This window comes from Delphinus delphis, chromosome 21 (assembly GCF_949987515.2).
Source record: "Delphinus delphis chromosome 21, mDelDel1.2, whole genome shotgun sequence".
In the NCBI taxonomy this organism is placed as follows: Eukaryota; Metazoa; Chordata; class Mammalia; order Artiodactyla; family Delphinidae; genus Delphinus; species Delphinus delphis.
In genome coordinates this window covers 22,910,336-23,014,201 of record NC_082703.1, presented here as the reverse complement: position 1 = coordinate 23,014,201, position 103,866 = coordinate 22,910,336, and the positions used below count along the sequence as shown (strand labels likewise).

Here is a 103,866-nt window from a genome sequence, read left to right as displayed (position 1 = left end):
TGTCACTTTCTCTTGAGTCTTTTATTTTAATCTCTTAATTTTGATTTTTTAACCCTCCCTTTTACCTTATGTTCCTCCTAAGGCATTATCTGTTGTGATTATTAACTCTCTGGTCCATCTAGCTTAGATTTTATTTCTGAAATTATTTTTATATCTTATTCTTTCTTGAGTTCAACCCTTTCTGCCTTCTTAAAATTTGATTTATGTTGTTCTTTCATATTGTTTTCTTAATGTATTTTAGCTCATCTTGAAATAGTAAGTCATGGTTTCAGTCTGCTTTGTGATCAGGTCTTTCTGGCACGATTTCACGGATTGTTGGACTATTATTCTGCTCCTTATTATCATTTAAAAATAGTATCTTAATATGGAATTTGACTTCAATACTTTTTACATTTTTATTTGAAATTAATTTTTCTAAACTTTAGAAGGAGATGTGGTGCAGGATAGTCTTTCTGATTTTATACGGTATCTTCTTCTGTTGTTTTCATGTAGTATTCAAAAATATGACATTTATGGCTAGAAATTCCTGGCTCTCTTTTTTTCTGCCATGCTTATCTGGACCTTCTCTTTCTTTCGTCTCTATTGTCCCTATCTTGCTGGATTTTGATTTAACTTTCAGCAGAGTCTCCTCAGTTTAGGGTCTTGTCCCAGCATTGCAACCTGACTGGTCAGTTTCAAGGGCTTCTAGTGGATAGACTGCCCCCATCCCCTCCAGATGCCACTGTGGGAGTGGAGGGGTCCTTCCGAACACCACCTGGTTCTGGAATATGGTGGAAATTCAGCTCCTGCCTGTCCTGCTGACACCACACTGAGGCCAGACTTTCCTGAGCAGCAGAAGGGCAGGGGTGGAAACACAGCTCTTCCAGGAAGGGGATTTCATAAACACCGCTTTCCTCCCTTTGAAGGCTTTTCTCCACTTCCTCCTGTCATCCACTCCTCACTTCTCAGTAGCAAAGGCAGATCAGACTCAGAAGGCATGGGAGGGAGGGAGCCGGTGACTGGGACTCTTCCTCCTTCTCCACATGCTACGTCTTTAGCAACCAAGGCTCTGAACCCCCTTCTTCTGTCTCTTCCAAGCCGTAGGGAGATGTACAGGCTTGTGTTAGCATCTTGTTGAAAAGTCGAATTAAGCATGATGAAGACAGGGCTCATTTATCTTTTCTTCCTTTCTTCTCATCTGCTACACTTCCTCGTGTTCATGGCTAAAGAGGGGGCCCGCTGAAATGTTGAAAAAGAAACCCCTGCCCTCTGGATCCCGTGTCACACATTAGTCATCTGTCAAATCCTTCTACTTTCTACAAAATGTTTCCTAGCTCTGGCTTTTCCAACCCATTGTTACTGTGAGAAGCTCTGTCCAGATTTAGGTGAACTGACCAGAGTGTCCTAACCTCTTCCCCTCCTTCCTTCCTTCCTTCCTTCCTTCCATAATTCATTCATTTCATCAGGCAATTATCAACTATTTTGTGGCAGACTTTGTTGGTGCTGCAGATTTGGTTTGGAGACTCCAAAAAAGGAGATTCAATCCTGGCATTCTGCTTAACTTACAGCCTAGTTGGAGAACACTTGACAACAAATTATTACAAGGCAATGTGACTTGCTTTGCGATAAACGAAACAAGAAAAGAATGTGAAAGCACAAAAGCCTTACAGAGAGTCTAGGCTCTGAAGGACAAATGAAAGTTTGCTAGATGGAGAGTGGGAAGGTCCATCCCAGACATGGGGCCAACGTAAGAGAGTTGACACTGGCACATTCAGGGGCCAAGCTGAGAAATTTGAGATGAAGCATTGAGAGACGTAGGGGGAAGTCAAACTGTAGAAAAGGATGGGAAGCAGAATTTGGAATTTAATTACACAGGAAAGAGAGACAAGGGTGGTTTTTTAACCAGGTGAGTAATGTGATCAGCCTTGCTTTTGCTGCCACATAATCCCACAGGCCAGGCAAAGAGCCGACAGGCATGGAGACATCAAATGGCCAAGAGCAAGATCCCAGAGGAGGCAGTGGGTGAGGCTCCCGACACCAGCTCCTCTGCTCTAGAGCTGACGCCTTCTTTCAGTAACAGGTGTTACTCCTGTTTTCTCTGAAATTCTCTCCATGCATTGCCCATAGCAACTGGAACATGGTGTCCTACAGAAATGAGAATTCAACTGTGTTGGAAAATGGAAGAAATGACATAGGGAACTATATTCAATATCCTGTAATAAACCACAATGGAAAAGAATACGAAGAGGAATACATATGAATATGACTCACTTTGCTGTACACCAGAAACTAACACAAAATTGTAAATCAACTATACTTCAATAAAAAATAAATTTTTTTAAAAAAATGGAAGGAAGGAAATGACTCTATTGTGAGTTCTGTGAGGACAGTCATGGTCTTTTTTCCTCTATGCATCCCCAAAACATAGCCCAGTACCTGCTGTGAAGGAGGAACTCAAGAAATCTTTGATGAACTAGACTGACTCCTCCGAAAGCAATCGGAAGGGTGTGTTAGTTTCCTGTAACAAATTACCAGAAACTGGGTGGTTTAGAACAACAGAGATGTATTCTCTCACGGTTCTGGAAGCGAGAAGTCTGAAATCAAGGTGTCAGCAGTGCCGTGCTCCCTCTAAAGGCTCGAGGGGAGGATCCTTACTTGCCTCTTCCAGCTACTAGTATTTTGATGGGTGGCGTTGCATGCGGCTGGTGTAGAGTGTACAGCCGGGAGGCCTAATCTGGTCCAGAGGAGTGTAAGGAAACATTTAGCCCGAGTCCTAAGGCAAGGGGACACTTACTAGATGAGGATGGGGGTACTAATCAAGGAGGAGAAAGTGATGTGAGGGAAGTGCCCTAAGGCAAGAAGAGCTTACAGAGTGAAAGGGAGAGTGATACGAGATCAGGTAGAGAGAAGGGTGGACATGGTGCCAGTCCCGATTAAGCTACAGGTGTGACATTAAGACGGGGGGAGTCAATGTCGGGGTTTGGGCAGGGACGTGACCTGGTCTGACTTGCATTTGAGAGAGACCCTCAAATGGAGGAGAGGAGAACGAGCTGGAGCCAGCCCTAGGATCTCAAGGAGACCTGTCAGGAAGCCAACGCACAGTGATACGTAGAGCTCCTGGCTGGGATGCTGGTGAGAAGGGGCACGTGGGCTGTTACAGGTTTCCGGGGTGAAGCCATGAGGATGCTCTGGGAGAGACTGAGTACGTTTGAGTGGTAACATGGGCCATAGACTGGACTCAGGCCACCACAGGGATCATGGCTACTGCATTTTCATGAAATATTCCAAATAGGCAAATCTGTAGAGAGAGAGTGCAGCTTAGAGGTTGCCTGGGAGCAGGGTGGGGGGAAAGGGGGAGTGAGCGCTAACATGCGCGTGGGTCTGGAGTCTCTTTTTGGGGTGATAAAAATGTTCTAAAGTTGATTATGGTGATGGTTGCACAATTCTGTGACTATACTGATGCCGTTAAATTGATACTGTAAAGGGAAGGATTGCATGTGAACTGAATCTCGATAAAACTGTTTTATTTTTAAAAAGTAAATATGCTTAGTATATTTAAAATCTAATCTCCTTCCTTCCTTCCTTCCATCCATCTGTCAAGTTTATAAGCTTGAGATGGAATATGCTTAGTCCATGAAATGAAGCATAATTATATTGTCAGTTGGGTGATAAGAAAAAATAACAACCCAAAACGGAAAGGTTTGTTTAATTGGAGGAACTGCAGACAAAGAGAGAGAATATCTGCTGTGTAAGCAAGTGATATTCATTCTTTTTCTCATTCAACACATATTTATGGGACATTCATGAAACATTTGAGGCACCGCACTAGGTGCTATTTTATGATTTCAAAGCAACACATAAGTATAACTTCCATAGCAGAGACCTGAGACCAAGTTTCCCACGTTTTATAACCAGGCTGTCAAGGCTACCGTCTCCCGTCCTCCTAGTAAGTAGTTTTCAAGAGCTGACTTTGGTCTATCACAGATTGCTTACAAAGATTAAACACACTATCACATTTGGAAATCTCTTGATATTTACAGAAACGTAAAACACTTTCACAGAAAATTCATAAAAGAGCTGTGTGTCTTGAACAGTGAGTTTGTCTGGTAGCACCGTTGGGGATCTTACACTCACAGGGACTTGGGTGTGGAGAAGCCTCTCCGTCACTGGGGCTTACAGACCCGCTTTGGCTTAAGAAGGGTGGAAATCTGACCCAGCTGGGACCAGCAGCCAATGCCAGCCTGATGGCTCCTGAAAATAACTGGCAGATTACGAAGTTGCTGTCAGGAGGCTCAGGTCTACCAAGGTCAAAATCAGAACCCGTCTCTCCTGAGAGCAAACCCAGACCTTAGAGTCACGTGACTTAGAAGTGTCGTGTCCACGCCAGATCCTCTGAACCTGCGTCTCTGGAAGAGGGCCAGATGACGCTCGCAGTCCCAGCAAGTTTGCAAACTGCTGTCTGTGGCTGAATTCAGACCTGCTGTGGATTTCCAAGAGCCCTTTAAAAGTAAAGAGAGTTGGGACTTGAGCCCGAGTCTGGGCTCTTGACGCTAGAAAGAATTCCCTGGGCCTGCTCTTATTCATGTTTAAGTCTTCAGAAGTTAAGTGAATTGGGTTCTGGCCATTAGGCCTGTGGGCAGGGAAAGTAGCCATTCATCTTATCCTTCATTTAAAGATCATTCCTTTCATCTGTCTTCAGCATTTGCAGGTCAGTCCAATTACCTTCCTCCTGGAATTAGCGATGAAATGGGAAAATAATCCAGGAGACAAGGTGCGTGTATCGTCCTAGCGGGTATTGTTCCGATGGGACAAAATGCGTTTAGAGGAAGTAGAATTTTCCTTGGGAAAATAACATACCTTTAAAAAAACATCAAAAGAAAAAATTCTAGCCATATAATTAAGCCACTAAAATATATGCATTGCTTTAGGTAAAAAGGTTTTTTCTCCATTCAGTGTCTGAATTTTCTTTATTATTTACCAATAGTCATGATTCCAAAAGTACCTTATTCTCATTTATCTATTCAAGATTACTTATTGAGCAACTATACTTTGTCAGACGAATATCTGAAATTTTATTATGGAACTTGAAGATGTGAAGGACGAGGGAGGGGAAAAATTGGTAGAACAGGGCAGGAAGGACAAATCCGAGGCTGTGTGTCTGTTTGTACCCCTGTGGGATCACTGGGTTTCTTTTAGGTCTCCTTCCTTCACAAGGGAGCACAGTGGGCTGCACTGGACTCATTAGAACCCAGTCCTTTAAGGAGAAAGAAACCTGTGAACAATAGATGCCTATTGCAACAACCAGCGCCAATGTTCCGAAAGCACTAATTGGCTTCCGGCCAGGGCACAAAGGCTGATTTGCCTCCCAGTTGATTCGATGGTCTGCTGGCACTTTAAAACCCATTACATAAATCCTTAGAAATCTTCTGTGAAGGTAAATTTGATATTTTTAAGCAGTGATCCTTTGCTCTCGTGATTCAAGGCCCAGGAATGGTTCCCAACCTTGTTGAATCAGGGGGAGCATACATTTTCATTTTTCAAGGTAAACAACACATGAGGGCTTCATCGTCCTGACGAGACCTGATCTTTTGCCCTTTCCTGACAAAAAGCCTCATTTGCAGATGTGCCTCGTTTAGTGCAAACTCATTTTTAATGCGATGATATATGTATATGACTCTGATCATATAGAAATGCAGTTATCCCTTGTTTTGCAACAAGAGCTCCTACAGCAAACTTAGAAGACTAAACTAAAAACATTTCATCTCAGGCTCAGTGCCTCTTCTTCGGGGTTTCTTAAGGTCTCTGAGGTGGCGCTTTGACCAGACTGTTTCCTAATCCAGTGGCTAAGTGGTTAGTGACTGGGATTTGACTCCATCATGTGGCTGCCATTCCCCGTGCCCCACCATTTTCCTTGGAATTCTGGGTCACTCAGGGGTCCACTTTGCTGTGGTTGTTGAATAAGCAGTGCTCCAGGACACTGGTGCATCAAACTTACGCTTAATTGCATCACCATTTCAAGCAATGACGTGAGATTTCTTTAAGTATGTCCACACCATCATCAGCCAGACACCCCTTTCCCCGCCCATGATGATGTCAGGGGTCGCTAGTGTCTACACTCTGTACGGGTTTCCAAAGAGAGGCAGCCTCTGAGTGAGCCTTCCCACAGGCAATCCAGCGCCTGCCGTGTGCATGTTCACACCACGATACGCTACAAGGAGGCTCACAGAAGCCCGTATCTATTGGAAACTCTTCTGCTCCTTCAGGCAGGGAGAAACTTTCGTGCACTCGGACTTCGGGAAGGAACGCATGTCTTTCAGTTTGTTCCATGAATTCTGCAGTTCCCATTGATTTTTATTGCTGGGTGAGCCAAGCTCAGATATGCCCTTTCTGGGACTTTGTATAAGGTGAAGAAACCCCACGAGCTGAGTTAGAAATAGCAGCTACTGCTTCACATGGGCCTCCTTTGTCCCAGACGGAAGGAGCAGTATGGGATGGTGGCCGTAGACCCTGAGGGTGGCTCCCGGGTTTAGGCAGGGCACAGACAAGGGCCTGCTTTGTGCAGAGCAGGCCAGAGAGGGGCCGGGATTCCATGGAATACCCGCCCAAGGTCTGGTCGCTACAGGGGGAGGCCCTGCTTAGTTCATCTGAGTACCTGGAACGCAAGGAGAAAATAACCTATAGTTGAACAAATGAAAAGCTAGGAGTTTCCTTACCTCCAGAAAAAGCAAAGTGGTTTTGTTTTTGTTTTTTTAAGAAATAGGGACTTTTATGTATAGAACCATCCAAGACTAATGCATTTACAATTGTATGGCCTTGACTGAACTGACGAAGCTATTAGTGAAACAGGAGACGGCCAGGCCTCCCCCGTGGGGCACGGCACACACCGCGCTAGCAGTTCAGGACAGCAGTGCCAGCAGCGCCAAGGCCAACGTGCAGGCGCCCGGCCGCGCAGCCAGGGCCGAGCTGGCCGGGTCCTTCAGCATGCATGTCACCCGGGACCAGGACCCGTTGTTGGGCAGGGGGGCGACGCCTGCCACGTTGCACATGACGTTGTAGACATCCACGGATCTGATGGGAGCGGCTCTGAAGTTGGATTTGAAATCTGAAAGGGAAAGGCAAGCAAACAAGTTGTCACGGTCACTCCTGGGCAGGGCAGAGACAGGCATGGAGTCACGATGTGGAGGAGTTGCATTCAGCATCCAGGCAGCTTGGGACTGGAAAATCCGCCTCGTCCGCAGGGCCTGGCCAGGGGATTGTGGACCTGGAAGGAGATCTGGAAGGTTCTAGCTTATGATAGGAGGTTGCTTTCTATGGCTCGTGGAGATGTTTCTTTGAAAAGACAGATCAGACAGCAAACTCTCTCTGTGCATAACTCTGCTTCCCTTGTGACAACAGAGCTTTCCTTGGGGACCCAAGGGCCATCTGAAGCTGCTCGTTTCTGCAAGCCCTGCGGAGCCGCTGTGGTCACAGAAGTTTGACTGTCCTGCCGGGCTCCCCAAACCCACTCCAGCTGCATACTCTTCTTCCAGGCCACCTATCTGGCAGGGACTGGTTAGCCTGGGTGCTCCCCAGTTCAAGAATGTGTCCCATTTTCCTGCCACATGGAGGTCCCAGGACTGGATGGAACCTGAAATTATACAGTTTCCTCAGTGTGCCTAATTCACAAGCAATAGCAACGGTCTCCTAAATATGTCTGGAAGATCAGCTGCACATTCCTTGGGAGCCTTTCACTGGCAGATAAAGTAACTTAGCTGTGGGGAAAATAACGGAACTGGTAGTGGAGTTAGAGACCTGAGTGGAGGCTCAAGGGAGCTCATGAGGGAGAGGGCTGTGCCTCTACCCAAGGCTGTGCCAGACTCCACGGGGACACGGGCCCCCGAAGGCCTGGCTGGCTATTCACAGCATAGCAAGTAAGGGTGCTGAAGGAGGAACTTCAGTCCAAAGTGGACCCTCTCTTTCTCCACAGGAGGCAGAAAAGATGCAGAATGAAAAGTGTTTGTTTAAAGAGTGAGTATGAGACTTCAGTAATATTCATAAGCTCCCAACCAGAGCTTCCAACAAAGTACCCAAAACTTAAGAAGCTGAATTCAGGAAGGAGTTTTATCCATCAATAAAGACCCATGCGTGTGATTTTAGTCCCTCTAAAAAAAAATTTTTTTAAACAGGTAGTTTGGGGGCTGTAAAGCCAAGTTTTCTATCTTAGAAAATAATCTTTATAATTGCTCTGCTAAAATGATCACATATACTTGATTTAAAGAGCAAACAAACAGCAACATAGCCCAGAAGTGTCCACACCAAATTCTACTCTTGTATTAACCCTGCAATTATAAATACAGAAGGAAGCTATACACTGAAAACTCTGCCACAGCATATGTTAGACCCAGGGCAACTTCCCAAGTGACGGGTTTTGCTTATTTTGAAGAATTAAAGTTGAATTCAGTATAAAGAGGTTCACAGGCTCTACAACCAGCCTGTGGCCACTTACTAGCTGGGTAACCTCAGGGGACAGGCATGGAGATGGCGCCTAAATCCTAGTTCCAGCCACGCTGTATGTGCTCAATAAATGGGAGCTGTTTTTAGTAATAGAATAAATGCCCAGCAAGGGAAAGTATGGATTGAGAATATTCACCCTATAGATTATTTGAAGGGTTCACTTTACTTTTAGGGCAGGGAGGGTAAGAGTCAGCATCACCTCAGGGTAAACACTCACTTTAAAAAATCCAGAACTTCCTGGAAAGGAGAACGTAGAGGCTGCCCTGGATGCCAACTTTCCAATATCAAGGAAAACACTACAGTTAGAGAGGGTGGTGGTAACGCTGCCCCAGAGGAGAATCAGCTACAGCTGAGAAATCAGTGGCAAGGCTGTCCCAGGGACGTGGGAGCGACTCCCCTCCCTCTGACTTGCCGTGGACCTGGATGTGAGATCATCCTGCCACGTCACCTGGTGGCCATGTCCTGTCACGTGGGAGGGTGGCAGACAATAGCATATCCAAGACAGCCGTCCCCAGCCTTTCAGACATCTCCTTCTTTAACATTTGGCAAGAAGATTTGAGATCAAGCTCTACTGACAAAAAATAAATGTTAGAAAAGATCATCTTTTTATGTTGAAAGTACAAAATCAAATCCGGTACATGTAAGCAGGAAGGAGGATTGGGGTTTCTTTCCCACTCCATCTGGTTCACAGCTTCCCGGTCTACAGGGCTGGGATTTTGAGCCCAGTGCAGAGATGATCCAGACTGGAATGAGAGCTTCTAGAAAATTCCTGAACAGCAAAACAATACCTGATCCAATTGGGAGAGGCCAGACAAGCCCTGCTAGCTCAAGATGGTGTGTGAACCTGGAATGGGAATCCAAGTTATTTCCATGGGTTTACATTTTTTGGATATTTAAACTGTTTCTCCTAAAGAGAGAAGGTTCTGGAGGCTCCCGCTGTGCCTGAACACCTTGGGCTGCTTTCCAAGTGAGGCTTGCTAGCTCGCTGGCAGCTCACTGAGTCACACTCCTGCTGTCTTATCTCGAATGTGTTCTCCACGGCAAGATTAGGTTGTTCAAATTAGAAACTGGGATTAAGCAGAGAGAGGCTATCTTCCAGAATTATTTCCCTTTCTCTTAGCTGGACCAGATGACTTCTAAAGCTGTATCGGGGCAGCCGCAGCGATGCTCAGCGTCCTTCCATGAGCGAGAAGTACCTACAATTAATCAGGAGGGATGTACCTTTATCTCAAAGTGCAGCTAGATAGCTATTAAAGGCCTCGCTCTTAAATTTTCTTCTGAGTAAACAGTCAGTGCGTAAAGCTGTTCAATCTTTCATGAGAATTAGAGCCAGAAACGTGATGGTTTGTGGGAGGCTCTCAAGGCTGTGTCTGCCTGGAAACATTTTTGCAATTAGCCCAGTCCAGTTTCATCAGGGGTCGTCTTTCTGTCTGTAAAAGACTCAGGCTTTTAGTTTTAAAGGAACGTATGAGGGAGGCCTTTGCTAATGGACAAAATCTCCCCACTGAATTTAAGCTGTTGCAGCTTTGGGTACTTTGTTTAAAGTTTTCGGTTTGACGCTAGACGTGCTTCTGCTTTAAAATCTGCCCGAGACTCTTACTCGTAAACACTCCAACTGACAACTGTTTCGCATTCATGATCTGATCCCTCTCTTCTGGGGAAAGAGGAGGCGATGTCTTTGAATGAAAGCCCTGCTGGCTAATGTTCCCCCACATGAAGGCCATGGCCCTGGAACGTCTCTAACCTGATCTAGCAGCTGTCACCTCCACATCCTCAAGGCTCCATCCTGAATAAGTGAGGCTTTTGAGCTGCGCAGCTCTAGCCTGGGGCTTGGATAACAGGGAGGGCCTGTTAACTGTTATCAGGTGATGGCGTCATGCTGGGGCGTCCTCTGAACTCTCTCTTAGGCCAGTGTCATGACCCCAGTTGTGCTCTATAAATGTTTGCTGCCACTGGTGCTGATGCTTACTTAAGGACACGGGAACCTGGATGACACGTGGGCAATGATTTGGACCGACATGTTCCCTAAGCTCAGGCTCCCAGAGGCGCCCAAGGAGGGTGCAGAAGCTGACACCTTGCAGTTCTCAGCAGCTATCTTGTGGTAGGTAGAGTGACCTGAGGCGGATGGAATGAAGGGGGCTGACACATTTCTCTGTCCTGTTACATCAAGGAGAAGGGCAGGGCTTCCAGGCGTGATCTCTAACCTATAATTTGAAAGGAAAGCATGGACTTTCATGGGCTGAAACATTTTGATCAACATGCAGAAAAAGGAACTTGGGGTAAGCTTACTGTGTTTAATAAGGAGTGTGGACAGCAGGAGGAAAGTTAGCAGCTCATGAGCCAGTCCACTGATTGTTGATGGCTGTTGACTGATTTTTACTCTGTTTTTTTAAGGGGGTATTCAGGTGGTAGTATGATCTTTAGAGTGTTTGATAAACTTTTCTAAAATGTGAATTTACAGTGCTGTGTTTATTAAAGCAAATAACCAAAGAGGCTCTCTCCATCTCCCCTCTCTTCCTGCCCTGGGAACGTAGGTCAAGGAAGGCACAGTAAATTTGCTTTCATCCAAGACATCCCGAGTCATTCTGGCTTATTCTCAAAGTCAGCCACAGAATCACTTCCTCGCCTGCCCTTGAGCACATCCTAGCTTCTGGTGGGCCCTAAACCGAATGACCTGCACAGGGGTGGGTGCTCTAGCCAGGGAGGAACTGTGGAAGAGTCAGACCCTGTGAAGCGATCGCGTCAACTCCAGGACGCGCAGCTGTCAGCAACCTGGTGCCTGATAAGCTTTCCTGGACATCAGATGGCTGTGAGAGAACATTTTGATGAATTAAGTAAAAAAATGAATCATAAACATGTGGAACATTTTTTTCACTGCGCTCGAGATTTAAAACTTACAAGGAAAAGTATTTGGCCACGTTTCCCAAAACCAAGAAGCATTTGAAAGCCAGCCAGCTGAAGACACTTCATGGAGACCGGCTGGGTTTGCTCAGCTTTGCTCATAAAGAGGGTCCATAAAGAGATCACTCCAGCTCTACTAGTGCCATCAGCCCCTGCTGGCTGGCGCTTCCTGAGGAAGGAATGACTAAGAGAATTCGGTCGTGTCTTCCTACCGGGTCCGAAGGCCAGGAAGATGCCCCGCATGTCCCTGAGCTCGTTGTCGTATCCGTGCCATCCGCGCTGCCAGCCTTGCCTCTTGTCAGTGCTGTTCATCCAGAATGGAAGCGTCTCTCGATTCTGCAATCAAGCACGACATTTACATCGCCCCGTGTCCAGACATCCGGACGAGTGAGCATCCGGTCCAAACTGCCACCCAGTGGACTTCCTGCTCAGCGGTCTCAGTCAGGGTCATCCAACCTCAGCTGGATCACTTCCTACTCCAGGGAGCTCAGACCTTTGGAGACCGCCCATTAAATTGCCAAAGAGCTCTAGTTCTGAAGGTATCTTCTTATGTCGGGCTGGACTGAACCTCGTAAGCAGTTTTAGAGTCACTAAGTATAGCATGTCAGAGACAGAAGGGACGTGAAAGTCTACCTGTGGTATAATAAAAAATATAGTTGGCCTTTGTCCCAGGTTCCCTGGCCCAGAATGCCTAGACCCTTGGAATTTCCTGAGTGATGGGCGTGTTTTGTTATTTGAAATGAGCCCCTTGCTCTGATACCTGAGTTTATGCTAATGAGATGACTCGCTGGGGTAGGGAGCTACATAGCCTCGGGATCACCTGGTCACCTGAGGAACCAACCACAGGATGAGAGGGTTAGAACTTTCAGCCACATCCTCTGACCTCTAAGATTGAGCTCAGCTATGTGGCCATGATTTAATGACCCATGCCATCGCAGTGAAACCCCAGATAAAACCCCGGGGACAGTGTAGTCCAGGGAGCTTCTGGATTAATGAACACATTGTCGTGATGGGAGGGTGATGCACCCAAAGAGGGCCTGGGTTCTCTGCACCACTCACCCACATACTTTGCCCTGTGCGTCTCTTCCATTTGCCTGTCCCTGAGTAGCATCCTTTGTAATAAGATTGTAATCATAAGTATAGCACCTTTCTGAGTGCTGTGATTCATCCCAGTGAATTATCGAACCTGAAGGGGGGTTGTGAGAACCTCAAATTTGTAGCTAAGTCGGACACAAGAGTGGGCATCCTGAGGACCCAGGACTTGCGGTCAGAATTCACATGTGCAGGCAGTCTTGTGGGACGGAACCCCTTGAAGTGTGTGTCTGCTCTAACTTGGGGTGATGTCAGAATTGAATCGAATGGTAGGACACCCAATTGCTATGGAAGAATTATTGCTGGAAAACACAGCGTCTAATCGAATCACTTTGTTTCTTTAGTACAGCATGGAAGCCCCGAGGCAGCCGGCTTCCCACAATCCCAGGGGCGCCCACTGCAGGAACCACCCGTCCTCCTTTCTTCCAGCTCCACCCCGGGGGGTGACTCGAAATGTATTAGTCCCCTCCTCCCCATTTAGTCAACATTTGAAGATAGCACCCGTGTTCCTCTGCTCCAGGCCTTGGTATCTTCACTTTCTTCGACCATTCTTCACTGAGGATGGCTTCCAGAACTGTCACTGCCCTGTCACCCTTCTTTCCTGCAAAACTAAATTTTCTTAGACTGCAGCTGCTTACTCGAGAGACAACAAGCTTAAAGAAGGTTTTGCAAATCCTAAGGAGGCTGCAGCCAGTTGGACACAACCCGAGCCCTTCTTGGCGGACTAAGCCTTCATTTCCGATATTCTAATCATCTTGCTCAGCACAGGGTTTAATATGACAAGTTTTCCAAATGCAGGAGGTAGAACTGACCACCTCCTGGAAGCAGAAGAGCTCAAGGACCAGGGATTTACAGGTTGGCTCACAAGACTCATAACAACACGTGTATTTTGTGTGCTGTTCGGTTCACCAAGAGCCTCCCCCAACGTGCGCTTAATCATCACCACCTCCCACTGTGGATGGTATTATTTTTCCTACCTTGGCACAGAGAGGTTAAGTGACACTCTTAAAGTCACACAGCTGTTGAGAGGCAGGGCTGGGATTGGAACCCAGGTCGACAGTCTCCTGGTCTTCATGTGCCTTCCAGGACCCCATAGCCAGAGGTCGCTGCAGGGCTCCTGCCAGCACAGGACAGTGGGCTGTCCCTGCCCCTTGCCTCTTCACTCACTGAGTCGTGGCCAGTTACAGAGTATGGAGATGAGATTCTGGAATAGGATGTGGCTTGAATTCCAGTTTGCCACCTTCCAGCTCTGTGGTCCCGGGCAAGCTGCGTAACTTCTCCAAGCTTCAGCTTCCTTGCTGGATGTGGTACTACCTGCCTCACAGAGACTCTGGAGGACAACCCGGCTGTGCGCTAAGCCCGAAACACAGTAGGTGCTCGATAAATGGCTGGGGACGGTCGGCAGATGCCACTGGCTGCGGGGCGAGGCGCTCGGGTCCTGTGCGGCAGGGTCGAACCCTCCTTTGCTTGTTTAGCTGTCACATCGCATTGCACACCCATCCAGTCTCACCCCAGAAATCACTCCCTGGCATTACCGCTTTCCAAATCACACTGTTTCATTGACTCTCTGTTTCCTCAATTGCAATCCTCCCCTATCCCGCCTTCTCCAGCTGTAGCTTGTAGTTTTCAATGGGAATATATTTATTAACGTACTGCATTTCTGACTTATACTGTTTCTTGTTCTTTGTCTGTGGTGAGCTCACAACACATCCCAATTTAGCTTCGTTCGCTAATATCACACGCTGCTCCCCCCGCCCCAGTCTTCAGTGATTCCTGAAGAACTAGGTAGAACATATCACTGGTGATGTCACTAATCATGAACCCCATGGGACATATGTGTCCCATGACCAAGGGACAGGTGGAAGAGAGATGAGGACTGATTGCCTGATTTTAAAATTCCAGCTTAATTCCACAACTACAAACATACAGCAACAAAAAATCTCAGCCCTGAAGGTAACTGGGGATCGGTCTGATCACAGGTCAATCCACCAGTTCTTATTAACATGACAGGTTGCTCCAGTGAAACAACTATTCTTACTGATTTTAAAAAGTAATAGTAAACTGGCTGGTTATGTGAGAAGCGAAGTGATTGAACGGATTACATGACATAACCTAATGACATTATGTAATTAACCTCAAGAAGGTGCAGGGATGATTTCCTTCCTCGTCCTCTCCCGGTGGCTTTCACCATTTCACTGGGCTCTGTATCCCCACAATAGCATCCCAGCGCAGGCCTGTGCAGCCGTGTGACACATACCACACAGGGGCAGCCCTGCGGGTGAAGCGCCCCAGACCTCAGTCCCCAGGCAGGGGGTCCTCAAGCTACTGGCTGAGCCTCACCCCTCCAGACCCTACCAGGCCCAGGGGCTGCCACACAGCACTGCCTAGTGACGTCCCGGGAGGTGCCCAAACCCTGCAGGAGAGCAAGGGTAGAGGCGTCTGTGTGTGAGCGTGAGTGTGTGTGAGCGTGTGTGTGAGCATGAGTCTGCGTGAGCGTCTCTGTGTGTGTGAGCGTGAGTCTCTGTGTGTCTGTGTGTGTGAGCGTGAGTCTGTGTGTGTGTGTGTGTGTCTGTGTGTATGAGAGAGAGAGAGAGTGAGGAGGCCACCAGAAGGCTCTAGCGCAGAGCGCAGGCAGCCCTGCGGCTCCGCAGTAGCGGCCCCCAGAGAGCTCTGAGTGGCGGAAGGGCTGACACAGAGGAGGCCCTGCGAGGCCAGGGGACCTTGTGTAGTGACCGCACGTGGGGACAGTGTGAGAAGAAAGCACCGCGAGGCTGTCGGGAGGAGTGAGGCGGTGTCTACCCGAGGCTGTGCCAGTCCGACAGGGTGACCGACTGTCCCGGTTTGTCGGGGACTGAGGGGGTCCAGGGATGCAAAACTTCCTGTTTTAAAACCAGGACAGGCCTAGGCGAACCGGGGCAAGTTGGTCGCTCTGTAATGAACACTCTCTTGTCAATTCAATTAAAATCCTCACCAAGTCCATTTGTTCAGCACCTTCCAGTACCTTCCGGGACCTCTCCTCTGTACAGGGGTGGACAGCAGTGCCGGGACGCCCCCCTTCATGAGCCCCTAAACTAGTTCGCCATTTCCAACAGGAAGGACCCAGAAAGAGTTCACAGGAGGAACACTGTGAGGAATGGTTGTTATTACGTTTATAGACTCGGGTTCTTTTATTTGGTGCCTGCGTTGTATTTTAATGCCTCACTCCACTACCAGCTCACCATGAAATGGCTACCAGAAGCCTGCTGAACTGGGGAAGCCAGATTGCTTAGGAGATAAGACTTGTGGTTTCTAGACTAGATCTTTGTCTCATTCATCCTTGGCGTTAAAAAAAAAAAAAAAGTAGCATTCACTGTTTACCCCCAGATCAGCAAACCAGTTAATGAAGTTGGTTCAACCACTGCCTGGACCTGTCTCTTTGACTTGCCATTTTTGGATTCCTTTCTGCTGCTGAGCTGCAATGTCTCGGTGGCACAGTCAGAAATGGGGGTGGCGCTGGGAATGAGGATCGGGGTGGAAGCGGGGTTGGAAGGCTGGGAAGAAGCAGAGGGTGGCCTGAACAGTCTGTAGTCATTACTGTCTGTCTGCACGTGGCCAAGGCACTTGCTTCGATAAAATGTCTGGTCATTTACTTGCTTTGTACTGTTGCATTTGGGGAATATATTAGCACGTATATTTCTCACCGCCTCCTTCCGATTTCCCCTCGGCGTAGATCAGAAAATGGTTACTAAGCCACAGAGAAGAATACTCCTGAGGGCGCAGGAAATGTCTTCCAGCTCCAGGAAAACATCCAGACTCCCGGTCTTGCCTTGCACCCAAAGTGACTTCTCTTGGGGCAGCCAAGGAGGTGGTAATCCGTTCTTCGTGGGTTCCCTCCCAGGCCAGAGGCGCCGTTCGGGGTCTTGTCTGGGTCCCCCTGCTCCATCTGGGTGACCTGCTCTCCAGTCTTCCCCCTTGAAACTCACCGTCTACACTGCTGGATCCCAAGCCTGGCTGTGCACACAGTGCCCTGAGCTTAGCCCGGCTCCCACTTTGGGTATTTGGATTCAGCAGGTCCGTAAGGCAGGAACTCTTGTCTATTTAATCATTGTCCCCCAGGTGACTGGGATGCATCGTCTGGCCTGGAAACCGCTGGCAGTCATTCACCTGGCGTCTGTCCCGTGCCGTGTTCAGTGAGTATCCGTCGTTTCCTGAGAACGCTTCGCGTTATGCTGGGTTACCATGCTGAGGTCAGAGGCTGTGCCTCAGGCCCCTTCGTGGGGTCCCACAGAGCAGCGCAGGGCCTCCCTGCCAGAGACAGCACAGGGCCTCCCCGCGGCAGGCGCAGAGGCCAGCATGGAATCGCTCACACAGGCTGCTTTCCAAAGAGGAACCTGGGCGGCCGACCGGCTTTTCCCACCTGCCATCGAGGCTCATTGGCCAGCGCCAGGTTCACAGTTGGTTAAACATTTTGACCATCACCCCTCGTGTCAGCCACTAAAAGACTACTTCCTGTCGAGGAGTAGGGTCAGGGACCCGAGGGCCCCCTCCTCCTCTCTTGATGAGGCCTCTCACCCCACCTCTAGGGCACCGGGGAACAAAGTTGAAATCTGGTCCGATTAAAATCAATAAATAAAATGTGAACACCTGTCTAAGGTGTGTGAGGCGCCTAATACAAATGAAATCTACGTTATTCCCCTAGGACAGGGTTATAATAGCGACTTCCCACGCCCTCCACGTTGCAATAAACGCACATCATCTCAGCCTGGAAAAGGCACCCAGTGATGTATCAGAAGTGGCTTCGATTAGAACTCTTGTGGGAGGGAGCGCAGTCCGCCAGGCTCTGGGCTTTTGCTGCTAGGGTTAAGGTCGAGCTAGGCGTCTATTACAAAGCACCGTGTCTCTGGTTTTGTGGCATCGTCATTTTAAACCCTCCTCCCGAGAGGCTTCCTGTGGGGATGACTCCTTGGAGCCCCGCAGGAATGGTGGTCATGAACCTTCAGATGTGTGTCTGCCATGCGCCACTGCAAAGACTTGTCCCCCAACAGTTTCTCTTTCTCCGTCTTAGAAGGCTGCCTCTTTCTAGAACGGAATTTAATTGCTCAGGCCTCAGGCCCCGGTCTGACCCTGGCAAGCCTGCTGCCACACGCAGCCTAATTCTGGAAATGGAAAATGCCAGGCAGCAAAATCAGCAGGGACCAAGGGCAGCAGAATCCCTTGGAGTGGAGGGAGGTGTTGGAGGGGAGCACTGAGCGGATGGGCTTTCCTTTTTTTTTTTTTTCCTTTTTTTTTTGCGGTACGCGGGCCTCTCACTGTGGTGGCCTCTCCCGTTGCGGAGCACAGGCTCCGGACGCGCAGGCTCAGCGGCCATGGCTCACAGGCCAGCCGCTCCGCGGCGTGTGGAATCCTCCCGGACCGGGGCACGAACCCGTGTCCCCTGCATCGGCAGGCGGACTCTCAACCACTGCGCCACCAGGGAAGCCCGATGGGCTTTCTTTTATTCTTTTCTCCCCCTGGACCATGTTTACTGAAGCGTGACAACAGTGAGGAGGGCGTCCGTGTGCTCTCCGACAGTGCATACCAATGACCCTAGTCACCCCCAGAAAGCAAGCAGCTTCCAGCCCCCAACACCAGCTTCCTGAAGCTCCATTACTTGCGCCTGGACGAAACCGCTCCAGCTGCCACTAAAACTCAGAAGCCACATTCTCCAGCTTGTCTTGATTTCCCCAAATATTTTGGGTTCGGGCCTAACTGCCATTCAACCCCAGGCCTTAGAATTGAGCCCGGCATTTCATATCCTTTGCCAATTTTCAAAGTAAATCTTTCCTCTGGAGACAAATTCGGGCCTCCCTTGGAAGCTTGGGCCTGAATTTGCCGCATTTCCCTCCACTCAGACGAGAGCCCAGAAGATCAACGATGAAGCGCCCTGTCTCACGGTCTTTCACCAGCTTCCGGCTGCAACTGGCTGACTTTTTGAGCACAGTGGCATGAAGTGGACACTGTTCAGGAGAGGCCGCAGGAATTAGCCCCTGGAGCTGAGTAGGGCCTGGGGAGAGCTGATGTATCCGCCCGCCCTTGGGCTCCAGCTGTGGGCTAACGGAAGCTAGGACAATTGCCATTAGTGGTTTCAACACCTTTTTACCTGTTGAAATCTCTTCTAGGGCTACCAATAATTAGCCAAAGTTAAAGGCCTGACTCAGCTTTCCTCTCTGTCTACTTGGTCATTGATTTACTAACCTACAAAATAAACAACCTGTCAACGAGTAATCAAGAACCAACTGTCTCAATATTTATGAATTCATCTCTTAATTCATATATCACAAACATGTACCGAGTTTCTGCCGTGTACTAGGCTCCACAGAGGAAAACGAAGGTCAAGATGCCACAGACCTGCCCTCAGGGAGCTTCCACCCCAGGAAGGAAGAGTTCAAAAGCAGACAGACAAGTGCAGCACCTGGGGAGTGATTCAGGGTTTTGTGAGATTCCAAGATGGAGGAAATTAGGGAAGAGCTGGGTATTTCATGGAAGAGATGGTATTTGAGTTGGGCTTAAAAAACAGGCGGGAGTCAGGAAGGAGAAGGCACTCTGGGTTCTACTGATGGTTTATTGGGCTATTGATGGTACCAGAACCCACTGAGTACAGGTGTGGAGAGCAGGTCAGGAGAGCATGAAGTACGTTGGGATCCAACCACTTGACACCCGACGCTTGAGTCTTGCATTAGAAAAATCATTTTCACAAATAAGAAAATTCTGGTTCAAGTATGTGCAAATCTCCCATGTTGGTGAGAGGAAAGGAGAGGGCTGGTTAGGAAGAGTTTTTTTGCCTTGTGACAAAAGCAAGAAAAAAATGAATGCCAACGTTAGAACTTTTGTGAAGGAGCTGAGACTTATCTCCAGACCCCACTAGGAATCAGAAGGGTGAGTCCATAATTCCAATCCACGAAATCAGAAATACCTTGAACATTTTAGTGGAAGATTTGAAGGCTCTTTGGAGAACTGGATGGACTTCGTGCTTAACGGTTACATCTGGGTTGTAATTCTTTGTCTGGGACCTTAGTCAAGACATTTAAAACTCTGAGCCTCACTTAACTCAGTAAAATTGGGATAACGTCCACAATGCAGAAACAGTAAGCAGGAGACACTTAATTCAAGGTGGGATATGTATTTTGCTCCCTAATAAAAGTATGAGATGTACAAGAAGAAGCCACATCCCTGCCTTCCTGCTTTGGGATGAACCGAAGGATGGGATGCTTGGAGCTACAGCAGTTATCTTGTGCTCTGAAGGGAAAGCCAAAAGAACTGCAGAAGAACTGACTCGGGGCCTTGATACCGAGTTGCCGGATGAACCACCCTGGAACTTCTTACCTCTAAACTTCTAGTTATGTGGGATAATGAATCTTTATTATTTAACCCATTTATTCAAGTGGTGTATGACTTATAACCAAGAGCATCTTGACTGATACCCCAAGTTTCCCCATCACTGTGTTTTAATCACTCATTGGGAAAACGTGCATCGTCTTGCTAGATGTGCTAATGCCAAGATACTGTATTGACAGTTCAGATACTTCCAGACTGAACCTTCTCTGACAGCACTGACGGCTGGAGCAACTTCCCTGGTGACTGTCCACCCCTCCTGGAGGAATTGAGATGGCTCCTCGTGAGTTGTCCACTGTCTTCATGACACCCTCTGGCTTTGCCACTCTCCCTATGTAAGCCAGTTTTTCCATAAATTATCTCAAATCACCTCTGTACTCTTATAATCTCCCTCCCTGCCATGGACCAGCCTCTCAATGTGGCTGATTTCAGCTAAATGTGAGAAAGTAAACAATAGAGGTACATAGTCCTACAGAGAAATGAGTGACAGTTAACTGTGGATTAACCCTCAGCATTGATTTGCTTTTAAAAACTTAAAACAATTTTACCAGAATATTCTAAATGGAACAAGTTGCAAAATGTAAGCCCTTTTGTACGGCTTGGGAAGTTGGCTTTATGGAATAAAATTGAAGAGGCACCCAGTCAGGTGGCCCACCTGACTGCACGTGTGTTCAGTGCAAAGTCCTAAGAAAACCACTGGAGATGAAAATGCTGTGAGCCTAGAATAACCTCACTCCTGGTGAACTTCAAACGGCGTGTGATAAAGTGACCAGAAGCGTTAGTGCGCTTAGAGGAGAGAGCGCTAGGGGGCAGAGGGACCTTCTTGGAAACTTCCAAAATCACATGGCATAGGAAGCCGAAGTCTGCTGATGAGGACCCAGCTTGGCCGTGGACAGCGCAGCTGACGTTTCTGACCAGTTCTGCTTTGTTTCCTCAGCGACCAGCTGCTTCTCTGGTCTGAGAGCCCACAGGAACAGTTCAGTCCTCCCGAACGACTGAAGTTTACGTCAGGGAATCCCCGTTTTCCACACCTGGGTCGCTAGATGTCCACTCCTTTTGCCTGATCGGTATTTCTGCCGATCGCCACCTGCCCTCACTCTGGCATATTAAATACCACTCTTAGGCCTTATACAGCCGTCCCTCGGTATCCACAGGGGATTGTTTCCAGGATCCCCTCGGATACCAAAATCTGTAGATGCGCAAGTCCCTTATACAAAACAGCACAGTATTTGCATATAACTACACACATCCTCCTGTATATTTTAAATCATCTCTGAATTACTTATGATACCTAATACAATGAAATGCTTTGTAAATAGTTGTAAATACAATGAAAATGTGATATAAATGGTTGCCAACATCCAGCATATTCAAGCTTTGCTTTTTGGAAATTCCTGGATTTTTTTCCCCTGAATATTTCTGATCAGAGTTGGTTGAATCTACAGATGCGCAACCTCGAATTTGACTGTACTTTGTTGGCCTCAACCAACAACTCTCATGTACCAACACCTGCTACTCTCTTTTAGCCTGTAGTCTGGTCAGTTTGTAACCCAGCTTCATACTCACACTGACGGTGATCCAGGCCCTGTCTGGGAACTGACTCTAAACAGGACGTGACTGCGGATTCCCCTGTGGGGTGCCTTACCAGCTGGCCGGGTATCAGAAGCTGATGCAAGGGCCTAGTGAGCTTGGAGTCCAGGTGGGCAAGGAGGAAGCTGCTGAAATCACCCGGGCACCAGGCAATTAGGGTTTGGGCCCAAAATGCAAGATAAGCTCTGTAAAATCAAGTTGGCAAACCAGAGACCTGGACCTGTGGACTTTTGTCTGCCAATCATGTCCCTTTAAGGTGAAAGCAAAGCCGAGCCTCTCCTGGCTTTTCGCTGCCCTAAAGCAATTGCTTTGGTTCACAGTAACTGTTCCACTTTAAACTGAATAGGTTACACTGTAAGCCTGGGTAATTGAGTTAAGGCCCATTTGTTAAAATACAGCAAGTCTGGAGCCATGAAGTCTAAACCATGGCTCTGGGTCGGAGTCTCCAGTTTGCGTCTACAGAGTCACCTGACCAAGCCTTTGGATTCTCTAAAGAAGGAAATAATACAACAAATGAGACGTAAGCAAAAACGAAATTTTTCAGGTGGAAAAGGTAAATAATTGTTTACCTTTGGCCTTTTGATAGAATTTGTATAATGAATATCTTGTCATATGTTTTATATTTACCTCAGTTATGAACCATCCTTCATCGGCCACTAAGGTCAAAGGAGAGACAAATTTCCCCTTCTTGTAGTAGAACCTGCTCGGGATGGCCTCCTTCTTGTAGACAGTCATGTGCTCCACTGTTCTCAATTTGTTATATATCTGCAAAGATAACCAAGAATGACCAGTTTTGCATTCTCTCTCTTAAATGTATGTGAATATTTATTGGACCTGGAGGAGAGGAAGGACTTTATAAAAACTTATTTATGTCAAAAATACTACAGTAAAATAAAAAGGTGAATGAGAAGTTGGTCTGCCTGATGTTAAACACCACCAAGATCAAAGAAAAGCATTTATTCTTTGACTAGACCTACAGCATGTCCTATCTGCACCTGATTTTTTTAAATAAATTTATTTATTTTATTTTTATTTATTTTTGGCTGCGTTGGGTCTTTGTTGCTGGGCGTGGGCTTTTCTCTAGTTGCGGCAAGCGGGAGCTATTCTTCGTTGCAGTGGCTTCTCTTGTCGCGGAGCACGGGCTCCAGGCGCGCGGGCTTCAGTAGTTGTGGCACGCAGGCTTCAGTAGTTGTGGCTGGCACGCTCCAGAGCGCAGGCTCAGTAGTTGTGGCCCACAGGCTTAGTTGCTCCGCGGCACGTGGGATCTTCCCAGACCAGGGCTCGAACCCGTGTCCCCTGCGTTGGCAGGTGGATTCTTAACCGCTGCGCCACCAGGGAAGCCCTATGCCTGATTTTAAAATACTAGTGACTGTTTGCCATTAATTACACTGCTAATTTTCCTATGAAGATGTAAACCCTGTACCTCTTTCCAATATTTAGCAGCAGCTTAAATCTTTATGGCTAGAATTAAAATCAACCGGCTGGTGTTGATTTGTTGGCCCTTAGCCAAAGCTGGCATATATTCCTGGGTAGAACTGAATATAAAATTGAGTTTATCGATTCAACTCTGGAAAATAATTAGTCTTTACGCTGTTTAGTAGAGAGTTTCTACTGGCCCCAGGAGTTATGATTTCCTACTTAAGAAAATCCATAATTCTTAAGAAAAGTAGGGGGCATCACCAGAAAGATTTTGCATAAGTGAAAACTCTGATGACACATAACGGGCCTCACAAACTGTTGTGTCCGTCATGTGACAAAGTGTCACCCAAACATAGCCCCAGTTCTGAATAATCTACCAACTGCTTTAGGCAGCTTGCACTGCCTGATGTACACACCACATTGGAAGAAAGAAGCTCTTCCCAGCTCGTGAGCTGTTGATGCTCTAGCATCCTGGAGACGGCATGTCCCTAGGTGCCAGATAGGAGATAACAGATGACGTTCCTTGCCAGGAAAACAGAACTTCTTTGCAAGAAGCCATTTACTGTGGGACCTGCCAACGTGTAAAATATTCTTCCCAGTTTCATATTTAAGGAGTTCACGAGAAGCCTGTGCAAACATATTCAGCACCTCCACTTGCTGACCGTGGAGCCTGAGAAAAGGGGGCACCCGTCGGGGGAAAGGGACGAGGCTGGGGAGAAGCCGCACTGCGGGCACCGAGTTCCTCAACCCCAGACACACAGATCTCGGACTCTCATGTGGGAGGGAGCAGTCAGGGCTGGGAGGAAGGTCTCTGTCTGGGCCAAAAGGGCCGGACCCCAGCCTACACCTGCCGTGGGGAAGCAGGGCAGGCAGCCGGCCCAGCCGAGGCTGATTCCCATCTCCCTGCCGATGCGCCGCCCCTGGCAGCGGTGGAGGCCTCCCCCAGGGGAGAGAGGCCCAGAGCCTGTGCTGGGAGACGCCCAGGCCACACGGGCCAAAGCAGTCAGCCGGCGGGGTCACTCGCTCCTTCACCTTCAAAGCGTGGTTTACCCGCCACTCGGAGGGAAAGATTGTTTGGAGGGAGGGGTAAGCAGGGGCCTTGTCATCGAGCGTGCCAAGTCCCCGGGAGCCCTGCCCCACGCCATCTGCACGCCGTGGGAACTCCGCCACGGCCTCGTGGGGACGCCCCCTCGGATGGTGGTAATCGCCGTAGGCGACACACACATCGTCCCTGCAGCGGGCCCAGCTGCTTCCCGTGCTTCACGGCCGCCCAGGAGGGCAGCTACAGTGTCGTCAGTCAGCACACGCAGTGGAGAGGTGGCAGGAGGGCCGCTTAGGGAGCTGCTCGGCTGCTGAGTGCGGGGGTCTGAACCCCGGCCGGCCGCGTGGCTCCGGGCTAAGGGGCCGACCCACGGCACACGCGGCCTCAACCTGTGCTCGTCCGTCGCCTTCTTCTCTCCAGTCCCTGCTGAGAACAGGTCAGACTGGCGGCTTTCCTCCAGAGAAGGGCCTTCTGTGCAGGCTTCCGCTGTCCCCAGCTGCACAGAAGAAGTGCTGCATTTTGGCCAAGAACGAACCGGCCCCGCGCCACGTGCTGGGCACTGCACACCCTCGTCTCGTTTCGTGCCCACTGACGTTCAGTGCCCGCTTCAGAGAATAGAAGACACGGGAGGATGAAGCACTGGACCGAGGTCACTCGGCGAGGAAGGGGTCAGGTGGGTCATCTGCCACCGGAGTCCCGGCTCCCGAGGCTGCCCTGTGCCTCCGCCTTAAAGCTACACACAGACTCAGCGCAGAGTCATGGCCTCTGAGGGTGTGCTCTGCCCCCGTCCCCCCACCACCCTTCCCCCCACCACCCTTCCCCCCCGTCTTGCCTCAGAATGCTTCCCGGGCGCCGGCCACAGGCTCACAACCGGCCCTCGGTCCTTCACCTGCTGCAGGTCATGGAGGCTGATGTACTTATCCAGCTCAATCACTTTGTCCATCCAGAAAATGTCAGTCATCCCGTGATCTGAGAAGATGATGACGTTGAGGTCGTCCTGCAGCTCGCGCTCCTGTGGGGAGACAGGCAGTCAGGACGGCGCCCAGAGGGGGACCCTCTTACACCAGCTGTCTGGCAAAGAGGTGTTTTCAACTACAAGTTATAGGAGAAAGCCTTCTTCCCCAGTTCTGAATTTAATCATCTGCTTGTCTGCCCTATAAGACACGGTTCAAAATCATAGCAGAAGTGCTGCAGGGAGGGAACGAGAGAGCCAGTCCCCGCCCGATTAGCGCTAACATAATACACACGAGGCTCCAGCCTTTTAAGATAGCCTTTCTGTTTTTATCCTTCTTGGGTCTTTCAACCAACTTGTGTGGGAATACAACTATCACTCGCCCGTTTTACACGTGTGAAAAATTAACCCCACAAAAGTTTAAAAAAATAATATTTTAAGTCAGACAAAGACAAATATCATATGATCTCACTTATACATGGGATTTAAAAAAATGATACAAATGAACTTATTTAAAAGACAGAAATAGACTCACAGACAGAAAACAAACTTATGGTTACCGAAGGGAAAGTGGCTGGAGAGGGATAAATTAGGAGTTTGGGATTAACATATACACACTACTTATATAAAAAACAAGGACCTACTGTATGGCACAGGGAACTGTATTCAATACCTTGTAATAGCCTATAACGGAAAAGAACCATATATAATCTATCTATTTATCTATCTATCTCTATCTCTCTCTATATATATCTGAATCACTTTGCTGTACACCTGAAACTAACACACTAACACAACATTGTAAATCAACTATACTTCAATTAAAAATAAAATTTTTTTAAGTTTAAAAATAATACTTTGCTAAAAGTCATTCAGTAAGGGTGTGGCAGAATCAGGGAGAGAACCCAGGCCTGGGTTCTGCACCCACACCAGTCTGGTTACCAGACTGAATGGTTTGGTAAAGCGTCAGGCCATCTCGCCAGCTGAGCCAGGCGGTAATGCAGATCTGGGTCATTTCAGTGCCACTGGCCTGGCTGTAAGACAAGGGAGGTCGTGGTACCTGGGGAGGCGTTGCGTGAAGAAACGAGACCCCTCAGACCCTTGAGCTGGCCCAGTCAGCTCTCAGCAGTAAGAAGGAAGATGTCGAGGGGTGTGACAGTCAAGGAGACAGAAGGAGAGGGACAGAGGGAAGGTTAGCCCAGTGGGCCTGGTTTTCGGTCACCTGGATCCACGTGGTCATGTACTTCAGGACGGTGTCCACGGCCCTCAGGGCTTCTTTCCTCTGTGGCGACGAGGGCCCATAGTGGTGGCCTTCCACATCGATGCGCTCGTAGTAGATGGCCACCAGGTCCGCCTGGCCGCTCCTGGGGAGGGGGCGGGCAGGGTGAGAGCTGAGAGAGGCCCTGCCAGCTTTCCCCCCTCCCACCCGGCGGTCCTGGCGGAGGCATGGGCATCCTCCAGCCCCTGCCCTGTGGTCCAGGCACAGCGATACCTTAAAAAGAACAAGGGGGTTCTCCAAGGGAGAGAGAACCTTGGAGAAGGTGCCAGTCCCAGGCACCCTGGTGACAAAAGTCAGAGAGCATGCTTATGGGTCACCTCCCCTCTCAGCTCAGCATGACCCAGGAGTGGGAAGAGGTGGCGACAGGCAGGGGACAGTTCTGATAACTCCCCTCACCACAAGCTGTCACCAGAAGCTCAGAGAAAAGAGAAGCAATCATTCAAAAAACGTCTCCTCGGATACAGGGGGAGGGAGGGAGACGCAGGAGGGAGGGGATGTGGGGATATATGTATACGTATAGCTGATTCACTTTGTTATACAGCAGCAACTAACACACCGTTGTAAAACAATTATTCTTCCATAAAAATGTTAAAAAAAAAAAAGTCTCCTCCATTATTGCTGGTCTTCGAGGGAGCCTCTAAATAGAACACTAGACTGTAGGTTTCACTGACCCGCAAGAATAAGAACAAGCTTTACCAGGCAACCTTGCAGGAGGCAGACAGGTCTGTGTTTGTGTTCAAGGCCTGACGTCTCTGGGGACCCAGGAAGGGTCAGCTCCAGGGTGGGCACAGGGTGAATTCTAGCACTGACCACACTTTCTGCATCCCGAAAAAACGCCCCCCTCGGCCAGAGTACTGGTGGTAAAAATCCAACTATTTAACCCTCCGTGCGAAGCTGAGACTGAGTGGGAACTAGTGACAAACCTGGAGTAGGAGGCTGAGGGAGTCGGGTGGGGGGAGAAAACACTGTGCGATGTACCCCCTCCTCCACACAGCGCACAGCTTCCCGCTGTGACTGCCCTGCCCACAACGTCCCCAAAGCACCCGAACAGAGCAGTGATGCTGATGACGGGGATGGTGCGGGCAGCAGTAACAGCGACTGACAGAAGAGGAAGCAGTGGAAAAGGAATGAAGGCTAACTCCTTTGTGTGGACTTTAAGGGTTAATAACTAATCCTCTTGGCGGACTGCCTTATTTCTCTTGAAAAACTCTATTTAAACAAACACACAAGTGAGGCGGCCTGGTCTCTCCTGGTGTGGTCTCCCCCGACACTTGGAAGGAGAGAACGTGTATCCTTAGCGCCTGTGGTGCCTTGGGCCTTGCAATCCACAGAAGAGGAAAAAGAACCTCACAGTAGTTCCAGAGCGTGGTTTGCACAACCCCGCCCATCCTTCCGGTCTCAGGAAGACGGTGCTTCTTCCAGGAAGCATCCCTGATGCCCAGGCTCAGTTGGGTGGCCCTCCTGGGCACTCCCACGGCTTTCCTGGTTCATCTCTGGGTTGTGTTTTTTCACACTGTGCTGTAATTGCCCATTTATGTGTCCTTCCCTCCCCTCTAAATTGCGGGGTTTCTCACCCTGGGATGCATTCATTCTCCCTGTGTCTCAGCTCAGCCTAGGGTCTGGCATACAGGAGGAGCTCTGTAACTGTCAGTTGAAGGTATAATAATAGTAAGTGCTCAATAAATCATAGTTATTCTAGGTCAGGCACTATGTTGAGGGCTTTTCATGCATTATCATAATTCATCCTCACAGCAACCCTATCAGGCAGGAATACGTTAAACAGAGAGTTCAGTACTGTTGCCCACGTCACACAGCTCGTGAGAAGTGGAGCCAGCACTGAGACTCAGGTGGAGCTCCAACACCCTGACCCAGATACTCTGAGAGAATGCAACAGCCCGCACCAATGGGGAAACATTCTGCTACCCAAATGACCATGTGGAAGTGGTTCTTACTCTGCTATAAGAATCCCACCAACCCCAAGAAAGTGGGGCGTGAGACAAGGCAAAGGTAGCAGTGAAACTGAGTCCCTTTCATTTCTCGGCATGAGCTCTATGTCTGTGGCTTGGATGTGCCTCCAGATTCTGGATCTGAGATGAAAAGTGTCCCTAGAGAAAAGCATTTGCAGATGAGGAAATAGGCCAAAAAGGATTCTAGGCCTCACCGACCTCTGAGACATGGCTAGGACTGGAAATGTGAACTTCCCACGTCCAGGGTCAGAACACTTGACTCCACCAGCCCGGGCTTTTGAATGTCCACACCGACTCCATTCACTACACGGGGGTCGGTTCCAGAGAATGTTCAGCCTGGCGTCTTCCTTCACCATGGTCATACTTGCCAAGAGGGCGCACCTTTTAATGATGCTGTGATGTTCTCGTACCCTGAGGTGTACTTCATTCACAGTTTGGAGGATATGCTGGTTTCCAGTTAAGGGAAATTGCTAGTCAAGTGTTCTTTTCTCTTTTTAGAACAAAACAGACTGGCCCTTCTTTAACAAATACCATGTCCCCCCTCCTCCACAATGGGGATTGGGGTAAGTTATTATTTGCTTGTTTCTCACAAATAATATTATCATCATTCATACTCGCTAGTGTATGAATGACTAATACAAATGCCCCCTGCATCTACAGACAGCAGAGAACAAAAAGTCACTCAGCGTTCCACACGCGTGTAGGCAGTAGGAAAAAGTCCTAACTTGGGAATGGCATTTTCATACATATCCCTAAACGCTTTTGAGGCCCATGTTCATTACACTGATGGACTGATGGCATTTCCTCCACCACGTTGGAACGTAATGGAACTTTCCACAAAATCATGCCCTCGGATATGTCTCCGCACTTAGCTGCCTTTTGTACTTGTGCCTGTAGCATCCCAGATGCGCTGGTTCACACAGAACATCCTATGTTCAGGTGTGTACACTTCCAGGGTGGGGCTTGTATGTGGGAAAAATTTCACAAGGTTTACTGGTTGCACTGAAGCTCAATGAAATGCTTTCAGGTCACTACAGTTTAGACACTTCACCTTAATACAGCAGCCACTGGGCTGGTTTCTTTAAGGCTATTTGCCATATTCATAAATCTCCGTGCGATCAGAAAGCTAGTAAGTCTCACAGATTCACCTGATGGCTTTGTGTCAGGAAGCTGTCAACCCCAGATGCCAGGAACACTGGAATTGTGATGGTTGAGATTCGGGGATTTATACATATGCCTTTTGTGAAAGACTTCTATGTTGGAGCTCGTTGATTCATGAGGGACCTGAGTCTTCAAGGGCTAAGAGCTCTTGCCTGTTGGAGTTTAGCTGACAAATTCTTGGTGGCCAGCTGTTTTCCACATGGATCTGGTCTCCATCACTGGTCAGCTCATTTGTAATGGAGCGGTTGGGTGAGGAGTGATGGGTGGAAACGCCTGCAGATCTGTTATTGGCTATTTATAGCTTTCAGCCCAGGAACCATGCCAGAAGGACATGTGGCCATCGGCCCAATTACCTGAGAGCTGCAAGGGGCCCCCAACCCTGGATTTCAGGGACACCCAGATCTCCCATCACCTTAGGATCCTGTCCAGATTTCTTTTCAATGTAAAGAGTTCACAATGTCACATCAATTTTCCTTACTGAAGTGGGTTGGAGAGAATTAGGGAGAGAGAATGGTTAAAGGAATGGTTGAAGTTGCTGAGTGTTAAAAAAAAAAATTGAGGGACTTCCCTGGTGGCGCAGGGGTTAAGAATCTACCCGCCAATGCAGGGGTCACGGGTTTGAGCCCTGGTCCGGGAAGATCCCACATGCCGCAGAGCAACTAAGCCTGTGCGCCACAACTACTGAGGCTGCGGTCTAGAGCCCGCGAGCCACAACTACTGAGCCCGTGTGCCACAATTACTGAAGTCTGCGCGCCTAGAGCCCGTGCTCCACAAGAGAAGCCACCGCAATGAGAAGCCTGTGCACCGCAACAAAGAGTAGTCCCCTCTCGCCTCAACTAGAGAAAGCCCGCACGCAGCAACGAAGACCCAACCCAGCCAAAAATAAATAAATACATACATTTTTTTTTAAAAATTGAAAACTTAGAAATAAGTCAGTTTCCCTGACACACTCGTGTGCTATTCAGACCATTACTGATTTCTGCATTTTTCAAACTGGGTGTGATAGTTCCATGTGGAAGAGAAAAAAAAAAGGTTCTATGTACTAATATGCTAATAGGCTTTGTACATTTCCAAGAAGATGATAGAGTAGGCAATTTTTCCAAACTTATTCCACCAAAGATCTTCCTTCTTTTGTCAAAAACTTATATCTTTGGAGAGTCAGGCATTCACTATATCATGATTAGAGAAATGCTGACATTCACATTGCTTCTCTATTTTCCATCAACACAAAGAAGAAAGTCCTAAACCCCTGGGGACTTCCTTGCTCTCAATTCAACGTTTCCAAAGGGTGCCCCTACCTAAAATTACTCAACACACAATCATCCTCTACTAGAGGGTAGCAATCACCGTGTGAGAGGCTCACTACCTCTCTGAGACATACTTCACCTATACCAAGCCTTCTTAATCCACTTTAGCATTCATTATTGGTCCTGGAAACAGGAAGAACAGTGGCATGGCTAAGAATTTGGGACACTTACTTGAAGAAGTCAAGAGCATCGCTGACTGCATTGGCAAAATTGATATCCGTTGGGACATTTTTATATTCTAGGCAGTAAGTAGGTCTGACACCAAGAATCTCAACCTCACAGCCTAAGAAGGAAAAAGACAGTAAATGGTTACTTTCTTCAATAATCAAGGTAGGGTGATGAGCCTATTTTAGGAAGCAAATACCATTAGTCAAAACAAAAATTTTTGTTCCTTTTCATGAAATAAAAGAATGTATTGTTGATAAGTGGTGTATTTAATTCTAATTTTGTTTAACTGGAGCAGAGGCTCTTAAACGTCTTTCCTATACAGCACTGGTGTCTCATGACAGGGACTGGCAAAAATTGGTTAATGGTTGTCTTTCCCAATTTGAAACAACAATAACAAAAATTAATTAGTACACAGAATGTCTCAATTGAAACTTTTTTCTATAGATTTTTTATAACTACAAATTCTTCTAGTGCACCTTTGCCTATTCTAGAACCAAGTATGAGGTTAATATCTGATTAGCCTGGGAATAAGAAAATAAAGACTTCACTAGTCTAGCTGGACTCAGAAGTACTGCACTGATAGGCAAGTCTAAAAATCACTGAGTTAAAGCAAGGGCCCTGAGCCGTCCCCTTACCTCTCCCAAAATGAAGTAAAAGAATGAAAGAATTCAGATGTTGGGAGCTGCTGTGGCTTCAGCTTTTCTGCCCCAGGCCCCTGAACAAGTTGAAATGGTTGCCCCGAGGAAGAGGCATCCAACCTCCTTATCAGAAAATAGGGCAGGAGAGGAACGTGCCAGTCTCAGTTTGTTAGTTGGGTGTATTTACTGCGCACCTGACTAGTCACTACGTTCAGACATAGTGGTGTATTTAATTCTAATTGTGTTTGCTCCATCCTGTGGCATCCCAGAATCTAGCCTAGTAGGAGGACGATTCCGTGCAAACAGTGTAATAGTTGAAGTCTAAAGTGAAGTGCACATTTACTGGGTGGTGAGGGGACTCAGACGAGGCACATTTAATGCAGATATTATTTCCTTCTGGAAGCTTTCCTCAAATCCCCGTGTTGGACTCAGTCTTACAGACTGTCTGGCCCATGCGTTGGGGTTAGAAGTGGGAAGAAAGGGACGTGCAAGCAAAGAGAGCAGCGGAAGCAAAGTTCAAAGTGAGAAACAGTAAGGTGTGTGTGTAGAACAGCAAGCACGGTAACGTTCCCAGGCAAGGGGGTCTGGAGGCCAGATGGTGAGGTTTTTGTAGCCCAGAGAAAATGATTCCCACTTACACTTGGTATGATCCTTACGAATCCTATAAAATAGCTGATGGTGCCTTCATTTTACACAGGAGGAACTGAGTCAAAAAGGTGAAGAGGGGGCTTCCCTGGTGGCGCAGTGGTTGGGAGTCCGCCTGCCGATGCAGGGGACACGGGTTCGTGCCCCGGTCCGGGAAGATCCCACATGCCGCAGGGCGGCTGGGCCCGTGAGCCATGGCCGCTGAGCCTGCGTGTCCGGAGCCTGTGCTCCGCAACGGGAGAGGCCACAACAGTGAGAGGCCCGCGTACCACAAAAAAAAGAAAAAAAAAGGTGAAGAGACTTCCCCATTGTCTCAGGGCAATAATGAGGAAGAGCTAACATTTGAATCTAGTTTTATCTGACTCCAAAACGTTAGGTATTCTTTTAAAACAGTATCTGACGAATTCAGACATGCAAGGACAGACATTATGGACATTAAGGACAGACAGACATTTTTCCATACTATTAAGATTTACTCAAGCTAATCGAGAAATAAGTCAAAATAAAAGAACCCAAGAACGAATAAGATAGGGTTTTAAAATAAATAGCAGTAAATGATGAAATCACAAAATATAGTTAAGTATTAGTAATATTAATGTAGTTATGTGAAAATATTTTATTGAAAAATAAGGTGCATATTTTAAAAAAATGTTTAATGTAATAACCTGGATCTAAAGTTCCCAATTATTTAACCAAAAAGGAAAGGAAAAGCATTTTCATTGTTGTTGGAGGGAAGGGATGGTCAATATATAGTGTTCATTCTAGACATTGATTTAAAAGTTTGGAATATACAGAAGAAAGTTGTATGCATAACTTCCAAATCACTAAAGGAAGAAAAAGAAGCATACAAAATTAATCAAATATCAAAGTACATGAAAAGAAAAAAAAAAAGGAAATATCTAGGAAGCCCTAATATTGAAAGCATAATAAAATAGAAAATCAAATATATTCAAAATAAATGTGAATGGGTTACACTCTACAAGAATGTCAACATGAAGTAACTATAAACTATTTTTAAAATTTACAGGTTAGGTAAAATGACACAGCAAGGTTAGATATAAAAGAATAGACCAAATAAACCCCCCAAAAAGTAAACCAAAAAATCAGCTCTCTCAATAATATTCAAGTTGATTATGGTCTCAAAAGCCTGAAACAGCTACAAATCCACATTAATAGTTTAGAATGTAAATGAGTATTTATATACCATAAATATACACAAATATACATAATTATTATTAAAGAATTCTTATAAGAATGGAATTGTTATAAAAACACAAAAGTTGGAAAAACTGATCATATCCTCATCCACAAAGAAAATCGCATTAACTTCCAAAAAAGTAGAAATTATACAGCACAATGCATATTATCTGACCACAGGTAATAAAACTATAAATTAATTATAACAGTTAACTAAAAATAAATCCAACTCCTTATAAATAAAAAAGAAAACCTTTATGAAACGATGTAAAGAGGAAATGAAAACTTCACTGACAGGCTAGTTATTAACAGTGAAAATTCTACATTTCAAAATTTCATGGGGGGACTTCCCTGGAGGTCCAGTGGTAAGGAATATGCCTTACAGTGCAGGAGACGCAGGTTCAATCCCTGGTCAGGGAGCTAAGATCCCGCATGCCGCGGGGCAACTAAGCCCGCGTGCCACAACTACTGAGCTCACACGCCTCAACTAGAACCCGCGCGCCACAACTACAGAACCCACGCGCCCTGGAGCCCGTGAGCCACAACTAGAGAAGAGAAAACCCACACGCCACAACTAGAGAGAAGCCCGGGCACCACAACGAAAGATCCCACATGCCTCAACGAAGATCCTGCGTGCTGCAACTAAGACCATATGCAGCCAAAACTAAATAAAATAAATAAATAAATAATAAATAAATCTTAAAAAAAAAAAAACTTCATGGGACACATTTTCATTTAGGTCCGAAGCAAATCAGGAGCGCTGCCGTCACCGCTATAATCTGTTACTGTTATAGAACTTCTTATCAAGGCAGTTAACAACAAACAGAAATTTTAAATGAGTGGGGGAAATCAGGAGGCATGCATTAGTGTTTCTCTATGGGAACATTTAAAAAAAATTTCGTCTGTAACCCTTGGCAAAATACTCATTTTGCTTCATGACACAGTACAGGACACACACTCTGACAGAGGAAACAGAAGTTTCACTAAAATATGAGCAAAGCATGCTAATACTTTATTCTATTCTATTCTGTTTTAGGTGGGTTTTTTAAAACACTGGTTAACAATCCATAAATTGATGTCACTGTCCATTATGAATCAAGACCAGTGTTTGAAAAACACCAATATGAGGCACACAGCTAGGAGTGGGTTTCTGGGTCACTCTCCTCCAGAGTGGCAATGTTTGGCAATATTTATATAATTTTTATTGTATACATGCTTTTCCTTGAAAACCACTTCAGAGAACACATTCTAAGAAAATAAATTTGTATATACAAGCACCTTTTTTACAATATTATTTAGAATATAAAATTAAGAAGCAATTTAAACATTTGGTAATAAAGGTATGGTTAAATAATGAAATACCATGCAGGCATATACAATTATTATGCCATTTGTATTTACTGCCATACTATTTTAAGTGAAAAAAGGCTAGTAAATAGTTTGTGAAGGATGATCTCATTTTTGTAAATACTTAAAGCATATTTAGGGCTTCCCTGGTGGTGCAGTGGTTAAGAATCCATCTGCCAATGCAAGGGACATGGGTTCGAGCCCTGGTCCGGGAAGATCCCACATGTCATGGAGCAACTAAGCCCGTGCGCCACAACTACTGAAGCCCGCGTGCCTAGAGCTGGTGCTCCGCAGCAAGAGAAACCACCGCAGTGAGAAGTCCACACACTGCAACGAAGAGTAGTCCCCGCCCACTGCAACTAGAGAAAGCCTGCGTGCAATGAAGACCCAACGCAGACAAAAATAAATAATTTATTTTTTTTAAAAAGCGTATTTATGTCTAAGAAAGAGTGGAAGTGAATATAACAAAATATGACAGGGTAAAATTTGTGTGGCTGCCTTGGTAGACTTTTTTCGGCTAAACTGAAGCCATTCTGAACTTTCTTCCTTTCCATCCCTTACTAAAGAAAGAGGAAAGCTTTCTCATCTGCCCAGTGTCCCTTGTGAGTAGGAATGGTCATGTGACTCACTACTGGCATTGAGATCTGCTGAGATGCTTCGAGTGGGAGGCTTTGCTTTGATATGGAAAAATTAACATGAGTTGCTAGCGCTACCTCTTTTCTTCTTCTGCAGTTTGGAATGTAGGTTGTAAGGACATGATCCCTGGACCGGCAGCAACCATTCTGAAACCATGAGTCAACAAGCATGAAGGGAAAAAGTTAATATGCTAATATAGAGCAGAAGGATCAAAAGAGCCTAGGTTTTTAAAATGACATTGTTAAACAGCTGAACCACATAAAGTACATACTTCTTATGTGATACAAATAAATTCCTATATGTTTAGTCACTGTTGGCTAGGTTTTCTAAAACTTGCAGTAGATAGTTCATAACTGATACAGAAGGATCATAGTTGACTTTTATATTCTTATTATTGCTTATTGAATTGAACTTTCCTAAAATAAATATGTTATTTTTGTAATAAGAAACCAAAAACATATTTTTAGTGATAACTTCCAACTTCCTTCTAATATACCCATTAAGACACAAAAGTTCTATTGTATGCATATCCAGTTTTTTAAAATTATGAATAATGCTAATATAAACATTCTTGTACATGTTCTTTGATGCATTTAGGTATGCATTTCTGTTGTAATATGTGTAGGAGTAGAATTGCTAGATTTGGGGTATGCGTATGTTCACCTTTATCAGATAATGCCAAATAGGTTTTCAAAGTTGCTATATTAATTTGCTTCTCCTGGCACGATATGAGACTTTGTTACTCCACCCTTGTCATCACTTGGATGTATAACTATTAATTTCCATTTAAGAATGACTTTACTTGCAGCCCACAATCCAAATACCCATAGTTACTTCTTCTTTGAACCATAAGTTATTTAGAAGTCCCTGGTTATTTTCCAAGTATATAGAATTGAAATTTTTCTTTTTATTATTGATTATACTTTAATTACACTGTAGTCGGAGAACACATTCTGTATGATTTCATACAGTTCCAATTTGTTGAGAAATGCTTTATGGCTAAAATATGGTCATTTTTGACAAATGTTCCATGTGTACTTGAGAATAATGTGTATTTAGTGGTAGTTGGGTACAGTGTTCTAGTAATATCAATTAGGTAAATATGTTAATTATGCTTCATAAATTTTCTGTATCCTTCTATTTTTTTATTTTCTTATATTATCAGTTACTGAGAAAGATGTCTTAGAACTTATTATCATTGCGAATTTACCCATTTCTCCTTTTGGGTTTATCAATATTTGCTTTATTTATTTTGAGATTGTGTAATTAGGAGCATGAAAATTTAGAATTATTACAACTTCTTGGGAGATTGAACTTTATATCAACGTGAACTGTCTTTCTTTATCTTAAAAATAGTCTAAGCTTAGAGTCTGCACCGACTGATGTTATAGCTGCACCAGCTCCCCTTGGGTGAGTGCGTGCTGTGTCTTTTAAAAATGCTATTACTTTCAACTTTTCTGCATACTTACATTTAATGTACACCTTTTATAAGCAGCATATATTAGTTTTTGCTCTTATCCAGTCTGATAGTTGTTTTAAATGTGAATTTCTATTAAAGTTTAACATAGATACATACAAAGTGAATAAATGATAAGTGTACTGTTCATCCTGACAAAGTAAATGCAGCTGTGTAGCCGGCACCCAGATCAGGAAACAGAACATAACCTTCACATACAGGCACCTTCTCGTGCCCCCTTTTAGTCACTCTTCTTCCAAGTGTAAACACTATTCTAACACTGTAGATTAGTTTTACCTGCTTTTGAACTTTATATAAATAGACTCATTCAGATTAATTGGAGTATTTAATGAAATATTAGTAAAAAACAATAAACGTTGACTTGCAATGTACTTAAGGAAATTTTTATGTTTAAATCAGCCACCTAAATACATGTCTTGTATTCATTACACATTTGACACTTTTTCTCTCCTTTCTTAATTCCTTTTGGATTATGTATGTATGATTATTATTGCTCCTTTTCCTCTCCTCTATCACCTTGCTATTTGTATATTTTAATTAATCTCTTTCTGGAATAGTGCCCTAGAGATGATTTTTAAAAATTGAAATATTGGTCAATCGAAATCTAATATAAATTTGCACTCCCACAACTTCCCAGGCAATGCAAAGACATTTAAACACTTAAACTTTGAATTTTACATTTCTCCTACCTTCTGTGCTTCTGTTGTCATGTATTTCCATTCCATACGGGTTTTTAATCTAAAAATTATTATTACTACTATTATTATTAGCTTAGTTTTTCCTACACGTTTACCCTTTCTGTAGCTCTTCATCCCTTCCTCCATCTCTGTGCTTCCATTTGTGACAATTTTCCTTCCACCTTAAGAATTTAGCATTTCCTCCACTCTAAACGTGCTGGCAATAAATTCTCTCACTGTTGTGTCTCTAGAAAAAGTCATTATATTGCCTTCCTTTAAAAAAATTTTTTTTTATTTATTTGGCTATGCTGGGTCTCAGTTGTGGCACACAGGATCTATTTCCCCGACCAGGAATTGAACCCAGGCCCCCTGCATTGGGAGCACGGAGTCTAACCACTGAACCACCTGGGAAGTCCCTTGCCTTCATTTTTGAGGGATATTTTCACTGGATATAGAACTGATCATTATTTTTCTTTTATCATTTGGGGATATCGTTCTATTGTCTTTCTGGATTCCAGTATTTCTGTTGGAAAGTCAGCTGTCAGTCTTATCACTGCTTCTTTGAACAATTTTCTATTGCTGCTTTTAAGTTTTTTTCATTTCTGTGGTATCAGCAGTTCTGAAATTAATGGATTTCACAGCACTTCTTGAGTCTATGATTTGCTATTTCTTGTCTGTTTCATAAAGTTCTCAAACTTTATCTCTCAAATATTACTTGTGTCTCATCTTCTCTCTCTAATCCTTCTGTGGCCTTTTCACTATGTCCCATGTGTCTCGAACATTCTTTTCTGCCTTTTTCATCTTTTTGCCTATTTAAGCCGGAGAGCTGTCTTCAGTTATAGAGTTCACCTTTTAAAAAAGATTCTAGTTTACTACTGCAGGTCTCCATTTTGTCATTTAGTTCTTTTATCATAGCTCTCTTTAAAGTCATATTGGTATCTGGACCAGTGGGTTTGAGTCTATTGTCTACTGTTTTTCTCTTGATTTTTCAGTCAAGACTTGCCTGTTTATTTCTCCTGAGTTTCCAGTCAGGACTTGTTTTCCCATATTCTGGGAATGCTGCATATTGTATACAAAAAACTGTAGATATCATTTGACACTCCATATGTTGTTATCTTTTTCTAGAGAGCGCAGGCTTTTGCTTATGAAGGGCACCTAGGCTACAGGCAGACCATCTTAACCCAGAGTGGAGTTAGTCAGGGATTAAGATGACTCAAAGCTCAGCTTGGGTTTTATGAAGGCTTCAGTCCTCCAGAGGGTTTCACCCCTAGTTTACTTCTAGCTCCTTCTTACTCCAAAGGCATTGTCCTTTATTGTCCCAACTGAAAGTCTAGGATGTTTACTAGATCTCTTCTGCTTGGTGGCCCATGAACTCCAATTTTTGTCATTTCCCCCATCCTGTGATTCTGTCAAAACCTCAGTTCAGTTTCTTAGTCTCCCAGCTGCTGTTTCTGCGATCAGTGTTTAAATGCAGGGGAGACATGGTGCCAATTTCCAGATACACCTTGTTCTCTAGGTCTTAGTCTGTCTCTGATCCGTCACACTGTGTGCGCGTGCATGCGCGCACACACACACACACACACGCACACAGAGTCCAGCAGCGTTTTCAGTTGTTGCTGGCGAGAAGAGTTGTTTCAAAGTAGCTTTGCCTGTCATTGTACCAGTGGAACCCCAAATTTCAATAAATGATCTTTTAAAATAAAAAGTTACATTTTATTGGAAATGTGTCTCATAATGAAAGGAATAGGATGTTTTTAAAAGTCAGTTGGTAGGCTTCCCTGGTGGCACAGTTGTTGAGAGTCCGCCTGCCAATGCGGGGGACACGGGTTTGTGCCCCGGTCCAGGAGGATCCCACATGACGTGGAGCGGCTGGGCCCGTGAGCCATGGCTGCTGAGCCTGCGCGTCCGGAGCCTGTGCTCCGCAGCGGGAGAGGCCACAACAGTGAAAGGCCCATGTGCCGCAAAAAAAAAAAAAAAAAAAATCAGTTTGTATATCCATGGATGAATATGATTGATCTCTAGAATGAGACAAGTTCAGAATCCATTCTATTCCTATTTGTTAAATCTAAGTGATAAGAAAGTTGTTTACATAAATAAGTAGATGGAAATAGAACTAGTCTGTCATTTAATTCTTTGAATGCCAACATTCACATAGTGATCTATCATCATAAATGTTTAAATAGTGTTTCAGCTGACAACTCAATTGGGTTTTTCTTAAATAATTTAAAAGAGAGCATGGGTAAATACTTGACTATTTTTACGTTTTGTTATTTTGTCACTAGATGCATTCTTTTCTGTACACCTACACCAACATTTCAAACTGTTTCTTTGTCTGGCCCTGGAGGCTTTTCTATACGGAGGCAATGCACCTTAGTAAGGTTCTTGACTGCTGAGGGGTACTCCTTTCTTATATAAAGTAGGAAAAGGACATGTTTTTAATCAGGACGATTTTTGCAATATATATGAACGTTGATGATCTTAAAACAGATTCCCTTAAAATTAATCTTGCTCTTGGAAATCCTTACAGTTTGAAGACCCTGAACCAGGAAACTAGGCATTAGTGCTGCTACTCTAAGGGAACTGTAAAGTTCAGAAAGCAGCAGGGCTTAGAGTGGTGCAGGCAGCTGCAGGTAAGATATGACTGACAGTTGTCATTTATTCTCAGGGTTGTTCCCCAGCTGAGGCTCTATAAGCTGAGCGGAGAGAGGGAAAACCTTCGCTCCAGAGCCAACGGAGCATTAGTGCTTCCTGTCTCTTCAGATACGCAGCCAGCCAGCCAGAGGAGTGAAAAGGTTGTGTCTCAGCCCAGCAGAGATGCCCTGACACTGCAGACACAATTAATTTGGATCGAAGCTACATACCTTCACGTGGCCCTGAGAAGGGAGAGACCAGTACCCAAGTTCACAAAAACTGAGGCAAGTGCAGCCATTCTGTGCTCTCTGTCCTGAATGGTCTCTCCCAGGTGAAATCTCCCAAGGCAAAAACAGTCACCAGACCTCTAATCTTAAAACCCAGAATGAATAAAAATGACTGGCAAAGGAAACAGCCAGCAAGCAATGACAGATGCCACGATGGAACAAGGAATTAGTGAAAGTGGTATATTTAGAGAGGGCAAGGCTCGTTATTCCTGGAAGAATTCGTCTGGGGGCTTCGTTTTGTTTTCCTTAGTCTTTACCTGATGGAAATCATCAGGCTGGAAGGGGTGTGTTGTGTGGATCCCACGAGCTATTTCTTTAATCAGGAGCCTGTGGGCCCCTTTCTGGACCCACCGTGGGCTCAGTCTGTGAACCTAGGCGCACTGCTCAGCCCCTCGGGCTGTCGCCTCCAGGCCACTTTCATGGCCTCCCAGCGAGTGCGGATCTGGGCAACTGAGGTCCTTCAGGTCAGCCCACCGGTGCCTGAGGAAAGCAGGGATTCCTGAATCTCTGCATAGGGGTCTGTGGGGAAACAAAGGCAGTGGCCTGGCTTTTGCAGTTTCAAAGACCAACCAGGAAGTTGGCAGTAAGATTTTGGTTTCACCGGTGCTTCAAGGGCAGGCTTTGGCTTTCCTGCATCTTATTTCCTCATTGTTCCCAGGGAACTTGAAAGGGAATTGCCCTTAATTAGGGCTCACTGTTCAGGTCCTCGTCTTATCTCTGTCTAGAGTCTGCCTTCCTGCTGGACAGTCCCACCTCAGCAACCTAATAAATATATCCTGAGCTGGAGGGAACTTAAAGCACAACCAAAGAGGAGCGCCACTAAGCCCATCCATCTCTGTGCCAAAAAAAAATTTTAAGTCACTTCTTCTTCAAAACACTTAACTTATATCTGCTAGACAATTATTTTAATATATCTATTTTGTCATAGCAACATGACTGTCACAGACCAACATATTGTCAAAATAAATATGCAAATCTATGACGACTATAGTGTGAGCCACGCCCCCGCGGACACAGCATCCGGGCACAATGAACAGCTTTCGCGGCCCTTCGCAGCAGGCTTACATCAGTGCCTTTTATTTTGCAGCTGAGAAAACAAACGCCTGCGATGGGAGAAGTGACTGTCCCAAGGTCTCCTTGCCACCTAGTAATCAGCTTCCTGGCTCTGATACTTTTCCACTGCTTTCCTGACTGATCCTTGCTTCCTGCCAACTCTCTCCAAGGAAGTTGAGCCCATGAAAATCGCATTTCTCTAAACTTCCTACAACACAGGTCCCGCCTTCCAAGTGCCGCTCGGCTTCCAACTTCCACACACCTTGTGACAATAACCCCTGTGAGCTGCATTTTATGGGATAAGAGGCAGGTGCACTACAGTTGAATATGCGTCTCAAGAGAGCTTATTAAAACAGCTAAGTCAATTAACTCTTAGAAACATGTCACCTTCTCCAGGAAGATACATCTGAGGCACAGGAGCTTATGGGGACAAGTCCTTGGGGAAAGTGTGGCCTTTGATCTCAGAGGCCCTTTCCCAGGTCAGCCGGGCCCACAGGGCTGGGAGGTCTCTTCTGATCTGGGGATGGGGGGGCGGCGGGGTGGGCTGGCCTGAACACAGGATGCCATGCAGACTGGCCTTGTGCACAGGAGCAGACTGGTGAGATGAGAAGCACTCATCCGTTAGAGCAGGTTCTGGAAACTCAACGGGAAAGGACTCACTGGGCGTGAAAGGTGATAATGGGAACCTGAGGGCAGAGGGGCATGTGCCTAACCAGGCTGGGTGTCTGCTTTAGGAAGGCAGTGGTGAAACCTTAGCAAGGCATCATGAGGCCAAAGATCTCTGCCTCTGTGGGTCAGCTTTAGATGGGAGAGTCTCTGTCCCAGGGTCAGGGACCCAGCAGGCCCAGGTGAGGAGTGAGGGGCACCTGGTGCCCCTCATGTCAGCCACGAGCAGCATCTCTGGGTCAGAGGCACATGCCTCAAGGTCATCTAAATCCTGCAAGTGATGTCATGCTCCCCAGGGGGAAGGCATCTCGACTGCTGCACACGTGGTGGTCCCCACCAGAGCCTCCTCCCGGAGCAGGTGGTTTCCTGGTATTTGGATCCAAGAAGCCTGGGCCTCCTCGGGATGCAGGAGGCCGGCAAGCCCTTGACCGCAGGCTCAGCCTTGCCAGCGGCTTTGCTAGAACTCTAGCGCCGACCCAGGGATTCCTCATCCCCCAGCCCTCCAGTTCGAGCCTGTGATCTCCAGGTCTTACCAACTGCCCTTTACCTCCCACCATGTATCTGGGGGAACCCTGGTCTCCCCAGCTTCTGAGCTGGTTCTGAACCACTTCCAGGAATGGCTGGGAGCGGGAGTGAGTGCTACATGTGGCCCTGCAAAGCCAGCGCTCTGCACACCTGGGCAAAGCCTGAGGGCCGCCCCAGTGGCCACACCTCGAGCACTCGGTGCCGCCTCTGCACAGAGTCCTGTGTGCACAGCTCGCCCTGTCCCTGGCTTCTGCCCCCCAGCCCTGAGGCAAAAAGCCAGACTCTGTCCTCTTTCCCTCCCCTGATGACCCAGTGGCCAGATCCCTCCATCCACCCCTTTCCTGGGAAACTCCTTTCCTGCCCCTGACTGGCCATGATGGCCTGTCTCAGAATTCTCATGGCGATTTAAAACAGGACTTGTGTTTCACTCTGTGGCCTTTGCTGCAAGTGTGTATTTGAATCCCTGATGTGACCTTGCAGCATTGTTTTGGGCCAAGAGTGACCTGGCCAGAGCTTCCCCCTCCCCCCCGTGCACCCAATGTGACGCATTAGAAGGACACAGGCTGAAGCTCCCTTTTAAGAATCGGGGGGCAAGGGTGGGGTTACTGTATAGCTACTAACCATATATTCTAGTCGGATACTCTCTATATCTTATCTCATTTCACACGCCCAGCAAGCCTGAGAGGCACACGTAGTCATTCCTGTGGGACCGATAAGGAACCCACAGCACAGAGAGATTAAGTGACTATCCCCGGGGTCGCACGGCAAAGAAGTGGCTGAACTGGTCTCAGCTGTTCTCTTTCCGGTCATGTTCTAGCTCTTTACATTCCCCTGAGGTTCCTCAAGGGCTCCAGCCAGCACAGCAGGGAGAACAGGAGGGGAGAGGCCGGGAGGGGACAGAGCTCTCTGCACACAAAGGGCTCTGGTGAGGTCAAAGTGCCACGTCTCTGTCCCACCCTAAGGAATCCCTCTGACAGATGCTGGATCCCACAGCCAGCGGCCCACCAGCTGAGAAAAGCACTGCAGGGGCAGCTGAGCCCCCTGCCCGCTGGCAACGAGGGCGTGTTTGGTGCCGAGGGGGAAAGTGGAACAGACCCGGGGGTGGGTGTAGGCCTGCCTCGGCCACCAAAAGCCAAGCCTCCAGCATTCTCTACCGGGGACTGAGTTTCTACAGGAAGTCCCGACTCTGGGCTCTTTTCTTCACTCTGTCAGGATCCCTCCCCCTGAATCCCTCCGCTCCCACCCTGGGCTGTGGGGGGCAGCTGAACTGGCAAACCTGGGATGGCCAGTGGGAAGACCCTCCCCCGCCTCGGCCAAGCTCAGGGAGGGACCCTGCGCGGGGCGTGGACTCAGGCAGCCCCGGCAGCAGCCCAGCCGGCTTACTGTGTCCTGGCTGTGTGTTCTGGGAACTTCCATGCCCCCGTCTGTAAAGTGGGGATGACAGCAGTCATGTCTTAGGACTGTTCTGAGGGTTGAGTAAAATTATGTCTGCGAAGTGCTGAGTTCACTTCAGATGCTCAAACTACTCATCTCATTTCCTTTCCCTGTTGATGTCAGGTTTCAGACAGGCCAGCGCCAACGACACAGAGTGACCCTGGGGACTGGGGCAGGGGGGAGAGAATGACGGGAAGAGGCTTCTTGGGACAGTGTGACCGGCAGGGATGGGAGTACGGGGCTGGAAGCCATGCCAGGGCTGTGGGCACCCAGGGCAGGCACGCTAGGTCTATGCACCGGGCCCGCTGCAGAGGGTCTCTCGCTGCAGTCCTCAGCCCCTCGACCCACACCAGTGACGTCGGAACCTCTGAGGATGCACCCTGGGCTCTGATATTTCATAATGGCCTCAGGGTATTCTTAGCATACTCAGGGTGGAGAATCACTCCTAAGGAGGGAGAAACAAGGACAGAGATGCCCCTTAAACGGCAAGAAAGGAAGACCCAGCGGGAGTAAAAAGGATCATGACCTCGTCCAAACTTGATTACTTCCCAAAGGCCTCACCGCCAGACATCACCACATGGGGGGCTAGGGCTCTGAGGTACGGATTTGGGGGACACGTTTCAGTCCCCACCAGTGTCTGCATCCTTGTTCAGAGTCAACTGTGGATCACAATGACCCTTTTCAGACTTTCTGTAGCAAAAAGTAAACTTCCATTGGGTTAAGCCACTGAGACTTTGGGGCTTATCTGTTTCTGCAACTGATATGATCTAAAACACCTTTGTTCCTTAAACGCAAGTCCCTTTACATACCAGAGCCCAAGTCCCTGGTTCTTAAGATATGGCCATTTCCAGTTTCCGACCTCTTCACTCCTGCCTTAGTCACTCAGCTGCAACCTTGTCGTATTCTTTGTAGCTTCAGGAACACGGCATGCCCTTGCCTGCTCATCTTGGAACCTCAGCACAAGCTCCTTCCCTCTGCCTCAGATGCTCCTAGAAATCTGTCCCACCTGCACATCCATTACCGTGTCTATTATAGTCCCAGCATCATCCACGGTGGGTGGTGGCTGCTGAGTCCTTATCTGGCCTCCCGACCTGAGGAGATGTGCTTGTTCATCATTAGAATATACGAACTCCCAGCGGGAGTCAGAGGGTTCACTAACCAGAACAATAAAAGGTGTTTTGTTTTGTTTTTTAATGTTACTTTTCCTGTTAAAATGAAAATCGTCTTTGCGGAAAAAATCATGGCAAATTTTATTCTTCGTGCACTTTGTTTTCTTCAAAACCAGTATTAGATGAGGTACAATGATCATCGTCGCTATTCAAGCAGACTCTTGGGCAATAGAGGGAAATTAAAGGCTACCCTGGGGTTATTATAATGGACCTTTCTTGAGACTAAGTTGAAAAATGTTAAAGAAATTAACAGCTACAAAGTTCAGAGCTTGCCAGCGATGCCCCAGATAATAAGTCCACACGCTGTCTCTGCCGCCCCGCGGTGTCGCTCGACAATGAGCCCGGGGATGGCCACTCCCTGCTTGAAACCATTTGGTTCCTCTGGTCTCTGTGACAAGAGGGGCCAACAGATTTCAGCTGGTGTCACTCTCCAGTGGCGCCTCCCCTGCCTCTCGGGTGACATCAAGCCCCCCATCAGACGCCTTCAAAGGATGGCATCACTCTCCTTAGACTTTTCCCAGCTCTTCTGGCTTTCCTCCTGCTTCCCGAGCAAGTCCATCTTTGTTTCCTCCGCAGACTCACTCGCCCCATCTGATCGTTAAGCATGAACTTCCTCCACTCCAGGCTGTGTCTGGGGCCGTCTCCTCTCTTCACGTGGGCTCTCCCCCGGCTGACCTTCCTGCCCACAGCTTCACCGGCCCCGGGCCCTCCCCAGAACCACACATCTGTGTATCTCCACCTCAGTCCTCAAGCTCCAGGCACATGACGTGACATGTCTCAGAGTCAACACAGACGTTCCTCTGCCTCCAAACCACTCCTCTTTCAATTTCCCGGGATGGGCAAAGACACACCTTCCCTCCTTAGTCCTGTAAGCCAGAAACCAAGTGTCATGCCCGTCACTGCTCGGTCCCTTAATCCCAAAGTGCATCACCGGGCCCTGGCAATTTTAATGCCTAAATATGTCCCCAACCCACCCATTTCTCCCCACTTCCTTTACCCTCATCCACACTGTTCTCACCTCTTTGCTAGGTCTGTGCAGTACCTTCCTGACGGGTTGGCCGTCCCTCATCCAGCCCCTCTGGAGGCCTACTTTCCTTTCTCCACGGTGCTGCCAGAGTAATCTTGCCAAATTCAAATATGGTACTGTCACCCTCCTCCTTAGAACTTCCAGTGACTTCTTACGCCTCTCAGCGTAAGACCAAATTCTTCAGCTGGCCCATGGAGCCCGGCCTGGCCTCAGCTTCTCTCCAGCCCATCCACACGCCACATCCATCCCTTAACATACGCCGTGCTCCCGCGCTCCCACCCCGCTACCCTGCCCATCCCCTCAGGTGTTAACTCACGTCACCCTCTGGGTGAAACCAGATCCCCTATTAGAGGAGGTCATAATGCAATATGCTTTTCACTGTTATACTTTAAACAAGTGGCCTTTTCATTTCTATGCGCGAGTATTAGATTATCACGTGTCTCCTTGACTGAATGGATGGTAAGTTCTCTGGGGGACTGGGGGTAGGGTGGGGAGAGCCTGTATCTGGTGTTGCTAACAGTCGTCTCCTGAGAGCTTATTACAGGGCCTTGAGTCACACCCTTTTAAGATGTTTTATGAAGAAACAGATTTGCCATGATTTGTGAAGAATGGAAGTTTGTCCCTGGATTTCTCTTTAAGGCTTCCTAGTTACTGTAACGGATGCTGCTGAGAAACTATGGGCTCTTCTGGCCAAGGCACCATCCTGCAAAAGGAGACTGGACGTGGCTGGACAGCTCATAAGACTTTTGAGTGCTGGGGGAGTCACCCCTGCAGGCAGCAGTCCAGAAAGGCACCACCTCCTCAATATCTCTGCAGCAGAAATAGTTGACGCCTAGAAATCCTGCAGGACGCTTTTGAAGATAGATCACTTCTCTGAGACAGCCTCTAACTTGCCATGTGAATTTGTAATCTTCTTGTTGCTGACGCGGACAGACAAGGGCAATGAGGCAGACCTTACCCAAGTTACCAACAAACAAAGGAAAGGACTCAAGGTGAATTTGACCCAGAGAGCCTTAGAGAATTTTAACCCAAGCCTACTCTTGGCAGACAACATTAACTAGAGGAGTTTGGGCTTCATTGATACTTTAGTGAGTTTCTAAGACGTTTCCCTCACGTTGAAAAGAATCAAATCAACTAGGTATTATACATATGTATGTATTTCCGCGTCAAAGACCACCTAGCAGTCCTCATCATGGTAGCCTCCTGTGTTACATGAGCACAAAACTGTGTGTATAGTATGTATCCGCTTGTTTTTCTAATACAAAAAAAATCCATAGTTCTTATCAGTATCCTAAGGAGGTCTTGATTTACAAGTGTAGGAACCAGCAAACTACATACAGAATAAAGCCTCTTCTGGTCCTAAAATTACATACATCTTAAAGCTTAATGCCAAATTGGTGGCAGTGTTGGAAAATTTAGTGAAAATCTGGACCCCCTGTATCTGATTGTTAAATATTTGCCTGAAAAAAAAATTCAGTTTTTATGCAGATATTTGGAGTCATGTAGAGAGAGTCCAAGACCTTGGCTGTAACGTTAACCCACACATTTGCAGGATTGATGCTAGGCTCCGGACCTCCCCTGAGCCTAAGTGCATTCATCTAAGTTCAGCCCAATGGAAGGTTGTCAGGGACCCAGCACGGCAGGGAAGGGGAAGATTCTGTGAACAACCACAATTCCTGATCCGTAGTCAGGACATGCCTCCTCACGCATCCAGAGGAAATCCTCTTGATTTTAACAACCAAAACTCGACTGGAGCTGAGTCAGATACCCGTCTGTTAACTCCCCAGCCAGCCCACCTCTGGGAAGTAGGGGAGGAGAAGCCAGCTGGAAATGTGTCTCTCCCCACATAAAAGGTGTCTTATTTGTCTCAACACCTGCACAGGACAGGAAGAGGCCAGCAGAAGACCCCAGACCCACACCCAACACCCTCCCGGAGCCATATGAATGGTTGCCCCCAATTCCACCTGACTGCTTGGCCATAAGGAGTTAATACTGCAAAATCATGACTGAAGAGGTAGAACTGAGAGTCTTCAGACCCTTGCTCCAAAGAGTTTTTAAACTACAGACTCCTAAAAGGCTGCTGGTTTCTGTTCCTTTTTTTGTATTTCACGATAGCCATAATAAACTTAAAAACCGCTGCCACTATGTAAGGGAGCATCGACTGTCCAAGGAGTTCAAACTCTACTTCCATGCAATATCTTATCAGTACGTATCCTCCTATATTCCCCCACTTCACCTCCTCCCGCAAGCCATCCTTCTCTTTGGGTTGCTCTTGATATGAAGTGAATATTGGAGCCTCTTCTTTCCCCCCACTTCAATGAAACTCCTTTGACCTCAAACCAGAGGGATGGAATAGGGGAATAAAATTAGTGAATGACACACACTCAGCTCTCATCCTTTGCAGAGCACTCCTAGGTCCTGGTGACGCTGGTCCTGGCTGATTTGGGGGAGCCTTCCCCCCCGCAGATATTTGAGTTAGGGCCTGGGATCATTCCCTGAGGCACATTTTCCTCTGCACAGCTCCACGGCACCACTGGGTGGGGTAATAAAGGGTCTGTTTACGATATTAAATTTCTCAAGGCTTGAGGTGGGGTCTTTTGGACTCTTTACCAGTGATCAATTTTTCAGTCTGCTGCTTTATCTACCTGACAGGAAGACTTGAACTACTGCCATTTCTAAATTGCACTTCTAAATATTGACTTAATGGCAAGACTCAAAGTGTCATAACACAGCTCACTGGAGCAATAAAGATTTTCCAGGCCTCATCGAGAGGTCTGTACAATGTCTGGTGGGGACTGGAGAAGGAAGAGGAGGGTTTGAGAAGAAAAATAAAACCAAGTCATGTTTAGAAGAAATGCCACTGCACTTCACTAAATCTTGCAGAGACAAATGAACACTCACTGGGCTATGAGCTGTGGCCGGAGAGGACCAAGGTGGAGGGAGAAAGGACAGCAGTGATAGTTAATCCCTCGGCTGTCAACCAGTAAGAATGGAGGGGCTAGAGCACGCCTGGCTTGGGCTGGGCGGCAGGGCCTTCAGAGACAGCTGGTGCTCAGGGAGCCTTTATTTGTGGATCCAGTTTAGAAGGAATGGACAGTGTCTAAGAAACAAGAGACTTTTCATCCAATTTCTATCAAGACTTCAACACGGCCAGATGGTTAGCTAACATCCATGTAGATCACTGAGGAAATTCTGGGAGGTTATCTGTTTTAGCTTCTGCCCTCCTGATAGGAAACACCATAAACTGATCTCAAGCCGTATGTGTCACATCACATGAGCTGCTGAATCAAAGAAAGCGATTGGCCGTTTCTGGCCCTTCAGGAGCTATTTTGGAGGAGCGACAAGATATTTTACATTCACGTTAGCACTGAGACTTTGTAGCTACTCAGTGATACATGAATTCAAATTGCTGATTATGATTAAGGAGCCAGACTCTCCAGGATGAGATAAAGAGCGATGCTCTGTAATACAGCTGAGAGAAGTCTGAAACATGGCAACTGTCTCCTTTAAGATCTTCCCCCCTTTCCACGAGCACTGGCATCCGTGGCTCCCCAGAAGGCCATCAGAGGAGAGTGTATGTGCAGGAGGCATGTGGGGATCTGGGAGGAGGTGCCGGGGGAGGTGCTCTTCAGAGCAAGAAGAGATCAAGTTCCAAGACACAGAAAGTCACATTAACCGGATCCCGTGGAAGATGGCCCTTATGGAGTCGGGACAGCATTCGTCTTGATGGTCCTCAGGCTCGTTTCGAGGTGGTCCCTAAGAGCGCTGTTTGCTCCCGGCCCCTCCTAGGCCTATGCCTGCGGGCCCTTGTGTATGTTGATGAGGATTGCTGAGAATGACCTCAAAGCGCAGCAATAACTTTCGGCTCTGGATCTCGTCGCGTGGGGCTGAACCCGAGCTGGGCTCCTCGACCAAGTCTGATTAGCTTGGCGGATGCACCGACTTGTTTTCTCAATCTTAACGTCCAGCTCCGTGAAAAGTTGAGCCTCCACTTAAGGTAGAGTCTCTTCAACCCTTCCCGTGCCTGAAAGCTTCTTCTTATGTCAGCCCAGGTAGCTGCTATGGACCGAACCCCAGGCGTCTTCTGAAGCAGCCCCAGCACTGCCCCGACACTGCATCTGCCCGCAGAACCAGCCTGTCTGTCTGTTCTTCCGCCGGGTTTTGAAGTAACGCGGCTGCCCTGGCCGTCCTGGGCTCACCTGTGGATGCCAGTCTCTGCTCTGCGGCAGCTTTCTGGGCACTCAGCACAGCGCAGCTGTGGGCCTGCTTTCCCTGCTCTCCGTCCATCCTTGCTTGACGCCCCTCCTCCGAGAGCTGGCACAGCCTTGAGCCCCCGGAGCAGCTCTCCACGTGGCCACCTGCAACCAGCATCCTCCAAACTCTCGCTCCAGGCCCACGTCCTCGGTGTGGGCCACCTGTGACTCAGCCCGGGCTCACTCCCCCTTCCCCCCGCTCCCCCGCACCCCAGAACCCCCCACGCTCGCACAGTTCCATCAGGCTGCCGCTGTCTCCAGCCCAGGCCAGCAAGATCCCTCCACATGCTTCCCCCACTTATCCCTTCATTTCTTCTAGGCCTCCTGATCTCTTCTTCCACAATGACAATCATCAGTATTGCACCGGGAAGAGTTAGGAAAAATGTGTCTATAGCCATGTGCATGGAAAAGTTATATTGCCCACTCGCTAGGAACACATCCTACCAATGCAAAGTCAGCGGTGAGTTGAGTATTCTGTTGTCACTGAATCCTGTCCTCCTTAATAAAAGAGTTTGGCTGGCAAGATGAGAGTCTCCTGAAGCCCCGTCACAGCAGCCAGGGCAGTCTGCATGAGTGCTTACCTCCCTCACTGAAGTAAGTTAAGTACTTTAGTTTCTCATTGATTTAGGATGTACAGGAGGAATATTAATATAAAGGGACTTCATTTAATGCACAACCAAAAAGTTGTAAGAGCTCTGAATCCTCTTTTCAGTACTGCAGGGGAGCTCAAAATCTGTAGAAATGGTACTCCAAGTTCTTTGTAAAGCAAATGAGCACCCTATAATTTATCTCTCCAGTGTAGCCAAAATTTTACCCACGAAAACGCATGATATACTGCAGAAATATTGCTGAACCAAGGGAATTAGGAAACGGCATTATGTCTGGTCTGATGTTAGAGAGTTTGAACCAAAACTTAAAGAAACATGTCCATAAGACATTTCTTGAACAAAGACCCCATTTTCTAAATCCTGGCTTGGTCCTCAAACACATCTACATGCTTTGTTCTCAGAGACTCCAATGGTGCTTTGAGATTTGGAAGGTTGGACAGGCATGGATGTCAACACACTCACCTGGCCAGTAGTACATGTAGACCTTCCTTTTGGCCTTGGTCAGAGTGATCCACAGAGGTTCTGATCCATTCCACCAGAGAGGCATCAGGCTGTCTCTGTTGACCCCTATGTCAAATGACTTGTTGGTGGCGGGGTCCCACATGTAGTTCCCGATCATCTGATGGACCTCACAATGGCGACCTACGTTAATGAAAACACAAGGCTGTCAGTTTATTGCTCTGGTATTTTTACTTTTCATCTTTATTTTCTGAATTTAAAAGCCATTCAGGGGCTTCCCTGGTGGCGCAGTGGTTGGGAGTCCGCCTGCCGATGCAGGGGACACGGGTTCGTGCCCTGGTCCGGGAAGATCCCACATGCCGTGGAGCGGCTGGGCCCGTGAGCCATGGCCGCTGGGCCTGCGCTTCCGGAGCCTGTGCTCCGCAACGGGAGAGGCCACAACAGTGAGAGGCCCGCGTACCAAAAGAAACAGTATACATTCAGTGCTTTTATTGTATTCACAAAGTTGCGCAACCATCACTACTGTCTAATTCCAGAACATTTTCATCACCCCCAAAAGAAACCTCATGCCAATTAGCAGCCACTCTCCATTCCCTCCTACTCCCGGTCCCCGGTAACCATCCATCTACTTTCTGTCTCCATGCATTTGCCTATTCTGGATATTTTGTATAAATGGAATCATACAATACGTGGCCTTTTATGTCTGGCTTCTAGCGTTTAGCATAATGTGTTTAAGGTTCATCCATGTCGTGATATCTATCAGTACGTCATTGTTTTTCGTGACTTAATAATATTCTACTTTGAAAAACAAAGCAAGAAAACAACCCTCCCAAGGGAGTGTTACACAGAGAGGAGGGCTGCTTCTGTTGGTTACAGAAGTGAAAGACACAGCGCTTGGAATCTTTTGAAACATTAGGCTTAAATTATTTATTTTGGAGCAATCTGTTACATCTTTAAAGTAAAAATAACACAAACATTGGCACATGCATCAAAAATTGCTGCAATTTTAGTGAGCGTCATTTGGCGTCGGGCTGAAACACGCTTCACGGAGCTCACTGACTGTGCTTAATCAAAGTGGCTTTTTTCGTTTGCTTGTTTGTTTGCTGTTGTTCTGTCTTCTTGCCAGCAAGCCCCCCAACACCCACACTTTAATTTTAATCAAAAAAAAAGGAGAAACCGTAAAATAAAATTTTGAAAATTCGTAGACCCAAAATATCTTAAAGGAAAAACCTTTTATTTCATCACAGAAACCCATGCATTCCACAAATGATGCTTGCAACTAAAAGCCCAGAGAGCCAAACAAAATGTTTACCCAAAGCTGTAGAGTTAGTTTTTTGACCCTGACTGAAGCTTTCACATGTAAACTGACAAAATTAAAAAATAAAAACTTTGAGAAAATGATCCAGTGATTAAGGAACTTCTTAGTTTTATTTATTCCTTCAGCTAACATTTATTAAATGCTCCTATGAACTATACATTGTGATAGGTGTAGAGACTCAAATCTGAATAAATGTAGTCCCCAACCTCAAGTGCATTGTTATGTAATACTCAACAAAGTGTCCCCTGCACAAAAGAGACAGGCCTCCTGGGAGGGGCTAAGAAGGGGACCACGTTGTAGTCTTTTTTTTAAATAAATTTATTTATTTTATTTAATTATTTTTGGCTGCATTGGGTCTTCGTTGCTGCACACAGGCTTTCCCTAGTTGAGGCGAGCGGGAGCTATTCTTCATTGTGGTACGCAGGCTTCTCATTGCGGTGGCTTCTCTTGTTGCGGAGCATGGGCTCTAGGCGCGCGGGCTTCAGTAGTGGTGGCAGGCGAGCTTCAGTAGTTGTGGCGTGTGAGCTTCAGTAGTTATGGCTCGCAGGCTCTAGAGCGCAGGCTCAGTAGTCATCGCACATGGATTTAGTTGCTCCGAGGCACGTGGGATCTTCCTGGACCAGGGCTCGAACCTGTGTCCCCTGCATTGGCAGGCAGATTCTTAACCTCTGCGCCACCAGGGAAGCCCAGGTTGTTGTCTTACTTGGAGAATTATAAGGACTGTCACCAACTCGGGTGCTGAGGATAATTCCTGCTACTAAAAGGAGAGGCATCCTTCTTATTGGTTCTGTTATCCTTTCTGGTGTATCAGAGTTTAACAATATTAAGGGAACCTGCCTAATGAGTAAAAGTTCTCATCTATTTCCTTAACCCAAAACACTGCATCCCCTATCTAAACGTTTCTATCGTCCTAATGACGCTCACTCACCCTTTTCACGAGGCAAGATAATCATGAGAATAGTCGTGGGAAATGTGTCCTTTAGGGTCTTTCTCTGTAGATGCTCTCTAGCGCTCTCCCAAGGGCAGGGAGGGCATCTCACCTGGTGCTGGTGCGTACAAACTCACAGGAAGGGTGAAAATTAGAAGGGGGTATGAAAAGCGTTACTGAAGTCAGCAGACCAAACGGAGCCTCTGAGTGAATCGCTGGGAGAGCGTCAGAAGGGCTACAGATATCAGATACGGGAATAGTAAGGGAAGGTACCAAGTGGGGTTGTGTGTGTGCAGGAGTCTCTACTTTTAACTGGAACTGTTTCAACTATTCTAGAAGGAATGCGTGAAATCCAAATCTAAGCAGGGGCCTCACGTGATTCAGTTTTCAAAACGTGCTACATTCAGAGAAGCATGAAGCAACTGAAAGTATTTTTTTAAGTACTTATATAACCTTTACTTGTATATCGCAGAACCCCACAATACCATTTGATAAAATTTCCCTCTTCTTTTCAACACTCACATTCAACACTCTAGACCCAAAGGGTGGTGCAGGCTCTCTCACCCTCCTTCGCTCTTTTCCTCATGGGTAAAATATTATGGCCTCCTTTAGATTGTAGAGCTGTAGTATGACTGGATTGTGGGGTGGGTGTGTGTGTGTGTGTTTGTGTGTGTGTGCGTGTCAGAGAGACAGAGACAGAAAGAATATTCTCCCAGAGAATTTCTGCTAAACTAAATTCTCTACCTCTTACACTTATTTTTTTTTAACACCCATAAGGCCTCATTGAGGAGAGGTAGGATCTATGTGTGCAGTTAACACACAGTTCTTCCATATTTGTACATTCCAGATGATGAAGTCTTGTTTCCTGTGGTTCTCTGGGCCCCTTAGCTGTTTCCATAATGGGTCTTCTCTCCTCACCATTAGGTAGGACGTAGCATTAGCTTTCATATTTTCTTTTCATACCAATTGGTTGTGGTGCCCGTAGACTAAGGTGAGCTTCAAAGCCTTTAATTATGGCGTTCTTCAGGGAAGCGTCTTTGAGACGAGGCCTCCAGAGACGGCTTTGGTTCCTGTTCCCACCTAGCATCCTGGCTGGTCTAGGCTGGCCCAGAGAGGCACATCCATTCTAAGGGGAACTCAGACCCACGGAGGTAAGTGATCCGTTCCCACTCCCCCGAGACCCAACCCCTCTCCAAAGGCTGGACGCGAGGCACCAGCATGGAGGGTCCTGCCCACTTCCTGTGAGTGAATGGTGCCGAAGAGGATCCTGGGGCCAGTGGTTTTCCTTATATGATTAAAGGGTTTCCAAGTGTAGAGGGAGCTGTTTCAACAAGAAGGTCATCTCAGACCCCTGTTTAGAAAGTGGGTTTTATTCTTTTAGCGGACTGGGCCTTGAGTTGAAGCGAGAGGGTGTATTCTTCAAAGGCTTCATCACAGATGCAGTGCTAGCCCCCAGAGGCATCCCTTTGTTCTGGGAAGCACTGCCTTTCACGGAAGCCAGCAGGAGACGTATGCTCTCCATCTCATCATCTGCTCGAATCTCCTCTCCCAGCTGAGCCGATTTTGCTTCCCATGAATATATTAAGGCTGGTAGTCTGTGTCTGTAACAGCATGAGTCTGCTCTTCCTCAAGCTGGTTTCCTTACCTACCCAGGCCCTCTCTTGCTCTTTGGTTTTTATTGCTTGGCTGAAGGAACACAACACAACACAACATGAGGTACTGGCTTCTGCAGCCTACGAGCTCTGGTCTCCATATTTCTGCCTGACCTGTATCTATTTTTATGCATCTGCAACTTTGCTTGATTTTTCTCTGCTTTGGGATTTCTAAGCAGATCTTGCTGTAGTTTGATTATTTGGACCCTTTGCTCAGGGAGTCAGGAGAACCCTTCCTGACACCGTCACAAACCACAGACCTCAAGTGGCTTTTGGGTATGATGTAAGGAAGGTCCACTTCTGCTCCTACCCGCCTCTCCCTCCTCCAAACGCAGCTCTGTGGGTCTTTAAACTTTGTGCCAGCAGGCTCAGCGTTCACTGTGAAAATGCAGGCAGCTCCTGGCACAAACATTCCCAAACACAGATGAACATTTTTCTCCCTTTTCCCCCCTTATCCCTAAGACCGAAGAGTTTACAGACTTATTAATATAAAAAGTGGCAGTCAGCCCGACACTTGACGGAGCTGTGGACTCTTAACCCATCTGCAGACCCCACCTCAACTCAAGAGCTGCTGCATTTGACTGGGAGCTGCTAGTGGCTCTCGCGCGTTGGGGGCCAGGGTGGGGCCGCTGTTTGTCTCTCTCGGTGGGAGCTGATGCAATAGCGTCCATACCTAGAACTGCTGTAAGAAAGCAGCAGGATATGACACCTTCATTTTCTATTCCTCAAAGCCTTAGACAGGTGTGTTCTGATGTAATGACCATCACCAGAAGTTTCTTAGCAAGTACCCATAATCCTCTGCACCATATTAAATGTTTCCAAACATCTCAAAAATGGCTGGCATTCACATCAAATGAGATGCGTGAGGATCTGCCCATTTCACCTGGAACTGGGAATCAGTAAGGTTGCTGCTACTTAGTCTTCAGTCAGTCTTAATCTTTTCTCATTACTTCCAAGCACTGAACATTAATTCCTTTTATGGTTTCTTACTTCATTTATTCTTTTTTTTTCATTCACTCAACACGTATTTATCAAATAATGTTTACATGCCAGGTATACAAAGATCAAAAGATGTGGTCCTGGTGCTTCCCTGGTGGCGCAGTGGTTGAGAGTCCACCTGCTGATGCAGGGGACGCGGGCTCGTGCCCTGGTCCGGGAAGATCCCACATGCTACGGAGCGGCTGGGCCCATGAGCCATGGCTGCTGAGCCTGTGCGTCCGGAGCCTGTGCTCCGCAACGGGAGAGGCCACAACAGTGAGGCCCGCGTACCGCAAAAAAAAAAAAAAAGAAAGAAAAGAATGGAGTGAACAGTGCTTGACTTCCTCCCAAGATATAAATCAATACGCGGGAGCATCTTTTCTATACTGAGGCAAATTTTCAGACCCTTTCTAAGTGTGGATCATCTTCAAACATTTTATCCTTTGTGTTTTCAATGTCATGAAATATGTCTGAGACTTGTTTTAATGTGAAGTAGTTTTGCTGGTGTCACTTCCTCTAGGACATCTTCCTCCTTTTCATCACCACCCCTTTCTTCGTCGATAAGTTCGCCTTCACTAAGCTCCTCCGGCTGCATAGTGAGTCTCCAATAGTGTCAGTGTCAACTTTCCCACAGTCAACTATTTCCTCTATGATTCCAATTCCTTTTGATTCAAATACTGCGAAGTTATGTGCACAGTAAATGCAAAAATTTCTGCCACACCACACACATATTACTTGCTGTCACTTGCCATGATGCTTGAATGTTTTCAGTTGCATGTTCTATGTCATATTTCCTCCAAAATTCAGCTAAAGAAATTGCATGATCTCCCACTGTAGCCTCAATAGTCTGTCCAAAAGTCCATCTAAGATAATAGGCTTTAAAAATTGAAATAACTCTATGGTCTATTTGCTGGATTATTGAAATTGCTTTTGTCATAAAAAGAAAATGTTCAAATCTTCAGGTGTCCAAGAGAATCAGGGTGACCGGGGGCATTATCCAACAGTAGTAGTTTATTAAAAATTAAATTATCTGCATTTATCACTGGAAGACAAAGAGGGAACACAATTGTATGCTTTGCTGTCTGTGCATGAACTAAATAACAGATGGGCAGCAACCAACCAGCAACAGACCTTGAAAGAAGTGATGTGATTGGTCACTGATTATGATGCACATTTGTTATTTACACAGTGATTTGTAGACTAATGAGCTAGGAATGAAGTTTATATTTTATGCTGCAATAGTTACAATTAAGGTTGCCAGATTTATTTTAGTTAATATACCATGGTAACTGAAATTTGAATCATGTTGCAGAGCTGGTATTATTTAGCTAAACTGCAGTAACTGGATTTTGTGCTTATCCAAACAGTGCAAAGGGAGGAGAGTGTTTGTGTACACAGACACACGTAAATACATATATGAATACACAGCACACAGTAAAAACTGTTCTGATTAACTTATTATTATTAGGGTAGAGAGTCACACAAACAAATGTAATCTAGAGAGCAGCTGGAGCCTCCTTTCTTTCGAGCTCTCCACATGATTTGTCCCAACCCTGTTTCCACCAGACTCTTGCACTTCCCTGTGACACTCACTAACTTGCAGGCATCTCTACTTCTAGCCTCCTGCTCCCATAACATATGGCTCCCCAGAGGTGAGGCTCAGTGCTTTACGGCCACTCACACGACATAGTCATGAGTGGGGTGAACTTTACTGGGGATCCAGTGGGGTGCGCAGGGGAAGACTGAGAACAGTGCAAAGAACTTCAAATTGAGCGCCAGACATCCAAGTTCTGCAAAGTCTTTGCAGCCTCCCCCTCCAGGGCCTCCTCCTTGGCCCGTCACTGGAAAGATCGTAGCCTTGCGCATCTTACTGACTGACTCATGTCTGCTCCATTCTCTGCTCCACAGCACCCACCTCCGAAACTTCTCTCGGGAGGTCAAAGTTTTCTCAGAAGCAGTTCAGCCCCCCAGAGCTCCTGCTGAGCTCCTAAATTTGCATAGCTCGTTAGCTGATAGAATACTGAAAAAATATGGGGGCGGTGGGGGGGCAGGAAGAAAATAAGGAAGGAAGAAACCAAAAGAAAGTGTTTCTTTGATCAGGAATCGCCGACTTTATAAGGCCATCCTAGTCAGAGCTGCCAGGTTTATTTTAGCAAAAAAAAAAAAACAAAACAACAAAACGCTGGAAGCTTCCCAGTTAAATTTGAGTTTCAGACAAAATTTTTTACTGTAAGTATGTCCCAAGTAGTCCATGGAACATACCTCTGCGAAACAATTATTTGTTGTTAATCTAAAATTCTAACTGAATATCCTGTACTTTATCTGGCAACTCTAGAGAAAGCATCCTTTATTTGTCCCTATTTCACAGTAACAGTAAAGGATAAGAAGTGGAATCAGCAGGTGTGCGCGGAGCCCAAAAGGAACGTAGAATGAGGAGTGGCGGAGACTGCCTGCAAGAATCAGAGGAAGCTTCTAGAGGAGCTGGGAGTTGAGAGCTAAGTAAGACGTTTCCGGGCACAAACAGCACTGCAGACAGAGATGATGGCATGTGCAAGATTACGATGGGATTGGGGGGTGTGGATATTTCTTATTCAGGTAAAATGTAGAATCTTGCTCTCCATCACTCAGGGTTCCCTTTCCTTGAAAGGTGAGATGCTCTTAATGATATGCTGAGCTAATACAATTCAAGACAGCCAGGGCTTCATTCAGCCAAGGTCCTGGCACAATACATCACTGGTCATTAAAGGGGTGATTTGCAAAGGGGTGGCCAGGGTCCTGGGGAGCCCAGAAGACATGGTGAAGCAACCCAGGCTTAGTAGTCGCAGGGAGCCACTTCCACTCACCCTGCACCTGCCCCCCCAGCCTTGAAGAGCTAGGGTGGCGGGTGTGGCCAGCAGGGAGCCTGGCGGAGATGGATACTCCTACGCTGCTGTCCTCCCGCTGTCCAGCTGAGGCGCTGCACCTCCTGGGGCTCCAGGCAGGCCAGGGAAGGGTGAGTAGGGCAAAGAGGCAAACAGACAATATCCAGCACAACCGCCAAAGAAAATCATAAGACGCAGATTTCTCAAGAAAATCATGTTGACCTCTTGGGCAGGAGTCCTTAATTAAACATGGGAGACGACCTGAGCCTGAGGTCCCCGGCAGAGGGTCTTAGGAGTGTGTATGATCCCACACACATCTCAGAAATGGAAGGGACCTCAGCTGGCCTCCTGGTCTAACCCTCCACCTGTAAATTCAGAAGTGAGGAATGACTCTCTGCATTTTATATATATTAGCTGCAAAAGGGCTGAATATTTTGTTCACTGTCCCAGTGCTTATAAATGGTGTGTGGGGTGCAGGGGCAAAGAGAACACGAACAACCTGACCTTGAACCACCACTCTTTCACCTTTCACGGCTGCAGTAGATTTAGTGGCTACATTTGTATTCTGGAACATAAAACTATGCTGCTTTCAAGATGAGACCTCTTGGCTCTTTTTTAAAACCATTTACTTATGTCTCTAAACACACACGCAGAAAAACAACTACATAGCGAAGGGTATCACTAAACACTCAGGTTCCACAGCCAGTGAGGAATTTCTCTATTATACAAAAGGCTTTCTTAATTCTTGGTGTACGATCACCTTTACAAAGCCATATTAAAGCCATTCGTGCGTTCTTCTGACATCCATGTGTTTCCATTAGATGAATATGGCTGTGTCTACTAGATATCAAAACAGCCGGGTGAAAAGTGAAAAATTAAGTTATATTTTAGGCACATCAATTTAGCCAAAACATAGAGATATAAATACAGGTTACAAAAGATTAATACAGACCTTGGAAATGATTCTTTCCTTAGAACATATACATTTTCACCCAGAGGCAGCACTCAGGTGAGTTCCGAGTCCACGGCTGCAGGCAGGCCTCTGGGGCCACCCGCTGGAAGTCTGGGTTACAATCATGTGTGACGGGCACACGGAACAGGCTGTGGGCAACTTGTCCATCTCTGGGAGGTGATGGGTACGATGGAGAGAGGACGGACACGTGGTCAGACAGATCAGAGTTGGGGTTAAGGGGTCTTCCTCCTTTCTAGTTGTGCGGATTGAGGCTAATCTTTAACCTCTCAGAGCCTCATTTTTCCATCTCTAAAATGGGAATAACATTACTTCCCTGGCTGGATTGGGGTGAGTATTAAAGATAAAAATAGTTAAAACGTGTGTAATGCTTACTATGTTCCAAGGACTGTTCTAAGTTCATCTGTTACAGGTTGAATTGCACCCTCCCAAAAAAGACATGTTGGAGTCCTTAACCCCTAGTAGCTCAAAATGTGACCTTATTTGGAAATTGGCCCTTTACAGAGATAATCAAGTTATTGAACAAAATGAGGTCATAGGGTGGACCCTGATGCCCTTATAAAAGGGGAAAGTTGGACACAGAGACAGACATGCACAGAGGGAGGATGATGTGAAGCCACAGGGAGAAGACGGCCATGTACAAGCCAAGGGACAGCAGGAGCCACCAGAAGCGGCAAGAGGCAAGGAAGGACCCTCCACTAGAGGCTTCAGAGGGACCACAACCTGCCAGCACCTTGATTTCTGACTTCTGCCCTCCAGAGCTGTGCTGTTCTGAGGCACCCAATTTGTGGAATTTAAAGCAGCCTCAGGAAACTGACACACTTAATCTTCACGACTACCCTAAGGGATAAGTACTACTGGTAGCCCTACCTTACAGGTGAAGTAACTGAGGCCCAGAGAGGTAGCTTGCCTAAATTCTCACACCAGTGGGTAGAGTGGAGCCAGGATTCGACTGAGGGAGGCTGGACACAGAGTCCTCGCCCTTAACCACTACGACCCACTAACACTAGTTCACCAATGTATGACCCGGCACTTGATACAATCCTCAGCCTTAAGAAGCCCACGGAGAGGCAGCTGCTGCCACTCTCTGCTTGCTTTCACGCCATCTGTAGAGCTTCTGCCCTCAAGGACAGGTGGACTTCAGGGGACCGCTCAGTCCAGGTGTCAGGTTCCGGGGATCAGTCCACTCAGGAAGCACTTTACCTGGGGCACCGCATGGATGGGCTAGAGGCCAGGTTAGACTCAGGAGGGGTCATAACCTGAAGGCCAAAGGCCTGAGCCAACTTGACGGGTGTCTGCTGATCAGCTTAGTAACAGGACTAGTTACCAGCTCTTGGCCGCCTTCCACGTACCTGAAACTTGGTGCTTTGTGCTTCCATCTCATTTAGTCTTCAACACAACTCTGAGACGTAGATAATACTGTCCTCATGTTGCAGGTGGGAGAACTAAGGCTCAAAGTGGCTGTGTGGCGAGGCTAGCGCCACGCAGCTAATAAAAGAACAGAGCCCCAGTTCAAAGCCAGGTCTCACTGACAGTGCCCACGCTCTTCCCAGCAGCTGCTCCCTTCTGGCCACTGGGTGGCTCACCAGCCCCATAGGGCTTGGTCATTTTAATAGAAATTGCCCCACAATCCAGGACTGCCTCTAAGACTCTCACCAAGGTAACCACAGTGAGGTGCTCAGATCTCCAGAAAGCCAGATGCTCCTGCCTCTTGCAACGGATTATCATGCACAGACTTTACCATAAATATCTCTGAAGGAGGGAAGGCTGCCAGACGAGGGATACGAACAAAGCGGACAGGAAGCTTACCCTCCCTCTCCCTCTGGAAGGGGTCCAGCTGTGGAACGAGAGGCTCCCAAAGGTCTGAAATCTGGAGATCTCAAGTTAATGGGTGCATTTTAGAGAGTGAACGTATGTATATACCTCACCTCAAATTGACGTGACGCCAAGAGGTAACTACACACCGGATCCAGAGCCGGGCAGCCTGAGCACGTTATATAAGCCAGACTTTCCCACCACTAGACTCCTCTCTGAGCTTTTCCTTGAGCATCTGGAGGGTCTAAAGATGAGTTCAGACCCTGTTTAGACTAGTGAATTTTCAAATAACTACTTGATGCCCAAGAGACTTGAATTAACAGTGCATTGCGTAAAGTTAACTACCTAACTTACAAATCGGAATTTGCTTTACGATCAGCTCTGCTAGGAAATAGATCTGATTTTCTTAACTTGTTCAAAGACAGAATTTGGTATGTTAAAGAAGTGGTTTCAAGTGAAATATGCAAGATCAAGTTGAAAGAAAAGTTCACAATTTGCACATTTTTAAACGCAACTACTGATGTATGTGCCAGACACAGTCCTGATCAAGTCTGAGTCACAAATATTGCAAGAACAAGATAACAGGCTTTGATTATAGTGTGAAGTATATGGACTGCAACAAAAATAACTCCAAAATGTTAAAAGGGGAGATATTTTTTGATTAGAGATATTCATGCTCATAGTTTTGAGGTCACTGGACTCAAAAGAATGTATTGTTTTATTTTTCTGGAGTGTACTAGCTTGGTGCAATTATTTAACAACTAGAATACAGGGACAGAAACAAAAATTATTTTCCTGAATAAGGACAAAAATGTAAGTTTGGGACTTTTTGTTTTAAACACTCTTTATTTGGGGAAAGCTAATTTTTATCAAAGTTCAAAGAAATTTCCAGACAATTTAATCTATCCTTACCTCTGTGCAGAGTTGGAAAATTAATTACTGCATTTAAGATGGAATCCCTTTTGAAACACACTCCCATTTTACTAAGTATTTCTAGGGACTTCTAAAGATGGCAGGTGCTTGGAGGGGGAAAGTCCTTATTCCTAGCCCTTATTCTTCCATACATGAGAGAGACGCAGCCAATACCTCTATCCACAAGCTTCTCCACTCTCTCCCTAGTCATAAAGCATTCATCTCCTCCCCGCCCTTTCAGCCACCCTCCCCTTCCCCAGTGACATCAGGCCGGCCACATTCCTCACGCTACTGGGAGTGGTTACTTTGGCATAAAACAGGCTCCAGCCCCCTCCCATCCTGTCTGCCTTCAGGTGGTGGAAGGCCCCTTTTTCGTTCCCTCCCCGTAAATTCACCCAGGACAGGAGTCCTCCCTGCACCAGGGCAGGGGGTTTCTTTAGTTCTCCAGCTGCCCCGTCTGTGACTGGGGCAGGGGTGGGATAAGGATGGAGAGCTCAATGCTGTAAAAAAAAAAAAGGGGGGGTCACATTTAGGTCTTGGATCCAAGCCACGTTCCCCAATCCATCTTTTCAATTGGTGTAGAACCTGGAATGGCTGACGGGTGAGCTCCAAAGACAGGTACCAAAACATTATTGGATCAACCATTAATGTCAGGAATTGATAAAGAATGATCAAATTCAGCTATTCAGGTGTGTGAGGTAATCTACAACTTTATTGGCTCAATCTAGTGTGAACCAACCAATCTACAATAAACAAACAAACAAAAACCTATGTGTGAAGTATGATGCTGGCCCATCAAGTTCACTGCCTTGGGTCAGGTGTGACCACAGAATGGTGAGACCAGTCTCGCAAGTCACGAGAGGAAAAAACAGTTTAGGTCATGGTTGTAGCCACAGCTTATCTGCCCTGATCAACAAGCACCAGCGATCAGCATATAAACACACAGTGTTTGGAGTTGACACTGCACCTGGCCTAATGATCTGTGTATATAATCCTCCTTGGGTGCTCTTAACATATATAAAATGTGTTGAAAGATAATTTGCCTTAGGGATGAAAGAGTAACTCAAATGAGCAATTCATCACTTGGCTAGGTGTGAGAAGTATCTTTTTGATGTATTGATAGTTTCCCAGTCCAAACTACTGACACCTTTGGAATAGAGGAGCTTCTTGAGTTAAAAATAGAAGCATCAGGAAGGATGAAAACTGGCAGGAACTGAGGACCTATGAGAAGCATGTGGCCTAGTGGAAAGCATTTGGGGGCCCAACAGACCAAAGTCTGTCCCTGCCTGGGATCTCATACAAGTCACTGAACTGCAGTGATCCTCAGCTTTCTCCTCTGAAAAACGGAGATAATCATACCTTTGTCTAGAGTTAAATAATTTGGGGTAGGCAAAACTTTAGCACAGTGTCTGGTACGTAACAGGCATTTGGTAAACGCACACCACCACCTAAATCCCCGTTAGAGGGCAACCCTGTCTCGTATTTACATACCAACTCCTGAAGCAGACTCTCAAATCCCCTTGAGGGAAAAAAAAAAAAAGCACTACCACTCATTACCATCGCTCAGGAAGGTTTGCAAGGAGTGAATCCCAAATTCAGAAACTAACCACGGGGCTCTGGACGGCTGGGAAATGCCTGGCCTGACACTGCCCTCTACTGGCCGTCACAATAATCTCCACCACCCGCAGCCTCACCCACGGTCTTGCCGGGCGCCACGCACCTCTAGGAGCCTCGCGTTTTGTCCTTGCATCTCACGATGTAAAGGCACCCCAGAATTTCTAGAGCTGCTTGTTAAGATACTAAATATGCCAAGAATTCAGGCCGAGGCAGACAGCGTGGCCAGCGGGGCCAGGTGGCCACACCCCCAGGGCAGCCCCCTTAAGTCCGCGCAGCAAACGTGAACGGTGCACCCTGCGGAAGGAGGCGGTATCCCCTGGTCTGGACTTGATTCCTTCTAGGTCTCTGTTGTGTTTCCACATGCTCCACCCCACCCTAATCCTCGTTTCATTTCACTTTTCTTTTTAAGATTGTTGCTTCTATTTGGTATTTTATTATCCTTGACCCCAGCCCTTTATCCCCCTGCTTCTCTTCTTTCCTCTTTCGGTTAAGGTCGGTGATCTTTTTCTACCCCAATCTGTAATGGTCACTGCAGTGGACATTTAACTTCTCCAGCACCCTTTGTTCTTTTAGGAGCAGCTACCACTGCCCCTTGGGAAATTCCTTCCCTCCACCCCCTACACGTGATCCTTTCAGGAGCTTACGAGACCGGACCTCTCTAGCTGTAGGTTAGTGGGCATCCATCCCAAGCTGTGCCAGTTAGAGTGCCCACCCCTGGCCACAGTGACAGGTGCTCTAGGATCCAGGCTGGGCGGGTCAGAGCTGTGCCCCCGCCCCCCGCACTCATGCTGGGAGACCCAGCTGGGAAGAATTGTCCCCAGCGTGAATACGCGCTCCCTGGGGGAGAAATCCAGGCTGCGGTAGGGGCGAATGTGGACCATGTGGGCTGTAGGAAAGGAGCAGCGGAGGCTGAGGTGGCGGTACGGTCCCGGCAGGGTTGTGCCCTTAGCTCTGCTCCCAGCTCCCCCTGTGCCGCTGGGTGCAGGGGCTCCAGAACCTTCTCTCTGCCGAGAGTCACAGGCTTGGATTTCCACCACGTGCATCCTTCACCTTTTCCGGGACTCAGCTCCCTGGAGCTGGCACTCGGGCTCTGTGGGCATTTCTGGGCACTCTGCCCTCTTCCCTCTGAACTCACAGTGCCTCGCGCGGACACAGCTGCAGAGGCTGCTGACTCAGAGCCACTTTAGGTGGAGGCCCTGGACCTGGGTGGTGCGTGGCTTCTGAGCACCAGGCCTCAGCAGTCTGGCTGGGCTCCTTCCTCCAACGCTTACTCACCCGTGGCAAATCTCACACATCGGTTTGCTTTAAAAGTGCTCACAGTCTAAGTCTAGGTTCGCCCCTGCTGAAGAGCTTAGATACAATTTAAAAGTTCTCTATCATGGAAACTTTCACACGTCCAAAAACAGTATGCTAAACAACAACAGAGAACATTCTGCCCTGGTTTTGTATGTTTTCCTTCCCCTACTGGAATATTTTTAAAGCAAATGCCAGACATAGTATCTTAAATCTTAAATACTTCTGTGCCTATCTCTCATACTAAAGAACTTTTTAAATAAAATGACACTTTTGTTTCATACCCAACAAAATGAACGATAATTCTTCGCCATCATCTAGTACCCAGTCCATGGTCAATTTTCCCTGATTATCTCAAAAATGCCTCCATGCAGTTGGTTTCTTTGAATCAGGGTTCTAACAAAACGCGTAGTGTATTTGGTTATGACCCTTGGTCTCCTCTAATCTGTAAGGATTCACCTCTATTCTGTTTATTTATTATTTATTCACCATTTATTTACTGATGAAACTGAGTCTTTTGTCCTGAAAACGTCTCATATTCTGGATTTGGCCAATTAGAGCATCGTGGTGTTACTGACATGTTCCTTCAGCTCTTGTATTTCTTACCAACTACTAGTCTGATCTAGAGGTCTGCTTAGATTCAGGTTCAATTTTTTAACACAAGAATCCATTACAGATGGTGCTGTGTACTTGCTCCTGCACCACGTCATGTGCTCAGAACATCTGGCTGTCTTGTTGTTTGTTAAGCTTGATCTGTGGGTTTGGATGGTGTCAAGCTAATCCATTTACTATAAAGTTTCCCATCAACCTTCACCTAATGGTTTTAGCAACCACGGATGATCCTCACCTACATCCATCCCTTTTATAAGGGTTCCCAAGTGAAACTATTTTCTGAAAACACATTCTTTTTTGAATCTCTCTTTGCCTGAATGTCCCTTGCATGGAAGTGGGTGGATGTATCAGTTATCTACTGCTGTGTAACAAACAACCTCAAACCTTCAGTGGCTTTGCTTTAATCCTAGGCTAAGCTACTGAAATATACAAAATACTATGTGCCTGCAACATGCTTAGTAATAACCAGGACCATATGAGAACAGAAGCTTTTACTATGTGCCAAGCACTGTGCTGAGAGGTTTCCAGAACAATCTCATCATATCTTCACATTAGCCTTATGTAGCAGATATTTTACAGGTGGGAGAACCGAGGCTCAGATAGGTGAAGTGAGTTACCTAAGTTTCCCCTGCCAGGATTGGAACTAATCTGTATTTAATTTGCACCCCAACAGTATTTTAAAATATGATTTTTAACTGTGGTACATGCACCTGAGTTTACTGCTCCCAATCTGAGATACACCGGGAGATTCTCAGGGGACATGGAAAGGGAGAGGTGGTGACTTCAGACACTCAGCGTACTGCACAAGTACCCCGGCCTTGGGGTCCACAGAGTCCACGTGGAACCCCAGTTCCATTAATCACCTGGCTGGTCAACTCGGGGGCCTCCCAATTTCCTCCTCTTTAAGATGAAGGAAACGTAACCCACGCACCTGCTAACTCTGCTTGCCCTCGTCTCTTGTTTTCACCCACAGCAACTCTGAGGCAGAAATCGTCACGTCTATGCACACACTGGAAATAATCCACTCCCATGAAAGCATCGGTGAACAACGTACCCTTTACCGAGGGTTTCCTAACAATACACTGTGCGCAGCGCTTACTCCGAAACCCCTGTGAGATACAATTTCCAAGTCTCTCTTCTTGGCCTCGCAGCTCCCAGGACCCCACTCTCTCTCATCCCTCACCCTGCTCAGTTTTGGTTCCTGACTCCCTCCCACCCAGATCTGTCCCCTCGTCCCCTCGGTCTCTCAGTCCCTCTCCTTTGTCTTTGGCAAAAAGGTCTTCAGCTCATTCCAGTCCCAGTTTCCAAACCTGCAGACCCACACCCATCTCCCTGCTTCAGCAAACTAAAATCCACCCCCCTTCCCAATCAGCGAGGACTATAAACAACCTGTTCCTTTCTTCCTCTCACAGGGATGACAGAGAGAGAATTCATGTAAAAGAATCGCATGGTAATCCCTGAGTTGAGTTTGGGATTGACGTGTACACGCTGCTATTTTTAAAACAGATAACCAACAAGGACCTACTGTATAGCACAGGGCACTCTGCTCCATACTCTGTAATAATGTAAATAGAAAAAGAATTTGAAAAAGAATAGATACATCTCTATGTATAACTGAATCACTCTGCTGTAAACCAGAAACTGACCCAACATTGTTAATCAACTCTACTCCAATATCAAATAAAAATTTAAAAAATAACTCCTGAGTTAAAGGCAGCTGTGATTTTCATAGCAGCCCTGTTTTCTCCCTTCTACACCACTACTGAGTTGATGCCAAGGGTAAGTGACAGAAAAGCCCTAGGCTTGCGGCTACCTCTGCAGAAGAGGGCACTTTATCACACCACTGGGAGAAAGCAAAGCCAGTGCTGGAATGGGAATCTATAAGTTGTTAACTTGTGGGCCAAAAATTAGGCACTCTCTCTAAATGGAAGCTCCACCAACTGCAAAGCTAGAGTTGAATTCTCATTCTGGAGTACTGAGAAGTAGGAGCCCACTTACATCAAATCTGGTCTGCATTCCCACCCCCAGTGGGGCAGTGCGTGTATGAGAACAGAACTAGAAGACCTGGGCCAGGTCTGCCATAAACCATCATGCCACACTAGCATCACTGTCCCTCCAGTGGCACAAGGTCAGGTGTCCACAAAAGTGGCAGGTTGTGTGTGGGTGGGATGGAGGAGAGGACAGGTATCAGGCCACAAAAGCCAGTACAAAACCATCTTATGAGCCGTGCACCATTGTTACCTCCACTGAACAGAGACTAGGAGAGGCTGAGTATCCCAAGTTCATGTAGTTGGTAAGGGGTAGAACCAGGAATCCGACTCCAGGACCAGTGCCCTTGGCTATAGACCAAGGCCTCGCCAAGCATCATCTTCACCATCACAGCCAGCAGGTACCAAATACTGAGTCTATGTCAAGTAGGATACTAGGGGCATCACCAGAATTCTTTTTAATCCTCACACCGACCCTAGGAAGAAGATACTACCATCATCCTCTTTTCACATGCGGGAGCAGATGGAAGCCCAGAGGAGTCAAGTGGCTTATTCAAGGTGACGAGGGGCCGCGAGAGAAGGTGTGTGCAGGTATCTGACCTGGGGTGTAGCTCCTGAGTGCCGTGCCACGCTGCCTGTCCACCGGGCCACAGGAAGCACACCCCCCTCTGCCCTGAACTGCAGGGAGGAAGAACTGTGCTGAGGACCAGAGCTCTGGGTACCACTGGGTGGGGGCATGAGCTGTGAGTAATGAATGTTCTCAGGCTGGGGGTGAGGGGCCTAAGGAAAACCCTGTTAGAGTTGACTGAACCTTTTTCAAAGTGACTCAGTGGGAAATGTCATCATGAGAGTTAGCAGAGGATTGTGAGAGCATCGAAGCATGAACAACACATATCTGCATACTACCTTTGCTGCCCGGGCCCTGAAGGTGGTCACTGCGGGCGAGCGTGTGGGCCAGAGATATCTGCATACCACCTTTGCTGCCCGGGCCCTGAAGGTGGCCACTGCGGGCGAGCGTGTGGGCCAGAGATATCTGCATACCACCTTTGCTGCCCGGGCCCTGAAGGTGGCCACTGCGGGGGAGCGTGTGGGCCAGAGGAAGGGATCTGGGCCTTGGCCTTGAGAGACTCTGCCTTCAGCTACCTTCTGAGGCTCAGTTTTCTCATTTCTAAAGTGGGACTAAAAGGATCTCACCTCTTTGGACAAGATTAAGAAAAACTTAATATCCTTAATCCTTAAACTTAAGGACACAAGAGTCGATAAATATGAAAATGTTTGAGAACCTTTTGGAAGAAAGATGCTACATCAACGTGGTGTGGTGTCTGGGTGTACTGTGCGCACGCCATGCTTGGATGTGTGATTGCACCGAGCGACTTTTTGCTTCCTATTAGTATTAAACCAGATTGTCAGACTAATGGGACATAACAAGAATATCTGATTCTGTTAGGCAGATACTGAGCATGTAGAAATAACTGAACAACTTTTAATTTTAGAATTCCAGCTGTTGCACAGCCAACGAAATAGATTAAACTCGAATATTCTGAGCATAGATACTTTCCACCATTGACAGGCAGGTGAGTAACACTGACGTGAATGCCCTGGAGGACTCTCCCTCTACAATATAAGTACAATACACACTATAACTAGATCCTGGATAAAATACACACACACACACACACACACACACACACACACACACACTTGTGTGTGCGTGAGTTTGAAATATTGCTAAGCTCACAATTGGTCCCAGGTCAGTAGTGCCCCTTCTTTCCTAGAAATGCAAACGAATATCTTCCTTCAAGCAAAGTTCCAATTTAAGCCCTCAGATTTCCCATAGACTAAGTTCAATCAAATACAAATTTTTTTTAAAAAAAAGCCAAACACACAGAGAAATAAATCGTGTGGCTCAGGCAAGTAGTTCTCAGCCAGTGTCCCTTGCCTTCCTTCCACAGCGAAAAATCATTGCTGGGACACAACAGCCCAGCCAGCGATGCTAGCTTCCAGCCACCCTTGCGTCTAGGTGGAGCCACGACCCGTGCTTTGGTCAACAGAAAGAAGGCAGAAGTGGCAGGTTCCACTTCCAGGCCCGGCCCACAGAGACCACCTCTGGGATGCTCTACGGGCTCCCCTGTCCACGAGCTGAATGGTGGTGGTGCTCAGGGTGATCTTGGAGGCCACGTGTTGAACATGGCAGAGCCTTCCTCAGCCAGGGTCCAGGGACCTTTCAGGAATGACAGCACAGAGCAAAGTCCCACCTCAATCTACCAGCTTGATGTTCTGGGAATAAGAAAAAAAGATCCAGAGTGTCAAGGCACTGTGAGTTTGGAGTTTAAGTGTGCAGGAGCTGCATCTGCCTTAACTAATCGGTCCCTGTGAGAGTCAGCAGAAACAAGAAACCACAAATTGAGCACCAAGGGCTTTAGAGTTTGGAATTATCATATTTAGAATATGAAATAAGCCTTATGACATGTTTAAGGAAACAAAAGAGACTCAAAATTATCGAAGGGCAAAAGACTATCAAAAATAAACAGGCAGGATTAAGAAGGAATCAAACAGCACTTTGGACATTAAAAATATAATCATTTGAATTAAAATTTGGTGGCAAGCTAAATAGCAGAATAAACACAGCTGAAAAGATAGTGAAATGGAAGACATAAATGAATGACCCAGAGGAAAGAGATTAAAATATGAAAGAAAGACTGTGGTGGGCTGAATGGTGTCTCCTCAAAAGATACGTCCACTCAGAGCCTGTGGATGTGACTGTATTTGGGGAAAGCTTCTTTACAAGTGAAACTAAGGATCTTGAGATGAGATCATCCTAGATTATCCAAGTGTCCTTATAAGAAGAGGAGACCCAGACACACAAAATGGAGAAGGCCGTGTGGAGACAGAGGCAGAGATCAGAGTGATGAATCTACGAGTCAAGAACACTGAGGAATTCTGGCAGCACCAGAAGCTGGGGGAGAAGCACGGAACATTCTCCCTCAGAGGCTCTAGAAGGAACCAACCCTGTCAACGTCTTGATTTTGGACTTTTGGCCTCTCGAACTGTGAGAGAAAAAAGTTCTGTTGTTTTAAGCCACCTAGTTTGTGGCAATTTGTTATAGCAGCCCTGGGAAACTAAGACAAAGGCTAAGAGATAAGGAGAATTAGAATGAGAGGTTCTATGTTACATCTAATAAGAGACTCAGAAGGAAGAAGAGGGAGAGTGGAGGAAGGGCAACATTATAAGACATAACAACTGATACTTTCCCAAACTGATGAAATACACAAATCCTTAGATAAGTAATCCAACACATCAAAAAGCAGGTTAGGGCTTCCCTGGTGGCGCAGTGGTTGGGAGTCCGCCTGCCGATGCAGGGGACACGGGTTCGTGCCCTGGTCCGGGAAGATCCCCCATGCCGCGGAGCGGCTGGGCCCGTGAGCCATGGCCACTGAGCCTGCACATCCGGAGCCTGTGCTCCGCAACGGGGGAGGCCACAACAGTGAGAGGTCCGCGTACCGCAAAAAAAAAAAAAAAAAAAAAAAAAAAAGCAGGTTAAATTGTAATACCAAAATTCATACCAAAACAAACGTAGTGAGAATGCTGAACACCCGCTTCTTCACGGTACATACCTGGGAGTAGAATTACTGGGTCGCGGGTAGTATTTTCCCAGGACAGTTCTGGTTTACACCTGTTGTTCCTGATTCTTAGCCCCTTTTTCATTTTCAAAAGTGTCCTGATTTGCACAGATTTTGAATGTCACCAAATCCCCCCATAGAGACAAACAGAGCAACACAAACATCCCATGGACAACATCTATGACAAAACTAAGTGACAAATTCTCCCTGTGAAGCTTTAGGTAAAAGCCTGTGGGAACAACCCACCCAAGGCTACCAAGAGCCACCTGATGTCAGCATCCATGCAGGGCAGCAGAGGGAGAGCTGCGGGGACCCTCTTCTGGAACTGTACGGACACCTTAGACCTTTTTACACTTGTCCCCCTGTCCTAACTTGCATGACCCCTTGTCCTAATTTGGATTTTGAAAAATGTAGTATTCTTGCCAAAAAAAGTTTAATGAATCTAACCATGAAGAAAAATCAGACAAATCTAAAATGCAGCCAGTTTACCACATAACTGTCTGGGCTTTTCAAGTATGTCAACATGGTGGAAGTCCAAATGAAACAAAAAGGCAAGGATGCCACCGTTAATGGAGAGCAAAGAAACATGGCAACTGAATGGACTGCTTGACACTTGATTAGATTTTTATTTCAGAAAAGGTTATAAAAGATATTTCGTTGGCAATTGAGAAAATCTGAAAATAACTGTCGTCATATGTGAGAATATTCTAGACATGCCGCATTATTTGCGGAGCGGGGGAGATGAAGTGTCATGATGTTAGCAATTGACTTTCAACTGGTTCAGCAAGCACAAAAAACAAAATAAAACAGAAACCTGCATTTCTCAAGTGAGAATAAAAGCAAACATGCCAAATGTTAACAATTAGAGAATCACAGCACACGGATACTCATAACACTATTTCAGCGTTTTTGTAGCTTTAAGATTTTTTTTTTATTATTATAAAAGCTTGGGAGATATCCATATGATGGAATACTACTCAGCAATAAAAAGGAGCACACTATGGACACACCACCAGGTGAATGAGCCTCAAAAACATTACGCTCAGTAAAAGAAGCAAGACCCAAGGGACCACATGTTGAATGACTCCATTTATGTGAAATATCCATGAAAGGCAAAGTTAAAAACACATAAAGTAGATTAGTGGTTCCCTGGGGCACAAGTGGTGACAAATGGGAACTACCAATAAATGTGCATGAGGGGTAACACCTCACGAGGGATGAGACCACCGAGATGAGAAGAGAGAACAAGCAAAGACCAGAGGACAAGAACCAAGCTCCTCTTGGAGCCTCAGTGTGAAGGGCTTGCAAAAGAGAAGTCAGTGGAAGTTACTAGAAGGGGAGATTGAGAGGAGGATGGAAACTTGGGACCCAATAAAGAGACAGTCTGTAGAAGGCAGGGATGGTCAAAAGGTAAAATTCCACAGAGAGAGGTTGAAAGATGGCATTGGATGTTGCTATTAGGTGGTCTTGGGTGAACTTAGGAAGAGCAGTGGTGGTAGAAGGATGACATCAAAAGTTAGACTGCCATTCATACATCTGCGTGACCCTGCTTCCACCCTCACCCTCGCTGGTCCCTGTTCTCTGCCCCAGTAGCCAGAGGGATTTTCTAAGATGAGAGTTATATCTCAGCACCCCTCTATTCAAAACGCTCCAGTGCCTTTCTCTGCACTCAGATAAGGTCCAGAGTCTGCATGACCTCCAGGGACCTGATGTGGCCTTGTGTTAGCTCAGGCCCTTCGGGAAGGAGACACTGAGAGAAGATTAGACATGCATGAAGTCTACTGAGGGAAGCAGCTGTTACAGATGAAGAGGAAGAAGCAGGAGCAGGCGGGAGAATCCTCCACCTGTGAAGGTCTGACATTTGCGAAAGGAGGTGGAGAAGGAAGGGGCTGGGAAGAAAGGGCCTCTGCAAATGTAAGAAAGTTTGGCCAGATTGATGGTGGTCCTTCAGCCAAAGTCACGCATCAGAGGAATGCGCAAAGGTAGGACCCCGGCCTTGCTCGGTCATTGGCTAGGATCAGCCTGGGAGAAGTGGGGCTTCGGCACCAGCACAGTGGTGGGCCCAGCAGGCAGCAGGGGAACCATGGGTTAACCAGGCTCCCCGCAGCTGGACATCGGAGCCGAGCATTTCTGCGGCAGCCACACCACTTGTTAGGTCCCAGGCCTCGTCTGCCACTCTCCCCATCACTCACTTTTGTTGTGGCTACCCTGGCTCTTTGCTGTCCCTCCAAGATCCCGAGCATGTGCCTGCCTCTGAGCTTTCATCCCTGCTGTCCCCTCGTCTGGAACTCTTTGCTGTCACATATCTATGTGGTCAGCCCCCTTACTCGCTTCAGGTCTTTGCTTGAATTCTATCTTATCAGAGAGGCGTTTGCAGACCACTCTATATAAAATGGCATTCTCCGCGTTCTCGGAGCCCTTAACCTTTTTCACTTTTTCCATAGAATTTTTTACTACATGACATTATTTGTTTATTTGTCTGTGGCACTTCACAGGAATATCAGTTCCATGAGGGTGGAAACTCTGGCCTGTTTTGTGCATGTGTATCTCCAGTACCTAGAACAGTGTACCTCTGAGCTCACGAAAGGCACTGGATGCTTTTTTTTTTTTTTTTTTTTTGGTTCGCGAGCCTCTCACTGTTGCGGCCTCTCCCGTTGCGGAGCACAGGCTCCGGACGCGCTGGCTCAGCGGCCATGGCTCACGGGCCCAGCCGCTCCGCGGCATGTGAGATCCTCCCAGACCGGGGCACGAACCCGTGTCCCCTGCATCGGCAGGCAGATTCTCAACCACTGTGCCACCAGGGAAGCCCACTGGATGCTTTTTGAGTAAAAAATAAATGAAAGATGAACACCTCTCATGTCCACATAGCAAGCACTCTGGGAATATTTATGTAATGGATGAATGAGTCAGGCACTGTTCCAGGAGCTGGGGATACAGCAGTGAACAAGACTCCCCACTATCACAGAGTATACATTCTTTAATAAAAATAAAAGACTGATTATTGGATGCTAGAATGTAATAGATCATTTATGGGAGCAGAGGTATCTTGTCATAAGTCTCTCTGAGCTAACATTAAAGGCACATGCTCTCATAGGAGCCTACCCCAGGAAAGAATGTAACATGGCCATGGGTTGAACAAGCCCAGTGGTCTTTGCTTTCATTCTCATGTTTACATTTCAATTCCAGAAGTCAAGCATTGGTTTTCACTGTGCCTGAAGCATTTCCTCGTGGTGTCTCCTTGTGAAAACGTTAACTGAGCCCAGCTGCAGTGGGGAGATTGAGCAAAGTGAACATTTTCTTAAAATACCAACCCTATTCTAGTTAACAAAATCAAACATCATTCAAGATTTTTGCTCCAAGTAAGGAAGGTCATTTCTTCACCAACTGCCGTTTCTACTCCTCCCAATATTATCTGAAGATCTGGAAACCTATGTTCGATTTGTGTCATCGTGGGCACGTGATGAGAAGCTTCCATCCTGAAGCCGCACCTTGGCCTGACCACTCTATGTTTGCTGGTGGTCGCTAGGAGTCCCCTCCGTGGGAGCACAGGCGGGCATCTCTTGTAAGATGTAAAGGGAATTCAAGAGAAGCCACCTGTGAAAAGTGATGTTGAGTAGCTCCAGAGGTTGGAAAATTTAGGAACAATTTAGCTTCAGGGAGAAGCAATTCTGATGAGAAAAGATTCAGGAGAATGTATTACCAATTAAATGGTAGAGACATTTCAAAATAAAGACATCAAACCGCAATTGTGAGATTCATTAGTAATCCACTGGGCCCACTGACAGGGCCATTTTTGCATTTTATTTGTTTCCTTATGTGACAGAATAGGTACTGATACCATGTAGAAGTCAACATCTGGTCTTATTAACACTTGACTTGGAACTGAATCCACCTAGAAAGATTGATAGGAATCGAAATGACAGGTAAGGTGCTTAAGCAAGCGAATGCATTTGCCATTCTTTTAAAACACTTCATTTCCTGGATTTTCCATCTGTGACCCACCAGGGCGGCCACTCGGCCTGTCAGGCTGTTTCAGAGGTTTGGAACCTAGCAGCTCTGTGTGCCTGGGGGCCAGCAGGCCCTGCGCGGGGAAAGTGGATTGGAGTTGGTACGGTAAACAGTTCCTCCTGGCTACACCAGAGAATTCTTCCCTCGCCGTCCTCCTTTCCCTGCCACGGCTCTACATGGGGGTTATTCCAGTGAAACAGAGGGGGATGGAGTCCATTAGGTTTTTCCCAAAAAAGAATTAAACTTTGTTCCTCAGGTAAACTGGTAGTGAAGGATGTGATTTTAAGTAGAAATTTCTGGCCTAGGCTTCTAATCCCCCAAATCCTACCCCAAGCCAGGCCATTTTCCCCCTTTTAAAAATCATAACTCTGAATCTTAACAGGGCGAGGCGTGGGGGGCAAAAACTACATTCCTGCTTTGAAAAATAAATGTATGGTCATCTGGCTTCAAATGCTAACCGCAGCCGCAGTGCCCTTTCGGTTCAGTAGCGACGCAGTGAAGAGGGGCATGGATCAGCTAACAACACACTGCCCTCCCCGTGACGTGAGCCAAGGTCAGAAGGTTCGGGGAAGCAGAGCAGAAGTGGTCACGACAACAGATAAGAAAGAGGACCTTGGGCTTCCCTGGTGGCGCAGTGGTTGGGAGTCCACCTGCCGATGCAGGGGACGCGGGTTCGTGCCCCGGTCCGGGAAGATCCCACATGTCGCGGAGCGGCTGGGTCCGTGAGCTGTGGCCGCTGAGCCTGTGCGTCCGGAACCTGTGCTCCGCAACGGGAGAGGCCACAACAGTGGGAGGCCCGCGTACCGCAAAAAAATAAAATAAAATAAAGAAAGAGGACCTTGCCACAGCATTTGAACTCACTCCTCGGAGCCCTAAACCCCTTCATTTTTTTCAGAAGAGCAACTCGAAACCAGAAAAACTTTGAGGCCAGCGGGTTTAGAAATCACCATAGCCGGACTTGAACCAACATCTCTTGCTTCTAATCCATGACCCTTCTCACGCAGACACCATCAAGAGACAGGGAGGAAGTGATGAGGCCAAGCCCAGATCGGCACATGAACACAGAGAGGAAGGGGGCTCACGTGAGGGGAGAAGTGGTCAGAGTGTGGCCGTGACCTGAAAAACTATAAACTATGGCGAAGTCAAATACAAGGTAATCTTGTTTGGGCAGAAGCACTGCCTTTTTATGTCACGTTATTAAGAAATTCATATTCTCCTGCTGACCACAAAACCACCTGGAGGTGGAAGCTGGGCAAACAGGATACCTTCTGCCTCACACCATGTCGCCCGAGGGGACTGCTGTTTCTGAGAACTGTCCCAGACTCTCAGTTATAAATGGCTTAAACTCCCAAACCTAAAATCTCTTGGGAATGAGACTGAAGTTGTTTTAAGCCACCAGAGCTCTGGATTACTCACCAATTTGGAATTTAGTGAAGAGGTAAACCATAGGAGTTTTAAATTGGGTCTCTACTTGCCTCTTAAAATATTTGACAGAGTTTGCAAAATACTTAATTATACCCATTTCTGCTTTGCATTCCTAAAACCTTTCCTGGGTCGTGTATGGATTGGGGCTGAAGAGAGTCATAAGGCAATGTCTGACGCAATCTTTGCCACATCCATTTGGATTTTCCATCTGCTGTGAAACTAAAAAGGTCCCCCTTGATGGCCTAGCAGCAGGGACTACCTTTCTGTAAGGAGTGAGGGGTGGAATGGGGCAGAGAATAGCTTAAAAGGAAACTGGCTGAGTATTTAGGATAAAGCAGCTTCCAACTAATTTTAAAACAAACACAAAGAGACACTTAACGGAGCTCCTGCTAAGTGTGAGGGTAGATGAGACACTTGAGTGGGAGGGTCCTGCCCTCACCGGGACCACCATGCCCTCTCAGGCCCCCAGAATCAAGTGTACTTACATGCAGCTAGTCCGAAGCAGCGCCTCGGTGGCCTGGGTCAGTGTCCCAGATGGGGCTTATCAAAAGAAGCCTGTTTAAACCATTCCTCACAACTGTTCAGCCATGGCCATTTGAGATAAGTAGCTAAGTGTCTGAGGTTGAATCCTCTCTTTTGTACTCAACCCCAGAAGCGCTTATTGTTCGTATTGTCCATTGAGACACACAAAGGAGGGTTTAAAAACAGTTGTCCGTGAGGTTGCCTAGTCTGGAAGAAGCTTGGAAGGGCCATGACACATGCACTGTGGAGTCTGTGTGTACAGGCGAGTGTCATGTGCGTAATGCAGCTACAAGGTCACTGTCTGAGGGACGGACAATTAGATGGCCACACAGGACGGTGCTGCGCTGAGAGCCATTTCTTTGAAGGCGGGAAGTCCTAACAAGAGCACAGGATTCTGTACTCACAGTTCTGCCATCCTGGGGCTCTGTGAGCTTGAATGAGTAAGTTAAGAGCTCACACATAAAAAGAAATGAAATTGAGTTATTTGTAGAGAGGTGGATGGACCTAGAGTCTGTCCTACAGAGTGAAGTAAGTCAGAAAGAGAAAAACAAATACCGTATGCTAACACATATATATGGAATCCAAGAAAAAAAAAACATGTCATGAAGAACCTAGGGGTAGGACGGGACTAAAGACACAGACCTACTAGAGAATGGACTTGAGGATATGGGGACGGGGAAGGGTAAGCTGGGACGAAGTGAGAGAGTGGCATGGACATATATACACTACCAAACGTAAAACAGATAGCTAGTGGGAAGCAGCCGCATAGCACAGGGAGATCAACTCGGTGCTTTGTGACCACCTAGAGGGGTGGGAGAGGGAGGGAGGGAGGGAGATGCAAGAGGGAGGGGATATGGGGATATATGTATATGTATAGCTGATTCACTTTGTTATAAAGCAGAAACTAACACAACAATGTAAAGCAATTATACTCCAATAAAGATGTTAAAATAAATAAATAAAAATAAGGACATCCAAAAATAAATAAATAATAAAAATTAAAATTAAAAGAAAATTTTTAAAAAGAGCTCACAACCTCGGTTTCCTCATCTATAAAACCAGTATAGGGCTTCCCTGGTGGCGCAGTGGTTGAGAGTCCGCCTGCCGATGCAGGGGACACGGGTTCGTGCCCCGGTCTGGGAAGATCCCACATGCCGCAGAGCGGCTGGGCCCGTGAGCCATGGCCGCTGAGCCTGCGCGTCCGGAGCCTTGTGCTCCGCAACGGGAGAGGCCACAGCAGTGAGAGGCCCACGTACCGCAAAAAAAAAAAAAAAAACGTATTGCAGACCTAGATGTAAGAACTAAAAGTATAAAACTCGCAGAAGAAAACACAGGAGTAAATCTTCATGATGTTGGATCAGTCAATTATTTCTTAGATATGACACAAAAAGTACACAAAGAAAAGACTGAGATATTGGACTACATCAACATTAAATGCTTTTGTACTTCAAGACACTTCGGGAGAGTGATGACAACCCTCCGCCTGCGAGCAAAATGCTTTCAAATCATATACTCGATAAGAAATATATATCCAAAATATATAAAGAACTCCCAAAACTAATAATAAAAAGACAACCCAATTTTTAAAAATGGATAATAGAATTTGAGTAGACATTTTCCCAAAGAAGTTATCAAATAGCCAATAAGCACATGACGTTAAGCATCTTAGTTCTTAGGAAAATGTAAATCAAAACCACAATGAAACACCCTGTCACTCCCACTCAAACGGCTATAGTAAAAAAGGAAAGACAATGACAAGTGTTATTGAGGATGTAGAAAAATGGGAACCGTCATACAGTGGGAATATAAAATGGTGCAGCCACTTTGGAAAACAGTTTGGCAATTTTTCATGTTAAATGTAGCATTACCATATGACCCAGCAAGTTCATGCCTAGGTATCTACCCAGGAGGAATGACGACGTATGTCCACACAAAGGCTTGTACACGAATGCTCATAGCAGCCTTATTCATAATAGCTGAAAAGTGGAAATGACCCAAATGTTCATCAGCTGGTGAATGAATAAACAAAGTGTGGCCTATCCATACAATGGAACGTTTTCTGCCAATGAAAGGGAATGATGTACTAATACAACACGGATGAACCTCAGAAGCATTGTGCTGCGTGAAAGAAGCCAAATACAAAAGAACACATGGTTCCATTTATAGGAAATGTCCAGAAAGGGCAAATCTTTAGAGAAAGAAAGAAGATTAGTGGTTACCTAGGGCTGGAGGTGAAAATGGAGAGCAACTACCCAGCCCAAGTTTTCCTTTTGGGATGATGGAAATATTCTAAAATTATATTGTGGTGATAGTTGCACACCTCTGTGAACATACTAAAAGTCATTGAGTTGTACACTTACAATGGATAGATTTTATGGTATGTAAGTTATACCTCAATAAATCTATTAATAATTTTAAAAGATCACTTGAGAGCACAACTATAGAGATCCACATATAGGACCTCATTAGCATATCAAGACTAAGTTACATCCCTCAGATTCCCAGCTACACAGCCGAATACCAGCCCCCAAGTCCTCCAAATGCAGGCTTTACCTACAAAGTCTTGTCCAGACTTTCCATCTCCCTACTGGTCTCCAAACCCTGCTGCTACATGCAAAGCCCCTTTTTTGTTTCTTCTTTTTAATTTTTCTGTTTGATAATACTGTCCATCTCCTATAGAAACTTCTTCTTTCCTTGATTACTCTGACCTTATTTGACTCCTGATTTCCATTTGAGGTCTTTGCTAGAATGTTCTGTGATAGGTCTTTACTTCTTCCTTGTCTCCTTTCCTGTCTCTTCTTCTATGTCGTGCTCCCTAAACGTAAGAAGGTCCCCCAAGGTTTCATCTTGATCTCTTTCCCTTCTCTTGACACAATCCTCCCAAGGAGCCTCATCTACTCACATAATTCCCACCTCTATGAGGACAACTCTGAAATCTGTAACTGCAGCCTTCATGGCTAGTAAAGAAATCACCACCAGGTGTCTTGCAAGTGCCCAAAGTATGAGACTTAGATACTGTATTGATATATTTTATTGAAACACGAGCCAGTATATTCCCTTCCATCATGTTTCAAGTAGGTGTCCAGTCCCTTTTGTCTCTGGAGAGCTGATATTACCTGCTGGACACTCCTTCCTTTGGGACTTTTTATCATCTCAAACTGACCTCATTTAAACACACGGTGAACATGACTTTAAAGGGGAAGGAAGGAAGGAAGGCATATATGCCTTGAGGGAAGCAAGGAAGACAGGAAAACAGGATGGGCTACATAATTCTGGGGACTTGACTCCCAGGCTCCTTCATTCTCACCTTGGATTTGGATGGCCTCTCCCAAACCCACACTACTCAGAAATGTCAGAGTAATCATCTCAAAGCCCACTTCTGCTCTCCAAACGCTCCCCGTTGTTCCCGCCTCTGCCCCTCGACTTGAGCAACGCCATTCACCCTCTCGGCCCTTCTGCCAGGTTTCAACCTGCCCAAATCCTTCAGGCTTCACTCAAACAGCGTCACCTCAGCAAACCTTCCCTCTTCACCACATACCCTTAGAAATGGTCCCCGCATACCCTGTGCCTATTCTGTCCTGGCCTATGACTATTTCTTTCTGCACATACTGAGCTGCTCAGCTTAACTGCAAGCTCATCCAAGACAGAGGCCATGTCCCTTCAGAACAGCACCTCTCACCTAGGAAATGATCATATATCCCCGCATAGGGAACGATCATACACAAATGTACTTTATGAACATACGTCAACATTACATGCTGTTGTAACTACCAAATTCTGTGGTTCAGACAGTAAGGGGTAAAGGAGCCAGCAAATGGATGAAAATGAGATCTCAGAGCACCATCCAGCTCTGAGATGTTACTATCTGTGGGTCAAGGCCTTTGTAGAGGGGGGACATCTTATTTTGGCTTCAAAGAACAAGATGGGTGGAGGGAAGCAGGGTCCGGGCTGGGGTGGAGGCTTGGGGGTTCCAAGGAGGATGGGAGTAGAGCGCTTCCAGAAGTAATAAGTAGTATAAGCAGAGGGAAGGACTGGGCGTTCTCAGAGAGGCCTCCAACCAAAACAGGGAGGTAAAGAGGTCATTCTGCAAAATTCCATTCCCGCAGGGGTTCCACAACTGGCCAACAGAACCCTGATGATTCCTGTGTTTGAAGGGGAGGAATCAGTCTGTTTCCACTGATGGAAGCTCCTGAGGTGAGATTCACCACACAGCTTGCTAGTCAGTTCAAAAGGCTAGTCAAACAGGTGGCTGAGAATTGAGTAAATAAAGGCATTTTTGTTTCCATTTGATTATTTTAGCTTTTAGCAGCTGTTAACACAGTCTGAGAGTGAAGTCTTTGGACTGTGACTCTCTTATCTGTTCCATCAGCACTTGGTGAGGTCATTTAAGGCTTGTGAAGGACAGCAGCCAGCCCCCGATGACCAGCCAAGGCCTGGGAAGTGGGGGGTGGGGGGCGGAATGGCTGAGCTGAGTCTAAGCACCCTCCACCCCCAACACACACAATCTTCTAGGCGCTTCCACTACCTTCCTGACTGGATCTTTGATGAAATCTACACACAAAGCTTCTTCGAATCCCATCTCCACTTCAGCTTTCACATCTCGGGAGGCATCAAGGAGGGTGAGAAAATAGCACAAGCAAACCAAGCAGGGAAGCCCGGCCGGGAAAGAGTGGAGTGCTCAGAGAGCACAAGCAAAGTGGCCGGCGTGGATAAACAGGCAGGAAGGGGTTGGGAAGGATTCCTCGGCTTCCATCCCTGCACATTCGAGGGAGGCCAGACTCTGGCCTGACTCACAGGCCTGTGTTTGGTGAGGTTCCGCCCTTATATAGACGCTGGAGCCGAATCTTATGCCCCAGTCTCTGTTCTGCACAGTGAGACAAATGAATGCACTAGCATTCCTAAAGCATCTTCTGCTTTTCGCATTTTGTAATTCTGAATGTCTCTGGGGGAAACTTTGGATTGGGATGTAGTGGGTTTTGTTACATAGTTCCAAGCTCATTCATACAGTTTTAGCGTTCTGTTTTACACCGACAAATGCACACTAAAATGGACTATGAAAGTCACACACAGAAACGTACAGGGAGGGGTGTCATGTTTTGGTGTGAGGCCAGCTGGCTAAGCTGTGGGGAAATGGGCCAGACTGGGAGTAACCAGAACCTGGAATTAGATCCACCCACAGAGCCCAGCAAAACCAGGAGAGCCTTGGGTGCTGGGAGGTCCAGGACAACAGGCTGAATGTGGCAGGGGTGCTTGTTTGGACCTGGGAAGGAGAAGCACAGCCCACGTGAGGATGAAGGAGGGGACTCAGAAGCCTACAGAGTATGGCCGGAGGAATCCAGAATCCAGTGTTGACACAGCAGTTTGTTAGAAAATAGTGGGACCTCAGCTGATGAGGTTCAGCACCAAAACTCCAGAGACTTAGAAGACAGATAAATACTATAAGGCTTCCACCATGGGATCGAATGCAAGCCTAGTTCCTGGCACCGAACCAAAGAAGTGCAACAGACACGAATCAACTGTCTCTTCTGAGCAAGCTCTGGGCCCAGATGCTTTGACTGCCCGCGTTCCACTACACTCGCTGTGAGTGAGTGTAGACCAGCAGCAGGGTAGATTGCCATGCGGATGGCCTGGCCTACAGTCGGCGGAAGGCCTTCAGAGGCTGGACCCAAGGTGGGCTCTGGTCGACTGTCTCCAGTCCCCGGAGGGAAGCCCCTGACTCCCTGCCCACGCTCCTTCTGCTCGAGCAGGGCTTGCCAACCTGCTGCCCATCAGACATTTGTGTTGGGCAACCTGGGGTGAACAGACAAGGCTGCTCTCCCCAAGGGGATGGGACGGGGGACCGGGTCCCCGAGCACACCTGTAACCCTCTCACGGCCCACAGCACACAGGTGAGGATGCTCTGCTGCAGACGCTTACGTGAGTTCTCCCAATGACCGCGTCTGTCCTCCTGACTCAGACCTGGCACCACAGGAGCGCTCACTCTTAAAGGCGGGCGCCCAGGGGAAGCTGCTTCAGCAGGGGGGTGAAGGCTCGGCATTCCCCTCACCACAGGCCCGTCTGTGATTGCAGCCTGGGCAGCCCTTCACCCAGATGCGTCTGCCCCTCGTGGCTCTGTGACCTGCCTGTCAAGCCCTTGCCCCTCTCCTCGCTCCGGAAAGCGCCAAAGGCAGGAGTAGGTTCCGATCGAGCACAAGATGTGACGCGAGCCGAATGCTGCACACAGGACGCAGAGGAGCCCCAGGCCTGCCCGGGGTCCTCGCCCAGGAGACCGTGGACACAATGGCCTTATTCACGGACGGGGACTCTGAAACCCCAGTAGGTGCTGTCTAAAGTGTCTCTGAAATAAATGTTAACATGCTGACTCAGGCTCCCTCTGAATCCATTCTAAATGTTCTTTAACCCGTTTGTGGCGTAGCACTGATGATGAAGCAGGTCCTGAGAGCAGCCTTGGCAGGAAGCCTGTGGTCCCACCAATCAGCAGTGGGGAGAGGGGAGAGGGAGTGAGACAGGAGACCAGCCTGGTATGGAGACCACCTGGCTCCAGGAAGGGAACCTCCTAAAAGAGGGTTTGCTGTGCTTATAATCAAAGACTTTCACCACAGCTCTGCCCGCCAGCCTCTCCGTCCCCTCCTGCAGGGAGTGCGTTTCATTTCCAGCAGCCGAATGAACACCCTGCCATCACCGTGGAAGCCAAGAGAAACATACTTTTTGAAAAGTGGCCCTTCAGTGTCGAGAGGTCTGATGGCGAGAGCTGAAATAATGACATGCCGGGAGAGATTATTTTCGTAAATTCTTGGAACGCGCTTTTTTCTCCGGGCTTGAGCCGGTGAGCGGCCCTCACGGCTTCTGTCGCCCGACACCTCACACACCCAGCTGCTTTCTGCAGGCGGCTTACTCAGGACCCATGACACGCACCATAGCTTTAAGTGGAAACGTGAAATCTCTGGGAAGTAAGTGACAAAATTGAGGCAAGAGTTCATGCAGATGAGGAGACAGATTTAATTGTGTGTTTGTGAGAAATGTCCTCTACCAGCCGTGGGGCAAGCAGAGAGAAGAGAAGTCCATATACTGGGGTCCACTGGAACCCACAGGAGAAATTTCTCTCCTTGACCCCCATGATTATTCTACATGTTTCTGGAACTCTCCTTTAAGAGGTTGTCTCTGACCCCCTAAAGGGCCAACTCCAGGTGAATATCCTAATCCAACCTGAAATCTATTCTGATGAAAATTTACTTCATCAAATAAACAGCCGTCCAAACTTTCCCATCTTTGCTCATAGGAGCCCCAGACTTCTGAATTTCTTGTAGGCTTGGAATTGATTCAGGTTCCCTTCTTTTCAGCTCTTCCATGTTCACTCACTACCCCATCAGCAAGTTCTGCCTCGAAGGCGCTCCTCAAATTCAACTCTTCACTTATAGCCCATCAGAAAGAATAGATGCTCCAACGTTTGAAGTAGAAAAAAAGGAAAGGTGGAGCCTACTGAATTATCTTCAATTTAGCCTTCAAAGCCTTCTATCAATTGCATGCCTTTTTTCTCTTTTTATAAAACAAATTCACCTCTCTCTCTCTAACCCTCTACCCTGTACCGGGGATGGTGAATGGGTTTAGCACCCTTCCCTCTGTCTTGTTAATGTGTCTCTGACTATTTCTCTGACTGTACTTGTGCCAAGTCCCTCATCAGAGTCTTTATAGATTTTTTTTTTTTAAGATCTGGCCCTAAATTTATCTCCACTAAAAATCTTTCCAGTCATCTTTCAGTGTTTATTCCTAGATCCACCTTTTCCATGGAACTGTTCAAGACCATTATAACTCCCAATAAGACCTGTCTCCCTGAGTTGCAGACACTTAATCTCTATGCCATTTGTTTAAATTAATACCTACGAGTTTCTTATAAAATGCACCTAATATCCATTCAGCGCATAAAAGTTAAATATATTCCCGCCACCTCTATGTGAGGATTATATATCCTGAACTATTGGCATCAAGCTTGGTGATATGATTTGCTTTGGCCAATGAGATGGGAGTAGATGTGACTTGTGCCACCTCTGAGCAGAACTTTTAAACATCATTACACTGTTCGCCATTTTCCCTTTTCCCTCTGCCATGCGAGAAGCACGCCTCATTTAGAAGTGGCTTTTTCAGCCTGTGTCTCAAAATGAAGAGGAAATGGGGCAGTTAATCCTTAAAGTCCATGCACATGAGTGAAAAAAAAAAATCTTAGTTGTGGTAAGCCTCTGACAGAGCTTGTCACTGCGACATGATTTAGCCTAATCTTATTGGTCAAGTGGGTAAGATGTACAATTTTTATAACGGTGGTTTTACACAAAGTTTCTCATTCTGTCCTCACAACAAGCCTATTGGGTAAGCTTTACTTTCTCCATTCTACTGCTAAATAATATTAAAACTCAAAAGCACTTCAAATCCTGCAAGTCAGAAAGTGAGAGAATGGATGAAATTAGATCTTTGGCAGCAAATCCATAGCTCTTTCCACTATACCATGTACTGTGGGTTGAACCGTGTTCTCTAAAGAGTTATGTTGAAGTTCTATCCCTCAGCACCTGTGAGTGAGACCTTATTTAGACACAAGGTCTTTGCAGATGTAATCAAGTTAAGATGAGGTCACGAGGACGGGCCCTAATCCCTAATCCCATATGACTGGTGTCCTTATAAGAAGGGACACACAGGGAGAACGCCATGACAGTGAAGGCAGAGATTGGAGTGACACTTCGATGCAATCTACAAACCAAAAATACCAAGGACTGCTGGCAATGCAAGAAAGCTGAGAGAAAGGCATGGAACAGATGCTCCCCTAGAGCCTTCAGAGGGAGCGTGGCCCTGCTGGCACCTTGATTTCAGACGACTGGCTTCCAGAACTATGAAGGAATAATTTCTATTATTTTAGGTAACCGCATTTGTGGTAATTTGTTACAGCAGCCCTAGGAAACCAAACACCGTGACCACCTCAATTTCAGGGCATAAACCATCAGGAATTCTCAGGAAGTAGGTCTGGGGGTGGAAGTGGTGTGGCTAAAGAAGGCTTCATTCTTCCATCGGCTGCCCCGTGGCCCCCATCCTGCCTGTGTTAGTTTCCAAGAGCTGTCGTAACAAAGTACCACGGACCAGGTGACTTGAACAACAGAATTTTATTTTTCACAATTCTGGAGGCTAGAAGTCCAAAATCAAGGCGTCATCAGGGTTGGTCTTTTCTACAGCCCTCTCTCGTTGGCTTTGTAGACGGCCACCTTCTCCCTGTGTCTGCATATGGTTTTCCTTTGGTGCCCATCTGTGTCCTAATCTCCTCTTCTTATCAGGACATCAGCTATGTTGCATTAGAGCCCACCCTAACAGCTCCATTTAACTTAATTGCCATTTTAAAGACCCTCTCTCCAAATGCAGTCACATTCTGAGGCACTGGGGGATAGGACTTCAAGATACACATTTGTGTGTTGGACAAGGAAGACACGATTCAGCCCATAAACCATTTCCTGTTTTCAAATATCTAAGGAGCCTCTCATGAGCCTTAAGCAATGTGGAGTGGAGACCGAGAGCACAAGACGGCCTGACCCTTTAAGTCGCCAGACCCATCCCTGGGCCTCACAGCCAAGACCACACAAAACGTGGCCTTCGCTGCCCTCTCACAGTTGTTCTCACGGTTCTGAACCATTCGCCTCATTCGTGCTTCACTGATGCCTCCGCCTCCTTGGCTTCGGCAGTCTTGGCTGGAGTTAGGCTCTGTTTAGGGCTACGCTGATGACTAGTGTATTGCTGCACCCCCTACACCCCAGGCCCTTGAGGCCCAGCACCCTCCTCATGGGTGACTCTCCTTTCAGCCCTCTTGCAGCCCCTGACCTTATAGTCAAAATGTAAAACAAAACTGATAGACATACTTTGAGGTTACATAAGATTATTAGGCATAAATGGTAATCGGTTCACCTAAATATCTGTTCATTGCTTTCACAAAGCAAAGCATAATTTCAGTCTTTTCCTCTGCCTGCTAGTTTAGTAGTATCTAAAATCAAAATAATAATCAAGTTCCCTGAAACTCTGAACGCTTTGATCATTTTTATAATGCTTCTTCACTAGGATAAATTTTGTTTGAAGACAGAGCATGACAAGTGAAGGGAGGGTGGTCAGGGAAGGAGTATCCACTGCAGTGACTTTGGGGAAGAGATCTAAAAAAAGCAACGGAGCAAGAATTCCCTGGCGGTCCAGTGGTTAGGACTTGGTGTTTTTACTGCCGAGGGTGCGGGTTCAATCCCTGGTCAGGGAACTAAGATCCCTCAAACTTTGGGTCTTTCTGGGGAAAAGCATTCCAGACAGAAGGAACAGCAAGTTCAGGTGTCCTGGGATGGCCACCTGCCTGGAACAGGTGAGGAAAAAAGGGAAGAAATGGTGGGGAGTGAGGCTGGAAAGGGCTGGGTGACCTGGGGCCAGTTCTGTAAGAGCCTGAATCTACTGGAGCGTCTGAACAGAGGAGTGACACCATCGGGCATGTGTTTTAAGAGGACTAGTCTGGTACGCATATGAGACAAACTGTAGGGCAGAGAGGGTGGGGCACCAGGAGCTGCTGGGAAGCTCTAGGCTCCCGAGGGTGCGCCCTCTGGTCAGGGCCCCAGGGATGGAGGCAGGAGAAGCAGAGGCTTTGCGATCCATCCTGAAAGCGGAGCCGATTCAGCTGCAGGAGAAAAGGTGGTGAGGAAGATTGGGAGGGGCCGACAGAAGGGACCGGAGGAATCAGTGAGATAGGAGGAAACAGAGAGAGGAGGGCGTCCTGGAACTGAGGGCGCTATCAGGAAGGAGGCCATCAAAGCAGAGGACTGACCCTTGATGACCAGGAGGCCGCTGCTGAAAACCAAAGCATGATGGGGTTTTGCAGGGGAGAGAGTAAGCGGGGAGCAGTGGGCACCCCAGACAGAGGCATCTAAATCCAAGGAAGCCAAGCCCTGGGCTGAACAGCCCCGAGCAGATGCTGATCCAGGGGGAGGAGAGGCCAGGATGCCCTGGAGAGGGGCCGTGTCCATGCTGCTTGTGCTGTGGGCGTGCAGAGGCCGCCACAAGTGAAACTGAACTCTCCAGAAGGCTGAGGATGTGGGCTTTTTTTCAAAACATGATTTCTCAAGTACTTTCTGCATTGATTTCCTTTGGTCCAAGTGACAGACGGTTTTAATTTAAATCGGCTATTTTCTTAAAGGCAAAGGAAAGCTTGCCTTACCCGGCAATCCCTCACTCCAGAATGTGAGGCCTTGATATCTGGGAAGAATTTGCTTCACGTGTCATTTCTAGGAGGGCGGTCAGGACTGCCATTGGCACAGATACTAATTCTAAGCAGTTAACGCCCTTGGTTTTGCTTTGATTCCACCAGAGGATTAATCAAGTGTCTTCATCCAGGCTCTGGCTGCTTCCCGGACTGGTCATAAGGAGACCTCTGTCCTGGGTCCCAGGTCATACACAAAACCTTCTGGGCACGCCAGGACTCGGGTCGGGGCCCTGCTGGTTGCTGTGTGAGAACTGGCCTCCGAGGCCTGCCCTCCAACCTCAGCCCTGCTACTGAGGTTCTTAGGTGTCTGCAGTGAAGCACGCAGTCTCCCTGCACTTCATTTACCAGCGTCTAAATGTTAACATGATAATAACACACTGTATAGCAAACAACTCAGGATACGTTCATCTCCTGGCAGATTATGTTCAGGAAGATTAAATTCTAGACCAGCTTCCCTGCTACTCAGGACGTTTCTGGGCCACCTTCCACAAACACTTAATCAGAAGTGCTCAAGAGTTACAAACAACTGTTGCCATTGGCTTTGGCAAAATGATGCTACCTCACGCTGCCTCAAAACACACGCAATGTTTTCTCTTATGCGTGATCTGCATTGAACAAATCACTGCTTTTTGTCCGTGGATGTTATGTTAAACTTTACTTAAATCAAATGGGGATTTACCTCAAAGAGAATAATTTTACAAAAAGATCCACAGTTAAAGATTAAAACAGGGCTTCCTTGGTGGCGAGGTGGTTAAGAATCTGCCTGCCAATGCAGGGGACACGGGTTCGAGCCCTGGTCTGGGAAGATCCCACATTGCCGCGGAGCAACTAGGCCCGTGAGCCACAACTGCTGAGCCTGCGCTTCTGGAGCCTGTGCTCCACAACAAGAGAGCCCACGACAGTGAGAGGCCCGCGCACCGCGATGAAGGGTGGCCCCCGCTCGCCGCAACTAGAGAAAGCCCTCGCACAGAAACGAAGACCCAACACAGCCAAAAATAAACAAATTAATTAATAAGATTAAAACAGAAAGCTTCCCCATAGAAGTTACACTGTGGTTATATTTTAACTAAAATTAAGTTGATCTACAGACAGCTCTTCAGACAAAGAGCTTATGCATCAAGTAAGATATTATGATAAACGCCACGCCTGGGGCTGTTTATTCCAGCCTTCAGAATGCTCTCACACGCTACTCTGACTGGAAGAACATCCTCCTCTCTTCTGGTCTTGCACAGCGTATTAGGAAACTACCCATTGGTCCTTTGTGTAGCAGTCTGCTAGGGCTGCCCTAACAAAGTACCACCGACTGAGTGGCCCAACAACAGAAACTGGTCTCTTGCAGTTCTGGAGGCTGGAAATCTGAGATCAAGGAGTCGGCAGGTCTGGTTTCTGGTGAGACCTCTCTCCTTGGCTTGCAGGTGGCAGCCTTCACACTGTCCTCATGAGGTCTCTTCTCTGTGAACGTTGATCCCCGATGTCTCTTCCTCTTCTTAAAAGAGCATCAGCCATAGCGGAGTAGGGCCCCACTCTAACAGCATCATTTAACTTAATCACCTCTTTAAACACCATGTCCTTAAATATTGTTACATTCTGATGTACTGGGGGTTGGGATTTCAACACATGAATTTTGGAGGGACACCATTCGGCCCTTGCTACTCATTTGGGATATTAGTAGGTATATGATGTGTCTTTCCTGCTCAACTTGAATGTAGGCTCCCTGGGTGAATGGCCCTGTTTTAAGATTCTGTGTGTTCCCAGTAATCAATTGTCTGATGGATTTTCTTTTTTGCAGGGGGGCGGGGTGCCAGGCCGCACAGCTTGTGGGATCTTAGTTCCCCGAGCAGGGACTGAACCCAGGCCCTGGTCAGTGAAAGCGTGGAGTCCTAACCACTGGACCGCCAGGGAATTCCCCTGATGGATCTTCTTGATCACTATTGGAATTGTGTTCACATTTGTCCTGATGCAAACACATTTTGAAGGAAAAAAAAATCAGTCACAGTGGCTTCATGTCAATGATTGGGCTAGATGATTTCCAAGGTTCCTCACAAATCCTGTGACTGTTCATTGCCCATCACCATCCACGTGGCTTCGCATGAAATTCTCCTCTCTAAAGATCAGTCATGTGCTTAATTTCTAATACGTAGGCCTCCCAAGAGGTGCCAGTCCTAACTTTTTCTAATTTCATGTCTGCTTCTGGCAACACCTGAGATTCTGGACGGATTAGGACCCAGAAGCTGAGGAAACTGAGGTTCAGGGCAGTGCGATGGCTTGCCCATCCCGACCCTGAAAGGACTCCAACCAAGTTCTCCCAGCTCCCAGGCCAAGTTCTTTCCAATAACCCATCATTCCTCATTATGAAAAGAGAAGAACACCAAGGGCTTTATGGCTTATGGGCAATAATTCATGTAAGGAATTGAGATCACAGTCTGTCTTATAAATTCTGAGGAACCTTAAGACAGCATACCTTTTAGTACCGAAAGGATCTAGCATGATTCTTTCGTTGGTTCATAAAATGTTCATATGCTCAAACCATATGTTTAACTACTATTCCCAATGGATAGATCCTTCCTTATATGAAAAAAAGAGGAATTTTTCAACATCAGGTGGAAAAAGAAGCATAGATATTGGGGGAAATAGTCTAGATTTCACACTGAGTCAGTTCCAGGGCAGTGGACGTGGCAGCAACCTGATGGCCAGGCCACCCCAGCCCACAATCCCACTCCAAGCCTTTACGTCCACTCAGTAGATACAAGTCACACCCAAAGACACTGGCACATGAACATGAGTCTTGCTGGACACATCCTATATACAATATTGCTTCTATCAAAGCGAAAAAGCCAACTTAAGCACCAAGCGAGCTTTCAAGTCAGATCCTACATTTTGCCATCAAAACCTCTAAGGGCGTAAGCCGTATGCAGAGCCTGTGGCTTTCTCGGGCTAGACTCAGTTTGAAAGTAAAGGTAAGATCTTTGTCAAACATTCACGGGGCCTGCACTGTCCCACCACAAGAAGGGCCCTTCTGTCGTGCCTAGACCAGAGAAAATACCCACAGCCTGACAAGAAAGTGTCTGCGTGACTAAGGCTTTGTGCAAATTAGTCCTTGTGCTGATATCAGGAACATGGATCTGACAGACAAAGGGCCAAGTCACTGGCTGCGTTTCTCCGTGGAGACCGTAATGGTCCCTTTTTGCTCGCTGGAGTCTGACTTGCTAAAACGGATTTTGTTCCTCTTCCACTGAGACTGAGAAAAGTGCACGTGGCAGTCTGTGAATCGAGCCTCGCAGCAGGGCTCTGAGAGACAACTGGTGCCGGGGTGGGTGCAGGTGTGAAACTCCCTGGACAGTGCTGAAGTCGGCCTGTGACACACAATAACCTCTATGTGCGGCCCGCAAACGGCTTCCCTGCAAGGGCAGATCCATGCCAAGGGAGGACGAGGAGACTTTTGTTCATCTTCTTTATCTGAGAGATGCTGATTGTTTGTCTGTTGGGGGAGATTTTTGAAAATGAGCAGATAAATTCCTTGCTGTGTGCCGTCTGGACTTTTTTTTTTTTTTCTTTTTTTTTTTGCTCTCCATGCCTTTATTTCTAATTCTCCAAAATCTCTTTCCCCATTAATTTTATGGCATTTTTATGTACACATGCATACAGTATCCACGTATGAAGTCAGAGATAGCAATTTGTCTTTCCAGGATCCTTGGGCTTTGCTGTCCTGTGAAGATCCATAATGAGATACAAGAGTTCTCATCCCCTTCCTGTTAACAGAATTTATAGTTTTCCCTGCGCTCAGAGCACATAGCTAAGTCCTACATAAGCATTAATAGCAGTGCATTCTTACCAGCCTCCCTGGACAGCTTGCTAAATTCCTTCTGAGCGCCTCTCGCTGGCCCTTACAAAGGTTAGCTGATAAACAAACCGGAAGCTAGGAATCTCACTGTGTGAGCACAGACAGAGGATCAAATTCGTGGAATCACATTTGGCGTGCTGGCAATCCCAGATGGAGGTCATTTTTAGGCAGAAGTCTGCTTTTCCAAACCCAGGCACAGTCTGGGTTAGCTGGGGGGTTGGGTTTTGTTTTGTTAACAGATGCTAGAAGTTAAAAATGGGACTCTGAACTACACATCAATTTTTTCTTCTCCGTGTCATTTTACCTGGCCCCAAAGGGCAAAAGAAGGAGCAAGTAGCATTGCTAAGTAATACTTCAGGATATGACCTGAAAACTCCCTCCGAGTCATCCAGGAATCCCACATGTAACTTTCATAATCTAGCACATTGACAAACAAGCCAAAACAGCTCCAGGATGACAGATGACTGCAGGGCAAAGGGGACAGAAGGAATCTGATACAAATGAAGACCTGTTGACTTTTTAAATTTGAACTTAGAAAATACGGAGTAGGCCAGAATTTTTTATTTGTAAAACAAATAACCACTTTAACAATCATCTATTCATGTAGTTCTCTGTTCTCCACACTGAGAATCCAAAACAGGTCCTGGGAATAACTTTTGGAAAACAACACACCCATGAAAAAAAAAAATCTCAGCCAAGAACACACACTTCCTGTCTATCTCTGGGGTCCCAAAGGATGAGGGAAACCTGAGCATTTCCATGAGACTCTAATGCCAGGAGCTCACTGCTACTGTTGGACTCTAGCCCGCCCCTCCCCGCCCGGAGGAGGACACGGTACTCACCAGTCATTAGGCTGTAGTAATTGGGGTACGAGAGACTGGGAAAGTCTGGGGTCAAGTAATCCGCTTTCACCCCCCTGCTCACAATCTCCCTGAAACCAGGCAAGGACTCCAGGACCTCATCACTGATGTAGTCAGAGCGAAAACCATCCAGCAGAAACACCAGGAGCTTCCGGCGGGCCGGGGCTGGCTGTGCCAGGCTGAGAACAAGGGCCAGCAGGAGCGCCCCGAGCTTCTCTGCCATGCTGCCAGGAGCCTGCCCGAGCACGGCTGGCACAGCCGTCCCTTTGCAGAGACTGAGGATGGAGAATCTGTAGCTATTCTCTCTTCTAGGGGCTGGACCTTGACTGCTGGCCTTCCTGAGCCAAGTTCACTTTCAGAATTTAAAGGTACAGCACCCCCTTTTAAAAACATCTATGCTCACCCTTTACTAGAAAGTCCGGAGATCGACCCCTTCGGAGAAGCCAGGTTCCCAAACAACCCAGAATTAACACCAGGGGAGAGAGTGCAACCTTATTATGTGGGCTGAATGTTCCAGAAATACAAGCGCCCACAGAGAGGTGGAATTTGAGAAGATGACAGAAGTTAGCACTAACTTTGCAGTTGGGCTAACCAAACGAGGAGGCAAGGAAAAGGGTGATCTCTTGGTTTGCTGCCATCCCACACCTCTGCCCAATTTAAACTCTCTCACTGACTTTTTCGCTTACAATTTAGTAACGCAAACCTCTTAACTCGGGATGTAAACAAGAGACCATAAAATTCATCTTGGGCATATCTGTGGACTTTTCAGCAGGGCCTCCATCTTCATAGCATTTAAAAACAAATTATTTGTCTATGTCTCAGCCACTTCTTCTTTTCGTATGCATCTCTATACAGCGCTTATTGTTTTACTTTTCAAGCTGCCCGTGTCCAAACCCAGCTGTAGGAGGCGATGCCTCTCAGCAGAGCCATAGAGCCAGAAAGTTCCACAATTGAACAACAGACTTGGGGGTCATCATGGCAGATTGGTCTGAGGTAGCACTACCCAAGAGGGCAGCAATCAGACAGAGAGCTGGAGGACGAGAGTTTGAGATGGACAAGCACAGCTAGAGATAACCAGGAGGCTTCATGCCAGGAAGGACCAGGCAGAGGAGGGACTGGGAGGCCGACCGGGAGGTCGGTGAGGGCAGCAAACACAGGGGGGTCAGGAGACAAAGCACTAAGTCCAGATGGCTGCGGTTCCCTAGGCTGGGTCTTTCATTTGGCAGAAAATTAAGTATAAAGGCTTATAAAATGTGTATGGCCCACAGCAAGTCCTTAACAAATGCTAACTATTATTAGCATTGTAACGTTGCTTGGATCCTGGTGAAATTTGCAAGGCCCTGGGCAAAGCTTCACAGGGACTGAGGGCGGTCAGACACCAGCCGCTCTGATCTTAATCAATTCTACAGTGGCTGTCACCCTACCTCCGCCCTCTGCCTGTGCCTTGTCTTCTTATCCTGTCCTATTGCATTTAGAGTCAATCCCTCACATGAGACCACTGGTCACTTTCTACATTGTGCTGGGAAAAAAAAAAAAAAGCACCTTGGCCAAATTACCATTCCCATCTCAGCTGGCTGAGACAAGGATCAGACTTCATTTTCCCAATAAAAGTAATGCTTTTTACAATTAAAAAAATAAGAGAAAGAGGACAGCTTATTCTTAATATTTTTTTAATTTGAAAACACAATGTTATTCTTATCTCTTTGAGTTACGTTGTACTGTTATTCTAAACGGAAGGAAGGAGTAAAGCAAAGGGAAAGGTGCTGATGCTGACGAGCCGATGGGCTGCCCTGGCCGTGACCATCACACACACACTGGAAGAATTTCCTCCGGTAGGGAGGGCCTGACGAGGCAGCAGATAAAGCTAGATGCGCTGTCAGTTCCTGAGTATGTCCAGGGTAGGGGACTGTGGAGATGGCATAATAACGCAAACCCACATGAACTGCCTTGGGGGTGGCCCCTGAGCTCCCTTGGGGAGAGGTTAAGGACTCCAAATGTTAAAGATGAATATAAAAGGGGCATCCACTTTCCTCCGCCTCTAGCGGGAGGTCCAACCCCAAATACGGCTCCCTGAGTGCCTTACCCAGTTGTTGAGGTGGGGAATCCTTAACTAACAAGCTCCAAATTAGAGTGTCCCCAGATCCCCAGAGGACCCCAAGGCCCCATGGATAGCACTGTGGTGCGTCTGGGTGTGGGCATTGCTGCTGTGCACTACATTGTTTTATGATGAACATATCATGTTTTATGATAATGTTTAGAGAGTTTCTCTAAAGTTTTGGATCAATAAATTACTGTAAATAAGCATCTTTAATATACATACCAATATATGAAGAAAGAAAGAAACACATGGGATAGAATTCAAACCAAGGAAATCCCAGCACTGCCTACAGTCAGACTCCTGGTCTTATACTGCCTTGTGGCCTAGAAAAGGTTGGAAAGAAAAGCTAAAAGCTAACAAGGAAAGACAACAGATTAGAAAATGTGGTTATTATTAAGTGCCCAAAGCCTTGTGGTCCGAGACCTTGTATGCCTGTTATCTGGATGTCCTCAGTGGGGGGTGGTCATCAGCATCTAATATGTAAAAGTGCTCCTTTTGCCACTTGTTTTTCAAGGGTTGACAATGCTATAAAGGTCACTGCCCACAGGAGTTTAACCCAGATAATGCAGAAACATGAAAAATTTCCTCCAGAACGTGGAACGAGCTTTGTCCTGAAAGCTGTTCCAGGTCTTGCTAGGGACAGGCATGAGCTCTCAGGAATGTGCTGTCCAGATGGGTCGGCACTCTGCTGCCTCGCCTCCATGGAGAGGCAGATGAGATGGAAGGAGGGAGTCCTGGGCTTAGAGAAAGAAGACACGATTCTAGAGCCTGGGTTCTGGCATTCTGCAACTGTGAGATTCTGAGACAGCTGCTGCCTTTCCATGCTTTAATTTTCCCCTCTGAAAGTGACAGAGGCGTTAAGATCCTTCCCAGAATCAATTAGAATTCAAAAGTTGTGACCCAAGTCAGCCTATGTTAGCCAACATCAGCCTTCACTGACCCTGTTAATCCATACATTTTTGGCAGCCCATGTGGGCCCACGTCAACCCTTACCTTCCCTAGAAATCAGCAGTCTTAGATCCTCAAAGTTCTTGCCCTAAAGCCTGACCATGGCAAGTGTCCCACCTGCCTTCTCTCTGGTCAGGCCTTGGAATTAGAATCTTAACAGATTTTAAAAAATTGAAATCCTACAGAACGTGTTCTAGATTCAGGATAATATTCATCTAAAATTAAGATTAAATAAAGACATTTTCAGATAAATGAAAGCTGAGACAATTAGTCCCCAACATACCTGTACTACAAGGAATACTAGGCAGAAGCAAGCAAGATGGCGGTGGCGGCGGCGGCTGCTCAGGGAGGGAGAACCGGTGGTGGCGGAGGCAGTAGTGGGGCTGGCAGTGTTTCCAGCTGTGGGACAGGCAGTAGCCGCAGCGGCTTGCTGGACAAGTGGAAGATTGATGATAAGCCTGTAAAAACTGACAAATGGGATGGATCAGCTGTGAAAAATTCTTTGGATGATTCTGCCAAAAAGGTACTTCTGGAAAAGTACATGTATGTGCAGAATTTTGGTCTAACTGACGGTCGCCTCACCATCTGTACCAGCTCCTGTTTCTTCGCCATAGTGGCTTTGATTTGGGATTATACGCACCCCTTTCCAGAGTCCAAACCTGTTTTGGCTTTGCGCGTTATATCCTATTTTGTGATGATGGGGATCCTGACCATTTATACCTCATATAAGGAGAAGAGCATCTTTCTCGTGGCCCACAGGAAAGATCCCACAGGGGTGGGTCCTGATGATATTTGGCAGCTGTCGTCCAGTCTCAAAAGGTTCAATGACAAACACACTCTGAAGCTGACCTTCATCAGCGGAAGAACAAAGCAGCAACGGGAAGCCGAGTTCACCAAGTCCACTGCTAAGTTTTTTGACCACAACAGGACCCTGGTCATGGATGCATATGAGCCTGAGATATCCAGGCTTCATGACAGTCTTGCCACAGAAAGAAAAATAAAATAGCTACTTCTAAAAGCAGCCATCTTTTGGCTAGATCATGCTGAATTGAGGGGTGAGGGAGAAAGAAACAGAGAACTTAATATGGATAAAGTAAGAAATGTAAAACATGTCCGTTTTGTCTGAAATTTTAGTCCATTCTGTATAAACAGAATTTTCTAGCTCAGATATGAGAAGTTGTAGCTCTGCTATCTAGCTGTAGCCTCTTTGGTCTGCTGATGGCATTGTTTTGATTTGCTTTTCTGGAAAAGCATTTTTGCTAAAAACCGTACAGACTTCCTCCTTCATACCTAGCAGTACTTTATATAGTATAGCTTTGTGCCATGCAGCATTTGAAGACTCAATTTTTTAAATTGTTAACCTGTTGATGACTTTATTGTGTTAATTCCCATTTCAACAGCTGTTTCCCTTAATTCAGGATACAACTTCTTGTGTATGACAGTTTTCCTTCACACACCATTTTTGTGGGTGTGTATATATCTAACTTGGGGAGAATTTGGGAAAAAAAACCCACAGTTTTTTAATTTGTTTAAAAGAGACTTTCTCCCTGTTACATTTTGTGCTCTTAACCAATTAAAGAAGCCAATGGCATTTTTAGTTTAAAAAAAAAAAAAAAGAAAAAGAAATACTAAAGAATGTCCTTCAGGTTGAAGGGAAATAATACAAGATAAAAATTAAGATTTACAGGAAGGGAATAAAGAGTATTAGAATTGGTGAATATACGGATAAACATAAAAAAGTATATATTTTTCTTTTCTTAATGTCCTAAAAAATTGTTTAAAGTAAAAAAAAAAAAATTGTTTAAAGTAAAAAATAACACTCTGATAGGATGTATAAATTTATAACTTATGAAGAATTAAAAGATATAAAAAACAGTAGCTTAAAGACAGTAGTAGAATGTTTAAATGGAATTAAATTGTTGTGACTTTTTTATTCATTTATGAAATGGGAAAAGTCAGATATGAAGAATAAAATCTAAAGTGATCAAATAGTAACTCTAAGTAGATTGTAACAAGGATACATATTGTAATGCCAAGAGCAACCACTAAAAATTACTACAAAGAGGCATAGCTAATAGAGAAGTAAACTACCTCAACATAATAAAGGCTGCACATGACAAACCCACAGCTAACATCATACTCAACAGCGAAATGGGAACGCTTTTCCACTAAGATCAGGAACAAGACAAGGATGCCACTCTCACTACTCCTATTTAACATAATGCTAGAACTCCCAGCCAGAGCAATTAGGCAAGAAAAAGAAGTAAAAGGCATCCAAGTTGGAAAGGAAAAGTAAAATTGTATGCGGATGATACGATACCATATATCTAAAATCCTAAACCCCCCAAAAAAAGTTTAAAACAAGAACTAGTAAATGAATTCAGTAAAATTGCAGAATACAAAATTAATGTACAAAAACCAATTGCTTTTCTATACACTAGCAATGAATTATATGAGAAAGAAATAAAGAAAACAATCCATTTATACAATAATAGCATCAAAAATAATAAATTATTTAGGAATAAATTTAACTAAGGAGGTGAAAAATATGTACACTGAAAATCACAACACATTGATGAAAAAACTGAAGACACAAATAAATGGAATGATATACTATGTGCATACATCAGAATAATTAATATTGTTAAAATGTCCATACTATCGGGCTTCCCTGGTGGCACAATGGTTGAGAGTCCGCCTGCCGATGCAGGGGATGCGGGTTCGTGCCCCGGTCCGGGAAGATCCCACATGCCGCGGAGCGGCTGGGCCTGTGAGCCATGGCCGCTGGGCCTGTGAGTCCGGAGCGCAACAGTAGAGGCCACAACAGTGAGAGGCCCGTGTACCGCAAAAAAACAAACAAACAAAAAAAAAACAAGTCCGTACTATCCAAAGCTAGCTATAGATTCAATGAAACCCCTAACAAAATTTCAATGGCGTTTTTCACAGAAATAAGAAAAACATTCATATGGAACCATAAAAGATCCTGAATAGCCAAAGCAATCGTGAGAAAGTAGAACAAAGCTAGAGGCATCACACTTCCTGATTTCAAATTTTATTTGAAAGCTATAGTAAACTAAACAGTATGGTAGTGGCATAAAAACAGACACACAGACCAATGGAATAAAGTTGAGAGCCCAGAAATTAACCCACACTATGTAATCAACTGACATTTGACAAGTGAGCCAAGAATACTCAATGAGGAAAGAATAGCCTCTTCAATTAATGATAGGAAAACTGTATCTTCCTATACAAAAGAATAAAACTGCACCCCTGTCTTACACCACTCGCAATAATTCACTTGAAATGAACTGAAGACTTAAATGTAAGACTCAAACCCATAAAACTCCTAGAACAAAATATAGGGGAAAAGCTTCTTGACATTGGTGTTGGTGATAATTTCTTGGATACGACACTGAAAGCACAAACAACAAAAGCAAAAATAAACAAGTGGACTACATCAAACTAAAAAGCTTCTGTACAGCAAAAGAAACAATCAACCAAATGAAAAGGCAACCTATAGGGCTTCCCTGGTGGCGCAGTGGTTGAGAGTCCGCCTGCCGATGCAGGGGACGTGGGTTCGTGGCCCGGTTCGGGAAGATCCCACATGCCGCAGAGCGGCTGCGCCCGTGAGCCATGGGCGCTGAGCCTGCGCGTCTGGAGCCTGTGCTCCGCAACGGGAGAGGCCACAACAGTGAGAGGCCCGCGTACCGGAAAAAAAAAAAAAAAAGGCAACCCATAGAATGAGAGAAAATATTCACAAACCATCAATCTGATAAGGGGTTAATATCCACAATATATAAGGAGCTCAACATTTCAATAGCAAAAAACAAACAATCCAATTTAAAAATGGGCAAAGGGCCTGAACAGTCATTTTTCCAAAGACGACATACAAATGGCCAACAGGTACATGAAAAGATGTTCAATGTCACTAACCATCAAGGAAATGAAACTCAAAACCACGACATGTCACCTCAGACCTGTTCAAATGGCTATTACCAAAAAAGACAAGCGATAACACGTGTTGGCAAGGATGTGGAGAAAAGGGGACCCTTGTGCACTGTTGGTGGGAATGTTAAATTGGTACAAATATTATGGAAAACAGTACGGTGGTTCCTCAAAAAATGAAAAATAGAACTACCATATGGCCCAGCAATCCCATTCTGGGTATATATCTGAACGAAATTAAATCACTGTCTCAAAGAGATATCTGCACCCCCATGTTCACTGCAGCATTATTCACAATAGTCAAGACATGGAAACAACCTAAATGTCTATTAAAGAGTGAAAGTATAAAGAAAATGTGGTACGTATATACAATAGAATGTTACCCATAAAAAGAAGGAAATCGTGCCATTTGCAACGACATACAAAGACCTTGAGGGCATCACATTAAGCGAAGTAAGTCACAGAAAGACAAATACTGTATGTTCTCACTTATATGTGGAATCTAAAAAACCAAAATCATAGAAACAGAGTAGCGTGATGGTTGCCAGGGGCTGGGGGTGGGGGAATTAAGGAGATGCTGGTTTAAGGGTACAGACTCCCAGTTATAAGATAAATAAGTTCCGGGGATCTAATGTACAGTATGGTGACTGTAATTAACAATTCTCTATTATATTTTTGGAGGTTGTTAAGAGAGTAGATCTTAAATGTTATCCCCACAAAAAAAGGTAATTATGTGAGGTGATGGAGGTGTTAACTAACCTTATTGTGATAATCTTTTCATAATATATTTCCGTAATTAATCAAAACAAAAGAGAGAAAGAACACTCCGCGAAGTATTAGAATTAAAGGTAAAAAAGAGTAAAAGGCAGCACCGAAGAAAATTCGTACAACAATCATTCCACTTGTTCCTACTAGCAAAGTAGTTTTATCTGTGCACACTTTAAACAGTCTTCAAGAACATACTCCGTACATAAAAGGCAGCTAACTAATCATACAGATTAGTTACACAGATACTACGCGGACTATCTAAGAACTGTTAGCCTGACTCCTAATCTCATACTCTGGTCCTACCTGGCCATTTCACGGTGGGGAGAAGGGCCCCTCTCTTGATCACTGTCAGCACTCACTGAGGGAGAACCCACGATCAGCCTTCAGAGGGAGCCTCCGACTCAGGTCTCATGCCTCCGGAGTACAGACTAGGGCTGAACTCACCCCACCAAAATTCTAGTCTGCAGGACTGGTCTATTATATATCTTTTGAGGCTCCTCATATAATTTTTTATTTTTTGCGGTACGTGGGCCCCTCACCGCTGCGGCCTCTCCCGTTGCGGAGCACAGGCTCCGGGTGAACAGGCCCAGAGGCCATGGCTCAAGGGCCCAGCCGCTCCGCGGCACGTGGGATCCCCCCGGACCGGGGCACGAACCTGCGTCCCCTGCATCGGCAGGCGGACTCCCAACCACCGTGCCACCAGGGAAGCCCCCTCATATAATTTTGATCAAAAGCTAGGCTTGGGAACCACTGCTGACGATGACAGGCAGCAATGGACAAGCCTGAACATGGTCATGTCATCATCAGATCTGCATTTTAGAAAGCAGGCTCTGGAAGCCATGGGGAGGCAACATCAGTGCCGGCGGAAGCAAGAATAATAACATCCATCTTCCTTGATATTAAGAACTTTACATGCAAAACTTCACTTAGATCTTCTGATCATTTTGTAAGGTAAGTATCTATACCCCAAAAATGCAAAGAAAATCAAGGTTCAGGGAAGCCTAATGTCAAACAGCCTGAAGTGTCAGAACTGAAATTCAAGCCCAGGTCTCTTTTATAGCTTTATATTTTAGGAGAATACATTCAAGTTGCGAAATTAGGAAGAAAAATCAAAGGCTGTGTAAAAGAAAAAAATAATAAACCCTAAGTATCTTTAGCTTATCTTGATTAACATGAGAGGGGGGAATAGAAAACCACCATTAGGACACTGCAGAAATAACTGTCACAGGCAACATCCTCCAACGGATGCTAAAATTAGTGAGAGAACCAGAAAGTGAGGAAGTGTACAAAAAGCAAAAGGATGGGGCACCCCAAAGGGACATGGGAGCCAACCTGAAAGAGCTCCCAATTGCCAAAACCAGAATAAAATAAAGGATGCAGTCCTGGAATATTAACCCAAAGTATAAAATAAATACACAAGCTCATACTGGTATAAACAAATAATTGAACAAGCAAATAAACAGGGAAGAAGTGACAAATCTTCCTTACAAAAGAATTCTAGATAATAGATGCCGATGCCCTCACGGCAAGAGGTAGTACTTAACCCCTACCTACTTGCCATCAAGGGTAAGCTAGACCTAGTGACCCACTTCCAAAGAAGAGAGTAGGGACAAGGGAAAAGCAGTGACTGTGCAGTGGAGAAATCTGGCAAACACATCACCCAAGTGATGGAGGTTAATATCACCAGTGATGTCATGCAGACCTGATGTAACCCCCCATATAGCAAGATGAGACTGGCGCTTCTCTCTGTGGTGTTCCTTCCAAAACTCCAAAACGCCAGTCTAATCGTGAGGAAAACACCAAACAAGCCCAGACTGGGGGGTATTCTACAGGATAACTGGCAAGGACTCCTTAAGAATGTCAAGGTCGTGAAAAACAATAGAAGATCAAGAAACTGTCACAAACCAGAGGCAGCTGAGGAGACATGACAACTATATGCAATGTGGCCTGGGATCCTGGAACAGAAAGAAACATTAAGCAAAAGTCAGTAAATCCAAATAAAGTTGCTTAGCTATTAGTATTGCACCAATGTTAATGCCTTAGTTTTGATAATCGTACTCTGCTTATGTGTGATGCTAACCTTAGGGGAAGCTGGGTGAAGAGCTATGGGAACACTCTGCCTTATTTCTGCAATTTTTCAGTGAGTGCAAAACTTTTTCAAAATAAAGTTTAAAAATTTAAATTGAAATCAGAAGCCTGGC

The 103,866-nt window shown here is 46.4% G+C and overlaps 1 protein-coding gene and 1 pseudogene across 2 annotated transcripts; one reads left to right on the top strand and one right to left on the bottom strand.

The window, feature by feature from the left end:
• Positions 1-3,662: 3,662 nt before the first annotated feature.
• On the bottom strand, positions 3,663-94,165 carry ENPP6 (ectonucleotide pyrophosphatase/phosphodiesterase 6). 2 transcript variants are annotated; one of them, XM_060001134.1, is made up of 8 exons: positions 93,889-94,165; positions 51,433-51,612; positions 30,704-30,815; positions 26,041-26,182; positions 24,699-24,878; positions 22,033-22,170; positions 11,586-11,709; positions 3,663-7,081 (listed from the first exon to the last, which is right to left on the bottom strand). In XM_060001134.1, the coding sequence occupies exons 1-8, from the start codon at positions 94,127-94,129 to the stop codon at positions 6,876-6,878; spliced, it is 1,323 nt and encodes a 440-aa protein (XP_059857117.1). In that variant the 5' UTR covers positions 94,130-94,165; the 3' UTR covers positions 3,663-6,875. The 2 variants fall into 2 exon arrangements, with proteins under 2 accessions (XP_059857117.1, XP_059857116.1); XM_060001133.1 differs by lacking the exon at positions 3,663-7,081 and having other exon boundaries at positions 11,211-11,709.
• A 3,097-nt stretch (positions 94,166-97,262) lies between these two features.
• Positions 97,263-97,999, top strand: LOC132417502 (signal peptidase complex subunit 2 pseudogene; annotated as a pseudogene).
• The last annotated feature ends 5,867 nt before the right edge of the window (positions 98,000-103,866 follow it).

What these genes read in the sequence shown, in the direction of transcription:
- ENPP6 (XM_060001133.1), bottom strand. Translation starts at nt 94,129, where the DNA reads ATGGCAGAGAAGCTCGGGGCGCTCCTGCTGGCCCTTGTTCTCAGCCTG. An exon ending in CTACATGTACTACTGGCCAG is followed by an intron (nt 30,816 to 51,432) that starts GTGAGTGTGTTG and finishes TTTCCTTCTTAG; the next exon opens with GCTGTGAGGTTGAGATTCTT. An exon ending in CGCCCGGGAAGCATTCTGAG is followed by an intron (nt 22,171 to 24,698) that starts GCAAGACGGGGG and finishes TTATCTTTGCAG; the next exon opens with ATATATAACAAATTGAGAAC.